At 38.6% G+C, this 117,046-nt stretch overlaps 2 protein-coding genes across 6 annotated transcripts; one reads left to right on the top strand and one right to left on the bottom strand.

The window, feature by feature from the left end:
• Positions 1 to 24,663: 24,663 nt before the first annotated feature.
• On the top strand, positions 24,664 to 40,251 carry BRD7 (bromodomain containing 7). The gene is made up of 17 exons (XM_056360392.1): positions 24,664 to 24,819; positions 25,129 to 25,337; positions 26,106 to 26,235; positions 26,636 to 26,693; positions 28,278 to 28,422; positions 29,786 to 29,896; positions 30,252 to 30,436; positions 31,373 to 31,496; positions 32,142 to 32,217; positions 33,120 to 33,227; positions 33,759 to 33,891; positions 34,813 to 34,924; positions 36,118 to 36,162; positions 37,072 to 37,180; positions 37,325 to 37,468; positions 38,564 to 38,707; positions 39,761 to 40,251. The coding sequence occupies exons 1-17, from the start codon at positions 24,678 to 24,680 to the stop codon at positions 39,823 to 39,825; spliced, it is 2,040 nt and encodes a 679-aa protein (XP_056216367.1). The 5' UTR covers positions 24,664 to 24,677; the 3' UTR covers positions 39,826 to 40,251.
• Positions 40,252 to 41,454: 1,203 nt separating this feature from the next.
• On the bottom strand, positions 41,455 to 109,303 carry ADCY7 (adenylate cyclase 7). 5 transcript variants are annotated; one of them, XM_056360388.1, is made up of 29 exons: positions 109,187 to 109,293; positions 102,446 to 102,620; positions 87,653 to 87,805; positions 77,310 to 77,878; positions 75,837 to 76,037; positions 73,590 to 73,754; positions 72,633 to 72,782; positions 70,211 to 70,359; positions 69,786 to 69,897; positions 65,371 to 65,498; positions 64,970 to 65,128; positions 61,360 to 61,492; positions 59,871 to 60,056; positions 58,896 to 58,939; positions 57,988 to 58,068; positions 56,872 to 56,944; positions 55,975 to 56,072; positions 55,289 to 55,373; positions 53,541 to 53,678; positions 52,289 to 52,351; positions 51,653 to 51,691; positions 50,074 to 50,237; positions 48,733 to 48,814; positions 48,018 to 48,173; positions 47,151 to 47,297; positions 46,606 to 46,713; positions 45,681 to 45,795; positions 44,473 to 44,597; positions 41,455 to 44,351 (listed from the first exon to the last, which is right to left on the bottom strand). In XM_056360388.1, exons 4-29 carry the CDS (start codon positions 77,478 to 77,480, stop codon positions 44,205 to 44,207), a joined length of 3,219 nt encoding a protein of 1,072 aa, XP_056216363.1. In that variant the 5' UTR covers positions 77,481 to 77,878; positions 87,653 to 87,805; positions 102,446 to 102,620; positions 109,187 to 109,293; the 3' UTR covers positions 41,455 to 44,204. The 5 variants fall into 5 exon arrangements, with proteins under 5 accessions (XP_056216363.1, XP_056216365.1, XP_056216362.1 ...); XM_056360390.1 differs by lacking the exon at positions 109,187 to 109,293 and adding an exon at positions 84,701 to 84,839; XM_056360387.1 differs by lacking the exon at positions 102,446 to 102,620 and having other exon boundaries at positions 109,187 to 109,303.
• Positions 109,304 to 117,046: the final 7,743 nt, after the last annotated feature.

Raw genomic sequence — 117,046 nt, 5'->3', positions numbered from 1 at the left:
GGTATGGGTGTCCTGTTTAATTTTTATACTTTGTCATGACTCACACAGCTAAAATACAGTTTATTCTTGCTTATTTTGTGAGGACATGCTTAGCTCTTGTCAGGATTGAGCCATAAATATGTCACCTATGATCATATGGTCACAGCAAAGCAGGTCTCTCATCTGACAGGCCTGAAATAACATTTCCACAAGAACTGCACTGATTTGAGTCAAACGGCTGGCACGCACAGTAAAGATGACAGCAGAATTAGACTGGCTTTTGCTAGACTTAATCTAACGGACCCAATTAAAAACATTAATGAAGTCACCTAACACTAATTATATTATGCACTACAAAATAAGATATAATCCATTTAATAGACACTTACTTTGGCTGCTGCTCCATGCTGGAGCCCTACACATGACATCTTTGTTACTGCTGTTACAGAAGATTAAAGGTAACTCAAGTATACATATCTGGGCTATAAAGGCACTACAATTTTGATGTGTTGATATGGGCTAAATCTCACTTTCCTAAGCAATATAGGCATTCACAGGTGTAAATGTTTCACTGAGAGCCACTGAGACTGGGACATATGGGCAGTGTACAACATTTTTGTTCATACAACTAGTTTCCCAGTTTCCTTAGACACTACATACTCTTTTACTGAACCTGTCTTATTTGTTAAAGTAAGCAGAAACAGTGGTTGTATATACCTAGAAGTTTGAAAAATATCTAAATACTCCCTCTATTAAAGTTTCACTTGGTAGTCACTTTTAAGTCAAAATTCAGAAACTTCAGAAAGTAGAAATGTATGTATCATGTTAATACACTAGAATTTTCAAATTCTCTCCCTCAATTAATAAAGCCGATACCGAAAATCTTTATACAATGCATGTTATTCTAACTTGTATTGCAGACAATATATGTCACAAACAATAATGCAATTAAGTCTTACTTCTTTGTAGTGGCACTTAGGGACTATTTGGATTAAAAATAAATTTCCTAATCACCACTTCAGTGAAAAGATTTAGCCACTGTTTTGACATGGTAGAGCATATCACAAAGTATCTTGATCCTCACTTACTAGATTTACACAGCAATGTCTTGGGTAAGCAATCACGATACACAGACATCTGTTATCTTTCTTATTCAGACAGCTCCAGAGGGAAATATTATTATACAGCAAGATTTTCAAAGGTAGAAAGGGAGTGAAGTATTCAGTTAATACTGATTTTCAGTCAGATGTGTAATGGCCTTTGTGACTTCAGAAATTCTCTCATATATATGGTATTTTACAAAACAATGAGAAATCCTCATCTGAGACACTGACCCATGCTGGCCAGTATCAAAAAAGGTAACAGATACATGAGGGGGTTCAACAGTGTAACGATAGGGTCAAGGACAGGGGTAAAAAAAAGAAATAAGGAGATGAATGGGAATTTGTCTTCAAAAGGAAAGAAATATAGACTAACAAGACAAAGATTTTAAAGTAATGTGGAATGTAATTCAGAAACTGCTTTTTACCCTTTTCTTTAAACAAAAACAATTTCATTGTCTCATGGAATGAAATGGAAAGGCAACATACCTAAATCTCCCAAAAGCCACATTTTTTCCAGGCATTTTTCCCACAATAGTGAATTGATCAATACTCACCCCTGACAGTGAGAAATTGAAACTTGGAACCAAAGACTGTAACATTATTTCATGGAAGTAAATATGTCACTACTTATTTTTAGTACCACTGTAGCAACCACACATTAGCATTTCAATAATCAAGGAGCTTCAATCTTCTGTACGTTTTTGTAACCTGCCCCCAACACCTTACACCCTACGGATACATCTTTAATACCATCTCTGTAAACATAACCAACGTTGCTTTAAACTGGTTAGTTTGAAAGCAGATAATCTACCAGCACAAAGCACAGTACAAGGCAACCACAAAAATATTTACCCTCAACCTCAGCAGGTGCTTCAGCTTCCCCTAAGTTCTGTGATGGAATTAATGCCCCAAGCTAGCCAAACTGGACATATCCCACACCACACCAAAGCCTCTACATATTAGTCATTATAATAATCAATGACAACTGTATAACACTACTTTATGCTTCACCGCATTTTTGTTATTACAAGTGAGCTTTCAGCAGAATTCTAAAAAGTGAAGGAGGAAAATTTCTAGATGTTTACAGGGCATACCTATCTCCTAATCACAAAGCAGCTTGGAAATCATAAAAGTTACATCAGATTTACTTAGTCGTTTTCTTTTATGAAATGAAAACTTTGGTTGATGAAAGTGGGAGGTACAAACATAAAGTACTTCAACTCCTGTAAGATTTTTGATGACTAACTGCTTTTAATATCAATTAATAATTAGAAAAGAAGAGGCAAATATAAACAAATTAAAAACTGAATCATTATTAAGACAAGATTAATCTGTGGTCAGTGGTGTTTCATGTTTTCAACAGTGACAAAGAAGAAAATACATAAATATTGCTAAAGTTTCCAGATAATGATTGATGGAGAGCTGAATCATACCTAGAATAGGTCATTTATATCCAATTAAAGAACATCTGTTCTTTAAGAAAAAAGAAAACCAAATGTGAGATAACGTATCTATGAAGAAATATAGGTAGTATTCTGGAAAGCAGAAACTGAAAAGAACCTTATGGTCATAACAGGTAGCAGATATAGAATCTAAGATGCATGGGCTCCCTGTGTCATGTCATGGCTACAAGGGCTACTGAAATAGCTCTTCTGGTGCATAAGCAAGGAATAATTGGGTAGGCTCATTTATTTTTTAGATCACTACTGGAATACAGATCTTGAGGACCTCCTTTTCAAAAGGATTAAATACTGACACACTTGTCTTTCTTTTCCTCTCAAGAGGACAGCTAAGTGTCCTTCTTTTGAAGCAAGCAAATGAAAACTCCATAGAAAAGAACAACAGTACTTACAAGAGAAATACATGTGATTACATGCTTAAAAGCATCATGGAATTCTGTCATTTTGGCTATTTCTTAGAAACAAAGAAACAAACATGCTTTTACAAGCAAAATGTATTACAAAGTGGATGGTAGGATATGCTTTCTTTAAATAAAACAGTTGAACCAACTTATTTTTCACATCCCCAATGCAGAACAAATTGTAACAGTTTGTTGGGAGGTCACAGAACACCTGATATACTCATCTATATAGAACACTGTCGGACAGAGTGATTACTACTATATAGAGATCTAGAGGGTTCCCTGTTGTCAGGCAGATTGTTGTTGAGAATTTTAGGATGCTTAGAGTAGTTAATTAAAAAGAAGCGCTGGGAGCATTGCGAGGCTATAAATTCCTCCCTCCTAGCTTATCGGGCTCAGTGCTGGAACTTTCCATATGGCTGTTTTTAACTGGCATAAACTTGTTTTGACCTTAATCAGCATTTTAGACTAGCATTACACAGGGAGGAGATAGAGAGAAAAAAGGAGAGGAGAAGTTATTAGTCAGAGGCTTGCTTTCAGATGTATATAATGGGAAGATCAGCACTCCTGATTTATCCACTGGTATGTTAAAAGATTCAAAGCAAAGACAACATGGCATTTTATAATCTAACTGTTCTACAAGAACATAAATTAAAATACATTTTGCAATCAAAGCAGCAAGCACTTGAAGAACAGGTTTGTTGTATCTGTAGGTATCAAATACCATAAAACACATAAATTAACGAGTCTGTAGATTATTAAATGACAGTTGAGATGCCAGCTTTCCTTTTTTTATCATGGAAGATATTCCCAGGATCTGTGACATCTGTGGTGGCTAATCCCCCATAGAGAAACTGACATTAAAAGGAATTCACACTGTGGTAAAGCCATACACCATTACAATGTTAGCTATGGGTTTCCAAAGCTCTCCTGGATTCTAGGCTGTCGAGCAGAACATGAGTGAAAAATGACAAGGTTGGTTTCCAAATTTGCATTGCAAACAATAGCTTTATAAACTGTGACTTTGAACTATTGCACTGTGGTGAAGATTTCCAGCATCCTTCACAGGAAAAAGAAGATTTCTATACACCACTGTTCTCTTCTGGTATCCTGAACGCCTTGCATCTTTTGAGAAATATCTCTTTCCAATTGCTACCCACATCATTTTCAGCGTATGAATTAAAATTTAATTGAATTAAATTGAATTAAAATTTAATGTTTTAAAATTGATAAAAATAGGAAAATATCACTGTGAAATATCACTGCAATCTCTTCAAACAAAAATTATGTAGTTGACAAATCTATGTATTATTCACAACTTTTCAAAGAAAAAATTACTGCAAATGAGGAATGACCATGTCTACTTCCTGCTCCGCTTCATTCCAGGCAGTTAAGAAGTATGGTCTTGCTTCCATGCCAAAGTCATACTTCGCTGGTCTTCCATTCCTAACCTCATTCCTGTTCTTGCTTCCTCTCATAATCCCCTCCAGTTTAACTACTTCTTCCATTTAATTTCTGATAATGACCGTATCGTGATTTCTCTTTTTCTACCTTGTGCTTTTGGGTTGCAAATCTTGTATCTCTGCATCACCTCATCAGATCCTTGCTGCACTATAAGCCTTCCAGTATAAACTAGCTCAAAAAGCGACTCTTCCTTTTGGATAGAAGGTTTGTGTCGCTCAATGATTCCATCATCATTCTCCCAGAAATACAACCTTTATAATCAATGTAGTTCAAACTATTTTCCACTATCACAGGACCAAAAAGAAGAAACCCAGAAATTAACAGCTCATTTGATAAAAGACCGCTGTTCCAAACCACAACTTTGTTTGTCATTTCTTCACATCAGCTGTAAACAGCTGCCTGCCTGTAAGTAACTGGGGTAGCAGTTGTAAACAAGCAACTATATGTGAAGAAAACAGGCACATACCCTAGAACAAACCGGGTCAGTAAAAACAGAACTGCTAAGGAACCCAACTGAATTTGCATTCAAAATTTGCCTCTGCTAGAAATTTTTCAAATAGGAAGCTATTTCTGCACTACTTTTAGAAATAAAACTCCTAAAAGGGACATGACCTTTAAACATCTCATACAAGGAACTGTAGGACTCAAGCTCATTTACAACACAAGACTAAGGCTTTATAGTGGTATGGCAGTAACTCCACACATAATAACATTCAAAATACTTCATTTCTAAAGCATTAATCATACTCTCCACTAACCTTGAAACACAGCATTCTTTCATCCAAAATAGCATCCCCAAAGTAACACTACAAGTTTTTACTTTGCTCCTATGATGAAAATAGCAATTAATGACTGTGCACATAGTTTCCACTTATTTAGTCAAAATTACTCAGTCTTTTCAAAAAAAGCATTTTATACTAGCTTATATGATAGTAAAGACAAAAATGAGAACTTTCTATAGCATAATATTTACCTCTCATAAGTTAAATTACCTGTTATGTTTATCTGAATTGCAACAGTTCTATCATTATATATTCATATCTCACTAGACCTTCATTCTTTCCTTAAGCACACCAAATAATCTTCCAGTGACTGCTTCACCATGCACCGTATAATATCAAGGATAAAATTAATTAGCATTAGGGAGAGAAGAAACTTCAACAAAAAACCCAAAATAATTAATTAAAATAAAGTTCAAGTTATATCAGAAGAATCACATTTAAAGAAATGCCGACATATGTCATTCCAAAAGAATATAAACAATGTAAATAAAACACTGACACATTTCTCCCCTCCCCCCCTAGAATCATCTAAGAAAGGAGACATCCAGTCATTCAGTGGTAAATGCAGTAAAACCATTAGAATTACAGTTCAGTCCTATCAATCTCTTTTTTCCTGTGTTCCCAGATATTGTCTATTTCAACACTATTCTGTCCCATCACTCTGAACTCTTTAAGCTGTATAAACACAAAATGAATGTATTCAATGCTTTTCAGAAATACTAGATCTGTTGAGCACAGTGACAGTGTCAGTGAACCAGTGGTCCCTGAAAGCACCTGTCTCCGTGCACATAAATGCAACAGCAACCCCATGCAGCACTGCAGATGCTATCTGCTCTTTGTGTCTCATTTATTTTTAATCCAGGCACATGACAGATCACAAGTACCAATCTATGAAGAAACAAAACTGTGAGATGAAAAAATTTCCAAACTTTTAAAAGGTTTATCTTTCTAATGGGACCTCATGTAAATCACATTTTGAGTCACTGAAAATATGATTAGGTAAAGGTACAAGAAAATACTCCGAGCCATAACATCATCAAAATATTAAAAGTTGTAGCTCCATTCTGGTTTGTACTTAGATAGCAAGATATTTTGGACAAGGACTATCTTTCTGTAGGTAGCTATAAACCTACCACAATGAAGCCTTGACCTCTATAGCAACAAAGCAGCTGCCAGAGTACACATCAGACAGACAACATTTTAATCTGTTATATTTGAATACTAACTGAAACAAAAAACTAGGTCTACAGCTATCAAAATCCATAAAAAAGCAGTAACAGTTGTCACATGAACATGAAATCCAACAAGCTGCTAATATCAGTCTGACAATCACAAAGTATAAGAAATTGTTGATTCTAGAAGATGGTGGCAACATTTTCTCCGTGTGATCAATACAGATACAGATCCACAAAGTAGATTCTTCCTACTGTTAAGCAAATGTGTATCTGATTATGGAACCAAGACAACCAAATATGGAGCTGCAGTTCCACATAGAAGCAGTAGTTCCTGTATTATCAAATCTGAAATCATGTCAAACATTCTTGCATTTTTATTCAAATCTCAATTCTGTGCAGTATTGCTAGAGAATTAATGCTGACCTAAATGCTCAAATAAAATGTATCAAAAAGGAGGCAGCACAATACTGCCATCCCAAGCGGTAGAAGCTGTACACAAAAGTGTTCTAGTCATCTTCCCAAGGTCTTTAGCTGCATGAAATAGGCATGCATTCAAGCTCTTCAATGGCTTAATGGCTAAAATGCCATACTGAAGATCAAGCAGCTCCCTAGGAATGGGATTTGACCTTCTGGTATTCTATATTTCCTTCAGGCTAGCAGGTACAGTAGCTGTGTGTCATTATGAGAGCAGTCATTTTTTTATGGTAACAGCTGAACAAGGCAGCCACCATCCCTGACAGTTTCTGCAGCCCTTAAGTTCTAGAAGCTGGGGCAGGTGGACTGAGGTTTTCCTTCATGTTTGAATGCTAAAATCAGCCTGAAGATTATTGGCAGTCACATCCAACTATATAAAGGCAACTTGAAGCAGCCAGAGGCAAAAAATAAGTAGGCGGCAAGAAAGTCAAGGACACAGGAAGAAAGGCATGGTAATGCATCCCTGAGAGAAAGCTGAGAGAAAAAGCAAGAGAACAAGTGCACTTTCTAAAACAAAGGACTAGCAACTATAAGCCAAGAAACTATTTGCTGCTATTTGATCCCAACCATGTTTAAATAAGCAGTACTGTATGTATTATCTGTGAATAAGGAACTGCTTTTCTGTGTCTTTCCACATAATCATTTCTTCTCTTAACAAAAACAAACTGTAAAACTCTAACCAACAAGTAATAAAGCTCTTATGCTATTAATATCCTGCATTTATGAAGCACCAGTTGTCATCAAGAATACTCAGTGTACCAGTCACTGCCAGAGAAGAAAACCCATCGTAAAATGTTCAGCAAGTGGTTGCATGATTAGTAAAGGACAGTGAAATATAAATCTACATTTGGCTCAAAATAAATAGGGAAGAAAGAATATGACCAAATTTTCTATGGACATCAGAAATTCCTACGTCCGTTTTGGAAGATGTTCTTCCTAAGCAGCCATGTAAATGGCAAACAATCTATGTGTTCTAATATATTTAGATAATTTATTCAAAAACAGCAATGTGATTCATCATTGCACCTGCAGTAGATGTAACATAGAATTCACATAGAGAGGTCACTTTAGCATTTTACTTCTGGAAAATTATTTTATTCAAAAGATATAATACACTTTAATAATTCAGATATTTTAGGGACTGCTCACTAGGAGTGGAACTATCCAGAACTTCCCTTTCCATTCAAACTCTGTCCAGCCTTCCCTCTGAAAAGTCCTTGTGTGGTGGACACCCTTATAGCCTCTGCGTCACGCAGTGCTTGGAGCGTCTGAAACAGCTCTTGTAAACTGCAGTGTTAGCTTGCATTTAGTTAAACTGTGTGAGCCTTCTGTATTCTTAGGGAACCATATTCCCCATGTCAAACTAACAAGATCCACCACTGCTAGTTACACTGACCAGCAGAGTTCTACATAAGCAGTCCCCATTAATAAATATCCTTCCACCCAAAAGATAACCAGTGGGACTAACCTGAGAAGGAAGGCCCACATTATTAAAAAATATTAACTAGAATCTGTGCTAAAATTAAAAAGGAACACAACAACCCAGAGGTCCAGTATAGTTGCCAACATTTTTCCTTTTCGTGTGTCCTCTAGAGGAGGAATCAAAACTGAACTGTAACCAGGAAACCAACATAATAGCATGAACTGAAGTTTCTTTCATCTAAAATGACCCAAAATGCCCTCCTGGAAAAAAAAGAAGAAAAAAAAAACAAACTTGCCTTCCCACACTACTGCTAAATCTCTGGGTTAAAAATCCATGCAAATCTAAAGCAATGAAAAAATGTGATGAAAATGAAATTAATGTACTTTTGTACATTTGAGGATTTGGAAGAATCTCCCTTTCTTTTGAACATATAAAATTAAAAGATCCACAACACCCAGAAGGCTGTGAATAATTATTTTTACTAACAGGACTGCCAGAAATTTTTAAACACTTACTAAGCACAAGATTTCAAGATTAAAAAAAATTAACTTTTAAGTTTTTTTCCCCAGATTCCTTTCCTCAACAGACTTCACATAAAGAACTTATTTCAATTTTCCCCTCTATTAAAAATAAATGACATTAATAAAGCCAAAGAGGAGGCATTTCTATTCATCTAAATTCTGCAAGGAAGCATGTTTATGTAGATGGATGTGGTAGTGAACAGTACAAATCATTCAGAAGTGTGCTGCAGCACTTCAGTTTTGGCCTTCCTTGTGAAGTAAACAATAAGCTTGATTCTGCTCTGTTGACTTACTGATTGCATAGGTGTCATTCAACAGCATATTCTCACAGCTGATACAAAATACATATTCATCTTATTTCTTCTGACCTTTCAGTAGCTGAAGTTCTGCATCAGTCTGTGGCAAATGAAGGCTATGGAACAGAGCTTAGAATTATTTATAATGAAAGCCAACAGAAAGGTTAAATTCTTCTGTTGTTTGCACTGAAGTAGTCCTAAAGTAACTTGATTTCTAGTACAAAATTGAGTTTTGAACGAATTTTGGCTAAAAAAACTACAGGAGTTGTGCTAACAAATAACTGTAAAATAGTAACTGTCTTTTCCCCCTTGTGAGCTACACTAAATTCTTCCAAGGAGGCAGCATTTAATGGATTATAAACAATAGCATTCCTGAGAAGAACCAGTGGTCCTGTCTGTTTCAGTTTTTCTCTCCTATTGGTCAGCAAATATTACTATCAACTTCTGATCTCTAGAACACGTCAGTGCGGGGTGTGAAATCCCCAACTGCCAAGCCTGACATGAGAATTCAAGTATTTTTAACCTTTGTGGAACCTAATCTCAGTTGTCTTACATGCTAGCCAAGATGGTGGTATTACAGAAACAGAAGCTCATTCTGGCTGTCCAGTGCCTTGAATCTTACATTCACAGAATAAGCTTTCTTGGTATAAGGAAAATAACATAAAGCCTATGGTCAATGTGTGTTGCAATCTGTTTCTAATACAAAGAGACTTGAAATCTATTAACAGAGTCTGTCAGAAGTCTGACCTTATTTGAAGGTGTGAAGACTCATGCATTTAACTGAAAAGGTTATTAATTAGCTGCCTGTTGGCTAAGGGAAGTCATCACATTTACACCCTTACTCCCCAATTTAGCTGAGTACACCCCAGCCCCGTTAAGCCGTATGCTTTTTTCTTTGGTTATAAATGTAAAGGCTCCAGATATCTAACTGGTTTATACAGCAAAACATGCAGAACCTTGCCAGCGTATAGCTGCCAAAGAATTAAAGCAAAAAATGTTGTCTGTAGGTAAGAACAGCCTATGCAACTCCTTCATATAAAATGCAAGGTACTTGAAGGACATTCACATCAACTATTCACCTGTGCAAACCAGATGAAAATACTGCACTGTCATCTGAATTTCAATTCCAAATTTACCCTAGAAAAACAACCACTCTGCTTTTTAAAATCAGTTTGTGAAGGTGTACAAATAAGCATCTTTGATAGAATGATATAGTTCTATTGAAAGTCTAAAATAGCCCGAGGAGACTGCTAAATATGTTATTGTGCTAAAGAAGTGCTGTATTTTTGTGAAACATTTTAACACTACAGTGATATTGACAGAACCGCAAGAGCCTAAGGTAAACAAATATTGTCTCCCTTTTGAGAAAGCTGTTTGCTTCATGTCACCTTCACCCTCCATACATGCTCAGGCCCACTTTATATGCTACACCTTTCTTCACAAAATAATGCTTATTTTAATCATTTCAGTGGAATACACCATGACACCTCCAGACAGGTAGGAAAGTGTTCAGGCATCATTGAGCCAAACATCAACAAGCAGCTGTAGAACATCTGCATGATAGTTTTAAAGACCAGAGCCATATGCAAACTTTACATATCCGAAGAACAAGATAAACCGAGAAATGGTGATTTATCTGTTTAGCATTTTTTTCCGTAGCTGTCCTGAACACGGTGTTTGACTAAGTGGGAAATGGTAGTAAAAGCAGAAAATAATTTAAAACCAACTAGAATAAAGCTATTCTACCTCACATCCTTCAGGTTTTAGCAGATACTATAATTTCACAGAACAGGCTGTTACTTTTTGTTTATAGTTAGTGTTATAATTCTTTCAAGATCATGTACTGAGCAACAATCTAAAATAAATTATTATACTCAGCAAGAGATGACAGAAAACAAAAATAGTGAAGAAGAAACATAGTGAAATACTAGTTACAAAATAAAGAGCTCTTGAGATTAGATGGAGAAAAAGTATTATGTAACTGAAGGTTTATGTGAGATTTGGGGTCAGACTGTACATCTCCTTGAATTGTCTGTTCTCAACAGGCCTGCTGCCCCACTATATAGTGTGTGCTTAAGCCAACCAATCTCTTAATTAGAGATGCTCTAGTTTACCCTGGATCCCCATCTATGCTGGGCCTCTGTGCCTTAGCTCTGACCATAAGTCCACACTCCACCACTCCTTGACAAAGCTGATTAAATACGGAGCATCTTCATGGACTGCTGCACAAATACTAACTTCATTTTTACTGTATAACATATAAAACTATGAATTAAAACTTATATACATCATTTAGTATTCTTAGAAATATGTAAGTACATATTATAATGAATGTAGTTCAGTACAAAATGAAACAATGTTGGATCAGCTAAAAGTTCAGTGTCTAATAAAAATTAGTTTGTACATGCTGTGGGACTACTTGCATCATTGTTTAAACCTTACTGGATTTTCTTCTACTTTGTCTTCTCCTTTTTCATCAAGGTTTACTTGCTGGTTTTCTCACAACTGTAAGAGAATGTCACAATTTCCAGTTATCTGGGAGGTTTTTCCCCCTGTTTGCTCCACATATAATGGCATGCTTAGCTATGGTCCTTCTTCCTAAGAAATTTCTACTTAAAACCTTGTTATTTTCTTCCTCTTCTTCCCTTGATAAAGTAAGTCAGTGAAACAAAATCATTGTAAGCATATTACCTTTCAGGTTTCAGTCCTAGATATGCAAACATGTGGTTTTATTCTTATGGTTGCTCAAATGAATCGCAAGTTTAGTCAGGTAGAACTGAAATCCTAGGACTTTCTAATAACCAAAATTAGACTGATAAGAATTCGGTGGTCCTGCAGCCTACTGACGAAAACACATATAAATTATAGTCTCATTGATTTTTGTTCCTTCACCCTATTAAAAGCCAGGCATATAAATGCAGAGAAGGAACTGAAGTAATACAAATTATAGAGAAACATCTTAAAATGGTATTCATCAGTACTTCAGTTAAATATCCCCCAAACGATCTTCTCATTCACAGTTTTTGATGTTAACACCTTTAATCATTTTGCAAATCCAGAACATATTCTATGACATTCTGACTTCTTTGTGTTACAAGACAAAAAAATGCATTTTAGTAAATATTATTATAAAATATTCATTTTAATTTAAACAGAAAAATAAGCAATCTGATTGGTAATCAAAACATTAAGACTAATAAAGACACAGTAAACTTTAACTTATTTTATCCTGCAATTCTTCCAAATAACATTTGTTTATAGCAATAAAAATAAGTATTACAATGTGCTAGATAAGAACCTTTTAGGTTGATTAAATAAACCCAGTGCTATTTTATCTTTAAAAAGCCATCAGACTTGCAAAGACAATACTCATTAGTAATTTGAAAACCATGTTATGCTACACTTGCATTTAATAAGGTAACAATTTACATTTATGCAGTACCTTTTATCCCAAAGCAATTTACAACTTACAGCCAGAGATTATCACTTCATCTCCAGTGAAACTTGGCAACTTGTGAAGTGTTGCTCTGTGCTATAAAGCAAGAATTCTTGTAGGTAACAATAAATATAGGGTTTCAGTTATATGAGTATGTCTCTTACATTTATGTCTCCAATTAAATCAAGCAAAAATATTAAATTATTTTTCTGAAGTTGCATTGCCCTTTTTATCTAGCATCCACTTGCAAAATGAGAAACAGGTTCTATAAAAAGCAGAAAAACATTTGCAACAGCCCCTTATAGGTTTTCTGAAACAAACATTTCCAGCAATATTGCTGGTCCAGCAAGGACTCTGAAAGTGCCGTCTAATGTATGATTAAAACTTCTTCCTGAGCTGCCTCCTATGTATATCTTTGGCAACAGTACTTAGAAGTCCAAGATCAGGACTTACATTTAGAAATACCTCTAACATTCAGATATTTCAATAAAGACAAGTTTTAAGAGGGGAAAAAAAGCTACACCAAGCATTCAAAATATTAGAAGTTAGGCTCTTTCCACTAGAATAATCTTATTACCTTAAAATAAGTTGTATACTTCCATTTTCTGTTAATTTACCCTCTGGAACACACATTTTCAACTTATACCCTGCATCAACAAAGATGAGATATTCCTCTTTTAGAAAAAAACAAAAACCACTGAAGGCAAAACTGTATATGACTCAATGTACTAAGATTTCAAAGCATAAATACTGGTTAGCTTGCTATAAGGTTAAACACTATCACTTTTGGTTTTCCAAGAAAATTTGGCATGAGGGTAACTATGGTTGAAATTCATTTTTTATAAGGAAAAACAGGAGTATGTGAATGAAATGAGCGACATAAAATTTAAAACACTGCTAAAAAAGAAATACCTTCTCGCCCAATCAGCCTGTGGAACCACCTGCCATAAGACTGAGTGAAAAACAAAACGTGAGACTGAAACTTCAAATAATATTGGATTATTCCATCCTCAGCATGCAAGACAAAGTCCTTCAGAGAAATAAATGTTCAACATCAGGATGTAACATCAGGACATAACCATGTCACCTCACATTTAAGTTGCCTAATGCAGCTCTAGGTAGAGTTTCATAACCTGTTAAGATAAGCAATTTTTAGAACTATCATCTCCTTTGGAGACAAGAAGACCACAGAAGAGAAAAAAGGGTTTACAAAAACCTACACAAAAAATCCACTCCAATTCCAAGATCAGAATCTGATTCTTGCCCTGGGGCCTATAGAGTGCTGTAATTTAGTTAACCTTCTACTAGAGGGGAAAATGAGGAAATCACTGCAACAAGAGGCACATGTCCTAAGAACCTGCTGGTGACAGAACCACACACCTCACTGATCTGATTGATTTCATTTCATAGGATACATAAAAATCCTATGAGAAGTGGCCATATTGTTGTTTTCACATTTTAAATCAATAGAAAGAATAAGTAAAATACTAATTGATCATCTACTGTGAAAAGATTTGGAGATATACTTAAAGCAGCAATGTGAATACCCTGTCAGAATAAATCATAAAGCATACATTTCCATATATATCTTGTAGTGGATTCCTCATGCAGTCTGACAAGACCATTTTGAATTGATCACATCCAGTTCTTCTCGGACACTCATGCATAAATACTTGGTACAACAACATTAATGAGCAATGACATAAGGAATTTAGGTCTAAGCAAACAGTCCCCATCTGAACAGTTGCTTAAATCCTTAAACTGCTTCCCCCACTCCCTTGAGCAAATGAGTGGTTTGTTTATTTTAAAGGTGATAAAAAAATTGATCATATAGTTGTCATTTAGGACATTCTTTTTCAGCAAACCCTCTCAATAAAAGAGCAGCATAAAAAAGAGAAGAATAAGAGTAAAGCAGATCCATGTTCCTCCCCACAGACTGCATCTATCTCCCCTCTCACTCCACATCAAGCTAGTTATTCTCAAAGACTTTGGAAAGAGTAAAATTGGTGCACAGTTCTAGTAAATCAACCTAGCCAGAAAACTCTATCATAGTTCTCATTTAATTTCACTTCCTTTCTGCAACTGTAAACTTTCTGATTGCAGCCAATCTCTTCTAAAGACTATTCTGCTGAGTGGGTTCAGAATAAAAAATAAAGAAGCTTAAACCAAAAGTTCTATGTAGTAGTAATTTCTAAGTAGTAATTTCTAAGAGATTCATAACCTGCAACAGGTCCTTAACATTTGCATATTGAAATAGTATTATTTTGGTTACATATAATCAGCAATCTAAAGGGTCAAATGACCTTACAGTACACTGTTTATGCTGCTGTCCTCAAAGCTTTCACTCAGAGAATAAAATCGTAGAAGGAGCTACAGAAGTATGCTACAAATTGTGTGTTTCCCTTCCATACTACATCTTTGGCCATCAGCACCACTTGGAAGTTTTGGGAGATAATATGTACAACATAAGGAGATCAGTTATCTGCCAGCTGCGTTGTTATGGGGAAATTAAAACTATTTCAGGTCTAATTTACATAAAAATCTGTGGATGGCTGAATATATTGCAGAACAACATGACCCAGGATGTCATCATCCATACCAAGAAGCACAATAAGCCACAGATCAACCGACACTGATGTTGCCTGTCTTCTGACGCACAGGAGTATGTTCCATACCAATTTCAAGAGTAAGCAACTCCTTACAGCTCTTACAGTCAACATGTGAGGTTCTCACTTCAACTATACATTCTGGATTGACAGAGGAAAAGATAATATGATAAATTCACTTAAGTCAAGGTCCCAGTGGGTTAGTACCTACTTGAACGCTACCCTGGTCATTTGTTCTTAAAATTAGCAAGAACCTGATAGTTTTTTTAGTACCTAGATTTAGTACTATCATCAAGGGCAAGGCTAAAGCATATCTTCAGTTTAATCTGAACAGCCCAGGCTTAAGTTCTTCTTAAATGTTACTTCATTTCTAGGCTGTAGGCTCAAAAGCCAAACCAAACTCAAGCCAAATACCAGTCAAAATATCTTTATCTTTTCCTTCCTCAATCTAAAAAAGAAACCTGTTATTTTGATGTTTCTGTCAAACAGGAATGGAAACTTTGTCCTTTTTCCTTCATTTTTTCTTTCCCCCAGAAAAGAAAATTCTGATTACCATTTCAGAATAATAGTTTGACTAAAACTGACATTCCTTAGTGGGGCCCACTTAGCATGGAAAATGTTTACTTCTGCTAGAACTGCAGAGCAGCATTATACTGATTCTTTTATCCTCACTTTTCTCCCTTGACATGAACACCAGTGAATACAGTATAAATTTTTGTCTCTGCACACTGCTCTGCAGACCCTGTGGCATCCTGCTGAGCTCAAACATTTCGTAACTGCCTAAAAGAAGTTTGAACTAAAACGTGATGGAAAACTAGACCTTTCATTCTTCTTGTTGCATGAAGCAAAATAAGTGCCCCCTCCCCAACCTGATCTTCCACAAATTACCCTCCTTTTTGGTATTACTGCACAACTGTTTATGTTTTTCAATATTACCAGGCAAACTCACATGTACCTTTGGCAGGTGTATGTATTTGCAGGAAAGCATACTGGACTGTTGGCACCCATTACCCCTGCTTTCTTGCCACAGCTACTGCAGTTCAAGATATCTCCCAAAGCACTGAAATGCCACAGCTTCTCCCAGATTTTTCAGTCATGTATAAAATACAGAGTTGAAAAGCTGCTGCACCTGTTGTGAATGTGAGGGACACCAGAGACTAGCAGATGAAAATCAAAGCAGTTACTAAAATCACACACATGAAGGCTGCAGGTTCCATGTGGCCCTCTCCATTTTTAAATTACAGATTTTCCACTGTGAACTGGTTGAAGATTTCTGAGCCAACTAACAGACCATTACATTAATAGCTTGAACACAAACACCTTCAGTAAGAGCTGAGCTAAAACCAGAATTTGTACTACAAAATGTACTTGACAACCTGTTTTAAATTAAAGGTCTTTAAAAAGTAACTGCTCATGGTAATGTCTTGTACTGTGTTTATATAGATAATAAGCAAAGCAAAATGGTCTATTATGTACATTTCCTCCACTTGAACGTGACAGATTCATTTTCCTTTGCATATTACACCACCAAGTGGCCTAATGTTCTTATCTTTTTCTGTTCACTACGTTGCCTCTAGAGACACCACTACACAAAAGAAAAGAAAATTTAAAAGCTGAATTGCTACCTAAAATAAAAGATTAACTGGAGCATAATCTGAGAGATTCAGCTAGACACTTGTATTAAACTTTCTCCTATTATAACTTGCAAGTGCAGATTTAACACAAGTGTAAATTTTATTATCTGTTTATCCTCTTACAGCAACTTAAAACTTACTAGTAAAAGGCTCATCACCTTTATTTGAGTGATACATGAGTCTAATGGAGTATTTTGATGTGTCTGCTATGAACACAGGCATTTTCAGATAGTTCATTAAATTTAAAATATGACCTAAGTAATTAAAATATATACTGGAGGAAAAAAAATGGTTTAGGACTTCAAGTAAAGCCTTCCCAAGCAAGTGAATCAAGGAAATTCAGAATGGGCTTGTAATATCTTAAAAAGCTTTCAGGTATTTGAATTGAGCAGGGTTACACCCATGAGTGAGGGCAACAGGATCAGACTCAGAATCAATATAAAATATAATTTGGTTACATCTCCAAAAATATTAGGTTGCACCCATCAGTTAAAACTAGGGCTCAAACTTTCCATCCTCATTTTCAATGGCCAATCTTAAACTGCTACAAAACGTCATGGCTTTATCTTGCCATCTGCTCCATATTTAGACAACTATCAGCTCACCATTTAGACAATGCTGAGCTAGAATTTTTATGTTAAAATAATGTATTCCTTCAGTTACCTTACTGAGATAATATTATTAAGAGTTAATTACTCCTCCAAGCCTGAGACACACTTCTTTCAACACAATTATAGCAAATGCTAAGCAAAACTTTGGACCTTGTTTCAAGCACTGTAGAAACACAGTAGCCAGCTTGCATACAGCAGTCACATAGATGTGAGCTACACATGCACAGAAGCAGAGCTATTTCCCTGCTACGTGGCTACAAGCATATGCAGCAATCACAGAGGGAACCTTCTGTTCCTTATTTGTTCCAGGAAGTCCACTCAATGATTTAGAGCTGCTGCTCTAAATAGCTCAGAGTAAGCTTCAAGAAGAGGAATATAAGAAGAAGTAAACAACACGATGGGATGCAGATTACAACTATAGCCACTCAGGTATACAAGTGTGATTTGCGTTCAGAAAGGACTAGCTAAATGGGAATGAAGATAAAACAGGCAGGGCTGGAACAAGTCACCACAGAAGACAATACCCTGCATTGAAGAATGGCCTCTGCCAGTAACATCTCTGCTCCCTAAGGAAATTGCCTGCTACAACTGGGAAGGCAGGCTTCAGTTCCAACCTGTTTGCTGTTCAGGTTTCTCCCTTCTTTTGCTCCAAATCCTCCACTAGACTAGGGCAAAGCAAGGACAGTGGACAAATCCCATTTGTCCATCCACCTCCACTCTAGAGGGAAGTTATGTGGACCCAGCTGAATCCTGTTTAATTTTCCCAACCTGTGCAGCAATAGCAGCCAAGAACCAAGGTCATAAATGTTTAAATTTCATGCAATTTCATGCATGCCTAGCAGAAATTTTGCTATTTTAGTTCAGAGGTGTGCAACAAGGTGTTTCTTCAGGTGCATAAAACTACTTCAAAAGAAAGTTATTAAAAGACGTGCCCACAGGATTTGGACAAGGTCACAGGAAAGATATTTACAAAACACAAACCTATACAAAGACACACATCTAACAGCATGGTCAATATGACTGTTCTATGGACAATAAGGTAACCATCCATAGTTATGATCTATTTACAATCTTACTGTAAAGTTTATTATAGTCTTAAGGATCTTGGGGTAGAAACAGATTTGCCTATTATCATAAGTAAATGAACTGGGATTACTTTTCTTAGACAAAGTAAAGTGGCATTTCTTCACCATTAATAATTTAAAATGTGTCTCCAGGTGGGACTTACCACCCTCACAATATGTCGCACTTCAGTGCTAAAGTAAAAAAGAGAAAATGCACCATAATGATGAGATGGTCTATTGAAACTAAGGGAAAAACTTCCAACTGCCACACAAGATTTTGTTAGGACATATGTTAGGACATGGAAAATGACAGTGTCCCTTTAATACTCACAGAATCACAGCAATAGTCATATTGAATCTTTCAGCTAATGAGCAACTGATTAAAAGTCATATCGATAACGAATCAATAAAATATTGACTACATTCTTTACCTCAGCCATTGTGTTTGGATATGTTTAGAAAGGTATGCTAGTTTAAAATACAGGTTTTAAATTAATGTGTCACAAAAACTGTTTATCCCAATGTTTCTGTGTGTCATTGACCACAAATGAAACCTGCTTATGAAAAGCTCCCAGTGACTTTAGCATCCCAAGCTTCTACATGCTTGTACACTCATGGAAATCTTCTTTCGAAGACTTCAGTGCACTTGCCTCCTGTGCTTTGCAGTGGTCTCTACATCTTTCTGCTGTCAGCAGGATCTGCCTTTTCCTCCTGGACTACACTAGTGATTAAAGCAACAGGGTTCCACAAAGGTTTTTGTATTTCTGTTAACACATTAAATTATAATGGTTATGCTATATACATACTGATTAAAGACAACCCCACAAATGACTGTGCTTATTACATCCTTCTTTGCTCAATTGTTTGGAAAAAAACTATGACCAATTTAAATAAGTACATTATTTGATGTCCAGTTAAATGAATAGACACTAATATGATTTTACACTATCCACAGGTCTCGATCCAAGTTCTTCAAGAGACAGAAGAAGGTACATGTGAAAATACCTGGACATCTATTTTCAAACATTTTATTCAGTTTTCTTAGTGGCTAGCGGTGATAACAACACACATTATTGTCTCTCACTCTTAAATGCTAGTTGCTATAGAAACTTGACACTGATTAAGATGGGGAACATGATCCTCAGAAAATACACAGTGAACCGAAATTATTAATCCTGCAATTCAACACGAAGAATGAGACCTTGCACTTCTAATACCAGACAGTGATAAAACTCTTCATAGGCTTACAAATGGCATATTAGAATTTAAGCCCAGACTTTTGCTGAATAATATCATACATGGAAACAAGACGACCTGAATCGGGTCTTTGTATGCTGACAGTTACTGCCAGCTATTTGGTTGCTAACGGAAAGTATTTCAAAGAGCACAGGTAAGAGCTTTCAAAGCAACTGCTCAGAAGAAACTGTTGACACAGAGGTTCTTATCCTACTCCAGCTCTGGTTTTTTGTGTACATAAGCTGCAACAAATTTCCTTCTTACTCTGTGATGCAATTCTAGAATCCATTCAGCTGACATCTAAAATATCTCTGTTCACATTAGCAAAACGTGCACACTTCATGCCCTTCAACTTGCAGTCACAGTAAGCATTCTACCCTTTTTATTGCATTAGCAAAAATCATACATCTTCAGCTGACATGGAGATCTACATGTTGCAAAGCTACATGTAGACCAAATGACAGCAAAAGCTGATAACTTTCCTAGGTGACAACATAATATTTTGAGGTCCAAAGTAATATTGCCTTTTTCTTTGTAATTAATAGAAGCTTCTCTATTTGCATTCCCTCAGCCAAAGAGTATATTTTGCTCGAAAAGCAAATCATGTAAGAAGGATGCATTTACTTCAAGAAGTTGCATGTAAGAAGTGATAATTTTTATCAACTCCCCAAACCAAGTTCTTCAAACTGAACAAATATTTCAGTAACCTTTGAAGAAACAGAAGACCTCTCATCTATTATTTAATCCTGCTATAAGGCCACATTGCACATTAATCTGAAAGAAATACCTATTGGTATGGAGTATCAATATTGAATAGCTTCTTTTTTAAAAATCTGATTTTGTTATCTGGAAAGTTGTTTTTTAGAAGCTGCATTATATTGTTTCCATGATACTTCTTACACAGAAACTTACTGTATGATACTTATAGAGAAATTTTCTATATAACACTTCTTACATAGTTCCCTAGGTAATTCTGCATACAAGTGAAGAATGTTATAATTAAATGATGATGCAGTAGACTCAGTAGCAGTACATAACATACATCATGCAAAAAATCTTAAAATGACCAGCAGCTAATTTACTCCATGTTAAAGGCTATTTATGGAAGACCCCCCAACTTCAACACAAACAGAAAATAATGAGATGGCATGCAGAAAAGTTATACAATTTTTAATAGCAATAAAGAAACTTCAGGTAAGTTTTTATTTTCCAGCTTGAGTCCAAGACTGCTGAAAGAAAAGAAATCTGAACACTCCAGTAATCTAATACATTGTAGAGGGTCTTGCTGTGTTTGTAATCAAAACACATGCTTCATGAAACAGCTTTTAAAAACCCTATACAATAAACCCACCAACAACTGCCCTCAATCTTGTTCAAATTTGTCTGTTTCAGTACAAATATATACCAAGAAAACTTTTTTTGAAGAAAAGGAAAAGAAACAAAACATTTGACATCAAATACCTTGTCTGTTAAAAACAGTTTGTTAGGAATAAAGTGAAAGCCCTTCAACAAAAGTCCAGTGGAAAACAAATCCCACTGTGTGATTTTAATTACAAGGCTAAAAGAAAAAAAGTTTCTGCTACAGTCATCTGCAGACTGTACAGCAGATAGCTACAAGTTCTCTTTTCCACTGTGATTTAAGTTAAAGGAAAAGGAAGAGGCAAAGAAAGAGGAAAAAGGACAAAAAAAGAAAAAAGTATGGTATAATAATATGAAATGCTCCACCCCTCAAGTACAGTTACTTCCAATTCACATGATAACGATGCCATAGAAGATCCTACACTATATATATGATGTACTATTTCTGTGTAGGGATTAAATCTTGGGATTGTCATACACAGGAAAAAAAAAAAAAACCAAAACAGCCAATTTTAAGCTTGTGAAAGCTTTGAAATTGTTTTCCTAGCCATAGCAATTTAAAGCAGAAGAAAAGCACATTCAGGAAGCATTACAAAACCAGAATTTTTAAATGTGTGTTGCATGCCAATTTGGGTCCAAATCATGAAATCTAGAATATGACTAACAGATGTCATAGAAGTATCAAATAGAAGTCATCAGAAGAATCCAAAAGTCTGAGAGTCAATTTTCCAAGGAAATCATCAGATTGGCTTAAACAGTGTAAAACGTAGATTATTTGAATGTGGGGGTTTTATTTGTTTTCCAAGTTTCTAGGGTTTGCCTACACTATATTTCCAAGTCTTGTTTCTATAATAAAAGCATGTAAGATATTTTATTTTAATTAAAATTTAAAATTACAGGTAAGCACATAATTCCAGTAGATAGGATTTTGGCAAAACATTAAACAGTGTGAGACTTGCAATAAATCTGAAAGAAACATTCAGCCTTCCATAGCTCTGTCTACACTGACAGCTCTTCTGCTATGGCACCAGGCATACATTGTACCGGCAAAGCTTTAGTGATCTTGAGTCAGCTTTCAAACCCACCAGCTTTCACTGGGCAAAAGTATAATTTGTAAACAATGTCTGTCATTTGTTGTTGAAAAATAACATCTTATTTGAAAATATGAAAAAAACGTTTCCACAAATAGGAGGTCATAGTAAGGGGTTTTTTTATGGTGATATAATAAATTACTTTCCAAATATGGGAATGACAGATGTTCCAAGTCGCATCCAGCCTCCTTGTTGATTTGCAAGACGTTCAGGACTTCCATCTTTCCTCTTTGCACAACTGAATTCCCCTGAAAATGGAAGGACTACCCCTGATCAGGGCTGAGAGGACATAATGTCTGGGAAGAGGAGGCAGGGGTAAGATTTTTTTGGTTTTCCTCTACACTACAGGCAACAGTGGAACCAGTTGAGTACAAAGGAACACAGGCTCATTTCTCAGGGAAATGACAAGAACCAACATGGCAGGCAGCACCTTCTCTCTCCAAGCCTGCCCAAGCTGACAGTGCTTTGAATGGCTGCACAAGTGTTTTTGACAGGAAAGGAATACTGACCTTTTAATTCAAAAGAAGAGCCAGAGATGAGGAGGGCAAACCTGATGTGTATTCTAGGTATGTGTATGTGAGCTAACAGTTATCTTTCTGTGATCCAGGGAATATTATTGAACGAGACACCTAGAAAGGGCAGCTCTCAATACTGGCACATTACTTTTCTGTGTATAAGTCTCTCAAATTTCATTAAATTCAGAATGAGATTAGTCAGGAAATTTCAGAGTAACAGTTGAACAAATGGTCTTGCCATATAACATTTAAAAGAAAAAAACTTGGAAAGTCTGCCAGTCCTCTTGTGGGAATAGAGGATATAGCAACTTTTTTTTTCATTCTATAAAACATGTCCTTTAAATATTTACTAGTCTTGTATTTTCTACATGTGGCCACATCCCAAGCAAAAGCCCTCTACCTCTCACTGAAGTATGCTTAAGAACATTCACTGCATATGTAATAAGAGTATTAAAGGAACCAGATGTGAATTAGAAAAACAACTGTGTCTATAATAGCTGAATTTCAAACTACTGGAGTAAGATCAAGCAGGAAAGTTGTGGTTTATTCCAGAGCACCACCCACACAATTCTCTGAGTAGGTTACCAAATGACAGTAAATCTAACCAGTAAAATGCAAAACAAAGCTGTCATTTCTGATTAAATTCCCAGTGACTGAATGGACAACAGATTTTCTCTAACTTCTCAAGCTTTCAAAATAAACCTTGTGTAGATGTACAGCCACACACATCGTAAATTGCTAATTAACAGCTATTACTTTCTTTGGCTAAAAAATATCACCTAGGATTCAATAAACTGGAGCAGTACGTAGAGGACTATTGTGTGGGAATAAAATTAAAGCTTCTCTTTTTGAAATAGACCCGATTTATCTTTGCACTCCAGACTTCAGAGAAGTGAAATTTAAAGACGCGTTACAGAATAGCTGTTAGCAGAAAACAATACCCACACAGCTACAGCAGCCCTTGTTGAAACAGCAAGGACTGCAGTTATGAGATACCAGTGAATTCACTACTAAGTTTTAAAGATGTATAATCAGTGTTATATTTAATTTTGAAAACCATTTGATTGCTTTGGGAAGTACTGCCAAGCAAATGTGTTGACTCCCACCATTTCTAGGAGGTCCTAATTTCTAAGTTATTTTTAACCTGTAAGGGACAATACACTTGTGTTTTCCTTAAATTTATAGCTTGAGTATAAAGGATTTTATTTCAAAAGCGGCTAGCAAGTTTAGGCACTCAGTCTGTAAGGCTGAGCCTGTCCCAGCCTGCACGGGACAACCATCGCTGCTTTCTGCCAGGGCACAGGAGAGACCCGTCCCTTCGATCGGTACAGACCTCAGCACTGCTCCGCAAAGCGTCTGCCCTTCCTCAGGCAGGTACGGCCTCTGCTCTTCTCGCTGGCACAAATCTGGGCAGAGGTTCCCAGACTCCGGGACTAGCGGGCCACTACTAGTGGCCGTTATCCCGCACCGAGGCTCTGCCACAAGCTGGAGCTCTGCATGGCCCCACCGGGCGGCAGCGGCCGGCTCACAGCCCCACGCCACGGCCTGGGAGCGGGCAGCGGGGAGCAGGCAGCCCTCGCGGGCCGCTTTACGTTGCGGGTCAGGCAACGTAAAGTGCTTCGTGAGGGGAGGGGGCGCCGCAGGCTGAGGGGACAGCGCGGCAGGCTGTGAGGGACAGCGCGGCAGGCTGAGGGGACAGCGCGGCAGGCTGAGGGGACAGCGCGGCAGGCTGTGAGGGACAGCGCGGCAGGCTGAGGGGACATCGAGGGAGGCTGAGGGGACAGCGCGGCAGGCTGAGGGGCAGCGCGGGAAGCCGTGAGGGGGCGGCGCGCGGCAGGCCGTGGGGACCGCGCAGACGCCACGCTGCCTGAGGCACGGGGCTGGGCGGACACTCGCCGCCTCGGGCCGAGCGGGGCCGGGCGCGGCGGAGCGAGCTGCTCACGGCAGCAGCCGCCCCGACCAAGCCAACCGACTGCCGCCCGCGGCCGGCTCTGCGCCTGCGCCGGCTGCAGCGCGGGCCGCCGTACCTCCGGGCCGCCAGGGGGCGATGGGCAGTCGTCATCTTCCCCGTCTTCTGGGGTGCGCGTCGGTGGGGCTGGTCTCCGCGACAACAGCGCGGCCTACGCCGGCGGCCGCCGCCATGGGGAAGAAGCACAAGAAGCACAAGTCGGACAAGCACCCCTACGAGGGTGGGTGGGTGGGCAGGAAGGCCCCACAGCGGGCCCGGGCCCAGGCGGTGTGAAGGCGGGGGGTGAGGCCGGGGCCGCGCAGGGCCGGCGGGCGCGGGGAGCGGCCTTCGTGCCGCCGGTGAGCCCGGGGCGGGGAGGCGGCGGGGTGAGGCCCGGCGGCCCCGCAGCTGTTCGCGGGGGAGGCAGGAGCCGCCGCAGGGTCTGGGAAGAAAATGAGATCTGGTGGAAGGCTTCTGAGGCAGGGTTACTCAGGCCGGGTACGAGAGTATGTTCTCTGCGGTACTCACGGGGCGTCTCTGCTCTTTTAAGAATATGTGGAAAAGCCGCTGAAGCTGGTGCTGAAAGTCGGAGGAAGTGAAGTCGCTGAACTGTCTACTGGCAATGCGGGGCTGGATTCCAGCCTGTATGATGACAAATCTGAACATGAAAAACACAAGGACAGAAAAAGGAAGAAGAGAAAGAAAGGAGAAAAACAAGTTCCTGGAGAAGAAAAGGAGAAAAGAAAGAGAAAAGTTAAGGTATGTATTCATGCTAGTGCATTTTAGGGAATTAAAAAAAAATATATATGCTTCAGCTTTCAAAAGATGAGGAGATACGACAATAACTTGTATCCTTAAATTGGAATACATTCTAACTCGCTGTATTAGTTTTGCTGATCCCTTTTCTCTACATACTTTTATTAGAAAAAGATGAGTAAATTAATCTGAAATTTCTTATCTTTCAAAAAAAATTGGCGAGTATAAGATCACAGAAAACTAAAAAGGCGGGGGGGATTCTGTGTCTAAATAAATCCATTTATATAAAACAGAATGAAGTCTTTACAAGTTCTTAATTAATACGAGGAAGAAAATGTATTTCCCTCTCAGAGTTTTTAATGTGATAAGTAATTATAGCACATGTATTTGGAGCATTATGTGTACATCTGTGTTTTTAATGTCCTGACTATTTCTTACTAGTTTTTTTAAAACCTTCAAAAATCATCTTAGGGGCTTTGCTGGAGACAATTCTCTGTGCAGAGAATACTGCAGGATTGTTCCTGTCATGCTATAAGTGGCTGTCACATTTTAAAAAAAAATAATTGTGATGCATTGCATGGTATAGCTGAGCTACTTTATTGTCCAGCAGATGGAGACAGTACATAAAGAATAGAGGGTTTGTGAAGACTTACAAACTGTTAGTTGTTTTTAAACTGTGTGAGGTTGTTTTCAAAAATTCATATGGCATTGTATGGTATTAATGCTGGTTTTTCAGATTCTCTCAGGTTTTTATAATAATCTTCTTTCTAGGAGGATAAAAAGAAACGAGATCGAGACCATGCAGACAGTGAGGGAGAACAGGAAATGAAATGTCAGACCCCCATCAGATTGGAGTTGCCACCAGAGAAACCATTGACAAGTACTTTATCAAAACAGGAAGGTACGAAAAAAAGTAAAAATTCTTTTGCTGATTGCAGTTTTCTTGAACTGACTCACATTTTATTGCTCTGTCGCAAGTGACTTGACATTTTTTTTGATATCTCTGTGTTTTTCCCCATCATACAAAAATGTTAAATTATTGGTACTGTATACTTCTTTTGCGGAATGGTATCTGGTACCTATGTCACAGTGTGCAGAATTTCAAGTAAGACCAGCGAGAAAAGTAGGTCGCCTATATATGTTTTTGTGGTTTGCCACTGTATTCTTTTAATTTGCAATGAATTCTCAAGTTGCATTGGTTTTGTTGATTTCTAATATCTTGGAAGTTTAGTACCTGTTGCAGTCAGTTCAGTGTCACAGCCTTTCTCCCCCCCCCCCCCCCCCACTTCTTTTTGGTCTAGAGGTGGAGCAGACCCCACTCCAGGAAGCCCTGAATCAGCTCATGAGACAGCTACAGAGGTAAATGTCTGTGCCTTCAGAGCTATGAAGTGAAAGTAACATACAGTAAGGGAAGAGGCATATAAAAACCTGAGCAAGGGTCTGATTGCTAACAGGGCTGTGTTAGGTATTTAAGTACTAGTTTAAGAGTGCATACTTACAACTCATTAGTTTTAGGCTTCATGTAAACACCTCCAGTTTGAAGAACTTTTAAAAAAACTAGCAGAAATAGGACAATTTTCCAATAATGTAATGCTTTCTTTTATGAACCTCTCTTCAGAGAGGCACAAGAGTTTGTAATGAACTTGCCAAAACTGCTTTTACGTTGACTTCTCCTATTTTTAGCATTATTTACTATAAAAAAGAAGTACACACTTGAAAACTTAAACCATGTTTTCTTACTGTGACATTAAGCAAATGTCTTGAGTAAAACAATCAGATTTGCTGAATTTGCAGTTCTTTCAAGTAGTCTGTGGTTTAAGATACTCTTTCTTGACTTTAAGAACATATGACTTCTACCAGAGTGATCAAAAGATCTTTCCCTTTACCTGTCTCACCAGATTAAGCTTGAAAACTTTGTTCCCGAGTTTCCTCTTAACCTGAAATTTTCAAGACCTTGGTGTCAGTTTCCAGAAACTAACAACCAGCTACCAAAAAGTGCCTGCTCTTGTTTTGGCTACCTTTCCATGCATACAGAAAGGAGCAGCCACTTCTGGTTTTGAATCCTGTTTCTCAGTTGGAAGCTATTTTACAAGTGTTCCACAGGCATTGTAGAATATCTTGCACGGTGTGCTTCTGCAGTATGCATGACAAAATGCTCTTCACTGTTCTGTAGCAACTTGGAGCAGAAATCTGTAAGTCATACGTAAGCCTCGGGAAGAAGGCCTGAAATGCCAGGGGTCTCACCAGTGTGTGTAGCGTCAGTGTGGGCGTAGGAGGCAAGCCTCATGCTGCAGGGTTCAGCGAAAAACGTGGCTCTGGAGGAGAGACGCTTGCCAGTTTATCAGCTAAGCCTGAGCCTAAAGAAATAATACCAACCAACTCCATTTGATTTTAGTGCTGTTAGAAGCACCCAGGAACATCAGAGTTCACCAAAAGTCTTATGAAATTTTAATCTAAAAAACTATTAACATTATGTAACCTGAAAATTAACAGTCATAAATACACATGTTCTATCACAGCTTTTAGCCCTAAGCTTTCCCTTCTGTTAATTTCAGAGTCAACGATGAATTACAAGTAGGCATTCTTACCTCACTTGTTCCCTTTATTTTTCAATTACTTAATTATAATATAAACGCATTTTTTGAACAGCCAAAAATCTAAAAAAAGGATGGCTTCTTTTTTAATCTTTTTGGGAACACAGGTACTTATCAAAATGTAAAACTAACTTCTAAAATATGTTTGTAGCACTTTTCTGGTATGTTGGTTTGTGTATGGGATCTTTTTAACATTCAGAAGTGAAAGATTACGCTGACACAAGCCATTTCTAGCTTTATGGTTTTGATTCCTTTTCAGCTTAGTCCTTTTCTTTCTATTTAATTCCAAGCTCAATATTTCTTTGTTATAAGTTGAAACATAAAAAACTGTCTTTTCATTTCTCAACAGAAAGGATCCAAGTTCTTTCTTTTCATTTCCTGTGACTGACTTTATTGCCCCTGGCTATTCCATGATCATTAAAAACCCAATGGATTTTAGTACCATGAAAGAGAAGATCAAGAACAACGGGTACCAGTCCATAGAAGAACTAAAGGTGATTCTGTAAATTTTATTTTGACTACAGAGACATATTACGCTCAGTTGACTTGAACTCTGGTATTTTATGAGAATATGAAGATGCTAAAAGAAGCAGTCCTTCTGCCTGACGAAACATTGATTTTTTTGTGAGCAGATAGGCTCTGGAAGTGAAAAAGAAAACACTTCTGGTTTGTAAACAGGCATCTCAGGAAGATATGAATAGTTTCAGGTTTTATGCAGGATTAAATAGAACCTGTCAGTTTGTCCTTCAGCATATCATTTTGGATCGTAAGAATGAAAATGTTAGCATTTCTGTCAGACAGCGCGCTTTTTTTTTTATGTATTGCTTCTCAAAGAAACAAGGGGTCTGATGAATTTATTTGCTTTGCGTGTCTGTTACTACATCGTTTGCCTTCTGTCACCTGTGTGCTAGCCAGGCTTATCTAGTCACGTAGGTCCACAACTAGTGAAGGCAAAAGGAACTCCGTCCTGTTGGCAGCAGCCACTTAACCCTGTGCTGTAGTGTGTCTTCTAGTGGATTCAAGGGCCAGTTTTAAAGCTTTTAACAGCTGAGCGTAGGCTTGTTCTGTTTTGTTTTATTCAGCAGAAATGTTTTCTAGTTCTTTACTGGGCTAGGTGAAGATGTGGGAAATGCAATTTGTGTGTAAGTAACAGTTGAACCTAGGCAGATGTTAGTCAATAGTATTGGTTGTATTTTATTGCACATTCTTCTTGAGAGCTCCAAAACTTAGGAAGACCAAATACTTCCCGTTGTTTCAGCTGTTTTAGGTTAGTTTTTCATTTCAACTTTTTGTCTTTGTAAATAGCTGAGAATGTGCAGAGCCTCAACAGGTAGATATGTTTTATCAGTGAGTATAGAAGTGAAGTTTCTAGGTCAGTCATTCAAGAAACAAACATCAAAGAAGCATACGTTTCTCTTCTTCATTGCAACTGAAACTTTGACGTATTTCTTATAATGATTTAACTTTGAATAGCAGCTTTTCTGTTTTTAAAGTTGGTTGTATTGGGTTTTTTATGTTGCTTTACTTTGTTTTTCTTTTGATGACTACTGATTGCTCAGAGAAGGAAGTGGGTAATTTTAGCTAAGAGAACTTCCATTAAAACCTTAAAAACTACAAACAATACTGAACATTAAGAATACTTTCAGGGTGTTTATTGGAGTGCTAGTTTTTAGACTTGAATCTAATTTACATACTTCGGTTTAAATTTTTAATTAGATTTCTTAAATTCATTAATTCAAAATGTTCTTTGAAGTTCTTCTTTCCTAAAGCTCAAGACACTGCATTTGCAGCAAGGGTTTTAATACAGTATGCTATAAAATCTTAACTTTTATTCCAATACTATTAATGTCTGCACAGGATAACTTCAAACTGATGTGTACTAATGCAATGATTTACAACAAACCAGACACAATTTACTACAAAGCTGCGAAAAAACTGCTGCACTCAGGGATGAAGATACTTAGTCAGGTAATAGAAAATACAAGCCAAAATATAAAAAAATATGCTGCTTCCTTTTTGATCCCCCTTTTAATTTTACTTTTCTTACAGGTATCTCATGAAAATTAATAAAAACTTGCCTAATATTTGTTAAATGCTTGCATATTAGAATTCAAATAGTATGTTGTTTTAAGGCTTATGCTTTTATGCTGCTACCAGATTGCTTACTGAAGAAATACTTGCATTTAATATTTCATTTTCTAAACTGCCCTTATACTTGCTAGTATAAGGAAGAAAGAATTGAAATAAAATCATCCTCTGTGGGTGGGTTACAAAAAGATTAATTGAAGTAGCAAATAAAAGGAATCTGGTGGGTGTTTTTTAGGAGAGGATTCAGAGCCTGAAACAAAGTATAGAATTCATGGCTGACCTGCAGAAGACAAGGAAGCAGAAGGACAAGACAGAACTACAGCCAACTGGGGAAGATGAAAATGGTCCTGGGAAAGACAAAGGAGAACCTGTGGATGGTGACACCAAAGCATTCAAAACACCTAGCAAGGAACACAAAAAGTGAAGTATTATCTCAGTAACAATTCTAGGATAAACCCTTTAATGCTACTGAAACAAGATGACTTTTAGGGACCAGTGAATGTGGGTTTCTTTCTTTCTGGTACTGCATATACAATAGGACTTCATCTTAGGGGGGCAATATTTATATAGTTGTCCTCATATCCCAAAAATAACTGAAGGTTAGAGTCTTTTATGATACCATCTTTTCTTTTTTAATGTAGGGACCCCTGTACTGCTCATCAACTGCATTCATTCAATTATTTTCTATTTTAGTGTCTGTTTCACAGAAGTAGTGTTGTTTTGGAGAAAGCTTGCAAACATGACATTTGAAATATTTTAGTGCAAATAACTATATAGCCGATTTCAAGCTTGCCTTACATATATATATATATATATATAAATAGTATTTGAAACAGGTAAATGCAGAATTACAGAACATTTACTTCCTGAAATATCTTTTAATATCTAGAGATACCCCTTTCAGTGTTTGGAAATACTAGCGCCTTTTTTTTTGTAAAATTAATTAGATACTCTTTATTTTCACAGATTTGAAAATACAGATAATAAAATTCAGAGTATCTAATTAATTTTATAAAAAAATAACCTTGTTGGTTTTGTGGGAGTGATGACAAAATCTGGCAACATGCTAAACTAGGACATCAGTATGGCTGGAGTAAGCTAAACACAGACACCTTTACAGTTACTAACGTAAAAAAGCATTTGCTGATAACAAATCTTTGTTGCGTATTTTTTCCAGCTGTGTTAAATAGTCATATTGAATGGCTTGCTTTTGTTGTTGTTAGTTGTTTCATCTACAAAAACAGTTTGCGTAGTTGGCAAAAACATTCCTTCACTGTATTCTTTCATGATATTTAGCCAATTGGTATCTGTTTAACAGTTATGCTAGTTACTAAGTTATTTGGGTTTTATTCACAGGAAGGACAAAGATCTACTTGAAGACAAATTACGAAACAATAGCTTGGAAAGGGAACAAGAGCAAATTGATCGTATTGTTAGAGAATCTGGAGGAAAGTTAACAAGACGACTTCCAAACAGCCAGGTAAATCTTGGTGTATTTGGTAACTCCTTTCACTTTTTCATAAACCAGACTTTTAGCATCTTATGTCAGTTGAAATCAGGGTATGCTTTTACTACAGTTTACGCCATTTTACATGTGACTGATCATCTGTGTAATATTGTAATGTTAAAAAAAATGCATCTCAGTTGAATGCATGCTGAATTGCATCAGCAGAGCAGGTTCAGCTTCAGTTTTCAGAAATTTTAGATAAAGTAGTAGAGAAGGATGAATAGTAGGAACCTCAAGAAAATACCTCTCAAAACTGACCTGCAAAAAACCCTGTAGTTCTGAAACAGCCACGTATCTGAACAAAGGTTATTAATTTTACAGGAGAAGGAACCCAGTTTGGTAATACTGTGCCCCTTTAATTTTCTATATGAATTACACATTTTATCTCTTAGCATCTGCAGAAATGTTAATATTTATCATAATTTCTTAATTCCTTGTGCCTATACCAATAATGAAGTTACCTAGTGAAAACAAAAAGTTAGAGCAGGACTTACTTCTGACTGATGTTCCCAAATTCCTTTTCGGTTCCTACAGATAGTTCCGTTAGATGTTTTTATTAGTTTAAGGACCATGAATTTCAACTAATACATACCTTTAAATAGTCTGATCTTATTTCAGTGTGAATTTGAAAGAAGAAAACCAGATGGTACAACAACTCTGGGCCTTCTTAATCCAGTTGACCTTACTGCGGGAGGTAAGTTGGCATGGTTCAGGTAACAAGCCACTTCCACCTTCCTGCTCTGCTGCTTTTTTGCTGGGGCAGACAGCGAATGCTGCTTTGCAGTCTGATAAAGATCTGGATTTAAAAAGCTGCAGCTGAGGGAGCACGTAGATGGAGACTAATTGTGGCTGTTAGGAGCAGCTGGACAGAGCCCTCCACTGGCTGTTGCTTCTCCTTTTTGTGTCAGCTGTCTGTAGGAGCTGCAAGAGAAAGCGTTTGCCATTGGAGGAGAGACTACCTGCCATATGCTTGGGCACATTTAATTCCTGGGCTCCCCTTAAGTCTGGTCCGTGTACCGACTACAGTGTTTGCTGACCCAAAAAGTCACAGATGTTCCAGAGCTGGCCACTGGGAACTGTCTGTTTCCCAAATCATTTCATCATGTCACTGCCACCACCTAAAAGAGTGCATGTGCTTGACATTTTTAACTGCCAGCTCATTACAGAGCTGAACAGACTAGGTACAGAATAGACAGAAACTAAGCTGAAAAGTTGACTTTTTCCTTTCCCCTCTTTGTGCAGTAGGAAACATCAGCGAGAATATATAGTGTGGTCTTTCATGTGAAGAATCAGATGCTCTTTAATGATAGAGCCTCTATTATAGGAGGACATGAAGGAGGAAGAACGATAGCGAAAACTTAACATTTGGGTTAAATGTTCTATACTTAAACTAGGATTACCACTTACTTGGTCTGGATTCACGTTTAAGACTACAGCCTTTAATATAAAGCATTTGGAGAGGAAAACATACTTTTGAGAGTTGTATCCTGTTTATTCTGAAGTTTCTGGCTACGAGTATTAAATGCATTTGCACATCTTCCTATGTCACTTAACTATGCCTTCATTATTCCTTTATTTTGATATATCCTGTTGTAGAACCAGGTTACTGCCCTGTAAAGCTGGGCATGACAGCAGGAAGGCTTCAGTCAGGAGTTAATACGTTACAAGGGTTCAAAGAAGATAAAAGAAACAAGGTTACTCCAGGTAGGTGCTGTTTCTTTTTTTTTTCTTTTTTTAAGTATAAATCTTCCTCCTTATATAAACAGAATATGTTGATCTCATTACTAGTGTACAAATAGTTTGGAACAAAGTTGTTTTTTTAATGATAAAGCACATCATTGCATGTGTCTGCAACACAACAGCACAGTCACAAAGTCTAGCTTAATTTACACATACAAAAGGGGGGGTGTATTTAATAAAATGTTCATCTATATTGAGAAGAGGAGCTATGTCACATAGAATAAAGGGTTTTCCTGGCTTTGAAGGAGCATAGTGGGGAGCCTGAGTACCTGTTACCAGCACCAGACTGGATTTTTGTATTGTGTTAAGGCATACAGTGTTGTTAATAAAACATTTGTACATGTTAGTGTGTGAACAGATGGTACTCTGTGAAAGTTTCTTTTCACCATAAGAAATATGTTCCTAGAAGTCTTTTTGGAGATTGTTCTACAACCCCTTCTCATTTTCATCTGATACATGCATATCAGAGGTAATAATACTGTTATTATTCATCAGTGACATACTTGAATTACGGACCCTATAGTTCCTATGCTCCAACATACGATTCTACATTTGCCAACATAAGCAAAGAAGATTCTGACTTAATCTATTCAACATATGGGGAAGATTCTAATCACGGCTCTTTCAGGTAATCAAACAACTAAGATGCATACTACTGCTTTCACGTACAGAAGCAGTTACGTGCAACGCTCTGCAGTGTAGCCTCTGTCTTTGCTGTTGAACGGTATCACTGCTGTCCTAGCCTACTGGGGCTTGTTTGTTTTTTGTTTAAGAAACAAAGTAATAAGAGAATTTGCCCACAAAGTGAGGTTAGCCAAGACTGAAGGATTTTGATGCTACTGACACATAGGACCACATACTCGTAACATTTAAGTATACTTATGACTAACTCTGAAGGCTAAGTGTTCAAAGCCAGAAAAAAGCTGAGTGGTCCAAATGCTTATACAAACCAGATTTTTCTAATGTTAATGAACTTAAAGATGCGTCTCGCTCAAGGCGATACTTGTGTCAAATGCTGACCAAAGCACCATGGTCACAGTGGGAGGGCTGAGGCCAGAGGTAGCGATTCCCAGTTTCATTCTTAAATAGCGTGTATAACTGTTTGATTTTCATACTGTTGACTACGGTAAAAATAATTAACTTTTATTGTTACATGGTTCATAAATTGTAATTTAACTTCCATTGTAAAAACTTCTGAGACAAAAAAAGGACTTTAACTCTTACATCTCAGAATACACAGTGGTATAAGTTTGTATGAGATGTGGGAATATTTAAGCACATTGCAAACATTAAGTGCCTGTGTGAGCTTGCTTCCAGTTTGATGCAGCCGCCTGAGGCAGTATACTTCCAGTTTTTCAGTTTCTGTTAGGGATCTGAATGGCTTCCTCAGCTACAAAAGGCACAGATAGTTAAAGCAAGCCATTGAAATCAAATTCTGTGCTACCTTTTGTGTTTCTATGCTGTACGTACTAGTTTGACTACATGTAACGTTTTTCTGTTGAAGGTTTGGTATGAAAGTAGTTACTTTAACTATCTTTTGATCTTTTAGTATTCATGAATTTTTGATGAAATCACAAGATTATCCTTTCTTAATGGCTGATAGTTTGCTTGATGTTCTAACTAAAGGAGGACATTCTAGAGCTCTCAGAGAACTAGAAACGGTAAGAGTGGATTTGTGTCCTGTCTGGTCTTTGGTCTTAGCACACAATCTATAAAGCTAGAGAAAGGTGGTGCTGATCCAATTGCTGGGCTCCCTTTTAACTGCTAAGATTGGAATTGAAGGCTATCTTTGTCTCCAGTGGATGGATTTTTTGGAAAAGAATTATTCTGACTCGTTACTTGGTGAAACATGAAAATTAACAAGTACTCTAGACAGAGACAGTCACATATTCTTTCTCTGTCTACTCTCCCACTTCCATTAGCACTAGCTTCTGTTCTGTTCAGTAAGAAAATACCAATAAGCAGTTGTTTAGAAATGAGGTGATCACGGACAGGCTTTCTTGTTTCCGTGAAGTGTCTATCATGTTCCTAGCCGTCACCATTTAGTTCAGGAGAGTTAGTAACTAGTTTTGCCCTTTACTCAGTGCAGTGCTTTTAAACACAGATATATGCTACGTAAAAATACTGAACAGCTACTTTTCAAATTCTTAGGAGATTTCAGTGGCTGTGTTTGCCAGACACAACTGGAATCAGAGGGGCTGATTGGATGACTTTACCTTAACTGTCAATTCAAGAATTAGTAGAGAATCTCCACGAGACGGTTCGTGCTAACTGGAAGTCTTGCTTTGAGTTTCACATCAGTGTAAACTATTGAAATAAATAGATCACAGCCTCTTAGGAGTGGGTCAAGTATTAGCTAGATTAATACTATAAAAAGTTCATGGATCAAAGATCAGCCTTTAGCCCCAGTTCAGACCTTTGCTTAGCGTTAGAAGTTCAGCTCTTTTCTGGTACCCAGTAGTGACACTGACTTACAGGGTTCAATCGCTACTGTTGTAAGTGTTAAGAGAAACACAGTGATGTATAGGAACAGAATACAATTCAGCCTCTAATAATCATCCTTCCTTTTCTTTCTGCCCCCCAGTAAATAAACTCTGGTGTAACATCACAGGGGAAAAGCATGTGGGCTTCACAAAGAGCAATAAAATGTATGCTGTAAAAATGTCTTTTAGTAAACATTAATATCTGCAGAAAGCCCTCAAAAAATATCTGCTCTGTAACTTGGTTTACAGAGGAATCTTGTTATGACATTGTATATTTATCTTGCTGTGAAAATACTGTGTTTTGTAAGCTTTTACATTGAACTTAAAAGATTAATTTTAATGCCTTCTTTAAAAATCCTTTTTCTGTTCAGCCGCTGGAGGAGGCTGAAGGCCCACGTGAGAGAAGCGATGCAATGGTAAAATTTTTCTGTCAGATAACTATTCTAACCAACCTGTCTAACCGCACAGTTACAAACTGCTTACACCTGCAAGGCCGGTGCAGCTACATCGAGCCTTTGGCAAGCTGCAAATGCACAGTGTGTCACTTGTGAAAATGGCATGCTGTTTTGTAGGCATTTTTCTTTGCAGAGTAAGAATCTCACAAAAGTTTAAAAAGTTAAGACTTAAATGAGACTGTATGGCAAGAGAACTGGAAGAATTTTGTTTGTGATTGTTTAACCATGTGTTAGATCTTCTGGTTGACAGCTATGATTGTTTTATTCCTATCTTGCTCTGATTCAGTTTAACGTGAACCTGTGATGAGTGTGAAACACCACACAATACAGTTATCTTTGAGAAGTCTTCTCAAATACCTTGTGCCCCTATAGGCATACAATATATCTCTAAAATCATTCCACCCAAACTTTGCTCAATTAGAAAGAGCGTAGGGGTAGCAGCATAGGAGAGGGCTGCTCTCCTGAAGCCTTCATCTGCGGCCACTTCCCAGGTTCGTTTCGAATTTTGGCCTCAGATGGCAGATAACCTCTGCTTTAGGTGAGCTCAAGGAATTATGTTTCGGATAATCGTTTTTTTAATTAGGATGCTAGTCCTGAGTTACCGTACCATTTGTGCGTGCCGTCAGTGGTTGTGGCAGATGCCATTTTCTGTTTGAGTGTGAAACAGGATAGTAAGCTGAGTAACCACAGAACAGTAGAAGTTTCACAGGGTAGCTTTTGGGCTTTCCCTTTAAGTTCACAGATAATCCTAACTAACTTTATGCTCTAATTTTCCCCAAACAATTTTGTTGTTTCAAGGCTGACCCAAATATTACCGAAACTGTTACTCACTGCTGTTTTTTCATATTTATTTTTGTTTGGTTTTTTTAGATTATGGAAATTGATGTTGCTGCCAGGTTGGACTCTGCCAATGACAGACTTACAGCACTGAAAGCAGTTACAAACTTTGGCATGCCTATAGAAGAGTTTGATTCTGAGGGTGAGTTTTTCTTGGTACTTGCACTTCTACCGCTGAAATTTTTTCAGTTTCTCATCCCTTTGCATAGGCAGCCTTACCATGTTTTATATAATAACGTAAGTAAACATACTTACTCATTAGGACTTTCTTTTCCTCATTAAACAGAGGCTGAAATCTTCCAGAGGAAACTTGATGAAACAACAAAGCTACTGAGAGAACTCCAGGATGCTCAAAATGAACGACTAAGTACAAAACCACCTCCTAATATGATTTGTCTTCTGGGTCCATCTTACAGAGAGATGCACTTGGGTAAACACGCTTTTTCTAATTGTTCTCGCAGAACTGACCAAGTCCCAGCTTGTATCAACTCCAAGATCGACAAAAGTTTAACAGTTATAGTGCAGAATACATGCCCTGTTAGGCTAGAAGATTAATTTAATTTTTCTTGTATGTAAAGCCAGATGAAAGTCTTGAACACTGATTACAAGCATTTCTTCTTTATTAGTAAACTTCCCTAGAACTGAGTAGGAGCTTTCTGCTCATGATTTTTTATTAAAAATGCCACAATTTTTACAGTCTTTGAACAGGGGTTGTTAAAGCATTACCAAGTTCTTACTGTAAGGCTAGCTGTAGTCTGGGTTTGGTCTAGTTATCTGTTTGTTTTATTATACCAATTAATACCAGCCATACATTCTTTAGTTATTTGAGCGGAGTTTCTTGTCCCACAGGTGAGCTGCACAGCCTGTGCCAAGGGCAGCCTGCTAAGGTGGGACTGTGCAGGGGGTGCCAGTGCCGCAAGTAGAACCAACTTGCGCAGTGTCCACTACAGCAGACGTGGTCTGAAATAGCCACCTCGATATGATACGATAAATTCCCCGTTACTGGAGAAATATTACCAATATTACCAAGTTGCTATTATACAAGTCTGAACCAGATCAAATATTACCTTCCTTCAAAAGTTTTAAGTACTTAGAGCCTTTTTCTAGAGGGGAAGACCACATTTGTAGCAACAGGAACGGCCTCTCCTCTCTAGTTTCTGTACAAAAGTAAATGTGAATCCTGAAAGCCAAACACAACTGCTGCGTGGGAGCCGCCAGATCTCTCCCAGCCGCCGCGTTGTGCCACCCAAGTGTCACGAGCTTGCTCCGTAACTGTCGGTGTTTCCTGATGGCAGCAAGCCTTGGTCAGCAGCTGTTTCACTCCTCCTGTGCTCCTTAACAGTCGCTTTTATAGTTCCCAGTGTGTCTTGCACGATTGCACACGGCAAAACAAAACTCTTCTGTGGCAGAAACATGAACATAGTTCCATTTGCACTTCAGTTAGACTGTTCGCAGGGCCAAGGGCTCGTTTCAGCGATGTTGTGTCTCTATATGGCATATAAATACATCCACTTATCTTTTCTAGCGGAGAGAGTAACCAATAACTTGAAAGAACTTGCACAACAAGTGACTCCAGGCGATATTGTCAGTACCTATGGAATCCGGAAAGCGATGGGAATTTCAGTTCCTTTACCTGATTCAGAAGACAGCTGGGTAGATTTGACAGAGGGTGAGTATACAAAAATGCTTTGTAGCGTCTGTCCAACTGAAACAAAACCACATGTGCAAATCATTAGACTGGCTTGTGGTAGAACTTGCAGTAACTTAGTTCCAACTTTCAGTTCTTCTCCCCCTTTCTAAATTCAGTTTCAAATGGAAGGTTGCTTTGTTTGGTCTCAGTCCAAAATTAATCTTTTGGATATGTGAAACTTTGGTTAAACTACATAAAGTTATTATTTTACTGTTCATCTTAGAGCACGGCCAGATTTTAAAGCCTGGCAATCCGTTCCATTTTAGTTTTTCCATTTAGCATGAAGTTACAAGAGAAGAGTTAAAGTTCCTCGCTTGCCAAAGGATTTTTTTTACCATTCATCTTACAGCACTGCCACATTTTAAAGCCTGGCAATCTGTTCCGTTTTAGTTTTTTCCATTTAGTGTGAAGTTACAAGAGAAGAGTTAAAATTCCTCACTTGCTAAACAAGGGCGTCATGCTTCCTTCTTCTCCAGGCTTTGGCTGTGCACTCCTCTTGCTTAGTTTGGCCAGCTGTAGCGCTTTGTAAGTTGACAGCATCAGTTCAACTCAACGCATCCAGCCAAAAGTAACTACTGGTTTTGCTGGATGAAGGAGTCAGGTCAGTGGAAAAATGTCTTAAGTGCCAGAGCCCGATCTCCCCCTTGTGGCACATAAACTGTAAAAGCAACCCCCAGGTTGTGTTCGTCCCGTTTTTAAGGCAGGTAAGACTTCTGTAACTCACACAAGTTTACTCAATCTGTCGTTTATAAAAAGTTGCAGTTGAGTTATTTAATGGAAAGGGCAGGATTACTTAAGGAACTTAAGTTTCCAAGGAAACTGCTCAAGAAACTTCAACTTTGAAATTATTGAGCGCTTTCTTCTTCATACTGCCGCACAAGAGAACCAAATTTTTTTCTTGGGCTGCATTAGAATGTTCAGGACTATCTGCACAAATAGCAAATCATGGTAGGAGTACTGTATTGTATGTGCATTTCTGTAATTTACAAGGTGTGTATGCTGATTGAGCTGGTATCTGTTGTAAACTTTCAGACTTTCAAGAACCTAAAAAGACTGTCGCCATCCCTGAGAGCGAGTGCGGTCCAGTCACAGTCTGAAGCTTCGGTTAAGTTTACAGCTGTTTGTTTGATTCTATTTAAGAACCAGATAAACTTCCTTAAGGCGCATTCACTGAACATGTGTATATTGTGTGTTAAACTACTTTTGTTTATTAAAATTTGAAACGGAATGGTTTATATCAGAGTAACTTCTGCTACATCAATGCACTAAATTATTCTTTTTCCACTCCTTATTCTTTTAAAGCACCTCTGCATTTGAGTTTTCCTAGATTGTTTAGTGTCTGAAAAAGTCAAAGCGTAAGTGAAAATGTGCCTATATATGGTGCAGGGACTCAACCAGAAATTTCTAAAAGCAGCGTACAGACTCTTTATCTGAATCAGGTGGGGGCAAAAATTGTTAGTATCTAAACGTTACTGTGCAGCTGTTACAATTAGGAGGATGAGAAATAAACTTTTTAAATAAAACTGGTGTAGCCTGATGAATTAACAGAAGATCAGCTTTGGGAGACTTCGAATGTGGGTGAATCTCCTCTTAGAGAAACAAGCCCATCTGCTCATGGTGTTCTAAAACTCAAGGGCAAGCTCAGAAATGTGTCATGACAATAAGGTGAGACTTACAAACCCCCTTGCTGCCAGTAAGTAAAAATACCACGTGAATACGCTATAGTTAGCCCCGAGGCACTCACTGTAGACAGTTCTCACTACTTGGAGGTATTACTAAGCACTGTCTGGAGAATTATTTTAGGCTTGCTTATCAGGAAGGAGAGCATATTTAGAAAATCAGTGTTAAAAGTCAATTCCCTACTCACCAAGACAGCAGACAGAGAATCCAGCTTTTGGGCACAGGAGAGCTGAAGCACCTTTGCAGCATTAGATACAGAGCCAGGGCCTCTGCCACAGGCATCCCGGGGGAGCTCTGCGTGTCGCGCCTTTTTACCCCCCGGCTCCAGTATAACCTTGGAGGCGCGCAGGAGTGACCTGCAGTGTTTTGGTTCCACCTGATCAGCCATTGCTAATGTGTGCGGGGGCACGGCCTTGAACTCAGAGGGAGCTCAAAGGCAAGGCATAATTCAAAGTTCCATTCTCTGCCCCCCCGTCTCATGGCCAACATCATCCTTGCGCTCCCCTTCCTCCTCTCTAAAAATGGCTACAGAAGTGTTTAATGGTTTTTAAATTTCCACAATTCTTAAAATTCATTCCAAAAAGGTTGAACCTTTTAACCTGCGTTTTTCTCCAGTAGTTTCAGTCTTCCCATAATGGTAAGTCACCACTAGGATTTTTTCCACAGTTCTAGGTAACTGCAGATGAAATACTACTCCAGGGAATTAATTTTTTCATTAATATTTAAGTCATTTTCATGCCCCAGGAGAAGACGAGATGCACAACTGCGCCATGCCAAACCATTACTGGTTTGCTCTGTAGCATCTCATTTCCCATCACTTACCTTTCAGACGGCACAGCAGAAGCCACAGTTGGCAGAAAACCGAGTATTGAAATTACTTGTTAGCTGTTGAATGCCAGTTTCACTTTACATATTTTCTACCTACACCTCTTTTTTAAAAAAAATATATCAAGTTTACTGGTAAAACCAATCTCGTTAATTCTAGAGGGGTATAAAATATTCCTCCTTTTCATAGGAATCCTCATCAAAATAATTGCAAAATCAAACAAGTTTCAGGAAGTTTTTTATTTAACGGTAAAAACACATTTGTTCTTTAAAACAGCTAGCTAAGTCAGGATGTTGTTAGCTCTTCATATTAGATACAGTGCCATTTTTCCAGTTTAAGAAAACAATAATGCTGTAAGGAAGATTTTTCAACAAGGTTATTGCCTCAGTCTTAAATTTCACAGTTCACTCAAAAGGACTGCCGAAAACAATGATTTAAATACAGTTGCTTCTTAAATCGAACTTTTTCTGTGTTTGACTATAGCTCTCATGCAGTTCCAGTGCTGATGAGAAAGTCGTCCTTCAGGCACAACCCCGTTGGCACTGCGCGGTTTCTAACTGCCCCGGGTAGGCCTCGCGCAGTACGCTCACACGCAGCGAGCGGCGCAGCGCGTTGCGGCCTTTGAAAACCGCAACAAACCCCCGCTTCTGCCCATTCGAGAGCTACAGCTCGTCACGTCGCATCTCTAAATGAGGTTAACTTGCAGTTACAGCCAAGCAAGTTCCTAGCCTGACGGGCAATACCATGTAAACAAAAGCATTTCAAAATGCTGTTACAGGCAGCAAATTCTCTTTCACAGATGACTTACGTTTACATTCTACTACGTCTGCCAACAGAAACACTTTGGAGCCAGCTCTACCTATAGGCATAATGCACTTTGCAGAATGTATTCGTGAGGCAAATAGTCACTTCACCTCACACATGACATCAAAGGCTGCTGTGAGGAGCCTTTCACACGTGTGGTCCTTACAAAACAATAAATAAATACCTCGCAACAAGTGCTTGCTGAGCATCTGTTACTACACATACACAACGTACAAGAGTAGCAAAAGCTGTCGTAAGGTTTGACTGTAACACTTGACCTGACACTAACAAGACACCGAGCGTGAAACTTCGTTCTTCAGCAGAGTCCATACACGAACCAGGCAACCTCAAACTAAGGTTTTCTAATGTGCTTTTTTCTGTTGGAGACTTACCACGCACAGTTTGACCTACCACATCGACAAAGGCTACAAAAGCACAATTTTTAATCCACAGTTGGACAATATTTAGATTTGTTCCCATCTTGAAACATAGTCACTTCATCTTCTAAGGAAATTACACAGTAATTAGAAAGCGGCAGTGATGCATAGGACTGCTTGTTAAACGCTTCTCCAGTATGGTTTAATGGTAAACCCAGAAAATTTAGTAAATGCAGCTTTGCAGAAGAGTAAGGCTGAACAAAATAGGCGTAGAACTGAATCACTGTGCTGCTCCGTCATACCGCAGGTGGTGTAGCGGGGGGAGGGGGGAATCCATCCCTAGTTAACACATGTAATTGGGCACGAGATGTTAGCCTGACAAAATAGGACCGTCTCCACCAGCAGAAAGCAGACTAAGTGATTGCAGGAAGTAGAAAAACGCTAATTGAGAAATTAGAAAAAGCCATTAACAGCTTGAAAACTACAAACTAAACTACCTTACAGCCAGTCAGTTTCCGTGAGCATACTAACACCCTACGCGTACTTTCCGTATTGAGGCTCTGCTGAAACACTTCCATTACGAATGTTTTTTTCCGTACATTCTTTTGTAACCTTCAAAACCAATTTGTTTCATAAACTGCACCGCCTTTAAAAGGTACACAAACCAGCCAGTGGCTACTCAATTTGAAGAAAAAAGAAGAGGAAAAACCACCCCAATCCCACCTCAGATGCGGTTCCATTGGTACGGTACCTGCTGCTGTTTCTAATACTGTCTTCTCCGTTCTGTTCTTGTTTCCAAATAATTGAAAACATTATTTTTTCTTCCGTAAGTGCCCTCAAGAATGCAGTCAGCACGCAGAATGCCTGCCGGGTGTCAGCGACACAAGCTGTTCTCGGAGCCTGTCTGACCGAGCATGCAGGACAAGCTGCAGGTGCTCAGCGCTCCTCAAGGTCGGGCAGGGGTTTGAAATTTAAAGCCAGAATTCTGAAGACGTTCTCTTACGTGACTACAAAATGCACATGCAGACACTAAATACAGAGGCACAGAAATACAAAGGAGAACACGTAATATAATGTAAACACTCTGAACTAGATGAAAGTTATTTCTAAACGGTCATGAAAACATTTGCATAATACAAGGTATGCTATGGAGGAGGCAAAGGCAATAAAAAAGTCATCTGATACTGTGCAATTAATATTTTTTTTTCAAAAGGTGCCCAGCGCAATTATCATACGATATATTTGTGAGTTTACTCGCGTTCCTCTTTCCATTACTCAGCCATCTTCTGCTGTGAAGTCTGTTTAGCATTATTAAAAGCGGGCTTACGCAGCAGCGCCCAGAGCATCGTCCCACACGTCTGTGACAGAGGCAATACTGTAAGCAGGGGTGTGTCAAAGAATGAAGCAGTGGAATGTTTCAACGCGGGTAACAAGTTCTACAGTGCATCCACGTATGCTGTCACCGGAGCTGTTCAGACTCCCACAGTGCAGGTAAGGAAAGGAACTAACCAAAAATGCTTCATGGCAATTCCAGGTAAATCCTCAGATTATTTCAGGAAAAGGTAGTCCTTTGCAGACTGGCGGTTGCGTGTTTTCCAGGGACTTTTCAGAACTTCTTTCAATTTAAAAAAAAAATAATAATACCATTCTCTTGAGATGTAGAAGAAATAGGAACCGTACATATATATATATGCTTTTAGAATAAAGTCCTTCACATAAGGAGGGAAATTCTAATTCTTCACAGAAGGGAGGCAGTTCTAAGCCTATTTTGATTAACTTCGTCGTAGCCTCAGTTCAGTCCCATACCTTGGAATTTGGCGGTCTCAGTGCAAACAAAGTAAGTCCTTAGTTCTCCCTTGCCTTTGACATTAATGAGTCCCCTACATTCACACGAATAGCCCAACTCCTGTAGTATTTTACTTGTTTCTTCTGTAACCTTTGTGTGAAAAGAATCAGAAATTCTTGTGAAATCCTTCTGATTACTCACATATTAAAAAAAATACACCCGTACCCAATTAGAAACGATTTCTTAGGCATTCCAAGGCTCATACGTTTACCTGGATTTTCCCAAGTTCCCCCGTGCTCTCCATTCGGCTAGCAACATTCACGGTGTTGCCCCAAATATCGTACTGAGGCTTCCGGGCACCGATCACACCAGCAATCACAGGGCCATGATTGATCCCTGCATAAACAAAAGCAGCTGTCATTCCCGAGGCAGGACGTGTGACACCTGCCTTCACTGTTAGCCGTAAGTCACGAACTTCAGGGGAATAAAACCACAAAACAGAAACCCTGCAACGTGTTTCCAGCGATCGGCGTTACCACTGTTCTATAAATACTAGCACTGAGGCTCAGGAGAGGTGAAATGGCTTATTCATTGTAAAATGGGAATTCTGAGAAAGAACTAAGGCAAAGTTCAGGCCAAAGCAAAATTCTTCCTTTTCTACTTCTAATACATAGAAATAAGCATTTGTACAATGACAATACTGCCTTTAGTCAACAGTTAGTAACAGGGTACTTCACTCTTCATCCCTACCTTTAATTCTCCAAACTCATCCAGCCACAGTCCGTGTATTGCTCCCTCCAGTGATTAGAAAAGCCCACCCATGAAGGAGCTTGGCAGATTTAAAAAGCGGGACTAGACAACACTACCTTCAGCTATTCAGATTTTTATAATAATCCAAATACTGCGTTCGATACTGAGAAGGGCTCCACAGCGCTCTGTGGAGTGGCTGGAAGGAAACGGGCATATTATGAGCAATCCAGACCGAATAACTTGGTTGTAATAACAGGCCGCGGCTGTAACAAGCTGCAGGTGTTGTGAAGGACGTGTGCAAGGCCAAGGGAGACAAAGAAACTGTGTATTCGCAGAGAGATAAGAGAGCTGGACAGAAAGATGAGAAAAAACAGGATGCCTGCATAAGGGGGGAGCAGCGTGTGGGCACCACAGCGGGACCAGTCCTAGGGGAGATGGAAGCGTGTGAACAAGTAGTTTTAACCTGTCACCTTTTACATAACAAAGCGTGCGTAGCATGTGTATTTTTAGCTGGGGGTATAAATTGGTGTGAGTCTATTAATAGCATCTGTCGACTACAAATTGCTGTGAGTCTCTTAATAAAGTGGCACTAACTTGATCACATTGGCCGTATAAGTTGTGTCCGAGCCTTCTGCGTCAACAGCGCTCAGTAATTTACCTAAATCACCCTACTCCATTCTTCACTTTTACGGAGCGACAGGGTTCACATTCCTCACAAACTGAACTTACCAATACGTAAGCGGAAATTGTTAAAGGAATGTCGGTTGATGCCATCCAGTTTACTCATCAAGGCAATTCCATATTCCACCATAATCCCAATGTGAGCATGCTGTCTTTCCCTATCCTACACAAACAGTAACACATATTAACAATCAAATTACAAACGATTGTGTCAGGCTACTATTCCAAACCAGTACTATTAGTGAATAAAGTATGGATTTGTAAGGATAAGGCCACTCACCCTTGTAACTGTGCAGAACCGCACAGTTCAACAAACATTCAAAATGGATTTGAAAACTATATTAAATTCAATTGGAATGGCTATGAGGCAACAAGCAAGATACAATTAAATTTTATAATGAATTTATGTCTGTTCTTTAGGATTTCAGATTTAATTTTACATCTTTAGTATACATTATATACATGCATCCTAATGTCATAGACAAACTGGCTACAGTGAAGGTGAACCTGAGCACAGAAATTGGTTGGCATTCCTCTGGGTGACAGACAGTTTCAGATTCGGATCTGACGTGGCACTTGAGGATTCTCTTTTTGTGCCAGTTCTCAGGTATCACAAAAAGCTTACTGTCCAACTCTGAGACAGGCTTTTCTTTTTTTGGCAGCCATTCTTTGACTTCCCCATTATTAGAGCTATTCTGCTATGCACCTTGAAATGCTAAGCTACTGGAATCAAAGATAAAAGATGTAAAAAGTATGCTGGGGTTACAGACTTAATACCTGCTTAGAAAAAAAAAAAAATGGAACTAGAGGAGAACAGTGAATTCAACAGGAGACAATACACTTCTATTATCTTTTTCCACATTTCAGAAAGTCACTCTTGGTGATTTACATGTAATCACATCACATTTTGTTCCTTAGAAATGCACCTTACGTACACCCAGAATACCAGAGGCAGATTTCAGAGACAACGTACCTGGTTGTTCTCTTGGCCTGGCGTAACACTGAGACCAGCTGCTGCCATGTAAGTGCTTCCAATGGTTTTTATTTTTTCAACACCACTAAATTTAGGTTTTAACAAGAGCTGTTCGAAGGGAATGAAAATAGCAACTTTAGACTTTAATACCATATTTCAGTGTGGGATTTAAGGAGAAATCTTATACTGTCTACAATAAGCATTATACATCTCCAGGAATACCAGTAATCACATGAAAATTAGGTAAGGAAGTACTGAGGATTAGTTTCATAGTTTTGCTCTGCCTGCTCACAGGAGAAATAACAAGTGCTGAAATAAAGCTGTGAAATCCAGGACTTTCAAACCGTACTGCTAATGCAGTAGACCACGTAGTTTAAAAACCCCATCGGATGGGAATACATCTTTCAAGATCGCAAGGCTGAAGTCAGAATATCAATTCAGCGTAAAAGCCTTCCCCCCCCCCTATAATACTCAGAGATCTAGCGAAACATTTTGTTTTGCAGTAAATATGTAATCAGGTCCATTTCTGCCAGAAGTTCAATTACCTCATCAAAATCAGCAATAATTTCATTTAACAGCCGCAAGCATTCCAGGCCTTCTTTATTGACATCACATTCAGTATAAAACACCTTAAAATCTGGTACTGATGCAAACATGACACAGACACAGTCGTAAGATTGATGGTACCAGTCCTACAGGGAAATAATATATTCACACATTATTAGCAGTCACCTTCTGCCACGGGTATTTAAAACTACGATGATTTTTTGTAACCAGTGATCAAATTACAGTTTTCCTATGAAGTCAACTACAGTACTTTACAGTGGGCATCTCATATATTATCAGAAATATTAATCATTTTGATTAATCTAAGGGAAAACTCATGTACACACACACGCGCACACACACCTTAAAGATTCTCGTCTATTCTGGACAGTACCAGTCTTCTGACACTCACCCTGTCTGTGAAATCAGCAATACTTATTCTGATGACGTACTAGCAGAAAAAGATAGACGTCTTAAAAAAAATCATCATCTGTGAACTTCGCACTGGGATTGTTACCAAGGAGATACTAACTGTTCCTCAACTAACTTCTTTAAAAAGAAGGCCTATCTTCCCTGGTAAAATGCAGTCTTTGGAAAGCAGTAAATCCTTTTTAAATATTTGCCAAACTTAAACTGTGTCCTGAAGCCGAACTACCAATGCTGAAAACACATTTCAGTGACTGACACTGAAAGTTTGCATTTTTTGAGACCATGTAGATAAGAGATTCTTGGGTTTACAAAGGTCTTAGGATACAAACAAGCAGCGAAGTGGACATAACCCTACAGCCTTCTGTGTGCTTGTTAGCATGACATTCTGTCACAGAAGTCCAATTTACTGTCCGCCACATAGCAGAGATCAAACATACCTCATTTCGTTTCTCACCAATGAAATATGCAGCAACATGTGCTGGAAGTACATTTTCCAGCAAAAGCCTGTTCACATTCTCCATCGTTTCGAACTGTTCATGTTCTTTTTTAAACTTATTCTTCCACAGGCAATCCAGTCGACAGTAATAATCAATCTGCAAAGGGATCGAATATGATAAATTAATTCCATATAATATCTTACTGAAAAATATTAGAAAAATATTCAAAAAGTGTGGTAGCAATAGTTTCTTCAAGGTCTTTGGAGCCTATATAGTTATGAAAAATGTGCTTTGAGAAGGAAGCTCAGAAAAATATGAAGCAGTCAGTATGAACAAATGCCATTTGGGTACCATCAGGTCTATTTACCAAAATGACATTTTAGTAATATGGTGATTATTTTTATCTTGAATTACTGCCTTGATTTAGAATTAACATTGACATATCAAAAAACTGGAAGAATTTGAAAGTTTGATTTCTGTAATGCAAACACTATTAAAAAATATTAAAATGTTCCCCATCCTTTCATTGTAAACATTTTTGCATTAACTAAGTACAAGCGGAGTACATTATCTACAACTAAGTACAAGAATATAAAAAAAAGATAAAAATCTATACTAATTTACAACACAATTTCAATGATCAACACTTTGGCATTTTATTTAAATCAACTTGCTGCAAGTAAAAGACCTAGCCTATTGCTTTTTAAACACATACCTGTTTTGCAAGTAAAATTAGGGTTATGTAAAACAGAACCAGATATAAATTAGTCATTATCCTTGGCTCTTTGATGAAAAGCCTGAAAACAAGAAAGTAATACATAGTTATCTGTATCCTTTTAAAAAATGCGCATAATTAAGGGGGGGTGGGGGCGTAAGGGGGGAGGGGGGAAGGCAGGGGAAGAAGAGCATAGCAGGAGTAGGTGCCTGTGTTCAGACACACAGCACCAATGCTATTGTTCATTGGTGCCAGTGGCCGGCTGGTTATTCGGTCCTATCCTCATAACAAGGAAGGATTATGGTTCGGTTCAGTACACCAACTGTGTTTCACACGATGACAAAACGGGTGCTGAAACCTCGTTAAGCAGCTATTGTAGTGAGACGGTCAAGTAAACACGGCTTTATCTTAATGAAGCCATCTTAATTTCCATTGCACGGTTTCAGCTTGCCACCCCACACTGCCCCACAAAAAGAGCCAACAAAACCTAGAAATAAGAAAAGAAACTTTCTTATTTGCAGCAGGAAAGATGATAACAAAGACCTGCTTTGCTAGAACAAAGACAGCCATGAAATCACACCTGTGTGTAGTGCCATACAAATCTGAGGCACCACTCCCTCCACAGTAAGATCAGTCTGTTTTACCACACCTATTAATTTTCACAAATGCATCAAACAAAATTCTCATTATATCAATAGCCTGGGATTAAGAGGCTAAATTAAGAGCTCATTTAGGCTTTTTTAAGCTGTGATGACAGCTCACAGTTAGCCTCTGCAAAATAAATGTATCCTAACCTTCAGCTATGAGACTATGCTGAGAATCTGAGAAAGATTACAAATGAACAGTAAAAGCCTTCTACGTGATTCCTCTTAAATATTTTTATTGTTTCTTCAATTAGATCAGGTAAATTGCTGTTACTTTTCAAACCATATGCAGTTAGTAAGTTAACTAAATGAAGAGTTCGCTATCCTGTTGACTAGCAGGTCTCACAAGCAGTTGAACAGCAGACTTTCAGCAAGACTTTTGTTCATAGCTTAACAGATCAACCTTATTACAAGACTAATGTTCTACCCCTTAATCTTTAACGTAAGCTAAGCTTCCAGAGAGCTCAGAAGACATATTACACAATTTTGCAGAAAACACACACATACTTAAAAAAAAAACATACTAAAAAAAAAAGGTGATATGGCCTAATATGATTTCCATGTCATTAACTTTACAGAAAGCTTTGTAATGCCTGACTTATAAGATTTTGGTATTTCAGTATTCCAGCAAGTGTACAAAAAATCTAAGACCTTTAACAAAACATTATTGTCAATTATAAGAAACTTTACACTGCACCTGGTACTGTTGCCATAGAAGCTCATGTTTCTATACTGAAGGGTATTAAAAATGACGAGGTATACGGTCACAGCAATGGACAGGAGGAGAACTTTGAGTTCGAAGCTCATTTGAAGAAACACCGAGCAAGCAATGAACCCCAATATGCAGCAGTAAGCATAATACTGTAAAAGAAGAATTTAAAGAGCAGATGCATTATTCAGGCTTTATGCCTAAGACTTTCAAACCATAGCAAATGCTCTAAGTTCATGATCATTATAATTTAAATGGAAATTACAATCACTCACTAAATACACTTCAAGGTCTATTTTTAATTGCACTACAAGGGTGAACTTTTTTTTTAGTTTACTTTTTTATTTTGTTACAAAGATTTAACAGAAAGCACCACACCAACATAAACAACGTCAAATAAAAACTGAAGAGCATTGAGAATTTATCTTCTGAAATCTATTAATTTAAGCAATTATTTATTTAAAGTTTAAGACTAACCTAAAGTAGCTTCCTAGTCCAGCAAACAGGCTCTGAACCAGGAGCTCCAGCGTTCTGGTGCTCTTTTTGACAGTGGTCCCCCTTCGTAACCTCAAACAGATACCACATCCCCATCTCCCCCATCTTTAACATATTGACAGGTGTAACCTGTCTTAGCAGGTAACCTGTTGTCCAGCCTTAGACACAGCTCCTTCGTAAGAACTTTGATGCTAATAAACATTATCAAGCTAGGGCCATTATCCAATGGAATTACTGAAAAATTTCCCAGAGGAACCGCAGTTCAGGCATGGTGTCCAAGGTCAGTACGGGGTTGGGAGCGTTACATCTGTCAGCTGGTACAAAGTGCATGGTGCAGACGGGATTGCTCCCTGCAGTCACCAGCACACGTATAAGATGCTAGGCTAGTGTCCTTCAGCCTACAAACAACTCCAAAATTACCTCAGCTTCTGCTCCTCAAGGATTTCTTTCTCTTCATGTACAAAGCACAGTTTTTCACTCCTAATAGCACAGACCTACCACAGATCTGGGAAATTCTTATCTGAGCAGTTAATGTTTCTGCTGAAGTGAACAAAACTAGAACAATTTATGGGGCAACTGGGGATCACAGCCCGCATAATAACATATTATACCAACTTTGTCATCCTAAAGGCTTTGACTGTAATCTCCAAAAGGTAACGAACACTCAGCTATAACCCTGACACCAAACTTCTGAAAAACATACCACTACATAGAGAACACTGACACAGGTCTGTTGGCCATTTAAGCCCTTTCACTCTAGAAAGATACTTTACAGGGACACTTGCAGGTACAGCTCATCTCTCAAACACAATCATCATCCTGTTCTGCTGCTTTTTCCTCTTTTACTTCTGCTTTAGATCTACTTTTAAGTCTGAAATTTCAACAAATTGCAAAGCCACACTTTATTCAGCACAGCAACAGCAGCTGAAATATCTTGAATCCACAAAGAAACTTTCTGCTGTCAGATGCCCAAAATGTTTTGGTTTACACAGCAACAGAACCTACCAGTTGTCAGTAATATATACAGTATTCAAAGATTTGAGTTTTAAATTAATGTGTATTCACTACTTACAGTTTCCTCAACACAGGATTGAGTTGTGTTTCCAAAAGGCTGATTTACAGACATGGAAGAACAGAAAATTACCAGATGAGTACAATGTGCATTATATAAGTGTAATTTGTCATTTGTCAAAAGGGCTTGAATGAAAGGGCGCTCACACAGCCTGCTGTGCATTGTTCAAAAACACACCCATCATCTAAAAGGGTGGCCAGGTGACAAAGGAGCATCCCAAACACTTGGATGATCTCAAAATAAAATGCTACTTTGGAGTTAAAGGCACAAAAAATAAACCCCTCGGAAATAATCCTTTTGTGTCATTAGTGCTGAATCTATCCTTACAGAAATGCTAGAGAATACCTTTCAAAGGTGCTGAGTAACCAAAATAACCCATGACTTCAGCTTTACCAATGAGTACTCCAGACTTTTGAAAAGTCCCTAAAAGATGTACAGTAAAGCCACAGCTAATAATAGAAAATATCCCTAGAACTGCCTTGTGGCACAAGTGAGTCATTGTGTTCAACAATTTAAAAATTCTGTCTTTGTTAAAAGATTAAAAGATATTAAAATGCTGCCATTAATCTCTATTATACACACCATCCATGACCCAGTTCATTTTAAGCTTAGAAATGAAGACGGTACTCTACTCACATAGGTGGTAGCACACAGGTCATTTGATCCAGTAAAGTTTGCAGGTTTGTTCTTTTCAGTAGTCTTCATTTATTGGGGGGGGGGGGGGGGGGGGGGCGGGGAAGAGGACAACAAACAAACAACAAAACCACCATACAAACTTGTTAGCAGGTACTTATCAATTTTAAGGTTTTTCTCCATATATTACACAATGAGTCCTGCTCTGGTTGCCCTTTCACTGCTACTGCAGTACAAATGTTAGAATACATGATATCCCATATAGTTGTACTAAACATTAATGCACACACAAGGTGCAAGAAGATTAAAATTGCCAAGTATTTACGTACTACTTTTCTAATTCAGAGTAAAGTGTCACATTATGGCTATGCTAATCTAACAGCTAACTGGCACAAACATGTGGCTCTGTCTCAGCCCCCAGTTTCACAGCCACTGTTCCTGTTTTCTTTTAGGCTGTCTATGGTGGTGGTGTTCACATGACACCACTGTGAGTCAATTTAAGGACCTAAGCCAGCAGAAAAAAGACTTTACAAAAGAAAATTAAGCATTTTCTGCGGTATAGCTTTCAGAACACTACAAAACTTCCCATGGAATCAGAAGAATGGCAGACCAAGCACTTGGGATTGGAAGGACATCACTTCTTGTAGCTTGATGTTAGATATATTGAACCATTAACATGATGTGTTTAAAAAAAAACCCCACACAGCAGAGTGGTCTTGAGCATGAGGTTACTCCAAAGGGTTGTTTTTCAAATGTACCTCAGGCGCAATACAATACTCAAATTTAAGACAGGCACCGTGTGTATCTTAGTCTAGTAGTAACTACCAACAGCATCTTTAGTTTTGAGAGCAAGCCAACCCATATTCTTCACTCCCCCGTCTGCATTATTACTAGCTAGTGCAAATAACACAGTAAACTTCTTAAAAATTCTACCCGATACAGCCAAACATTTAAACCCACATTACGAAAAAATGGAAGACCATCTTAGTGATGAGGGTTAAACCCAACAGTAATTATACATGCCATCTTAAAAGCAAGAAACAGTGATATAAACAAGAATGTAATTCTATTTCCACAAACCGGGAGTTTTTACTTTTAATGCTTTTACGTGACATTGTGTATTATCCTTGTGTAAATCAACTCACGTTGCGAATCAGATGTTAGAAGCAGCAGCAAAAAGCACGTACTTGATGAAAAGAATACAGGAAGCTACTTAAACTGGATGTCACAGAATGAAGATAATGCAATTACTTACCAAATTAAAAATGGCTATAATCAGCAAGGCACCGATAGTGATGACTGCTAAAGGAAGCCTAAGTAACGGCATTGTTTCCACCTTCTCCGAGATTGCACAGAGATGGCGCAGGAAAGGCCACTGTTGCGAGCAGCACTTCTGTAAACAAAATTACTTTGTTTCAGTAACATGGATAATACTCTGATACATGGGAAGAAGTATTTCTAAATTTAAAATAATTTTTCTCTGCAGGAGGGTGTCAAGTCTTCATTGGAATCCTAATTTAGAACTCGGAATCTAGTTAGATTAGGTGCCTAGTGCCTCTCCACAACTGAAAAGGGAGACAATGCTTCCTTATTTCAAAGAGGCCGGGTGCTAAAATTCTCTGAATTTCTGCTTTAAAAATAAAAAAACTACGATCTGATTAAAAGTTCTGGAGAAATGTTACTAAAAATATAGCGACAACCTATGTTGTATATTTTAATTAAGAGAGCTATCATGTTATATTGGGAACTGCATTTTCAGATGACTAAGTTGAAACCAATCCTAGACAGTCCCCTTTCTTGCTGTCCTTATATCCTCCATTTGTCGCTACAGAGAAGAACATCTAGTAAAGCATGTACTTTTAATGATTGCAAGCATTACTCAAGGCTGCTATAACAAAACACTCCCAGCGCAGAACTCGAGTCTGATGCAATTGCAATCTTGGAATTTTTCTTTTCTCTGTGTCTTTATGTATGTAGAAACCATACGGTGCACACACCTCTCTGTCTACATAGACATATATTTACACACACACATACAAATGTCCATCTACTCACATATATAAACCCCATAGATGCATAAAATCCATACATGCTACCTAACTGTACTTTTACATTAATCATAAAGCTTTATCCTACATACAGAGTGCAATTTAATCTTTTCCTTTCCCTTTTACACAACTTGAACCTGGCTCTGAAAGAGACCATTTCTTTCTGTAGCAGTTTTCCTGGGAGACCACCACCCCCACCCTTCAACAGGATGATGGTGGCATGTTCTCAACAGAACTTCAGAATTCCCTCTCACCCTTGGCCTAGCACAACATAGATTTGATGCGTGCAAGGAACTCTCTAAAATCTCTTCCCTCTCCCACTCTTGTCTCCAGATAATTAAAAAAAATCCTTCTCCAGTCCAAGAACTTTGTGTCCTTGAACTCTATGTCATTAGCTGTCTCTACATCACTAGATTTTTTAAACATTAATTAAAAAGAGGAACTACAAATGCAGTGTCCTAACTGATGTAATAGTGAAGTTGGAATTCTAACAGCTATGAAATTGTTGCCCATAAATTAATAATAATTCATACTTTTCACGAGGCTTTATATATTATTATGAAAACTAATGTTGCATTCAAGCTTACTTTGATTTTAATATTGTTTCCAGTACAGAAAATATCAGGATTCAAAACCAAAATTACTATTATAGACGAATATAAAAATAAATTTTAAAAACCCAACCCCACTGAGCAACCATTACTATCTTCCTCCTTCCTCCTACCTGTCTATTCTTGCACTCAAATAATTCTGAATTACAGTGAGATTTTTCAGACACAAAAATCTGTTTCAGGCAATGAAATCTTCCAGTAGCCCAAGGTTCAATGCTCCTGTAACTCCTACTAAAATCAACAGCTTAATTTATCATCCTAAAAGACAGACCAAGCTGCTGAATTACATCCATCCACTTTTAGAACAGGCAACTTTTTTTATTTTTTTTTTTAAATAAACTTACCATACATTTCTCAGCAAAGCACAGAAACAAAGTAAGTACAATGATGACTGCAACAATGCCAAAGGAAATTCCTAGCTTTGCAGTTCTAAACAGAAGAGAAAGCAGTAAACAAACCACTGTTAAATGAAAAGACATTTTCAAACTGTAATTCAGACAAATGTTTGCTAACAGTGTCTCTTTAAATTTAAATAGAATTTTTCTTCTAATAGCACTGGATGTCCATACCATTGCACAGGTTATCAGAATTATCAAATATCTGCTTTCCCAGAAGTATGAGAAGTTCAAAGTTCCCTCCTTGCATGTCTATAGACAGAAGGATCACCAAGCACATTTTAACCAGCTAATCCCATTTTTCTAATGCTTACTCAACGTGCTTACAGCCAAGTACTCTTATAAAACAGTATTTCTCACTTAACAGATCATCTCCCTGTGTGTACTACTAAGCAAACACAATATTAAAGAAATATTTCTATTTTATTTTCATTCTGATATCTAGGCTGTTATGCCAACAACATGAACGCACTCCTTTACTAAGGGGTGAATTAGTCCTAAGAGGCCTATGTTTCTTAAATGCAAACACCCAGGAAATCCAAAAGTTTACACTTCAAAAAAAGTTTCATGCACGTGAGTTTCACTTTAGCTGTTGGCTAATTTTAATTATAAATTATTAAAATACTGATACTCACTTTGGCATTATAAGCATCTGTATCAGAAATATACAGAGGAACACAAAACTGGCACATGCGAAGTAACTCTTCAGTTTTAGAATAGGAATGGTGCGATACTGAAACACAGATTACAATAAATCTTAAGGGTAATTCCAGAGATATTTTAAATTCTGTTACATTTCTGTGATGACACATATATGCAAATGTATACTGTACTACTAAAAACATACATAGAATTAAAAGGGAAAAGAAAAACACCAATTAAAATTCACTTGAACATCTGTCAAGAAAAGCAGTCCAAAGGATAGTTTTAAACATAGAGGGAAATCCACTGAGTATGTAAATCAGCACTTCACAGATACACGTAGTCAAAATCCTTATAAAAAAAGGATATACACAGAAGTAAACCTAAAGTGTATACGCACACACACACACCCCCCAGTAACTACATATGGTACACCACAGCATGGTAAATTAAAGAACAGGTATTCAAACAGGAAAAGTACACTGTACCTAACAGATAACTATTATATTTGCCATGAAACAACCACAGAAAGCAAAGTATTTTCATTATGGAGGCAGAAATACTGTTTTTTTCTTTTTAAATTCCATTACTTTTGAGAGAAGGTCTTCATATAGTAAAGTTACCAAACTCCTACTAAGTCCCTTATAGCAAGAATTTAATTGCAGGTTAGAGACAATCTCCTTTAACCTACAGAATTAGCATTCTCAAGGAAGAACGCCCAACTCAAATGAATCATGAGATCTGCTTTCAATTAGTCCCTAAAAAGCTCTTGGGATGTACAGTCACCTCCAGAATCCAGTTTCAGAACGAAAAGGCAGGCTCATATACATTCTTAGGCTCCTCTGAAATGCAAATCTAAGACCAAAAAGGCTTATTCTGCTCTTACCAACCTCTTTTTCAAGACCGGGTTCTGCAAAAATCAGTGAAAATCCCCAGAAGTCATCCGATTTGCCACACCATGGACTGCATTCAAAGAGACACGTGTTACAAAATGTACGCGACAGGCCAAGGAGACTACACAAACTCATCGTTGGAGCTGAGCCTCCACAGCGCACAGGGTGAGAGTGCCACTGGTTTACAGACATTTGACCATTCTACAAGGTCTTTTGGTTCCATAGCATAACATACGAGTGGTTAAGTTTTTATGTAGCTGACAGGCAGATCCAGAACACTCTTCACAGACAGCGGTGTCTGCCATTTACATGCAAAATGTAACCCCAGAACTTCCCCAAGGTTTACAAACAGCAAAGTATAATAGCAGACGTTAAGAGATGGCTCACAGCCTCTGAAAATTTCCCCTAAATAATATCAGGCCCCTATCAGGAATAGCTGAGGTACAGTGATAACAGTCTGGCTAAAATTTAGATGAAAGGAAAGAGGGTTTCTTCTCAAATGCAGTTTTATATTTGATAGGAATTTCAATAATGCATTTTAAATTAAAAAAAAAAACCCAAACCAATAAACTTGCCTATGTTTAGCTGCTTCTAAATGCAAATACAGTGCCAAATGCACCACCCGCTGCTGATAGACCACCTACCTTCAGTGAACCAGACACTAAAACAATTTTATTACCACCCCCAAAACTGTGTTTGACTTTATGAATAGGTTTTGTTTGAGGACGGCACCCCGTTTCCTGACGCTTCTTATTTTAATAATCAGAACACAAACATTACTTCCTATCCCATCCTACAGTGCACGTCAGCTCATTACTTCAGACAGTCATAAGAAACAAGGCAATAATTTTGCTGTTTCATAGCACTACGGTGCATCGAACAGCTAGACTAACCATTGGCTTCTTACTATAATAATGCAGTAATATTCTCATGATATTAAAATTAAAACCAAAAAGGAACTAAAATAAATTTTTAAAAGACCCAAAAAAAAGGCAAGACAGAAATCCTTTTAACTTTTCATTTTTGAGAATTAAATTTTACATCCAGACTTAAAATTGAAAATGCCCATTATTCTCAAAGAAAAGATGAATAAAAAAATAAAATACTGCATACTTAGTTGAACTCAGGCCCTCAATGGTTGACATCATTTCATCATAAATATCTTCCTCTATCCTTCCCTTCTGAGATGAATTTCTGAGAAGAAAATGAAGCGCATGTCACAAATGCTGTTCAGCATTAATGGCTGCAGAGGACCACACTTCCTCAGTACACAAGTGGGGGAAACTACCAGAGAAGTTAAACAAGAATGCTCAAAGCTGATGAACACACACACTCATATGCACTTTACTAAGCATTTCTCTAGTTACTCATATCATGCACTTCTCAATATAATATTAATAAAATGTCTTACAAGTAAAAATCATCTACTTCATTAACTCAGTAGTACAGGTACGGTGTAAGCATTTCTACATATAGTGCAAATTTTTTATTACTTTACAATGGCATGAAATAATACTACCAACCAAAGACATATCTTGTAAAATATAATATATATTTACCTACAATATTATGTTAAACTGTATTTATTTTGTATTAGAGTATTTACAAATAAAATCTAGTATTTTTGGTAAGAAAACCAAAAGCTGTGGTAGCATAAGCAGTTACAGTATATACACATAGACAAGTTTTGAGGTGCTTTGATTTGTTTTCCACTGCTCTATGTCCCTTACTTCCCTACTCCCTTCCATCCTGCTACAGCCCATAAAGCAAAATGCAACCTGAGTGACTGAGGGACCAGCAGGACGAAGAGGGGGAAGCTTCTTTTAGAGTCTGCAAACAATAACAAACCTGAATTGAGGAGTCTTAAAGGCCAAAGATTCAGCTTAACCTTTCTAATGTAGCAATACCATACAACAGCGATTAATCATCCAGAAGATCACACGCTTACAGTACAGTGAACAGCAAGTGGAACACAGGATCATGTATTTAACAAAAAAGAAAAAAAAAAGTAACTGACAAACCTATCTGAAGTTCTCTGGCGCCCAGTGGAACACAAAGGTATTTCCTACATCAAATAAGGAATTAAGCATAAGTTACTCAGAAGATAGCAAACAACTATTGAAAATAAACCTCAGAAAGCTGCCAAAAACATTTGTATTCACAAATAAAAATAAAGAGCCATTCTCAAATAGAAAAGTTTATAAAAATCAACCCTTTCCAGCAATGTTTTCTGCTTTAGCAAGTGAACATTTTCTGACCAAAACAATTGTTAGAAGATAATTGAACAGATCTTTTACTTTTCTCCACACACTGAAATAACTAACATCAGCAGAAGCAAGTAGACTGGAAAACACTTCCACAAGCCTGAATGGCTGGATAGTTAATTTAAAATCTAATTGTAATAAATTTATTACTGCCTGTGGACAGCTACCTGTCCACAGGCAGTAATACAGCCTTGGTGTGCCTCCAGGAGCACGCCTAAAAGCATGCACATGCCTTTCAGTTTTCAGGAAGGACAGATGGAAGGGAAAAAATGAATTTTCTTAAATTTTAAAATCTTAAGAATTCTTAATAATTCTTTACTGATAAATTCCTGTTGCAGGTGGAGCACATGGAGGGACTGTTAATTTTCTACACTTTTTAAGTAAATGTTGAGTGCATCTGGACACTGGGATGAATTATCTTTTTTCCAAAACTACTTGTAGTGAGCAGGACCACCAGATAGTAAAATGTCAAGAAAAAAAAGACAGTTTCAAAGTTTTACTTTTACTTTGAAGGTTTACTATGAGCATAGCACAGCAGAGATTGGCAGAGTTTGAATACTTTTAAGTTCTGACAGAAATTTATTGCACAGATGCCTTCTTAGTTCTGTGTACACACTGAACACCAACCGTAGAAATGCAGCCACAAAAACCGTGTCAGGTTTCCAGTTTCACACCATAGACACGAGAAGCAGTTTGCAATTGTAGGATGGCAATCGTTACTTTGACCCTCACCTTTCTTCGCCTTCCTTGTGAAGCTGAAGAGTCACTGCTCACGCTTTCTCTGTGGTTCAGGTGGGCAAACGGCCGGGCTGCTCCCCAGGACTCTAAATAACGCGTCATCCGAACAGAGGCTCGCATCTTCAGCCCGTCATTAACTCTTGTTTTAGGGAGATGATTATTTGATATGCATTGTTTGGACTAACAGAAAAAAGGTATTCATTTAGAAAACAGAAAATTATACAAAGTACAAAGAAACGAAGCTCTCTGTACTCAAACAGTTTAGGACTATATAATCTAGCTGTTTAGTAGGACTCTGAACTCGTATCAGGAACATGTCAGCCAACCTCCATTCCTTTATCTGATTTAATTAATGTGAGCTACAGCAAAGCATGACATAACGAATTTGCTTCAGCTGTCTTTACAAGCCTTCACTTGTAACACTGCAACATTCAGACTTGCTGGTTTATTTACTATGATGCAAGACACTGCAGGATCTTACGAACAGATACGTTTCCCTTGCAGTCAGCACACCAGCAGGGGAAAAAGATTCCCAATTCCTGAGCGAGGGTGTGTCAGAACTGTGGTTAGGAGAAGATCCCACAAATTACAGACTCGACATTAGATTATATCCCTACGTCACAGGTGAAGGATCAGGCAGTATATACAGGGTATACAGTAATACCTTTGTGGGCCTACAAGGAAGCTAAAACTACAGAATAAAGTGATACATCAGTGACTGGTTATTCTCTAACATCACAAGTGAGCAGGGGCTATTTTAATAGGCATAGATCCTCATTCTGAGAATATGTGCTATGTAAATGTTGGGGGGTGGGGTGGTTGCAGTGTTGGGTGCATAAAACATACAACAAAGATAAAATTGCGTTCTTGCTAATTAGAAGTGGCTCTATACTGCTCCTTCCTGTAAAGGCCTTGAAGGAAAGAGGTTTGTAATTTTCATTCTTTTTTTCTTTTGAAATATTTTACTCATCAAGCACAAGCCAATTCAAAATAGCAATGCTCCAGGTGTTTGCAGTTACCAGGCTTTAAAGGGGAAACCAACAGTTGCTAACTTCGCACCTTTAAAAGAAGGTGAAACTCACATCTAAGATAGCGAGGAAGATGCCAGAAGCTATTTTACAGGGAATATTCTGTCTGAAAGTGCCCACACAGTACAGGTATTCTTTCATCACTGTATCCTACCTTTTGACCTGAATTTGTGAGAGAGACACTTCACACCAACACAGTCAAATACTTATTTTTACTCTAAGGGGACCACATAAGAGGTTTCAGCACAACACTTACTACCTTCAAGCTAACAGACATGTCATAAAACAGGATGAGCTTTCAGATCTGAAGTCCCAAATCCAAGCTACTCTGATGACTCATATCATGCTTTAATCCCGTTCCTGAATTAAAAAGGTGTATGCACCACAGACACCTATGTACCTAACATGTATGTATGCATTTGAATAAATATACATGCTCAAAAACATGCACATACCCTTGGATCAACCACCAAGTAGGTTTTGATATTCATGGATTCAAGGTAAGGATCCCTCAGGTGTCCATTGCCTTCTTCTACTTCATAAGCTTTGCCTAAGTGATTTAATGTTGCTTCAGTGATGTGTACACGGCTGAGAAGGGCAGAAAGAACAAGAGACCCAAACACTTACAGAAAGGTCACATTAAGCATTTCATTTACATTTCAATGGCCACTGCGAACATTTCTGCTTTTCAGCCATCTTGTGCTTTGGCTGCCAACTGCAAAATCCTGCCAGTACTTGAAACTGTATTTACAGTCCCCTTTCCTGTGGTTCTTCATTACACGTCTTTCACAGCAATTATGCTAAAAAACAGTTTCTAGCATGAGATGGTAGCAGTATAAAATTAAACTGAAATAAGCAGAGACATGTAAGAAACAAGAAGAAACGTCATCAAAGGAGGTCTGATGACTGACAAGACAGTCACAAGCAGGTTGTTTCAGATGGCAAGAGCTGCAGTGAAAGCTCACACAAAATGCAAGCGAGGACTGTCTGATGCTAGAAATGCACGAGGAGGGGAGGAGATGGTTACAAAATCTGGAAAAAAGCTGGAAAAGGTTTTTTGTTAACTAGGAGGGTAAGTCTGAAAGCCTGTCTTTTCTGACTGAAACAATCAGAGAAAAGCATGACACAGCAACAACAGCAATACACATCCAAGACACGCAACTAGTATTTTTCTGTATCCATTCACACTTTCCCTCACATGTAATTTAGTTCAGTATCCCAAATCACCTATTTCCATATAAAATATGAGTAATACCTTTTCACAGAATTTCTCAACAAGAAACTTGAGCGTGTTCATAAAATAGCATTTATTTTCTTATATCCTACTTTCTCATTGTTCATCTTCTCACAGCTTTTCTCACTTTTCCTTAGCACAGAAGGGTTAAACACTGTGCTGTCGATCCTACAATCCCTCAGCACAGAGCTGGGAATAGAACATTTCCAGAAAGCAAGCTGACAGTGCAGCACTCTTGCCTAACTACAGAGAGCAAGGGGATCACTGTCCCATCTCCTTTTATCTTCCTTACGCTGGATATAGGTTTGCCTGAAGATGATTTAGCCAAGACATGGAGACCACTGGCTGCAGCTTCCCACAACAAAGAGTAAAAAAGTTCCTCAATACTTTTGGAGACAAAAGGTAAGAGTTTTGGAATATAAAGGATGCACTGTTTTATTTGCTTACTGGTAATGGTCTCCAAAAAAACTGGTTTTTCAATTGTTACCTTGATTATGCAGTTTTGTAATCGAGGTAAACCTTCACATCTGAAATTTTAAAGCATCATTTTCTCCCAGAGGCTGAGGCATACTAAGTGATGTCCGTATTAACTGAGCCTTAAAACAGAATCACGTACTGCAGCAAGTTTTCTGTGGTTTTCCACTGATCTCAAAAAGCAGTACATTTGTTCACTATCAACCATTCTCCATTTTACTAAGCTTCCTCTCCCCTCTTCCCCAAATCACACTGTCAGAATACATTTCAGATCTTACTGCAAACTTCTTTCCATTTCAATTACTATGCTGATGATTTCTCAGCGGTTATTAATGCTTAGTGGATTCCAGGCTCAGCACATCACCAAAAGCTGCTACCACTAAAGCTGTCTCCGAAAGGCAAGCTGTAACATGCACTCTTGCACTTCCCATGCTAGCACAGAATACCTAGCATACTGCACTCTGTGCTAACAGCCCTGAGAATAACATCTTCTGATCTTTTACGCATATTCATATTAGAGAGAATTGGTCATAAATGCATTTTTAATTTTTGTTTTATGCTAGTCCTTTCTGCTTTACTAGTGTACTATATTGTTAGGGATACAAATATTTTTTTAAATCAGCAAGATAAACAAGGATACTCTGTCAATGGAAATAAAATATTTGTAACGCTAGAAGTTTTCCTGCATCCTTTCTAAAGTCTTTAGAATTCCTTCATTTACAGAAAACCAAAATATATATACTTACTGTTTTAAATAAAAACCTCAAACTGCTCCTAATGACAAAACTTCTGCTTCCAAAGGAGCAGGACTAGCTAACATTGGAATGGGAAATCCCAGACACGTAATTTTTACACAGAGCAGGAAACAAATAGAACATACCATCTGCAAAACGAATAGAAACCCTTCCTCCCTGTGAGGCTCAGTCTTCCACAAGTGGAAGGTTTTCTCTGGCTAATGGTGAAACACGTGATAAGCAAGTGCTAGACATGTGTAGATATAGTAAGTATTAAGTGTAATTTCTGAATCAGCATGCCAACCTAAACCAGCTTTATTACTAAACATAAGCATGAAGAACATAATGGAATAATCAAAGTTGTCAAGAGTAGGCAATGGTCCTAAACGTGACTAAGAAAATATGTTTTGGTGCCATATTCAGAGTCACGTTGTTTGCTTTACCAACAAAAGAAACTTTTACAACTCCATACTCTTGTTTAAACATGCTGAGTCAACATACTAAAACACTCAGCCTGGATGGTATTGCAACTGTAAACCAAGCTCCAATTAGTTTTCTTTCTATTTTGGTCACCAATGCAAAAGAATAATTTGATATGCATATCTCCTTATTACTTTGCAAAAACTGATTTTTAAGTTACAAGCATATACCTAAAAGCTGTCTGAGGCACAGAAGTAGTAAGAAATCCTATAATGTGACTGGTTAGAATCCCTTTCCAAAAGAAACAATTACTTCAATGCTTAAACATACACCCACATGAATGCCATTCAATTAATAACTACTAATTTACAGACTACCAAGAACCTACAAAATCATGGTCTCATTTAGGAATGGAAAAAGGGAAACTATTAATATGGTCCTTTTTGATGCAGACTACAAAAAAGTTTCTTAGCTGGAGAAAATACAAAATGCTAGTGTTTTCTAAAAACATTTATAGTTGTCCTTTTCAATAAGAATCTTAAAAAAGGCAGCATGAATATCAACCCCGAACCCAATGCTTTGCATTGATGAGCAGCACATGGCAAGTCCCATTACTGCTTGCACTCAGGACCACTCGTTTATCCTTCCCATTCTGCCCATGACAAATGGTACACAGAGAGAATACGCAACAACCAGCAGCTCCAAACTCTCCTTGCTTGGATGCTCCTCATCAAGCTGTATTTTAATTACTGAGTTGTGTTTTTGGGGGAGTAAGGGTGGTGAATATAGAGCTAATACAAATCAAGTGGGACTGATCAATAGATTAACAGAAACATTAGGTAAATACGCAGCTTTGCCTTGTCGATATAAGTAGCATAATCTATTCTTTAGCTAAACTTACAAATATAGTGCACACCACAAATTAACTAAGTCAACATAATGCACTGCTGAAGGTACATGTTTCTCCAATGAAGGGAAGGTAAAGAAGCAGTTGCTTGCTTCAGAATAGAATTTTATAGTCCATTGAAAACAAACTCAGAAAATACTAACATTTTACAGCTCTGGTAAGTACACATTTGTACTGTTTTCATCATCCCAGTATGAGGATTTGTGTCACAGCAGTTACAAATTCCAGAGTCATAAACCAGGATTATGAAAACCATGATGACAGAGTGAATCAGCACTGACAGGGACGATCCTCACCCAGGTACACCCGCAGACTCCATGCGGTTCGCCAAGGACACGTCGTGTGACCAGACGTCATACTGCCACTTACGCAGGCCGATCACGCCACACAGCACGTTCCCAGAATGAATACCAACCCGCATGTTGATATCCACTCCTGTGGCTTCTCTCACCTGCCTATGGAGGGAAGAGGGTATTAAAGTGTAAGTCACACTTGATTTTCTCTCCTCCTCCTGGAGATCTGTTAAGGTTTAGTCTCATTGCACACTTAATGCAAAGGAAAAAGACAAGCTTATGACCTAACGTGTAAATATCCAACTAATAAATACACTTTGAATGCTGACAAGAAAACAAAGAATGACTTTATTCAATAACTTCATAGCCTTTATACGCTAAAAAGTTTTCTGTGCTATACTTACTTTATTGCTTCGCACATGTCGAGTCCCATTTTAACACAGTTCCTGGCATGAACTGGTAAGGACACAGGTAGACCTGAGACACAGTAGTAACAGTCTCCCAGGATTTTTATTCTCATGCATTCATTCTCCTGTGAAATTACAGTAAACATATTTAACATTTTACTGCAAGTAGGCTAACACCACCAAAACTAGGACTTGTCTGTATTGTTTTGAGAAAGTCAAGCTTCATTCAATCCTTGTTGAAGCAAAGCTTACTTCTCTTTTCCCACATCCAAATCCCTGGATGTTGCTCACTGGAGGGTAACCAAAAGGACCACTTCAAGCATTTCTAAAATAAAATCACCTTGCTACTTTCTGACTTGATTCTTGGCACCGTGTACCATTAGGAAATAAAGATAAAAATAAAATTGTCACAGAATTTACCATCTAAAGGATGAAATCTGCTTATCTTTTAATCTTCATCTTTATTAACATCTGAATTAACCTGAATTATCTGCAGTTTGTTCACATTTTCCTCAATTTTTGCATGGCGACCTCATAAGTAACATTGTGCAGTATTGTAAAACCTGCACAGAATTTAGGGAGAAGTTAGGAATTAAATGCAGAAGCAAAACGAGCTTTTTTGTTTCAAATATAACTGAAGAGGAAGCCAGCACATGCTACAGTTTTCTATTGCTAAAAAAAAAACTCGCAATACTATCTGACAGCAGAAAACTCTTTCCTAACTGTGCAACACGGGGGACTGCTGTCCATGACTGGCTGCAGAAAGGAAAGGGAAAGAGCAAAGAGCTCCTCATAATGTCTTTCATTAAAACATTATCAAAGAATTTTAACTAAAAAGGCTGCAAGCAAGCCAAGGCTAATTCTGTGAGGCTGTATAGTGATTGACTGATGAGTAGAGATTGTTTAATTTGAGCTAGCTGACACCTTGGGCTGCCCAGCCCTCTCTGCTGTGGGAACGGCCCACAAATTCTTCAGTCAACTCCAGCATCAGCCCAAATCAGTGACAATTTACCAAACACTAAGCTGTTCTCCCTCACCAGCCAAAGCCTTAAGAGAACATCCAGCATTCTCCACCATCTTAAGCCACTGTCCTGGTTTTGGCTAGGATAGAGGTAATTTTCTTCCTAGTAGCTGGCACAGTGCTGTGTTTTGGATTTAGTATGAGAATAACGTTGATAACACACTGATGGTTTAGTTGTTGCTAAGTCGTGCTTACCCCAAGTCAAGGACTTTTCAGTTCCCCGTGCTCTGCCAGGGAGCAGGGGCACAAGAAGCTGGGAGGGAGCAGAGCCAGGACAGCTGACCCAAGCTAACCAAAGGGATATTCCATACCATAGAACATCGTGCTCAGTATAGAAACTGGGGGGAGTTGGCTGGGGCCAGTGATCACTGCTCGGGGACTGGCTGGGCATCGGTCAGCAGGTGATGAGCAACTGCATTGTGCATCACTTGTTCCGTTTTTTTCACCCTTACGTTTAATTCCTGACTCTTTCTCTTTCCTTTTCATTACAATTGTTGTTATTATTACTACTACTATTATTATTTTATTTCACAGAATCACAGAACGATCAGGGTTGGAAGGGACTTCTGGAGATCTAGTCCAACCCCCTGCTAAAGCAGGGTAACCTACAGCAGGTTGCACAGAATCATGTCCAGGCAGGTTTCGAACATCTCCAGAAAAGGGGACTCCACAACCCCCCTGGGCAGCCTGTTCCAGAGCTCCGTCACCCTCAAAGTAGAGAAGATTTTCCTCATATTCTGAAGGAAATTCCTGAGTCGCAGATTGTGCCTGTTGCACTTTGTCTTGTCGCTGGGCTCTACTGAAAGGAGCCTGGCCCCGTCCTCTTGACACTCGCCCTTAAGGTATTTGTAGACATTGCTAAGATCTCCTCTCATCTTCTCCTCCCCAGGCTAAACAGCCCCAGCTCTCTCAGCCTTTCCTCATACGGGAGATGCTCCAGGCCCCTGATCACCTTCACAGCCTCCGCTGGCCCCTCTCCAGTAGCTCCGTCTCTTGAACTGGGGAGCCCAACACTGGACACGACACTCCAGATGTGGCCTCACCAGGGCAGAGTAGAGGGTGAGGATCACCTCCCTCGACCTGCTGGCCACACTTGTCCTTACACAACCCAGGGTACCGCTGGCCTTCTTGGCCACCAGGGCACACTGCTGGCCCATGGGCAACTTGCTGCTCACCAGAACTCCCAGGTCCTTCTCCACAGAGCTGCCTTCCAGCAGGTCAGCCCCAACCTGTACTAGTGCATGGGGTTGTTCCTCCCCAGGTGCAGGACCCTACACTTGCCTTTATTGAACTTCATTTGGTTCCTCTACCAAACTCTCCAGCCTGCCCAGGTCTTGCTGAATGGTAGCGCAGCCTTCTGGCGTGTCAGCCACTCCTCCCAGTTTTGTACCATCAGCAAACTTGCTGAGGGTACACTCTGTCCCTGTATCAAGCGTTAAATTGCTCTTATCTCAACCCATGAGTTTTACCTTTTTCCAATTCTCCTTCCCATCTCAGCGGGGTGGTTGGGGGGGGGAGGGGGTGTAGAGTGAGCAAGTGGCTGTGTTGTAGTTAGTTGCCAGCTGGAGTTAAACCACAACAGCCATCCAGTAGGTTCTGAGTGTTGCAGCAAATGCCAAGCTTGAATAGATCAGCAGGGGAACCTAGCCCTAGATTAGAGCTATTAGACTTCAGTATCCAGCTCAGCGTCCACATTAGCCATCAACTTTTGTTAGGTAAATTGAAGGCTACAACATTTTTACATTATGGAAAAGATGACTGAGAATACTCCCTGGCAGAACAAAAATAGCACAAAAAGCAGGAACCTCTTCTTACAGCTTAACCACAGAGTTGCAAAAGACCTTGACTCACTAAATCCAGATATTTTTTAAACAGTGCGATTTGCGGACAGGAGTGAGAAATTAAAACATACCACTCAAAATCTGGAATATTTTCTACCTTTGTATCTGACGAACAGTTGAAAAAAAAAAAAAAGACCAAATGTCTAACCTCAGCTTCTACTTTGGCATAAAAAGCTCATAGCAACTAAGATGACATGACCTTGTGCGTTCCTAAGAGCTGCATAACAGCAATGCAATAGTTAGCAAGATACTCATATTTGCCAGTACTTGAAGTTTTAACAGCAACTGACTTCATATAAATACAAGAATTAGCAATGTCATTTATAAATATAAGAATTAGCAATGTCATTTAGTCAAAAACGTTAACTAGGATTAAGCCAGGTTTTAATCAGTGATATATTTAAGAATTTATTCAGTGATATCCACAAAGACTTAATTAAAGTTCACTCCTGTGCTATATTAATAATTTTGGTTTTCCCACTTTTCTGAAGAATTTTTAGAATTTCATAAAACCAGGATTTTCCAAGTCCGTTAATTTTCTAATTTGTATTCAGTATATCCAAATATAGTCAATTATGAAATCAAACCAACATTTAGGGGGGGGTGGAACTAGATGATCTTTAACAACCCTTCCAAGCCAAACCATTCTATGATTCTACGATCTCTAAACCATGGGAAGTTTTCATAGGTAGTCAGTCTTGACTTATGCTTCACCAATGTTAAATTTCTAGAACCAGAATTCGGGTTGGTATTTGCTTTTTTTGATATCGCATAAGATGCAATATAATGCAGCGTTTTGCCTCCTAATACAGAAAAATCAATGGATATGACAGAACATATACGCAGAACTAGGCTCAGCTGTAGAAAATAACAGAAATCACCACACAGAGTTAATCACGTGAACACCTATGTGATGCAGTCCCTGTAATCTGAGAACACAAAAACTTTGTGTTACAGCTGCAAAGAAATTAACTTCGAGCAGCACTTAGAAGTGGCACCAGTAAGAACTACGGCCAGCCTAAAGGGTCAGTAGTAAGGGCATGTCTTAATAGGGACCATTTTAATCTACTTCCCATTCTTACACTTTTCTGTAAGTATCATTACTAATTATTATTCCTGATCTAAATAACTCATTGGGGTCTGATGCAATATGACTGAATTTATGACTTTAAATGTGTGCCTGAGAGTTCTCCATTTGTAGAGCCAACAAATGATCCTTCTAACTGAACACAGCAAAGCTCCTCAGTAGACCTTGTATACAGTACCTCTTACAGCGCTATTACAACCATTTATTGCTGTCAGACAATTTCCTGAGCAATACAGATAAGCCTCCAGACTCAAGAATTAGAATTACAGTAACAACTTGCTAAATTTCTTATTCTTGTTTTAAATTCTATTTAAATGTGATTTTGCTAGTTAGCTTTAAAGCCAGAGCAGCCTCTGCTTCCTGACTTCAGACACTAACACGAACTGTCTTCAGTCTTGCAGGAAAGACTTCTTTTTCTAATGGTGGCCTTTATCCCTAGTGCACGACAAACTGCAACACCTACCTTTGCAATCTGATCAAACTTTCCAAAAAGTTCATTCAGCATCACTACTAGTTCCTTAGGAGAGCAGTCACTGGCGAGGCGAGTAAATCCTACAATGTCTGCATAAAGAATGCTGGACGAAAACAAAAGGAAGAAACAACATAATTAAAATATGAAGATATGTCTATTCCACAGTCAGCTTAAACATTAAAATACATTTAACAGAAAGCATCTCTCTCTTTGGAAAACAACTCCAGAAAAAAAGGAGTGTCTCAACTGATATAGAAGGCAGTACATCAGTTCAAGACACATTATCTCCCCACAATAGGAAAGAAGCTCGCTTCAGCCTGAAAGTCTGTCTCCAGATTTTAATTTCACTGGACCATGTACACTGTTAAGCATCAGGAACTTACATTAATACAATTACTTCTACAGTTTCCACTTACCTAACATTTTGGTGCCTTTTTACATATAGACTGTGGAAGTTGTTGTCATGCATTTGCCTATTATCATTAGTTTCCTTTAGTCGTTCTATGATTGCTAGCTTCATTTCCATTGAGATATGAGCTGGCAGTATGGATAAAAGCAAATTTTCCTAAAAGGAGAGGGGGGAAAACTAACGATGTAAAATTCTTAATACAGTACATTTGAAATTGTAAGTTTTAGTGACTGCAAAAAGGAATTAAAAAAACCAAACAACAACAAACCAAACATCTTTATTCAAATAGTTTTTTGAGTAATGCATGTCAGGTTTTCCAGAAAAGACTTTTACATTTCTGTTCTCAAAATCACCAATTTTACAGTTAAGTAAGGCCATCGTATATTTTTTTGTTTGTTTTTCCTTGTGACCTAGATGTGACATCTCTTTGTAACCATGAAAAACACAGAAATTCAGTACTCAGTACTACAATTTCTGGATAAACGACAACTTATTTTGTCCACCAATCTCAGTGTTATGTTAGCACTGCCTGATAAAGCGTCTGGTAAAAGCTTATATTCTGTAACGAACAATCTACGCAGTATTCAAAACCCTTGTGAATTCTTAAATACTGGAAAAGCAGCAACAGACACAACAGCATCAACAATGTGCTGCTACAGCTTAAATGAACCAGGAACTGATGCCACTGAAATAAAGTCTCTTGAACTGAGAATACAGACTCTTCAAAAACCACTTACATTGTTTGACTATTCAGTGTCCTGTTTTACACTGGCTTTGACTTAAAAGCCCGTCATTCAGAGACGACCCTGCTAAGTTGCTGGGCAGAAGAGGAAGACAAAGATACGGTACTTTTAACCCAGGAAGGGCTCTACCACCCCAGAGATAGTCACCACAGAAGAGGAAATGCTGCATGGAGCAGCTACAAGCAGGAACTTTTTCTGATGACATCACCAGTAAAGTCAACACATTGTGTAACCGAGTAAAATGCTGCCCCTTTAGACCAAATCTTTGTCCCCTTTTCCTGAATAGCTGATGCAGCCCCATGAAGATGGCAGTAAGCTGCCAGGGCTGCTTAAGCAATGCCTGCTACCAAAAGGAAATGCCTTGGGAGCACAGTAGGAAGAGGGAGTTCTTGACCATCAAGTACTAGCCTACACTAAGTACAGAGAGCAGTTAGTTTGAGACTGCCCCCAGAAGCAGAAATACCTCCTTCCCCTCCTCTAGTGTTTTAGAACTAGGAGAGTTAACCTTGGGGAACAATTTAAACCGATCCAGTGAATGTAACAGGGCCATCTGAGGCTGACGTTACGCAGTTCTCAAGGAAGTGACAAGGAACCCTGAACTGCATTTCTCGCCTGGTTTTCACAGAGAAAAAGTGGGTGGCAAAAAGGAGACTCAAAATTGTGTAATAAATTACAACACAGATGAAAAGAAAGCTGTCCATAGTCTTAAGCACATCTACACTTCAAACAAGCAACCATTAAAAAATCCAAACTTGCAAGTTACCACATCACCCAAAGAATGAGCACATACTGCCTGTGTAAGCTGATCAGATCCTTCCCTGGCTGCTGCACAGGGAAATTCTGCCAGGACTTTCACGCAGATTTGTCATCTCATCTCACAAGATCAGCATCAGAGGACAGATCGCGCTAGCAGTGCGGCATTTTCTTCTTTTCCATTTGATCAAGTCAGTCACTTTCCAGCCACTTCCTTTCATCTAATAACTGGTAGGCAGAGAACTCTGTAGACAGCTTTCTAGAGCTGCTGTTCTTAACCCTACTTATACCAGGATAAAAGAGGAAAGACGACCTAGTTTCAGCTTTGATACTTTACAGTCCTTCCTCAGTAAGAATTTCATGTTCCTTGCTTATTCTTTAAATACCACCAGAGTTTATGGAAATAAATAATAGCATACTAAAAAAACTGCAATGTATTATGTGATTTTCTCCCCCCTTAGGCTGCAATTTTCTCCTTCTAGCAAAAGAAAAATAGCTTGTGAGACAAGAAAATACAAGAACAATAATACTTTAGAATTCAAAACAAACAAAAAAAGTGAAAAAGGGAAGCATGAAACTAACTGCTGAAATTACCTTACAAGTATTTTTCAGGGCATTAAGGGCATGTTCTTTTAAGTTGCCTTGGACCAGTCCCAGTAACATTTTATACTAAGAAAAAAATAACTAAAATAACTGGCAATTACGTCCCTGTTACAAATAGTGTGATTTTCATATAGACAAGCCACAGAGAACACCTTCCTCCCTTTAACTTCCTTCTTTTGTTACAAATGGCACAACTTTTATTTTTGACACTAGGTGGGTATCACAAAGATTGGACTAAGCCTTTCAACATGCATTAGTCACCAACCTTAAAAATTACACAGACTTTAGAAATTAAAACAAGTAATTCATAACATGAATTAGTTCACTCACTTGTTGCCTCTTTTCAATCTTCAATTTCATTCGGACCTGAATGCACTTTAATGTGTATCTATACAAATCCCACGAAGCAACCTGCATTTGGCGTTTGTGAAATGCACCCATCAAGTTACCACAAAGAAAAATGACAGCATTGGCAAGCAGCTGCACAAGAAGAAAAATATTTACCTACTGCAGAACAGTCACTGGTACTTCACTAATACACATACTAGTCCCTTAAAAACAATCAGTCCCAGGCCATGTTCAATTTTTCTGTTACCCGGCCACATACCAAATTATACTGTTGGAATTAGCCAGGATATACCTGGGAAGTGGAAGCTAACTTTCACAGGCATTCCTGTAGGAACATACAGTAGTATAATGAAACGGAAAACTCTGCTATATCATTTAACATTTATTTGCAAGCGTTACTGTTTGACTTAGGGAGAACCAGTCCACACAGCATGCTGATGCATGAATTTGTAAAGTCTGACACACACCCGCATCAAAAGAGCTGGGATGCAACTTTGAACACACCCTATTAATAAGTGTTGGGAACCCTGAAAGCACCCAGTAGCACTCTCTGGCCCTGCTGGCTCCCCGGAGCAGCAACAGTCCTTTTGATCCGCCCTGAAGGCAGTGCCAGATGAGGTAAGATAGACCCATCTGAAACAGCACTGACCGGGAAGAATGACTGCGATGAAGTTTGTCATATTTTGAGTAACTTAGTTAAAAAATTTAAATAATAAGTCTGCTTCTTCCACTTTGGTCACAAAACCAAAATGCATTACAGATTAAATTAATTGTGATTTTATGAAAAGCATGCAAAACACATCAGGCCCAAGCACCAAATCCATGAATTTAAACATCCATGTGGAAGTTTGGAACTTATCTGAACAGGATAGTTATACCAATAACAAATAGTAATATGAGTAGGGTATTTAATTACTTAACCAAGTAGTAGTTCCTTACCTGAAATAGAATGGATTCCTTATTTTCCTGAGAAGTCATGCTTACCACAATGCTTAGAACAATAATATGGGAGAGAGCAGAAATAACGCTAATTATGACAGCACCTCGCATCCCAAAGGGTAGCATGGTATAAACTGTGAAGATTATGAAGAGAAAGAATGGCACCTTTGGAAAGAAAGAAAGAAAGAAAGAGAGAGAGACATGGGGGGGGGGGGGGGGGGGAAGAAAGAAAAAAGTATTACACATCCATGTTATTAGGCGCCTGCCCAAAATTCACTACAGAACAGGGAGGAAAATAGCAGGATTCTTGCTCATTTTCAGGCTGAACAATTAAATACTGACATTTCAAAAGCACAATTAAAACCATAAGGACAGTGGTAGTCCTAAAAGCTTTGAGGGAATTAGCGGCTATAGATTCATAGATAAGACAGTTTAACATGTCATAACACCTTTAAGTTTTTCAGTTGTCCTTGCCCTTCATCCTTAATTTATCTATTACAGCTGAAGATGCACTTTATACATCATGTAGCAGGAACAGTGTGTTGCAAGGATAGCAATATTGAAAAGAATCAGATTTTTCACCTTTTCCAAAGTATTATTCCAATTTTAACATCACCTGATCACACGTGTATGTTTACTCCACATTTGATAAAAACTAAAAAACCAATCAATACTTCCTAGTGCTGACACAAGAAAATAGTCATTATTGCCACTAACTACGTATTTAGCTGCACAAATTTTATGGAATACACAATGGTCCAACTAAGCTGCTAGGAATCAGAAGGAAAGTACATAAAACTTGAATCCATATTTATAGATTTGTCATAGTGTTTAGCTCATATATATGGAAACTAATAACCCTGATCAGAGGAAAACATTGCCGCGCTCCTGGCTCAGTGCCATCTCATCACTGCAACTCAACTTGTGCCGTTCCAGACATGAGCTTCCTTCGAGGAAGTCTCAAGGCTCAGCCTGCACTTTTTTGTCAGAATAAATAGCTTGGTTGGGGCAACAATAAACAAACAAACAAGCAAAGAAAAGTTTTCATTCAACAAAAGTAATCTTTTCAGTTAATCTTTATTATTTTAGCTGGGCTAAAAAAAAAAAAATTGAAAAAAATGCTTTTTTGCCATATGCACAACCCCTATCACACAGTGTTCTGAACACTGTGTAATAGTTTTATAAGCATGGACAAGCAAAGGATTTACCTGCATTTAAACAGTAGTTTTAATTAGTGATAAATTCATAACTTGAGATAAAAGTCTGAAATTAACTTGTTCACTACTACTTTTTAAATCTAGAGTTTCCTCATATTTTAGGCTTTAAGCCAACATTACTATTATCACATGACAAGAACACAAGACATTGGCTTGCAACACTGAAAGCAGCAAAACCAAATCTTGCTTCCCTACACGTTTGTACTTACAGTTAAGAACAGTAATATTTTTTCCCTAAGGTAATAGCCTTTTCCTTAAGTTAAAAAATACTGAATAGCAACTCTAAATACATGGGGCTGGATCCAGGCCACAATACAAATCAGGTTTTGGTTGTTTAACTGATAATTTATATCTATCTTTTTTTGAAATAAAGAGGGGAAGGGGAAGAGTCAGTAAAACAAGATAAAAAGTAATTTTTATTTCAATAAAAATTCTTCTGTTTACATTATGAGAGCTTAGGAGGAGTTTCCTACAGATTATGATATTTTTGGCATCATGAAGTCGCCCATCTTCTGATCAGAGATACTAAGCAATGAATTTTACCCACACCCAGCTATGCCAGGATGTGTCATTAATTCTTATTGTTCACTTCACCTCTCCCACTGATTTGAAAACATGCTCCCTAGGGCACACCCAGCTCTAGAGTCCTTATACACTTCTTGAACACCACTTTGACCCATATAAATTAACCAAGCAAGTATTATTAATGAAAAATTCTCTCAAAGATTAATTCATAATAATTAAGATTTAGTAAAAATCTTAAATAAAAATACAATTCAATTACAATTTCAAGATGCAATTCTTGCATAGATTTATACAGTTATCTAATTGTCAGCTGAACTGTATTTTTACTACAATAAAGAATACAAACCAAGATTTACTATAATGAACCAGTAAAATTAGGAAACTGAACCTAAACCTCAAGAAAATAATTATGTAGTTAGAACATTCAGAAAAAATAAAGTACATAAACACATCCATATATACTGACTGCCAGTTCTACGTATCTTAACAAACAAGACATACATACCTGTTCCCACGACTGATAATCATTTTCTTTTTCAAAAAGTGATACATATCCTATGATTAAGAAGCAAATCCAAATCGTAACTCCAAATAATGTTAGCCATCTCCGAAACAGGGATTCAATACATAAAAGTAAGTACATGACTGCAAATATGACAAGAGCAGCACATACTGCAATAATGAAGGCAAGATGATAAGGTGCTTCCTGCAAAAGCAAAACAAAGTGTTACACTTGGTCTAAACGTCAGCTTTAGGAAAAAAAAAAAAAAAAAAAATCACCAACAGAAAATGCACCTATACCGTCCTGGAAACAGCTTAGATAGCTTTAAAATATGCTAACCTGAGCTGCTAAGTAGTCTAGCTGTGGCAGCAGTAACACTTTCTGATATTCACACATATACGGATAATACAATAAATACTATTACAGATACTCAGTCTACCCCAGTTCCATAATTATTTCCCAAATTAGTGGGTTTTGGTTTTGTCTTTTAAGCCATGTTCTAACTATACATTATACAATGTAGATGTACCCAAAGAAATGCATTTAAGGAGTTTGAGCTTTGCTAAAAAGGAGTAGAACAGCTCTTTTCCTAAGTTTTACAGGAGATGACTTGTAACATACAAATAATGTTGCTATTTCTTTCTTTTTTTAAGAAATTAAAGCTAAAAGGGATACAAATGCAATTGGTGAGATTAGATTTGTTGCTAAAAGAGACACATAAAGCACAGTATTTGGAAAGCAGTGTTAGAAGTCAATGAAGGATTATAACAGCTTCCTTACTACCTTTCTACAACATTATCTTTAAATCAACTCCCCTTTTTACCAGCTGTCAACTGGGCTGGCTTGAAGAATACCTAATTTCTTTACAGAGTATCATATTACGCTACACAATAAAAAATTATTTAAGACGCAGCTTTCCTATGCCTATAGGATCCCTGCTCTTTGCTAACTATTGATTCAATGGATCACCCATCATACTGGGAGATTCCTGTTGTGGTTTTATTATTGACAAAAAAAGAATATAAATTAATATCTACAAATCCTTTTATAAAAAAATCACCTCATGAATTCATAACCAATGAATTACTGTATTAATTCACACTTCTTAGATGACAAAAAAGAAAATAAGAGAAAAGGAGGATGTTTTAACTTACGGTAGTAAGTAATAAAGGGGCCAAGGAAGGAAACAAGAACTTAGCTACCATTTTGCATAATTATTATTTGTTCATAAGGTATACAGAGGAAAGAACAATCCTTACAGTAACTGTGCCTGTGCCTGACAACTCTCTCCTCTCTTTCCTGTCCCTTCAAAAACATACAGAGCGTTATGTACACAATTACTTGATTTCTTTCAACATTGCAACTTCGATACCACGTCGCTCAAAAAATTATTTAGCCGGAAATGTTTTACGTGCCATTACAGTGATTCCTCATAATCTTTGAAAACATTGAACACAAAGAAAAAAGTATACTCACATCAATGACAAAGAAGATTATAATAAGAGTAGTCCAGAAGATGACTGCAATGAAGAGCAGCAGTAGCAGCAGTGGATGCTGCTGGCTTGTGTAGCGGTACTTCTCATAGAGTGGGTCTGATAGCCTGCAGTCGTCATTTTCATTGAAGAAGTATTTACCTTTAGCTGGCATTTTCTCCCAGGCTGGCTGCTGTTTTTCTCAGTTCCCAGTGCACACAATAAGACACAGCTGAAGCTACTGCTTCAAGAAGTTCTGTCTTTTTGCCGCTGCCTCTGCGATCTTTAGGCACACCAAGCAACCCACGCTCTCCAGTTTTACTTCTCATGAGCATTAACTTCAGGATTTCCAATGCAACCAGAAGCAAAAGAGTTAGCCTCCCCAAAACCATGGGCAATTCATCGCCAGCTCTATGCTTGAACCTTTAGATCAACTTGTATCTGTGCAGATAGGAGTTTTTGGCAGGTTTTTTGTTTGTTGGTTTTCTCGGGTTTTGGTTTTTTATTATTTATTATTTTGCAAGTCTCTTAACTCCTTTCCATAAGCTTGAATCTCATTTCCTGGGATTAACTCTGCAGAGAGACAGTATTATTAAACTAACATATTCACTTAAGTGTACACAGCGTTCCCCAAGGAAGAAGGAGGGGGAAAAAAAAAAGGTACACTCCTTAAACTTCCCATCTGCATGCTCTAACCAGCAAGCAAAGCTGTTTCTTGCTGGCCCGGTGGCAGCCCCACAGCTCCATGCATGGGCAGTGCTGCCAGCGGCCACAGAGGCAGGGCTCAGCAGTGCTGCCAACGGCTGCCCTGCAGGCGCCAGCTGCACCTTTCTTTAACTGAAACATTTTCATATGAACAATGTACTAAATTCATTTCCTTTTGAGCAAATGACATAGTTTCCATAAGCATGTTGCGTAACTGAATATTAACAACTCTTCTGAAGTGATGCACCCACCTGTGTGTACGTATACATACAAAATCTTTAATCATAATACACATTGTAATATTTTTCAAAACATGCATCTTCAAGAAATCCTTTTTTATTTCTTTCACTTTTTAATTAAAAAGCATAGAAAATGAGAAAAGACTACAGCTGTCCAAGCCAAAATTCAATAAACTTTTTTTTTAAGGGAAAAAAAAAAAAAGATACTTGACATCTAGTTCTGTCTATTTAGTTCAACTCTATTTAATAGTGTTTCCAAGGCAATAGATGTGTTCTGTTAACAATGAACATTAAGGAATAAACTGTATTGTTAATTACTAATGACCAATGTTTTTTTAATAGATTCATGAATATAATTCACTCAATGCCAACAAACATACAACAAAAAAAAAGCAGGGGAATGGGACAGAGGGAAGCATGAAAACCAGGATTTCAGAAGAAGTCTTATTAAAACTTGATAACAGGACAACAGCTTCTTTGCCACTTGACTGCCATCACCATGGTGCCCAAGGCCATTGCTCTGGGGGGAAAGAACCCACCAAAAGACTTGCAGAAAAGCCAAATCCTAGCCAGTTACTCTCAAAAGGCAAAATGCTTAACCACACACATCTGTTTAGACTACATTCACACTACAATCGAAAGTGCTGTTAAGGAAAAAGTTTCAGAAACCGCACTGAGTGATTTAGTCTCTGTAAATAGAGGCAAACACTAGCATACCACCCAATCATTAATGACCAAGTGGGCATAAACAGATATACCAATACTGAGATAGAGCAAAACAAAAAAAGTGAACTTTTGCAGCAAAATGAATAACTACAACTTCTTCCTAGAGTATACTGCAAACTCGGGTTAATCATAAAAAGAGAAAAGACCATATTGCCTCACTTTTATTCAGTAACACCCAGAATAAACACACATATTAAAACCTGAATTAAAATTTAAGACATCTTTCCCATATATAGTTAATGGTACACCTAGTATCTCACCTGCACTGGTTACTACTGAGCTTTACTCCATAAAAAGGCCTCCCATCTTCCACCTGAAAAAATTCTTCTGGCACTCATACCATTTGCATGTGCGTAACAATGCTCTTGCAAAGGTGTGTGAACGCATCTTAGAAATCACTGATACTTTAAGATGCCAAGGCCAAGATGAAACTGAAACATTCATGCATTTTCCAAGTCATGCAGGTGACTGCAGAATTACTTCACTCGAGTGTAGGCCAGTTCTTCCGAAGAGGGAACTGACAGAAGGTGTGCACAGAGGCCAGTATTGTAATTTTAATTCATCTTTCCGTTACAAAGATGACAAGCTACAGACAGTGGGAAGGTTACAACTGTGATTCACTAGAGGCGCAAACAACTCACTAAACAGCCTGAAGAATCCCTGTACCATGAGGGTGGGAGTGCAGGAACACACTCTGCCTGATGTGATCCACTATACATAACAGACAACAGGTTTGCTGTCCCAGTTCCCTCTAAAGGTGTATTTTCGGAATAAAAACAATGAAAAAGTTCCTTAATATACCTGCAGAAATAAGAATTTGAGGGTAATTTTTATGATAATATTTATTTTGAGAGGCAGCTTTATTTTTCCAGTTAGCAGGAACGAATCCATTGTCTAAAAATAACTACTAATTGCTAAGCAGTAAAACATTTGCAATTATGAGAGACAATTAATCCTGTCTTGGGCTACTTAATATTGAATTCCAAGAAAAATTATTGCACGGCTTGCTTTCTGTAATTTTATGCTTCTATGTCAATGAAAAAACAATACCAGGGACAATCTCTATTCTTCAGAACTGTACTGTGAGGCTGTGGTTCAGTTATCTAACGTTCAAAAGATAAAAAAAATGTCAGCTTAGAACTACCTCTGAATATTATTTGAGAGTTTTACAAGACACCGAGTTGGAGAGAAATGTCTGTTCAATGGTTTAATCCATTTTAATAAAAAAAAGAGATTGCTACCTTTATTGATTTGTGTATTCCTCCACTGATCTTCATAGATATACATTACAAGTAATTATGAATAATCCTGGGTCACAGCATTTTCTTCTCAAAACTCTGTTAGGTAAAGAAACCCCCAAACAATACTATATTGATTTACCAAGAATCTATAATACACTACATAAATGCTACTGTGAGATGTATAATTCAACTCCTGAACTAGTTTCAATCTGCATCCCATGTCCCACTGCCACTACCACCCCCCTTTTTAAAAACTACTACAGAGCAATGTGTGCTTCTGCAGTACATGTTTTAAAATGCAAGTTACTTGCAACACACAAAATTAGCTGAGAATCGTGCAATTATGCATTAGTTAAATAAACATGGTTTTGTGTGACAAATGTAATGAATTGCCAGTCATCACCTTCCAATCAAAAACAGAAATTCACACATGCACATGTCAGTATAGGAATTGCATTTCAGCTCCAAAACCACTCCAAGCACTTAAACAGCTTTTTGATGTCTTTTTTTTTTTTTTTTTTTTTTTTTTTTTTTAAGATATTACGGGTATTACCCTCTTCCCATTAACATAAAAAAAAAAAAAAAGGTTGTCTTGTAAGAAATTTTAGCAGACTTGGCTGAAAGCCACCGCTTTTTGTGCCCTTCCCCTTCTCTGAATTTTTTCCAGCAACCTTCTGGAAATGTAGAAGGCCAGCTTGAGAGAGAAAAAGATTTTGTCTCACAGATGGCACCACACACTAGTAAAAGCATCCATTTAACATACTCTTTTTTTACATATTTAAGGATCACGTGAGTATTTTGCTTTTTTTGGTCATTGTTTCTTAAGAGATTTGCCATTCTGACACCACAAGAGAGGTGTAACCCTGAAATGGCAGCAGGCCACAAAAACCAAACAGCACTCCCAGCAGCACCAGTGGCAAACACACCAAGCCAAACGGGGACTGGATGTGGGCTGCTGCCATAAGACCATGGAGCTCTGATCATCAGTTTATCAAGAAAGCGCCTCATTTCTTTAGAAACCTTCACTGTGTTCAAAGAATTAGAAAGGAGGAGCAATCTGCCAACCAGGTTAATATATAAGAAACAACCCCAGCAGTATGGGTTGGAAACGGCACTGAAAACCCACAGGAACATCTACCAAACAAACAAACAAACACGATTTACTCAGATCTGGGCTGGCTCCACAGTCATCTGCATGCCAATTACCGTGAAACACATCTGGTCAGACAAAAGAAATTTGCCCAGTGAATATGTAAGAACACCAGACATGTGATAGGCATAAAAGATTGGACAATAGGATTCCTTCCAGAAGGTGAATCAGAATAGCTTCAGCCTTCCAAATCTACTCTGTTTCAGGTACAGAACAAGGTTGCATTCAGATTCAGCAACAGAAAGTTATCTAGCTAAGTACTGGGCAAGACCTGGCGCACATGCACAGCCACCTTTCACTTGCGAGCAAAAAAGACAGCGTTTCTATCATCCACAAATCTGAGTATTTCTGACTGCTCTATGCTTTCCTTCCCATAGCTAGGAATTTCCAAGCATTGCTAAACTCTCCGGTCTCCTACTGACAAAGCCATAGGATTTTGTTACAGAAAATATGAAAGCAAACAGTTCATTACGCTGCTAAGCTTGGACTGAAGCTCTTTTGTTCTCCCAGGCTAGCTGAAACTGTCCACAGTGCTTTGTGTCAATACACAATGTTTTCTTAAGAATTGGCCTGGACTCAACAGTTGCAGAATAGACATGACCGTACTACAGAGCCTATGGAGAGCGAGGGTTTTAAAGAGAACTGAAACATGATATCATGGGCTACACTAACAAGTCATATGACAAAAGTCAGAGAAGCCCCCCCCCCCCTTTTTTTTTTTTCCTCCAGTTTGTCCAAGGTAAGTAGCTACAAAAATGCAAGTCTCTTCACAAGAAAAATCTAGGAACATGCACCACATCGACCAACTCTTTACTGAGGCAAAGCAGAAAGTTCAGGGCAGATGAGGTAAATCAGCTGATGGGGTAAGAACACGATTCCTCGTGCCTCCAAAGCAGCAAGGACTCCCCCATTTCTCATCTCCAGCCTTGTCATAAACAACATGCAATATGCCCCTGCTTAACAGCCTTCCCCCCATGCACTTACATTGCAGGCATATTTTCATAATATACTTTCATAATATCGCTAGTTATTAAACAGTGCATCATTCTTCCTTCCATCTGATATTCCAAATAGGCTATTGCTACTTTCCAAGGAACACCAGCACTGTATTTTCCATTCTAATAGCCAAGGGTTACCCAAATAATTTCGTTAGCACCTCAGATTTATTCTCTGGTCAGGTGACCATCTGTAAAATAATGTGTTTGCAAGTTGGAGGTGATTTTTGCTCCCAGTGATTCACTCGGCCCTACCTGTGCACAGTCCAACCAGCATAGATGAAACAAGCACAGAACAGCCAGGAAAAGTCAAGCTGATTTTTCTATCAACTTGAAATAGAAACATTTCAAATACTTGCATTTCCTAAGCCCCTCGAAACTTCTAGATACAAAGGTTTTATTTCTCTGAAACAATACTGAATGGGCAAATGCTGCAAAGCTCCAGGATTCTCAAGATGCCTCTCAAGGTATATTGACATTAAAATTTGGCTTGAGTCTGGTAATAACTAAAGGGTCTTGCCCCTGGGCCCCAGCTCTTTCAACCAGCACTAATGTTCACTATCCAGCAGCTCATCCCTAATCCTCACAGCTTGCTTGGAGCCAAAGGTAGGAGCTCTTTTTGTACACACATCCATCTCAACTATCTCTTGGTCATCCACTTTCCACCTAGAGCTTAAGTAAGCAGCAGGGGCCCATCAGTTTTCCCTCACAACATGCAGGTGCATTTGTTTCAGGCACACCGCATTTGGCCTTTTTTTGCTAGCTTGGTTGCAGGCTGGGGAGCGGGTCTAGTAAACCTGCACCCTCCTGCCCACTCGCTCACACAGCAGGATGCTCAGGTGGCCAGTGACCACGTCCTTTGTCCCCTCTCTTGGGAGAACTATTTACAGCAGCTAGTGACCAAGTTAATGCCTTTCAAATGGGATCTGAGTACATTGCAGTTCTGTTCTTCAAAGCTACTGATGTATTCCCAAACACATCCACAGTAACTGCCTGGACAATTTTTAAAGTATTTTTTCCACTTAGCTGTTCATTTGCCAAGGACGCAAGTCTTGCTCACCTAAAGCTGCCTGTTTGCTAAAAAGCAGTCTCACCCATGGAATTTTAGAACAAACCCCAATAGTAAGAGCCAAGTGAAGTGATATACGTTGCCTTATTCCTCTCAAAAACTGCTGCACAAAAGCAAGCAGAACCAGTTTTTCCATCTTTAACTACTACAGCACCAAAGACTGAGGGTACAGTTATGATTTCCGTTCTACCTTTTCTTTCACATAAATGACAACAGTGTTTCTAAAATTACTTTAGCAATTTCCATGACAAGAATGATTGCTGACCATAATTACCCATTAACAGATATTAAAAGGGAATTAGAAATCTATGAACATCCAGTAGAATAAACGAAGGAGATTAGTAGATTTATTATGAATCTCAGGCAAGAATCTCTCTAGTCTAGTGGACTCCACAACGATTCAGTCTAGGAAACGAACATTAGCAATCCAAATATACAACACAGAAATACCGTTCACATTAGAGACCACACTTCTTTCTTTTAGACTTGGCTTTCAAATGCCAGCCTGCAGTCACCTTAGCTTTTTCTACTCATACGAAAATATTAAAGGCGAACAGATGCATTTTTAATGACCTATCTGCTAGCAGTGGTAAATATTACTTGCACAGGTAAGTTTCTTTGCAAAGGTAAACTTATATATATATATATATTTCGAAGGTTTTCATGTGAAATTTCACCTTCCTTAATTACATTTAATTTCTGAAGAGCTCCTTCTACAATACAGAAAAATCTTACTTCTATTTACCTTCTATTTTCTTACAAAAAGTAACATACCCACTTCAACACATCATCATGCAAAACTGTATTTACATTAAAAAGCCTAATCGATACAAAAAAGTAGTCTGCCAAAAAAAAAAAATAAAAAAATCAGGAGGCAGAAGAAGTCCCACCATGTGTCAGAGCAATTCGTAAAATACAACACTACACCACCTAGGCTGTGCCTTTGAACACTGAGAGCCATGACAATGATAGTGTTAGGTATACTGCAAAGAAAGTGTTGAAATTGAACTCTTATTATTCATTCTTATTTCAATAGATTGCTTCTTCTCAAGGTATCGGTTCTACAATAACCTTTAAAATAGGAATAACAAGTTGCATAATTTGAAAACTGTTTTTCAGTCACTAGAAGAAATGGAAGATGTGAAATAACAGAGGTTTGAAAAACAACTGAGCTCAACAGCCAGGTCAGATCACCCAAAGGAGGGGGTTCTCACCCACTCGGACCCCCTGTCCTATGCCAGCTGCATGGCCTGCCTGCCCAGGCACCCACCTCCTGCACCCGCCAAGCTCCAAAGGGAAGTTTGGAAGAAGTCATACAACAATATAAAGGTTGGTTTTGGCAGGTTCCTTCTCTGACAGGGTGGTGGATTGCAACAGTGAGAAGAGGTATAGATGAGCCAGCCCAGTGTCTGAAAAGGAAAGGCAAACCACAAATAGGAAAGCAAGGCCAGCAGCAAGTTGTTAAACTGACTCATCACTTCTCACAGGTCCACAGCCTAAGAAAAAGAATACAAAGAATATCACTTTTAGGACTGGGGGGGTTGTTGCTTATTTTTTAATACCACTATTATTACAGAATGTGCTTTGAGGAAAGAGATTACAGTCACGGAAAGAAACCTCTATGCTAGCCATCCAGGTAGGACAGAGAAATGGTGACAGATGGTGGCTCAGGAAACTGAAGATTTGTCATTTAAGACCAGCTCACAAACTAGAGTATAAAAGAAAGAAGAATCTGTATAACCAGATTGGTGCAACCGAGTTACGTGCAAGGGTTTACTACTGTTCTAAGGTAGTTTATTGTGCAAACACATGATGGTTCAACCAAAAAATCTATTAAGCCTTATAACTAACTGCTGGGCCTGGCTCAGTGGGGTGGAGGTAGAGGGGTAGTAGTCCTTTTATAATGCTGGTTTTCATAAGCAGCAAAATCCAGGGTGTAAAATGATACATCACATCAGAAGGGAATTGAGCTGTGCTTTGCATCTTTCAAAGTCCAAGGTGTGTAATTATTTCATTATTCCCAGACTCCCTGTCACACATTACAGATAGATTTTCCGACTTCAGCTGGTTTAAAAATGAACTTACCACTACAAAAGTCAATATTCCACTTACACTTGTCACATATTTTAAATATGCCTCAGCTTTCCTATCGCAACAAGGAAGCACAGACTGCTGATGTGACAAAGCCAGAGCACAAGGGCTCTTCTATGGCTAAATACTCCAACAGATGTTCAAAAAGAAAAAACAAAAAAAATCACTGTGAACAGGATTGTAATGGGCATCACACCTTATTCTTATTCTTCCCGTTTCACTTCGTTATTTAGGGGGAGTGTTACAGTTCAACACAGAAATGCATCTTTCCCACCTCTAGGGTAAATAGTGTATTTGCACAGAACAGGTGCAATCATAATATGGCAAGGGATAAGGGCCACGCTATGGGCGGGAAGAAGATAAAACCTGTCCTGAACAAGATAAGAAATTGTTTGCTATTTAGATTCAGTCCAACTAAAACCAGTAAAACAGAGAAGGAGGCTCAAAGACACGAACTTCTCTCTCCTGTCTACAATACTTCCACGCTACTGAAGTGAGAAGAAATACATACAGGCAGATGAAATTCAACTAATGCACTGACATCAACAACTTTGGTTTCTTTCCAGTCTAATTTTTCAGATGAACTAACACTGACATACACACTGAGAACGTGTCACTGAATAGCAGGTAAAGGACCTTTAAGGCTGCTCAAAGCATAAATCAGCACTATCTTCCTACTGTACTCTGTTATCAGTGTAGCGTTCTATTAAAGAACCAAATATTTTTTTTAAAGCAGTTTTGCCAAGCATCATAACCAAAACACAAGAGCAAAGCCTTCATACTATTTATGAATCAAGGGGGAATGGAAGGAGACAGATTAAATCCAGTCGCCCCTTTACTTAATGACTAGTACTTCAAGAGTAAATCCTATCAAGTACGTGTTTTAAAAATCTTATTTCTATATACTATTTATTACAGGGGAATTTTAATGTTCCCCAAACTTCTTCACATGTCAACCATGCAACATTTGTTACACCACCACATCCGTACTTCACAGCCAAAAAAACTAAAACTAAAACTAACACTTGCAATAAGGAAGTTCCCTCCCTTGGAGCTTAAGTATTAAAAACACCACCAAGGAGACATATCTATGCTTCTAATAAAAGCATTGTTTCTACAGTCATAGCCTACCTCAGGACACAACAGCAATCAAATACACACAATACTTTTCTAAAAGTTTTCCAAAATAGGTCCTTTGCAGACTCATTGTGAAATAAAACAACAATAATGGGATGCAAACCTCTGAAATCACGTGTTTTCAGTCCCACTTGATAGCAACACATACTTCAAAACTGTTAGGAGTTGTATACGTATTTTTCACTGATCCAGATGACATGCCAAATGAGCCAAGTGTTCATGAGTACCTGGGTAAGCTCTCTTGGATCATAAAAAGAGCAAAGCCATGCACAAGCAGTGAGAGCTTTCTACATACAACCAACATGCCTCACGGGATTTTTATTTTTTTATTATTTCCACCCTAAGTTTTGATTGCCTATTAAGATAATGGAATGTCTGAACACAGATCTAATCACTGTCATCCTTCTTGTTTCATCTTATCTTTCATCTCACCATTTTCAAAGCTTTGCTTGACAACCAGCCCTACCATTCCCAACTCCGACAGGCTACTGGAAACCTACACCGTGTAAAGCACTGACTTGCCAAGGGGAACAGGGGTATCTCCCCTAGCAACAGCCAAAATGAAGCAGACACTTTGAAATTAAATTCTCCTTAAGCATTTTTATCCTTTGGATCTGCTGATATAAGTCCAGTTCATTACCGCTAAAACAGAACTAGCGAATACCAAAACCTTGAAATAATACAGTGGTCACAGCAAAACTTCAGGGTATGGCAAAAGTCCCTTTTTCTAAAAAGCTATGCAGTTACTGCCTCAGAGCAACATGAAGTCCACAGAAGAACTTTCCAAAATAGTAAAGTATGCAGCCACTACCCTAGTGAAGGTTATCGCTGATCAGTATCTAAACCAATCCCCAGGGCTGTGTGCAGCCATTGAGAAAGCACTTTTTACCTGGACTGTAATGTTGAACTGTGCATAACAGATTACTTTGGGCTTTTATGGTTCTAAATCTCACTGAGACTACTGATAAAAACCACATGCTTGTTGCTTGCTCACCATTGCAGGCCACAGGATTCATCGGCAAAATTCGTATTTCTCCACTCCACTATGGTCTGTGCGATCATTTTGGAATTCCTGCAGTAGGGTGAGCGCAGCCCACTCAGGTATGATCCTTGACACTAAATCTTTTGAAGTATCACATGCACCAACCTGCAACAAGACAGGAAATCTTTACTCCAAGGACCATTGCAAGCTTTAATAATGCTTCTATTTCTTCCCCTCTTTGTTCAAGGAAGAAAAAATTACTCAATCTCCGTCTCCACGTACTATGAACCTTTTATCCAGACAATCAATAGAAGAAAAAGTACTTAACCATACTGGGGCAAGCTGCAGCATGAATGTAGCTTGATTGAAATACTTAATGGTAGATGGAAATGTCTGAAAAGAAGGCTGAAGATTGATGAGGAGTATTTTTTTATGCTAACTGATCCCAATGCTTTTCAAGCAAGGCCTCTGTGACAGCAAAGGGTACTCTGCTAAAAGTAAGAGAATATTTTACTAACTTTTACAGCATTCTTGATAATGAAAGCCCTAAGTTTTTCAGTAAGTTTTATTATGCAGAAGTTCAAATATCAGCAATTAAAAAAACAATCCAAGAAAAACTTTAATAAAACAATGTATAATTCAAACCAGCATAAAATATTTTTTGAGATTTTGAGTCACAGATCAGCAAATACGACAATGTGGCAGGAAAACCAGCTAAAAAAAACCCAAACAAACAAAAACACCCAAATTCCCTCCCTACACCTTGCAGTTCTGGATAAAAACTCACCTACCACTACTGTAGAAATTAAAGAGATTCTGCCTAGTAGGTTTGCTTGTCTAGGATGTCATGAACAGAAAATTGTATCTCCAGGTAGGCAGATGATCAGAAGACACAGTCAGGTTATCATCCTCAAGGATGCGCACCAGCTGTCTAGTAGGAACAGCCTTTGGCTTTGTCCTCCTCTTCCTTCTTTATCATCTTCATATGCATTATGGGAACAACTGATCGGATGTGACAAGATGCCAAAGAAGTTCAATACCGCAGCAAAGTACCAGGCCCTGGGAGGAGGCATGGCTGCTCACTACTGGTTGTTGGAATCCAGTACACACTCACCAGGGACAGGAACCAAGTGGAGCAAACGGTTATACAGTAGTGCTGAAATAATGACTCAGAGGAGGAGAGGCCCAGAGCCTCTTCGGAGGAAATTGGAATTAAGACGTCAGTGGGAAACCTGATGCAATTTAAATAGCTGTGCTAGGAAGGGAACATATCAACATGTATTTTGTTGTTCACCCCAAAGCTCCACCACTAGAGACCCACTTTGGAAACCGAAAGGCAAGTGAAACTGCCAAATAATCTGGCACAAAATCAGAGCGGATGCAAAGTATTTTATTGCAAAAAGAATTCAAATAAACCTATAGTCATTTTCTGTTAAATTTTTGCTAGGATATACAAACTACTTTAATCACCACTCAAAATAGGCACTCTGTTCCATCACAGTGGGTTAAATGTCCAGCTCATACCTAAGCCCTGGGACAGTTGTGACCAAGTCCCATTACTTTTTGGCCAGGAGTTAGTTCCACATAGCCAAGCTCAACGGGCATCAGAACTTATAAAAGTTAGGTGGAAACTGGAGATGATTCTTAAGAAAAAGGTCAAAACCCTGAGAAAGTCTTCTGGCAGCCTTGGAGATAGATGAGAGGAAAAAACAGTAAGACATCTTGCAGAGTTCATCTGAAAAGACAGATACAAATCTGCTGTGTCTGTGCATGTGTTAAGAGCAGATAAAAAGAAGACTTTGTTTAACCTCTGTTACATGTTCAGTCTGGAACACCCGAATAAGCTGCTGCTTTACTTTCACCTTGTTATGTATCCAGTATTAAGGATGAGTCCATGGTAATCAACACGACCTCATATTCCTTTGAAAAGGACCAGTGCTGTATGGACAGCAATACTGGGCAACAGTTTACTGGTATTCATAGGGAAAATGAGGATGCCCAAATAGTTAGCATGTCCCAGAAGTTTCATAATGCCTTTTAGAAAAATATGCTGTGACAGTTCTTAAAAATCATCCCAGAAACAACACTCTTCAGAGATTTTAGAAGAGGAGCTAAAGGACTGAGAATTGTTTTCAATGTTTATGAAGGTACTTAATCGTAGCAATCCATAATTGCAATGTACATAGTTAGCTTTTAGTAAGGATTATGCCAAATTCACAGTGCCACTGATTTTTTAAAAAATTATTTTTTAAAGATGTACCTAAAAACACAACTTTCACCAGAGCCCCTGAACAACAGTTACATGCAAGATCCATCTTAGTTGCAGAGGGACTGAGCTGCTGCTCCCCCAGAAGTGTTCTCAGGATCAGGTCCTGAGGACAGTATACTTCCTGTCATACACAAACATTGTAAACAAAGATAACACGTGAGAGAAATACTTTACATCAAAATGTAGGGGAGGGGTAGTGGGGTGGGGTAACAAAAAAAAAAAAAAAAAAAAAAAAAAAAAGATTCTTTCTATATTTGTAACTGAAGCTCCTCAGAGACACAGAGACCAGTCTGCTGATAAGCAGCAAGTTTCCGGAAGTAAAGTGATACGCAGCCTAAGTACTTTGAGCCATTTTTTGATCTGCAAGACAGACAAACCTCTCTGCATTCAACACTAACCACAGGCACCTATTTCCCTAGCAACAGCTTGCAGGCCATTTTCATTTTGACTGAAGAACATTTAACCAGTTATATTACGAGCACAGCGCCTTGCTCCTGTAACAGCAGTTGCTTTTCGCACCTACCAAATTGTAATTTGCCTACTATCGAGCCAGTGGATCGATGCTGCACCTGCAGCACAGATCTGCTTTATCGTGGGAGGTTTTTTTATTTTCAAGTATCTAAACTTTATCAAGTTAAAACTGGTCAAAGATGAAAAAAAACCCTAGAGTATTAAAAAAAGGTCTTCCTTTAGCTCTTTAGTAACAGCTCCATTTATTACTATTTTCAGGATTTTTCCTTTGTTTTAGGTCTAGGGTATTAGAGCACACAAGAAGAGGAGGACATGACAACAGTTCTTGATTAATTTTAGAGATACTTCATTAGCTTCAAGAAACAACAAATACCACATAACAGAAACTCCAGAATGGAAGGATGGATTATTTTTGTATTATAAAATCTCAGATTTATCATACTTCACTGAATATAACATTTGTTTGGAGCAAAGACTTGCAAAATTGTTTGATTCTTCCCAGTTTTATTCAAGACATTTGTTGACTAATCATTCACCAGCATATTAAATAAACTGCGGAAATCCAGATTTCACTGTGGTTATGGAAATTATACAGAAGTTAACAAAACATCAGTTTTGACTCCTTTTTCTTTTTCAAAAAAACAGCCCCCTTCACTTTTTTCTTCTGATCCAATTATGAGAAACACTTTGTATTCTGACCAGTAGCTTAAATTTTTTTAAACATAAGCTGAATCATTCATTATAACAGCTTTGGCTACTGTTCCTAAAAATGTTCATGCTATCCTTACTTGGACTTTCTGACTAGTTCAGTGGACACCTCCACAAACCTCTGTAAAGAAACACTGCAGTGCACCAAGGCTTTCTGGTTATCTACTTAGTTTATTTATTAACTTAAAAGTATAAAGTTGCCACGAGTCTCAAGAGTTTACTCTGCTAGTAGGCATAACAGCAACACCAATACTGCTGAAGCCCTAATTTGAATGCTCATCCTGAACAGCCACAATTATAGAAGTATCTTAATTTAGTTCTAATTAATAACATTTACACTGATAAGTGAAATATTTTTACAGGAAATCTTTTGTATCATTTTTTAATGACTTCACTAATAAACTGAACTGAAATGCTGACATTCATTTGAAGTCTTTTTGGGCAAAATACAGTGGCATAATGTCTAGCCGGTATAGGTTGGGAAGTATTTTATATCAAATCTGCAAAAAACATTTAATTACAATAATTTTAACTGAACAAAAGTATTTTAAAACAAAAATGTGATTTGTATTATAAACATACTGCGCTACAACTGTATCTTAAAAGACCATTTTATAACACGCCAAAGTTATTTCCCCCTCAGCTACATATAGTCCATATTTAAGAACTCTCAGTTTTTTTCAGAAATGTTTAAAATGTATTTCATATTATCTATTTTTTAAATAAACAATCATTTATAAATCAAACCCAAACTATTATAAACACTAAGATGCTTCTTTCCTACTTTACTGCTGGGCTAATAGTTACAGTTCTCCTAAAGATCACTTCCACGTTATCCTAAACGATAGTATAAAGAAATATAAACTGAACTGATGCTTAGGTTGAAGTTTACTTTATTCAGAGATGTCCAAGACAGTTTATTGTAGAAACAATATAAATGCTCAGGAACAAAATGTCAGAACAAAGCAAGCAATATTAGATAAAACTGGCACTGCTTCCTCTCCTATATACCACCTCCAAAACTACATTGAAAAACCACAAGAAGTCGAGAGTGTATAGATTTCTCCCATAAAAGGGATTTTAAAATTCCTAAGCTACAACATGAAGGAGCATGCTGACTGTACATACTACAGCCCACTGAACAGCCTTCAGTTCCTTTCTTCATTTTACCTCTTATTGCATTTGAACCTGGCTGCCACTGTCTTATAAATTCACATGAAATAAGATCCTCCTCTGCATACCCCTAGAAAACTGGATTTCTACACAAAGACTGGTTTCTGGTCTCTTGGGAGTAACATTTAATTAATGCAGCAACTACTTTCTGAATGTGGGTGAAGTAACAGCACACACACATACACAGAGCCAATCTTAGAAAGTACTGCTAAGAAAGTCTCCAAGAGTTTCTGGTAAGATCTTTCTTGCTCTGACAGGTCTAAAGGTTACGTAGCACTGCTGGAGTGGCTTTCAGTTTCAGTAATCAGGGTTTTTCCACCTGGCACAAGAAGTTAATTAACAACTTAGGAAACAGTAGTTCATATTTAAACTATTTCACATCTAAAATTGCAACTTTTTTTGATAAGCAAACGCAACAACAGAAACATCATTAGTACAAGGCTGCTTCAAAGAATGCACAGTTTCCGCTGTTGCAGCTGCAGCAATCTGGCTTCAGTGGAAACTATTTGGCAAAACTCAGCATGGGTCTATCTGAAGCTCGCTCGCTCGCTCTCAGCGCATTCACACTACCATCAGGTTTACATGTATACCTTTACAGCGCTGGTAGCGATGGGGATTTACACCAAAACAGAATGAAAAGCACTATGGAGTTGAAACCCTACAGGATCAGCCAAAGGAGACAGAAAATGTGCCAAACTAATAATGCGACAGTGGACTTCAGCTATTGACCTGTAAGCAGATCAAATGGCAAAATGAAAAATGTCAGAAATTCAGAAATTAAAAGCTAGGAAGTAACAATTCAAAACTGAGAAAAAGCAATATCCTTTCATGAAAATGTAATTGAACTATACAACATCCATAAAAATCCCAGAGTTTATCTTTTGATGATGAAGAAGGAAATAAGAAGTTTTCATGAACACTATACTACAACAAAATACAAACTACTAATGGAATTAAGCCATATCCCTAAGATCTGACCTGCTGGCAAGTTTCCTAAAAGGTAACCCACAATTCAAAGACTTCCCATTCTACACAGAAACACAAGGAGACAGCAAGTAGTTACACAAAGGGAAAGCGTTCGACAAAAATCCATGCTATGAAGCACCTCAGGAGCAGATCTGGGAAGAGAATCCAGGCTTGATAGTTCACTGACCAAATCTTACCCAATAGATCAGGGAGCTCCTGTAGAAGCACAAATTACCCATTTAATTAGTGTCACAGCCATTTCCCTGCTTTTCAAATTCTGATTACTTTTAACTTGCGCTGAAGTTGTTTGGTACATTTTAAGAGCAGGCCTGAGATCCAAATACTGCCAAAACCCCAGGAAAGTTCTTTTGATAACCACATCCTGTGGTTAAAGCATAATAAATTCCAGAGGTTTTTTTCTCACTCATAATCCCATCTTTCCATCCTGTACGCATATAAATCCTCAACCTTCTGTAGCCCTTAGCCCCTGTATGAGAAGGATGACCACTGTGGTTAAAGCAAAGAACTCAAAACCCATTTTCTAGCTTTTGGCTCTCCCGCAGTTTCCTGTTGGCTGGCTGGCTTCGAGTGTGTGGCGTGCCTTTTTTCTCTCTCCCAAAGGAACTGGCTTAATACCATCACCCACCCACAATAGGTGCCAGCAAGATAAATGAATACTCACAAGACATTTTAAGAATACAGTAGCCCCAAGCTTATGACACAAATAATTCTGGACTATAACAATGCATTACAGTATACATCCTCATTGGCACTTCAATCTTTTGCTGGATTTTAATCTCGTACCTCTAGAAACTGATATAATCCCTGGAGGAGAATAGCTGTTCAGCTGTGGCAGGAAGCACAATGCTGGGCTTTAAATATCACATAAAATGAAAATCAAAGTTATTATGTAATATTATTATATTAAATATATATATGTGCAATTAAATAAGAATGAATGATGTTAAGAATAGCACAACATCAGTCTAAGTCCCACTGAAAGACGTGGAAGCTAACAAAAGAACACAGCGAATCAGTGCTGTAAATTTGGTTACAGAAGCGGGGGGATCTTTCATTTAATGCTTTTTTTCAGTAACAAATGAAATCAGTAGCTCTGGGCAATGGCAAGACAGAACAGTGGATGAAATCATGACGTTCCTTTCATTCTTTTCACATGGCTGTAACACAACCACTATTTTTTTTTTTTTTTTACATACGGTTCAAGCTGACACATGCATCATTACCATCACTTCCTTATTTCTAAAGTACAACTTACTGCTCAAGCAAACAAACCCTAAAATAATGGGGAAGGGCCTACATGTGAAGCGAGAGGTTATCACTACCAGGGGATGTATTCAAATACAAATATCTACTGCAGCAAATGCATGTTTATTCGTAAATCACCACTCTCCCAACACACAGTTCAAATCAGTTTAATGAACAGACATTTAGATAGGAAACTTTTGCTGCTCATTTCAAGTAACTAAACCCACAGGTCTTGGCTATGGTTCTGCAATGGGAGTGCCACCAGTAGTATTTGCTCAACAAGTTTCTCCTCCTCTTCCTCTCTTTCTCCCCACCACTCACTCCCATCTTGTCACCACATTACACTGTTCTTTCATTATGTGCATGCTGCTGTCTCTAGGCCCACACACAGTCAGATCAGCTCAAGAATAATCATTTGTGTTTCCTGGGTGGTTGTTTTCTTTCTTTTGGCCTAAGAGGCAGACAGGTGTTACTAATTGTGTGCAGTGCAGTTTCGTGGGCAGCACGGCCAGCACAGCTGAGAGTGGCCCACTGCAGAGCAGAGGCAAAACAAGGTGCTCCTTAACCTGAAAATGCTGCTGCAGCCATCGTTGGAAGGAACTGTGCTCCCACACGTGCCCTGGGATGAGGGACAGCCCAGAGAGATGCTAGGCAAGAGCCAGCAACAGAGAAGATCAACTTCTCGGGAGGAAAAACAGACCTTTCAATTCCTTTGCTAAATAAGTAGTCAGGGTGGTCTGTAATTCTCTATTTTAACACCTGACAAAAGCTATTAATAGTTTAGTTGTACCCAGTCCATAATATCCAGGAAATATCCAAGAGTTTAAAGAACAGGAACAGATAAAAATAAACAAGCAGGGAAGACTCACCCCAGACAGACTGGCTCACTCCATCTCTGAAAACTGGAACTGTGAATGAGGAAATCCAAGATGCTTTCCCAGATTAGGGAGGAAAGTCGTAATTATAATCGCAGTGTCAACGATTTAGGTTCTGAGTCAGTATTTGAGCCAGTGAATGCCCTGCAGCAGTCCCGGGGGCACTGTGCTATTAGCAGTGATGACTTTCACAACAGGCGGCTGAGCAGGATGTAAGTATACTTATTGTAAAAAGAGAGAGAGAGAGTGTGCTGCTACTTTATTTTTCAGTAAGAGCAAGAACATATTGCCAGTACTTTGGGCAACTTCCAGCAGCCAAATTACTTTTAATGTCCAGAACACTCTCCACTTTTGTCTGGGATTTTGTCTTCCACTTTTGGCCAAGATGAATAAATAAAACTTCATTCAAGTACTCCTACTTCTATCAACATTTTGCAGAAAGAAAAAGCCAGAAAAAAGTCCAAACTGCTAGAACCACCCTGTGAACACTGCTCACATCTTTTGTGTGCCAGGTTTATACTTCCACCACTAAATCACACTTCAAGTTTTCTGCCTAAAAACACAATAATTTCAGGGGTGGAGGGGGGGAGAAATGCTCTTTACTTCCAACTTAGAACTCTTGCATGGCAAGATATACACAGATGTGCACCAAAAGTATCTGTATTCAACTGTAGGAAACCGGGGAGGGTTAATTGAGGAGTTTCAGGATAAGAACTATTTAAAAAGCCTAGCTCACGCTTTTAGTCAAAAGGGAGTTAAGCACAAAACCTGAAAAACTATCAGTATTTTTGTGATCACTTTGCAATTCATAACACATTTTATATATCTTACACAACTTCCCTAAGTAAATCTCAAAACCAAGTATTTTGGCACTTAATTACCATTCTAGAGAGACATACAAGTTCCCAATGAGAAAGAAAAGAAAAAGCCACAAACAGTTACATGTGCGTAGAGTGTTTCTGAAGTAACATACTCACCAAATATTTACAAATCCAAACCCTGCTTTTACACACACTTCCCTCAGATGCTTCTGCTGGTTTTAAATTAAGTCATTTAACTGACTTCCACAAACTTTCACTATGAAATACCAAGATGCTTGAAAGAGAAAGTATCTCAAAGGCAAAATTTTAACAAATGAAGCAGAAACCACTGAAATACAATATAATGCACAATATGACAAATCCTTGATTCACATCTGTCACTGAGTCAGCCCACTTCACCCAGGGGCTAACAGTCAAATGTTTCAAGGTAAGGAAAAACATAAGCCATGTGTAACCCTTCAGTGACCTCAACCAGGCATAAAACAGGCACATCTACATTTTTAGCTACTCTATGTATTACACACAGACATAAAAATGCTGTAACATTTATTTAAATCATAAAACACTGGTTTACACCCAGACTTTTACTACTTTATCACCATGTTAAGCCTAGGCATACAGACACTACAAGTCAGAAATAAGGAAGGAAAAGGACAAAATGTAAATGAAGATGTCTGGTACATATTTTTGTTAACAAATTCTAATCGGTTCCTTAAAATGACAGTTACTGTTTAATGATATATGTATTCAGGCACACATATGTTGGACTATACCAACAATTCCATCACCATCTCTTTGTTAAGTATACATATAAGCATATACAGGCACAAAAAACAGATGAGAAAATAAACTGATATTAAATACAAGCAAACAGTCAAAACATTATTGTTAACAGTGTTTTTACAAAAAAGATATAACTGCTTGAATATGCTCAGTGACAAGCACAGAAAAGACTCTTTCACACAAACTCTTAGCTTTAGACAGTGTGTGTGAGAGACGTAGCTGATTGGCAAGAAAAGTACTAGCAGTTGAAGTGACATTCCAAAAAAATCAGTGGAGTGAAAGTAAAAAGTGTCCCATTGGGAAACAAACCGTATACTGTCAGTAGCAGATATCAAGCACAAATTAAGAAAGCATTAAGAAAAACTTTTTATATTTAGACTACAGCTAGGGACAACGAACATAGAAACTTAACATTCACTGAACTCTCCACCCAAAACACTGATTTATGAAATCCTGAATTCTCTGACAGGATGACACACAAAAGAAGTAAAATAAAGTAAAATCAAAAGGTGCAAATCAAGCATTCCAAGTACAGGAGATATTTTACAGGTACCATGAGTATTAGATGTCTGCTTTATCAATATCACTGCTGGAAATAAATCTGTACTGTGAGCATAAAGCAAGGATTCATGTCACCCACAATAAATAGATATTAAGATCTGCATAAAGTTATATTCATGACAGCAAACATAATCAATGTATCGATTCTTTTAAGTGTTGGCTGATTATAAACTTCCCCTAAAGTTTCCTCCCTTGGCTGAGATGAAACCTGGAAGCTAGCGCAAAAACATGTTTAGAAACCTACCATTTAAATGAAAAGCAACATGCAAGTTGTAACTGTGAGGAAAAAAATGCTGAATTAAGTACTGCTGCATGTGTGTGCAATTTTGACGTTTCTTCCTGCAGTTTATACCATGAAGGCAGACTGCAGCACTCGGGTGGAGTCCTCCCAACTCCCAAGGAACTCTGATCACGGCCGTAAGCGACCTCCCCAGAGCCAAGCCAGACCAGAACAGAGGTCTGATCCTCCCCCCTTACAGACAGGGAGCAGTACTTGGCCTTATGACTGCTCCCCTTCCAAGCACTTGAGTGACTTGCCCAGTTTGCCCTTCTTTTATCACCCTACAGAAACGATCAAGAGGAGGTCAGTCTAAGGAATAAGGACAATTCCGTGAATGATGCATCAAGGAACTCAAACTGCATGGTAAATCCAGGTCATGAAATCTCAAATAAGAAAAGGTATATTCTCATCCTGGCAGAAGTCAAACAAAAGAAAATCCAGGGAAGGTTATCAATAAAAGTAGACGTTTGTGTCAATACTCCTACTTTGTGAAGGCTGTACCTCTAGTTCTTGATCAGAAATTAGTCTCTTGCACAAACAAGCTATAGTAAAGTACAAACCCAAGGTAAATGCCTCAATAAAAAAACATATGGCATATTCCAGAAGCACAGCATACAATCTTAGCCATACATTCCTTCATTTAGTGTGCTTGGAATCTAAAATTAATATTACATTATAGGGAAATATGTGTATAAATGTAAGTCATAGGCCCAAGGAATGTGCTTAAAGGTTTTCCGACTTCTTAATTAAGACAGGAAGAAATTTAAAAGAATGATTTAGCCTGTTGGCTCATAAGATTAGTGCTCTATCAGAATATTAGTGATAGGAGACATTTTTAGCAGACACCACGTCACAAAATCGTGTTTTAAACAAAGCTTTTAGCACTTAACCACAGAGAAAAATTCCGCTTAGGCCAAAACTAGATCAAAGTTCATAAGGCAAGTGAAAGATGAGTGTTACGGTTTTAAAATGGCTTTTTAAAAAAAAAGAAAAAAAAAAGAAAAGACAACTCATAACCAAAAGCTATGATGTTTGGCAATATTGCAAAGAAGGTAGTCCCTTGCCAGGTTACTACCTTGTAAGAAAAGGCTTGGGGTTTTGTTTTTTTAAACAGAGAAAGTGCAGGTGGCTAAAAATCACTGTTGCCTACCTTCCCATCCTGTTAGTTATAAATCAACATAGAAAAGAATTAATAATAATGAATTAATAGCTTATGGAAATACATGTAAACATCCCATGCAGATTAGAACTACATAAAACTACACCTTGGGATCATTCTGACACCCATATTATTTCCAAAAGGCATACAATATAATTTATCCAAATTACCCATATTTTAAAGATTTTGTTTTTTTTAAGGCTACTATGGTAGCCACTAACTACCTTGTTACACAAGTTATCAGGAGATTGATTAACACATGAGGATTAATAGCATGTAAAATCTCCCATAGTAACTGCCAACGTACAAACTCATAGCCCTCTGTAAAGGAAAGTAGAATAACCTCTCTCACATCTACCTTATGGAGGACAGCATTATAGACCGGTAATAATTAAGGCATTTTAGCTTGTTCCCTGGCAACATTTTGTGCAGTCATCCTCTTAGGTTAGAATGCAGACTTGTTACCTGCCCAATTATAGTCTAAGAACTAGCATGGCCATAATTACCCAGTGACTCCCCTGATGTAAGAATATGTTTGTGTTAGAAGATATACACGTAGCCTGACTGCATATGCTTCTGGAGTGGGCGAGGAAACAATACTCTTGTAAGCAGCTCTGCTCTACTACCACAAATTCCTTATGACTATCACAAGAACCTACAAACATTTTCTGAAGTTCAGCTGGACATTACTAAGGCCCTTTAAACATAACATTTTTTTGTTCAAGAAGGGGAATACAGTTAGGAAGGGCTGGCTGTATGGCATTGCAAGGGTGGAGGAGTGGCACTCAGCCTCCACTGCTGAACAAGACATCATTAAAGAACATCCACAATTACCTGGGCTGTTCTCTAGCAGAACAGGTGGTTAATACCTATAAAAACCAGTTTTTCAGGTCTGAACTCAAATTGTGTGGTAACCATGCAACAGACCACCCAAGGGTTTGCAGCTGACCAGAGGGTCACACAGCAGCAGAAGGAACAGCAAGAGAATCAAAGTCTGCTTGGATCTTTCTCACAAAGCAAAGAGAAGCCTGTGCTGGGAGCATCAAGTACAGGAATGGGAACACAGGAACTCTGGACAGCATCGACCAAATCCCAAAGAACACTCCAAAGAAGGGAGATTCAGGGAAAAGCATGCAGCATAGTTTCTTTTGCACTGACCAGCAATCTCCAGCATCACCTGGAAACCTGCTTTAAAAATTCCCCCCCACAACTACCTATGTGTCTTTGCCAGCTATTTTATGCCTCCAAGAGTTAAGTTTTCCTAGCTGATGAGACCGTGAAGAAGCCTACTTCAGGCAGATGCAGTCAGCCAGCAGTGGTTTTAAGGCCCAGAACAGTTGTTCCCAAGGTTCAGACTCAGTGAGCAAGCCCCAAGAGACAGCATGTAGAACCCCAAGGTGCTTAAAGCACTCTCATATGGGGTGGACACAAATACAGCTAGCTGGTGTCTTGCAGAGAAGGCATGAATCAGGGAGATAGCACCTCTAACCAGCATGCAGGAAGAGAATTTACTAAAATTCAAGCACCACACCGAAAAGAGAGATGTAATTGTTCCCCTTTCAGAGTTTGCACGCTTCCCCTGTCCACTGCTGGGCCACTGCTCCTAGAGCGGAGTTCAAGTCACAGCAACTAAAATGTATTTCTGGACAACTTTATCTCCAATGTGTTATGTAGCTGCATGCAAAAGTGCTTTTAAAACACACCAGGTTTCCAGAAGGCATACACTGCCTTCCCCTTTTTGGTACCTCCAGAGTCCCCACCTCAACGTCATCACTTACCTAGCCTGACTGTGGGTTGGGGCAAGTTTTTCTCAGGACCACTATAGTATTACAATACAAAATAATTAGGTCTCCCCTGCGTGCAACCTACAGTTATCCCAGTTCTGTGAGGGCAGTGCCACAGTTAAAAGAAATCCTTCCTCCTCCCCCACCACCTCACTTGTTTCCCCTCTTGAAAGCCCCTCTGTTTCTAGTGAGAATGTTGTTACAGCATGTAAGAACTGCAACACCTCACTCTCTTTACAGCTACTCCAACTTAACACTATGATATTCAGCATGCTGAAAGCTACGCTGAATACACTGCACTGCAGAAGTGCTGCCTCACTCCTTGCCTTGATTTAAATGAGAAAGCAAATTAACTGATTCCCAGCTTCCCCATACTTTCTACAGCCAACACTGCTCAGATGTACCAGCAAGTCATTAAGTTTGGTTGTTACGGGTTTTTTTGGCAAGTGCTTCTTAAACCCATCTGTAAATGAACAAGCCCAGAGGATGATGCCTGGGGTACTGATACACAAAACATAATGAGAAGCCATCCAGAAAGATAAAAAGAAACAAGCACAGTACCTTTTAGATTCTGAAGCCTCCAGAAATAACACTTTAGTTAGTTTTCTTTATTTATACATTTACATGTATACGTATCTTTATATATACATATACATATTTTTATTGGCAGCGGAGACAACTCCAAGAAAAGCCTAACCATCACTGATGATCACCCGTATTTCAATGCAGTTCAAAATAAGTACAGCAGAATGCATTTCTTAATACAACAGCCTGCATAAATGTAGGACAAATTAATTCAACATGTAAAACAAGTGTTTAACACTTCTCTGGTAAACTTGTTTAGCTACAACTATATATAAATTCCCTGTGTAAATGTCCTTGATAAACAATTATGGAACACACAGCCAATATAATAAGAAAAGAACAACAACTAACTTTTGCCTAAATCTGCCCAGAACCTTGAAAAACAAAATTTCCCACTTTATTCTTCCAGTATGTTATTCACGAATTGCAGTGTAATCTGCCTTATCTACCAACACTGTTAATTGGTCTGCACCTGACCAGAAGCAATTAACACTCATATGCAGTTCTGCTCACGCTGACAATCTGTGTCACTAAATCATGTTCTACAGCTCTGCAAGTGAGCTCTGAACATGCAAGTAATCAACACATCAGCTTACCAAGGAAAATAAACCTGCCTGTGTGGAATTTTGCCTATTGTGGCACTGCAAGAACTGCATCACATTTTTTTTTTTATAGAGTAACTATACTGGTATTTTTTCCTATTTATTTGAAAGCTAAACATGGCATTTATACTGTTATCAGATTAAATTCTCATTTTCTCAGAACTTCATGCATCTTTGGTCTTGTTTTAAAAGTGTAGTATCCTGAGGAAAAAGGGAGTGGGGGGGCTTGTGATTGTTACTGCATTACAATTAGCAGACTAAAAATAAAAAGTAAGAACTACTAAATCCAAAACAGGATACTCCTCAGGAACTTGCAAAAAAACCCCAACAAACCAAAAAAACCCAAAAAACCCACCACACAACCAAACCCACAACTATAGGTGATTTCTAAAAAGTACTACAGTGAAATATTTTCACATTCATTTCCTCTGCATAAGTAAAGCAGAGGAACAGAGCTCTTTAAGTAGTACTGAAATTGGGCTAACGATTCAATTGGCAATACCTCAAATCAAAACACAGTCCAGGTCACTTTTCTAGTGTCTGCAGAAGTATACTTGAACTAGGAGCACAGCTTTACAGTACAGCCACTGCTGAAGAGAAGGGAACCGTCCCCGCCTGTCCCTCCAGAAGTTCAACAATTTGTTCTTGCCACTTCCTCTAGCCTGGCTGTTCTGCTCCTACAGGAAAAACAAAATATTTGAAAAAACACACTTTAAAAAATGTTTATTCTATTAAAAATAATAGCTTTTTGCCCTTTTAGTTCCATGAATCAGCTCACCAACAGGTCAGATGAGCACGAGTGCTGACTTCAGGGAGGGCTGGGAGCACAGGGGCAGGAAGCGAGCAGCGCTGCCCACTTTTAGCAACAGCTGCTCATTGAGCCAGCCTAGCTACACCATAAAAATCACACCCTTCATTGCATTTACTCCCGTGTTTATATGCAAAGTCAGGTGAGAATATTTCTAGAAAAAAAATATTTTATATAGCCATCATTAAATGCCCAGCCAGGCTCCATCAAGCTTCAGCCATACAGTCAAACAGACATACAGCCAGGCAGTCAAAGCAAGGAGGCACCTTTGCTCCCAGCTGCCTGGTGCTGACCATCACCAAGCATGGACATGGGGTGCACCTCAGGATCACAGCTTTAGCCCACCAGACACACCTGCTTGTTTTCCCCCTCGTGAGCAGAACCTCTGACCCAACACAAGGGAAAAGGCTCACGCCACCCTCCCTTCTGATGGCAGACTGAAGTAAATCAGGCTGAAAACCTAGAAGTTACAAAACTACAGAAGCAGTCTTTGCCTTTATTTTTCTCCTGTCCTCTAATAATCTGCACAGGGCCTACATACACTAGGATATGGGCTACACATAGAATAAGCAAGACAGTAAGAACTTGCACAATTAAAGTATCAGAATTGTTTCATTGGCTTTATCCATGATAAGATTTTTTTAAAGCATTTTAACCTCAAAACCCAGTTCCTGATTAAAATGTACTAGTAATAACTACATACATTTCTCATGTCTTCTGTAATTTATTTTAGTTTACTCCAACAAATGAGCATCTCACAAATATACATATATGTTTGTTTCCTTGGCATTGAAACGACATCCGCCTGCATGGCAGCAGGCTGAAACCACCAGCAAAGCAGGAGTAGAAGATCAGGCAGAAAGCATCAGGAAGCGAGGAAGTTTTGCTAGCCGTACCCCAACTTCCTTTCAAATGAGGAAACTGAAACCAAAATTCTGTTCTGCTACTGGAATTTATTTTTTGATTTAGTCCCACATACGCTCAGTAGCAATAACAAAGAAAAAGACAGAGACACACAGAAAAGCCCCAGTACAAAGTTCATCCTCTCTCAACTTGACCTGGTCTGGTTTTTTTCCCCCACAGCCTGACTAAGTTTAAGCTCTTTCCAGCAAGCAGGTCCTACCTGAAATACCATAACAGATAGACTCAGGTTGACGTGAGCCAGGTGCTAAGAATATCTGGCATTTAAATTATCAGAGTTTTATTGCCCATTTCCATTAATATCAGCTGACTTTGAATAAACCTCGGGGAGCTCTGACAGCTTCTTCCCAGCCACACTCATTACCCAGCCCTTCCATGTGCTTTGTCATTCTATTGGCACCCTTGTTTCCTCACCATTTTGGTAGCTTGGATGGAAAACAGTATCTGAGTAAGAATTAGTCACTGCTAAGTGGTTTGATCATCAACTAGTTCTTTAGAAGAACCTCTTAGTATGAATGCATTTTATTTTTATATAAATGAATAAAGCAGAAAACATCACAGATTGGACATTAAGTAAATGACTGAAACCCAGGCTATATTACAAATGAAAAGTGTATTTCTTACTGAAATATTTTGTTCAACTCATTGAAATGCTAACTAGTCATTATTAGTCAGAACAAAACTTCAGAGTGAAAAGTAACAAATTAAAAACAAAGTTATACAGTCACACGTAAACTATTTCTACAATTATCTACCTACAAAACACTTACTATATTGTCTCCTTCCTTGAAATAAAGCATGCACACTTAAGACCTTACAGCTTAAAGTCCTTTTAAAACATATTCATATTGATTATATTACAAGAGTGTGCTTGCGGCTTTGTAACCAGCCATTTACAAGGCAGCATTAATAAATAAATAAATAAATAAATTTATTACTATACTTGCTGAGCATCTCAGAAAAACACACTCCTGTTGTTGTGGGCTGGATGACAACTCACATGTCAAACAATACTTGTTTCTGCATCACTTAGAACAGAAGATGGTACAGAGCCCTATCACTACTCTTAAACAAACTGTGATGCAGGATACAGGAGAATGAGTCTGAAAATTATCTCGTTCAATTATCTCTACCAGGAGGCCCTGCAAGCTACCTGAGCAAAGCAAACACACATAGACTACAGCGAACACAGACATAGCACCAGGGCACTTCAGGGAGAAGCTGCCAGAAACAGCCAGCTGCATTGAAAGAAACTTGTCACCTTTCTCTGACTTAGCCATTACTTATGTCCTTGGTAATCTTTGTTATTTCTGTTTTTACCTAGAATGCATTACTTATTCACTTAGTTTTATGCCCAGAAACAGAAGTTTAACACACCCTGTTTGTTCCTTCTCTCTAATTACAGACCAGAAGTTACTTTTCATGCTGAAATGAGGATTACAGAACAGCTGTTAAAGGGAGGAACATTTTGGCCATTAGCTGTGGTAGAAGCTCTGAGGAAAAGCAGTATGTGCAGCCCTGTGGCACACAAGAGCCAGCTTTGACTTTGTTTCATCTTTAAAGCACCGACTGACCTGAAACCTCTGAGCTGTGGGCCTGTGCTGTAAAGATCAAATCAGCAGCCTTACTGCCACAAAAGAGAAGGTTTATTTGGTTTTTATAAAAATGCTACTGAAAACAGACTACACAAAATGAGTAAGTTTGAAGGATACATTTTGATACAAACTCAGGTCACAACTCCAAGCCACTGAGGTAAAGCAATGCCTTGATTAGAAAACAAACAGCAGCCCCATGATCTACTTAAATTTTGCCATTTATGTTTGAGTAACCTAGAAAAAATTATTTCACCTTTTACACCTGAATTTTATTAATTCTGAAGAGATAACACACAGCAGTGGCAACCTACACATAGTATGCAGGAAATCTTATTACAACATCTATACACTACGTTACACTTACTAAGCAAAGAAAAACGCTTCCAAGGAAAAGATGGAATGTATTGCTTGCTCCTCTACCTGCATGTATGGACTACCCTGCTGCTTGGTGCTGCAAGACAGAGCCTGGATCCTACCCAAGGTGGCTCAGGAAGAGAGGATAGTATAAGAAGCAAAAGGCAAGCAACAGCAATAGTTAAAGCTATTTGCAAGTCTCTGGAGATAACAATGATAATTATTTTATTATGAGATAAAAGTGCTCTAAAACTTTTTTAAGACAACATTTTTTTCCAGGTGAAAATGTTGGTTTTTTAAATAAGAGTATAAGGAAATCCTAGATCAATGTCTTTATATTTTACATTTTGAAAACAGTAAAATACATTTTTCAGCAAACACAAGACATTGACTATTTATGAAGTATACCATAATGATCTAAGGAAGAAGTTGCACTTCCTTGTTCTAATACAAGATGATCTAACTGTGCCGTGGTTACAAACTATTTCACACTGTAACATCCTGTGTCAGCTTAGCAAATAATCATCTTGAAACTTTGTAGGTGCTCCTTTCATAGATTATCTTGCTATTTACGCAGTATTCAGTCTCTGAAAGAACCTGTTAGCTCCTCAAAGGGCACGTTAAAGAGACTGCATTAAGAAATCAAATACTGCCTGGGCTCTGCTTAGAGGAGAAGAGTGATCTTTGGCTCAGCCAGGTCCTGGTTTTCATCTGAAAGACCTTTTTGGTTTAAGTAAGGCTGCAACTCCACTTTAACAGTATACATAAATCTTTGGAACTGCCTGTGAACACAGGTGCTTCTCACACAGAGCACCACATCCAGCCCGGAAGAACAGCAGAGAAAAGCAAGTAGCAGACAGCAGCCAACGCATGCTCACTGCTAGCGAGTACCCATCCTCACACCTCAGTCAGTCAAAGCAGCACCCAAGCAGGCAGCTCCTTGTAACCTAGAGGACAACACTAATTCCATTGCCTATCTGCTCTTACAAACCTCAGTTCCCAGGCTGATTTCTTATGATAACGAAACAATCTTTGATTTACACAAAAAATAATTTCTTTATAGTAAAAGTCCCAAATGTTTCAATACAGAAGCCCTACAGACGCTTAGTGCAGCTTGAGTATGACTTTTCATTAATCCAAAACACCAAAAAAACCCAGGTAGACTGAATCCTTTTCCAGAAAGATAAAAAGTAGCTTCTACACAAACCATGAGACCGAGGGATCAATCACTGGGTGAAGTATCTCAGCCCAGGTTTCACAGCCTTCATAATAAATTTAAATCAGAGAATGAGTCACTTTGATAAACTCTGTAATGTTAAATCAAAGTCAAAGATGTAACCCAAGAATAAATCTAAGAATCCAATTAAAGATTTTATTGTAATTCCACAGGGGGTATTGTCTTTTTCTTTTTTAATCTAAGAGCAACTGGCAATTACACAAACACCCACATTAACAGAAGACAATGATCATCTGTCTCTAGGCTAACACCTAAACTAATTAGCTCTCAGCCAGCACCTGCTCTTTCACTTAGCACAAACCACAAGAACTTAAATATCCACATATGTTAGGGAATGAAGTATCTTTCATGTTTACTCTTAATGGTGTTGACATTAGCTTCATTAAGAAAAAAATTACAAAGGCTAATGGCTGCTCTACAAGAACCCCCAGTGACCCTAATTGCTGTTAGTAATGGCTCCTGGAAGCAGAAATAGCACACTATAATGGCCATTAGAAATCAGTATCAGCTTACTGTTTTCAGAGTGGTATTCCACATGCTCCTCATTTTCCATTCAACATTTCTGGATAGGGGGAAAACTGTCAATGTGTTGGTGACTTCGGCAAATACTGGTTTTAACGTCAACCGCTACAATGAAGATTTTTTTTTTTTTTTTTTTAAGTACTTCATTTACTATACTACACACATACAATAAGTACACTATATCCTGAGTCTTACCATAGGCCTGCAACACATTCTTCTTCTTCTTATAGCACATCATATAAAACCTTCCAGATCAGGACTTTAACATTTAACAAAGGTCAGGATAGCTAAACAAACAAACAGAAGTCCCCAACCACTCACAACAACACTGTTTGCTGGTTTATTTATTTCTGACCTAGACACAATCATCAAACCATCCCAGAAGCTTTCTCTTTCTCTCCTGGAATCCTGCTTGCTTAACAATAATATTTTGAAAAATGGCACCACCACATTATTCTTATTTATCCTCGAAATATGTAATAGATGTAGAATTTCTCTGTGGTAATTTTCCTTTGTAGACATAAAGTAAACAAGTTAATATCTCCTGGGGTTTTTGTTTGTTTGTTTGTTTATTTTAAGGAGAGTTCCTTTTATGGTTCCTAGCTCCCTTTGAAACACAAACAAACAAAAGAAGACACCCCTGCATCATGAATCTTAGCACAAAGCACTAATGTCATTAACGCCAATACAGTTACATCCTATTTCCTATTATGAAGAATTTTTCGTATTACAGTGTCCAGCAGAGGACACTTGATTTCCTATAATAAATCACAGGCACCTCAGAATCAAACCCACACCTTTTAGGCGCATTGACATGGATTTCCCCCCACCTTGTATTTGCACAGCATGGTCTTGGGTGACAACCAAGCCCATCAGGCACACAGCACTACAAATAAAATATAACACAACTGACAGGAGAAAAGCAGGTTTCTATGCCAAACCAAATTAAAACATTAGACCACCTATTTACTTTGCATGTCCAAAAACACTTTCAAAGTGTCTTTGCGAGTCTTCAGCACTTCTGCTGACCACAGCATTACTGGTCATAAACGAAGTTTCAGGTTCAACCAACTTTAGCATGGTCCTGGGTCATCGGTGATGGTCTGCTCCTGCGACATGACACACTTTACCACCACTGGCAAACGTTAGATCCTAGTCATAAGGATGAAATGCCATACTACACGTAATAAAGCATTTTAATCCCTTTAATAACACAGAATACTCATTATAGAAATGCCCTGACAGGTCCTACTGAGATTAGAAGTAATTTACCTACTCAGCAGTAAAAAAAAAAAAAAAAAAAAAAAAAAAAGACACTAACCCACCCTCTAACAGATATTTCAAGTTTCCCCTGGATATTAAAGTACCTCCTTCAGCTGTATCAATCTAAAGCTGTATCAAACTAAAAAAACCAAAAAAACAAAAAAAACCAAAAAAAAACCCAAAAAAACCCACCACAAAAAAAACCCAAGCCAAAAAAAAGGATCTAAACTGCTCTGTAAGAATAGACAGCCTTTGGCTTTTGAGTGCATGCCTATGCCAAAGGCAAGCCCAGCCAGCAACTTCTCCATTCATCCTCTGCGCAGAAACACACGCCAGTTTTCAGGCCTCGCAGCTTCCCAAATCCGCCTTTTCCACGCGAAATAAACTTGGGAGAAAGGCTTACGAGCCCGCAAACTTCCAAGCGCATCAAGCGGTGCGAGGAGAGGCAGGCGGTAACCATGTAGACTCCTCGTTTCGCGCTCCGCGGAGCGGGGCCCCCGAACGACCCCAGCCCAGTCCTCACCCCCCGGTGCGGTCTCTCACCTGCGGCCGGCGGAAGAGGAGCGGGCAGCAGCGGGGCAGGGCTGGCACCGGCCGCTCCGCCTCAGCCGCCTGAGGTGTCTCTGGGGCCGCCGGAGCCTCCCCGGCGCAGGGAGGGCGGGACGGGCGGGACACGCGCGCGGCGGCAGCGCCCCTTCCGCCCCCTGGCGGGGCCACCGCCCCTTCTCCTCAGGGGCCGTGAGGGGACGCGCGCATAACGGGACGGCCGCGGTCAGCGGCATTTAACACCCCTGCGTGAGGGGGAGCCCCTCAGCCACCCCCCCTCAAGGCCTCCGAGCAGGGTCTGCAGCGCCCCGTCCCTCACAGAGTGTGAGGGGTACCCTTGTGTCCCGCTGACCCGTCACACAAGGAGAGTGACTAGCCATCGGCATCCACGCTGTAGAGGTGTGGAAGCAAACTTCTGCCCGGGACCCTGAAAAATACAAAAGTTTACAGGCAGCTTTCAAAAATCCAGCCACAGCTGGAGTGCCTGTGGCAGGACCCCGAACTTCCCCACAGCCAGGCTGCATGCAGGGATGAGGGACGTGACCTTTGCAGGCCACTGCTGTGGCCATCCCACAGCACCCGTTTCCCGCTCCTCCATTTACTCACTGCTTTAGTCCTCTGGGTACGTTTTGGGTGAGTTTCACCGGGCTGGCAATGAGTCCTCAGTGTGTCAAGCCTCAAACATCTGGCCACTAATTCAGACCAAGCCTAGCTCTACCACACCTAAGTCCGATGCAAAGCTCATTGCAGGTGACAGAATCTACCGCATGTAAATCCAACGCAAAGCTCATTCCAGGCAACAGAACGAAATGCTGATTTCTGTGGATTTTTGGATTAAGTTTATCTAGGGAGGCGTTAGTCACAGGTGACTGCGTGCGGCCCGTGGCAGGCAGGCGTGTGCCCAGCTGCCTGCAGCTACCACCACGCGTTAGTCATCCACGGTTGTACCATTACTGCAATAATGGATTAGTAACCAAACACAATTTTTATTTGCGTACTGCTAGCCAGCTGGTATTTTCTATACTCTGTAGGCCCGAGCTATGTGCTTGAATTGCCCCTCGCGGAGGGAGCAGCGGTTCAGTGCACACACCACAAGCACGACATCTTCGTTGGACCCTTAAGCTCCTGTTTGAGTATCGGTGGGCAAATAGGAAACATATTTCCTGAGACTGCCCAGCCATTAGGATGCTTTGGGGGTGTTAGGGCTGGGGATCTTGGAAAGGAATTTAAATCCAGTTTCAGCAATTTGGGACAAGTATATAACCAATACAGCCGGGGAAGAAGTGGTTACATACCTGAGGCGCAGGAGTGGGCAGCAAGCAAACTGGACTCTGCTCCTCTGTTCCCTGCCCTGTGACACTTTTATGCCCAGTCCTGAGCAAGTTACCTAATCTTACCTAGGTCTTCCCATTCCCATTTTAGATACCGTGTATCTGAAAAGCACTAGGAAATTATGCAAGTGTTCAGATGGAAGCAGCACATAGGATATTCAGACCATTTCTTAGAGAGGAGAAAAAGGATCTTCCAGTAAAATGATTGTCCAAAAGAATTCCTCCTCTTCGCTGAAAGCTGGATTAGATAACAAGATCTAAAAATCGCAGGAAATGGAAAATGCATTGTTCTGCTGAGATCATAAGTGGAGTCGTTTCAGAACAGATGGCCTCCATTTACCACTTCATCAACACTTTGTGGACCTTCAGAGTCCACATAGATTGCTTAACATCATTTCTGTGTACCCACAAATATTTACTATTCCAGAGTAAGATCTGAAATTCCTGCATGATTCAGTGTGACAGACATTGTGGGTTTTTTTTTAATGGCAGCAGTACCAAAGCACTCTTCAGTGCTGTATGTACGCTGTTATGCAGATTACTCTTAAACCACTGGTAATTACTATAACACATTTTTAGCAAAACAGATGTAAAAGGAAAAAAGCAAAATATGGAAATTAATGTCCAGCTAATTGGCTCCTGTATGTGCTACGTATAACTTCCCCTTTTCTGTTTCTGCTGCTGATTTTTCTCTCGCGCGCTGTGCAGCTGAAGTACAGTCAGGGCTGATTTTCACAACGCAGATGCTACCACCCCTTACTGGAGAGCACCTGACATTGCTGGGAGACATACTCCACGACTACCCAAGTGCAAGGTTCTGTTCTGGGTGACAAAAAGTGATAGCACTTAACCTGCCATTTCAATACCTTATCTCTTTGCACTTACAGATTGATCTAAAATAAATTTCCTATGCGTATGTGATAGCTGGAAATATTTGATATTGTGAAAACATAGCACTTAATCGAAGGTCCATCTGAAATGACACTGTCCAAATTAGAATACAGCAATCCCTAGGGTTTCATTTGCTTCTGTGAAAGCATTCTTCATAGATGAGCAAGTATTATGATTTTCAAACTCTCACTTAGAAAAAATTCCAGCAGCTCTACAATGATATGGACATAATATATTGAATATATAAAACGAGAGAATTAAACACACACACATCTGATCTTCCAAAGATTGAATCGGATAACTGTATCATAAATACTTTTGGATTTTTAGTTAAAACAGAATGCAACACAGATGATAAAAATAAAAAAAAAATAAAATTCAAACTATTTTTCAATTTTTTATTCAAAGTATTTTTAGGTAAGGTGTTTATACCAAATCTACCTGCAGTGCCATTTACAAACTGAGTTATAGAGCATTACAGAAGCCTGTTTTGTACAATTCAGATGTGTGCTTCAATGTAAATTGCCATAGTACCCAATGCCATGAATCATCATGAAATAGGGAAAGATCACTATTTTTAAAAGCAGCAGAAATAGAAAACCATAGTAATCTTCAAGTATAATTTTCACATGGGGGGGTTACAATTTCCTCTTAGTAAATCATCATGGGTTGAATCTGCCTTCAGTATACGCATGCTTGTACTATTCACACTAGTAAAATGTATGACACTGTTTGGTCCCAGCAGGTTACTTCTGAATCATTTTATTTGCAAAATGTTTCAATATTCAGATTTTCAGTGGCTCCCATAAATGAGTCAGATAGGACTCAGAGGGTGGTTGCTGACCAAACATATACATGACGAAAGCAAAACAGAAATACAATCTCAGAAATTATTCTTTTAAATTCTTAGGAATAATTTGAAAGTGAGTATACAGTGGACTATATTGTGGGTTAGACAGGATCTTAAATAGCACGATACTTTTAAAAGTCTGTACACAGTACTTTTGAAATTAGCAGGTAGACTTTTAAATATATTCACTCCTTTTAAATATGCCTTTGACATCCTGCAATACCACAGCAGACAGCATTTAGGAAAGCATGCTTTACCACTCTGCCTTTTTGCAGTTCCTCAAATAGCCAGAAACAGTGACCAAGACAACCTTAACTTCTTTTCTTCACTAGTTTCATGATTATAATTCAGAAAGCCAGGAGTAAAGTGCTGTCTTTAATGAACACTACAGTAGGAAGTATTTATTAGAACATTTTTTATGTTGTTCTTTTGGGTGAGATTTAGCACCTATTTACCAGTGCCCATATGCACACACTACTCTCTTGGCCACTGATCAGTTTAACGAATGAGACAAGTAACTTGAGTAAATTATTTGCTATTTCCTGTACGTTTATGATTTCAAAGACACCGAATAAAAGAACAATCCCAAAGTGCGAGGTGCTACATACTTCGGAAGGATGTAATGAGACATTATTTCGAGCTGCTACGTTGCTGTCACCCTCATTTACAGGGCAATACTAGAATCAACTGCTGAAGACCGTAAAGTTTATGCTATTATATGCAGGAGTATCTTATTGCATCAGGGTAAAGAGAAGGTAGAGTTTCACTGCTGTTATGTAGCTTGCACTGAACAATCTTTTGGGAATCATTTGCTGCTTTACTGCAAATAAAGCAATAAATGCCACACGTTTGGGGGTTTTTTAGGGAAATGAAAAGCTATTCAGGTCACTTGTCCTGTTCGTTATTTCTTTTAAAGTTGCCCAAGAGTTTAACTGACTTGGAACGATGACCGTATTTGCTAGCATTCCAGGTTTCATCAGTGGGACTTAATGCTACAGCAGTAATTTCTCCAAAGAAAACTTCAAGCCCAATGCAAACTCACAGCACCGTGAAATAATAGAATAAATTAGGAGAAGTATCAACAGTTCAAAAAAGTATCTGACTGAGGAGTTAATATGCTCTCTTCTAGAGGAACTGAAGGACTGCAGAATTCTAGAAGGTTTTGTTCCATTTCTTGGATTAAGAATCAGAAAAATACCTCCATCTCCTATCCTGCTCGTGATTCAGGTTCTTTCTCCAGAGCAAGAACACGCATTATGACTTGAAAAATCAGTGCCTGGCTAATTGCTTAAGCCTTTTACCTGTACTTGCAGGTGTGATTTGGACTGCACTAAGGGCTATAGATCAGACTTGGTTTAAAATCTTTCTGTATAATCAAGTTGAACTGTATTAAAAATGGAACATTTTCTTCTAGAAATTGAATTACTCTTAACAATACTGAGTGACTGGTCTGGTCTGTGACTTCCTACAAAACTGTTAAATGGTCTTATTGAGGATCACTCTTTCTTTTCATTAATTGACAAGTTACGCAAGGGAAGAAAATAAATGAAAGGAAGGCCATTTCTCAGTTAGATATGGTAACACTGTGGGTGGAATTTGCAACAAAACGGAATATATTATTGATTTAAAGAACACAGAAGAGTACTGATCATTTTATTTTCACAGTGAATGATGAAACTATTTAGCTAACTGTTTCCAATTTGCACTTCCAATAATCTTCCTCTTAGTAGCCCGGAGGGCATATTGGAAAGAAAAGAATACTTCTTTTAACAAGTGATAGGACAAGAGGGAGTGGCCTCAAATTGTACCGCGGAGGTTTAGATTGAGTATTGGGGAAAACTTCTAAAAAAAACCCCAAACTTCTAGGGTTGTCAAGCATTGGAACAGGCTGCCCAGGGAAGTGGTTGAGTCACCATCCCTGGAGGTATTTGAAAGACGTGTAGACGTGGCACTTAGGGACATGGTTAAGTGGTGGACTTGGCAGTGCTGGGTTAACGGTTGGACTCAATGATCTTAAAGGTCTTTTCCAACCTAAACGATTCTATGCTTCTCTTTGGAAAAATCAGTAAGGAACAAATGGACCACGTGCATTAGCAGGGGAAAACGCTTTTATGTAAATCAAAATACAATTCTAGAACAGGAAGTTCTTAAGAGAATCCACTAGGAAACACAGAATTACTAACAAAAAAATTTTTAGAAGTCTGTTACAAAGCGATTTTAAAAGTGTGTGGACAAAGTTCACCTGGTTAAATCAACATAGCCCTATTATACTGAAGCCAATGGAGTAAAAATTACTCACTACCCGAGGCTCTAGCTTTTAATATTAATTTACTGAGCTTAGGGAAGTACTTGACCTCTTGAAGATTAGTTTATTTAGATTGCAATGGTGATTGTAAAAGAAATACAGAGTAAAGAACATAGCCCTCCCTTTATTTTCCTTGATGCTGAGAAACGGAGTGTATTTTCCTCCAAGTAGCTGGTATTTTCAAACAGACTGATGTAATAAGTATCCCAAAGCTGAGAGGGACTAAGATGGGAAATGCTTTACTTTCTTACTATCCTGAAATCAGAGTTCTGCTGCAGCAGTAACTGATGGTGTTTTTAATTGCTCACAAGACCAGTATCAAAACCCATCCTGGTACCACCAGACATCACGATGCTATTAAATACGGGCCAAGGAGGTTTTAAGAGTTTGCCTCACCTCAGTGGATCAAACAGTGGGCAACCGGCTAATCTAGTTCGTGATGGCAAACATGGTTCTAGTCCCTGGGATCCCACCCCTGGTGGAGTCTGTGGTGCAGGAGGTCCTTCGCCATTCACCAGGAGCTGGAGGAAGGGCCTCTAGCACCACCTTCTCCTTCACCCACCCCCTAGTCCAAGAATCCACAAGCTGTGTAGAGTTACTCTGTTGATTGGCATGGCTTCTGACATTTCAGCTGTGTTTAACTGTTGTCTTCTAAGCAAACTTGGAAGACAAGTCACTAAGTGTTAATGGGTGGTCTATAACTGAGCAAGATGCCTGCATAGTTCTAATCACTCTACTGATGTATATACATTAGGTTTTGCTTAAAAAAAAAAAAAAAAGTTGAAAGTCTTTGAAACTCTGAAATCAAAAGATTGAAAAATCAGAGGAAAAAAACAGATAAAATTGATCTCACTGAAATCAGTAGGAAACCTCCCCTTGAATTCAACAGAACCAGGCTTTTAGTGGTAATTCTTGGAGTAAGGCAAATGAGTAACCTCAAATTTGCAACAGCAAAGATCTCTCTCCTTTGCAATAAAACCTAAGAATTTTTATTGATATAGTAATGTTAAAATTGTGTTCATACTGCACCTTCATCATTCCAGTACAACACATTATTAACTGAAATCAGCTGGGAAGTGATTAATTTCAGGATAAGGATTGTCTAGTGCTTTAGCATGTCCACACAACAGTGGGTTGTACTGGTATTGTTATGATAATTTTCTTCCATGTGGATCGAACAGGGAAGAAACTTAGCTAGCTTCTAACACAACTGTATCAAAACTGCATACTTGCTGTTCTTCAACAGTGATCCATCCAGCTCATAAAATTCAGTCTTAACCGATGCCAGCAACCTGCTTAGGATACAGGACAGCTGTGATTTCCGATGAGGCACATAGGTAGGAAAAAATGTATAAAACCAGAGATGCTGATGAGAACACAAAACAAGAAATGAAAATAAGTAAGTCTGTAATAGTGACATCAGAAAAGTAAACGTCAGTTCTAATTTATGTCCTTTTAGTATTGCACCAGCTCATCACAATTGTTAATTGTACTCTTCCCTTACTAGGCAGCATCAGAACATTCAGACTCTCCCAAATGTACAAATACAGTAAGACTTCACAACTACTGTTTTTTGTGGGCAGCTTTTTAAGTGTTGGTAAGTGGAAAAAAGGTACATAATACAGAAACTATAGGACTAGCATTACTTCGTGACTTACTGTTTTCTATTGCTTCTACTTCAGAAACACTCCTTTAAAATCACCACTGTAATCCACAACACTACTTCATTCAATAGAAATGAAGTGCGGTAATGCCATTTGAAGATTTAGGGGGTTTTTTTGGTTGGTTTGTTTTTTTAAATATGACTATCCATGCACAGTAAAAGTACCAGACCACTGGTCTCTGTAACTGCAAAAGTTGGCTTCCTTCCTTCAGCTTCCAGATTCCCAACTTCTTTATTTGCCTGCACTCCTAAGTAGTTTGTTCTGGTTTTGACTGACCATCATGTGACCTCGTTCTGAAGGATTCAGAAGTACTTAGTTGTTAAATGTATTTATTTAAAGCACTTTGTGTTGGAAAGCAGGTCCAGGGCAACGAGAGCTGGCCAGGGTGGTCTCTGGCCCGTTTTGCTGGAGGAGGTGAAGGCTGCCTGGCTGCACAGCTGGAGATGCCAGGGCAACCCACTGCCCCGGCTCCTCTTCCTAATAGCTGGTACCACTCTTACCCCATGGCTTTTGAACCTACTGATTTTGCTTAACCTTTTTTTTTTAGGCAACAAAATTCAGTTTTCTCAGCCATACCTTCAGAACAGTCAAAATCTGTGAGATTTGGGATGCGTAAGTGCAGACAGTAGCTCAGCATTACCAGGTAAGTTACTACTACCTGATGGTGCTATTGTCTGCATAAAAACATGGTAAAACAGAAGCCTTCAAGCTACCTTTTGTAGTTGGGAGTATGTAGCTTAGACACTGCACAAAAGCAAATCACTAGATGGCGCACACTCCAGCTCAGAGATACGTGAAGTTTTCAGCAATTAGATT

The sequence above is a fragment of the Falco biarmicus genome, chromosome 15 (assembly GCF_023638135.1).
Source record: "Falco biarmicus isolate bFalBia1 chromosome 15, bFalBia1.pri, whole genome shotgun sequence".
Lineage (NCBI taxonomy): Eukaryota > Metazoa > Chordata > Aves > Falconiformes > Falconidae > Falco > Falco biarmicus.
This window is presented reverse-complemented; position numbering and strand designations above follow the sequence as displayed.

Excerpts from the sequence above, each read along its gene's own strand:
- ADCY7 (XM_056360387.1), bottom strand. The coding sequence starts at position 77,480 with ATGCCAGCTAAAGGTAAATACTTCTTCAATGAAAATGACGACTGCAGG. Across the intron at positions 53,679-55,288 it reads GCTTTGCTGAGAAATGTATG|AAGTGCTGCTCGCAACAGTG; the intron begins GTAAGTTTATTT and ends TTTTGTTTACAG. Across the intron at positions 44,352-44,472 it reads GGGAACTTGGGAAAATCCAG|GTTACAGAAGAAACAAGTAA; the intron begins GTAAACGTATGA and ends TTTCACACAAAG.
- BRD7 (XM_056360392.1), top strand. The coding sequence starts at position 24,678 with ATGGGCAGTCGTCATCTTCCCCGTCTTCTGGGGTGCGCGTCGGTGGGG. Across the intron at positions 30,437-31,372 it reads CCTAGCAAGGAACACAAAAA|GAAGGACAAAGATCTACTTG; the intron begins GTGAAGTATTAT and ends TTTTATTCACAG. Across the intron at positions 34,925-36,117 it reads CTCTCAGAGAACTAGAAACG|CCGCTGGAGGAGGCTGAAGG; the intron begins GTAAGAGTGGAT and ends TTTTCTGTTCAG.